A 144,179-nucleotide genomic window follows, 5' to 3' on the forward strand; every position below is an offset into this window, starting at 1 on the left:
AACCTCTAAATGTCTTTTCTTGTGCTTCCTTGAGCGCATGTATTCCGCAGTTTATAGAAAAACTCAATGTCAAAGAATTCTCGGTATATATAAACTTAGCCAGAAAATCTACATCTCACGATTTTCATCCTGGTCTATTACTTACAAACATCAACTATTTCAGTGATGACTTGTCTGCTTAAGGGAGGGCTTTTTAAACTAAGTGCAAGGCCATTTGTTACTTGGATGTCCCGGAAAATATTCAGCACGCCATCGGTACCTGTCCTGTCTGTACAAATTCTTTTCTAGTTGCCTCAAATAAAGGCAGCGTATTCTTAATTAATTCTGGTAATCTGCTTGTTATTTGTTGTGTACGGATTAATTTATATATTTCATTTTAGGATTAGCTTTTGAACAAGTAATGTTGAAGAACAAAAATGTTGAAGAACAAAAAACCAAAAAAGTAACTAAGCGCCAAAATAATCTTTTTATTTATTATTCCCTCGACTGATAGCTTATGTTATAGTGGTACGCTCAGCTATTTATTATTATGACATCGTAATTATTGAAATTTAATATAAAATAAAGAATATGAAGCAACAACAATATATTATGGAAGGCATTCTTGAAGGAGAAAATTTGAGTATGTTGTTCATCATACGCCCTGTCATACGCAAATGAAAAATGTTCTACAATTGCGAATTTTCAGCACATACACAATTTATTCTAATAAAAACATATCGTTTTGTGGCCTTATACACACACACACACTCCCTTATAGAGCCAGTGCCCTTTTTCCGTCAGTTTTTCGATGTGCTTCAAAAATCCTGCTGTTATGTTCGAAAATTTAAAAATGCAGTTGTACTATAATTACATTTAAATATGAGAAATATACCGAATTGGGCACATTATCAACGTTTTAGCTAAAACTTCAACTAAAAGTAGGCACGGGCTCTCGTTATGTTACTCCCATCCTGCTGACGGTGTTGGGTGTTTTGCTCCATATGGCGAATGTGCTCAATTTTTTTTTTTTATATGGAGGAAACACCAACATCGACTGCAGGAAAAATTGTCAAAAATTAATCTTTAAGTCACTTGAAACTTGCACTTTGCTGTAACAAAATTCAATTAACTACAAATTTTCATACTCTAAAATTTTCCAGAAATTCTGATTAAGAAGTTTGAAGTTTTGATTAAAAGTCGGCGAATTTTAAACTTTGCGTTATATGGTTTTTGTTGTAGTATACACTACAGTTTTATAAAAAAACTAATTGAAATTATAAAATAAAAGTCAAAACTTATCAAAATGTGGTGTACGCTTTATTTTGTATGTGTTATTTTGTCCTAAAAAGCAGGCTAAAGAAGTTAGAGGGTTTGCCTATCAAATTTTTTTAAACGAATTTTTTCCATATTTGGTATGTATGTATGTATGTATTCTTGGAACACCACACATTAGCAGAAATTCTAAGCATTCACCTTGCAACTAATGCAATAAACTTATTTTATTATATTAGAGTTATGTGCCGCAAAGGAAAAACTCTTTGATTACACTGGTTCACAAATTTTTTTTTTTTTTTTTGTGGAAAATTTTGCGAAAGGATTTAGGTGTGAAGCCTTTCAATATACAGCTGGTGCAAGAATTGAAGATCCACTTTTTTATCGAAAAATTGTGTTCAGCGACGAAGCTCATTTTTGGATCAATGGGTACGTAAATAAGCAGAGTTGTCGATTTTGGAGTGAAGATCAGCCAGAAGAATTGCAAGACCTACCAATGTATCCAGAAAAAGTCACAGTTTGGTGCGGTTTATGGGCTGGAGGTATCATTGGACCGTACCTCTTCAAAGAAGCTGCGCATCGTAACGTAACTGTGAATGGTGAAAATAATATCCAACTTTTTTTTGCCCAAAATGCAAGAGCTCGACCTGCATGACATGTGGTTTCAGCAAGATGGTGCCACATACCACACAGCACGCGTAACAATGAACTTGTTGAGAGGCGAGTTCGGTGAACATTTTATTTCATGTTCGGGACCTGTCAATTGGCCACCCAGATCGTGCGATATAACGCCTTTAGATTATTTTTTGTGCGGCTATGTTAAAGCTCATGTGAATTCAGACAAGCCTGCTTCAATTAAAGCATTGGAAGACAACATTAAAGCATTTATATGTGAGATACCGGCCGAAACATTGGAAAGAGTATGCCAAAATTGCACTAAGCGGATGGACCATTTGAAGCGCAGTCGCGGTCAACATTTGCTTTAAATAATCTTGAAACATTAAATTATATGGACTGTACTATGGATTTACATAAAAATTTCATGCATTTTTCTGAATTTTACGTGTGTTTTTTGAAAAACTTTCCTGTAGCTCTTAAAAAATCGCCCTTTATATGGAATCGCTTGCTGATTTGGAAAACCGAATTAATTTTTTTTATAAATGAGTTTTCAAGATTTCTATATAGAAACGCTTGCTGGTTACGAAATCGAGCTCATTTTTTTAATAAATGAGCTTTTGAGATATTTGCAATTTATCGGGATTTAGCCAAAAAAATGGTCCACTCTATCACGTATAGCTTACAAATCAGTTAAACAATTTTTATATTAATTATACCAAATGAAAGGCAGTGAAAATTTCCATAAATAGTTCATACACTACCTTTCTATAAGCCGAATAGTTGCTGAGAAATTGGTTACACATTCCAAATACTTTTTTTTATTAAAAAAAAAAACTTAATTTTTGACAATTTTTCTCTTCCATATTTAAGCCTGTTTTTTTAGAAAATATTCAAAATTTGCATAGTGGAATTCGTCGCCCACTTTGTAGCTGTAAACCAGTGTTATCCCTATACTACCAATTTTTGCTTCGCTATGAATTTTCCTGTATGTCAGTGCAATGAAAATTTAACACAAAACGCAAAGTCACACATTAAAAGCATAGAACGACATATAAGAACCGCAAGCTTTCATTTACAAATTCATACTTATGTGACTAACTGCATTTATGTAGGAGTGTATGTGTGTGTGTGTGTGTGTTTGCGCAAAATTACATTACGTCTACATGTTAACAAGGATATGTGTAACAGATAAACAAAAAAAATGTATATGTAACGCCGAAAGCCAAACGAAGACTGTCAACAAAAAGAAAATGTGTCAAAGCAGACAAGCACGCACAAGCGCTCACACACACACACACACACGCACAGGAAACTGCAGCTATAAACGAAAAGTAAGCGCACTTTTACCACTTTCTCTTCACCTTTTCCTACCTAATTTTGTCATTCGCTCGACCAGCTAACACATGACACCAATTGTAGCAAAAAACCATGGGTAGGGCTAAAGAAAAAATGAAAAAAACAAACATATAAAATAGTTTTTAGAAATTTATACTTTTGAAAGTCCCACTTATATGTACCTACATACATACATCTGCTATATGTATATATGAATTTGCGAGCGTGTATGTGTGTGCGTATTTTTATCACTCGCACACATTACCGACAACCTTGGGCCTTGTACCTTGCACTTTGCGAATAAAAAAGCCACATGCTTGCATCTAAATTGAATGAAATTACATACTTACATATTTTCCTTCTTTTTTACCACTTACTTGTACTTGTGTGTACCTACAACAAGGATATGAATACGATTTGCAAGCGACTGTTCAAGCAGCGACAAGTGAGAGAGTGTACAGTTCGGGTGGGAGTAGCGCTTGGCATAGAAATGGCTGACAATGTCGTCAGCATCAGTGAAATTGTGCGGTCCAAATAAAATTTTGCATAAATTTACAAGTTCCACATACGCCATGGCGAGCTGCCGACCATCACCGAGCAAACAAGATCATAGACGACAATTTGTCGGAAGCAAAAACAAGCAAACTGATTTAGTTTTAACGTAGCGACCAAGGGAAAGGCAGACTATGCGGCGAGTTGATTTCGCATAAATGTGAGCTTATATATGCAACATATATGTATATATAATATGAGTATGTATATGAGTACTTGCGGTATGAGCGATGCAGGAGTGTATATGTATATATATGCCAGCACTTGCACGCCTTAGAGTGCACGCACATATTCTGCCGATTATAGATAGTATTATAGCTCTAAATGTGTGTGTGTGTGTGTGTATTCATCCTTGTGGTTATTTGCATAGATTGAGCAACAAAAAAATAAAATTATTTAGTGAAATGAATGTTAAAAAAAAGAATCTTCAGTGGCTGCCAAAGTGACAACCAACTGCATAGACAGCTAAACCAACTAAGCAAGTGGACAGGCAGACCAAATCGCTGCCAGCTTAGTGAAAAATGGTATAGATAGCAATGAATTACTGGTATTGCATTTGCACACATAAACCTGCCTACATATGTATGTGTGTATGTATTCTATTTGATTTTGATTATTTTCTTATTTTATTTCCCACTTTTTTATGCCATTTCAATTTGTGGTTTTTCTGCTTACAGATATTTCAGCAGAAACTTTCTAAAAACTGAATAAAGTTATTGCAAATATGTAGGTAAAAAGTTGTTGCGCAAATATTTGCTACGAAAACTCAAGGATAATAAAATTTTTATCATAATATTTATCATTTGTTTTTTTACAAATAAGGAGAAGTATTTTAATACATTCAAAACATTTTGCTTCTATTTCTTACTTAGTTTTTCTGATATTGATATTGTTCTGAGGCTTGTTGTTGTTGTTGGAATGGTTTAATATTATATTTCCACTGAAATAATCCTAATTAGTGACTAGCATCGTTTCGCTACCACTATCTCGTGTGATGATGTCTTTTTTTTTTTTTTGTTTCCAAGTCAGATCCATTTAGTGAGGTCGAAGTATAACAGCAAATCCTTTAACTCAATGTCTGAGATCTCCTTAATTTTGCTCCTTAATTTGCTGTAAGAAAGGCTTGCCGTAGGAGCGTAGTCGTGCCCTGATAGCCCTGAACATTCACACAAGTATTTAGTTGAAAAGACCCTTCCGCTTAATAGCTTCTGCAGATGGGATTGAAGGGGATGTTGAGTCTGGCTGCATTCTCTCCTACTTTCCAATGATCTGTAAGGGTTGTAGTGATGCGTGGGATGTTTGGTCGAGAACATCCTAACAGGTGATTCGTCCTTTGGATTTTGTATGACGGCCATGTGTTTTTTGTTGTAATACATGTAGTTAGTTGCTTCCATCTTCTTTCAGCGAAAGCAGGATAGTGTGAAGCAGTGGATGCTTTTATTGCGCTCAGTGGGGTGGAGACTGGCACCGCCTCTGCTGTTTCTAGTGTCGAACCTTTTCTTGCTAGCTCATCCGCTATCTCATTACCCTGTATATTCCTATGACCGTGAACCCATATTAGAGTAATTCCAAGCCAACAACTAAGCAATTCCAGCTCCTCTCTACACTTTAAGGTTAGTTTGGATGAAGTGGAGTTGGAGTCTAAGGCCTTTATAGCTGCTTGACTGTCTGAGAAGATAGCTACTGTTGCGCCAACTTCTTTGTAGAGTTTTAGTGATTTGCATGCTTCTCTGATCGCTAAAAGTTCTGCCTCGAACACGCTGGCATAGTCAGGAAGACGAATTGACTGAAATAGGTTGAGTGGCTCCGAATGGAAGGCAGTTCCTACGCCACAGTTCATCTTAGAACCATCGGTATAAATTCCGATATCGTGTCTTCCAATCACCTCTCCTTTGCTCCAATCGGCTCTCGGTGGAAAACGTACCGTAAAGTTGTTCTTAAATTTAAGGTCGCGGACTGTGTAGCCCGATCTGTTTTTGAGCAGCGAGGGCTCCTGTATGAGGGTCTTACTGCGACCGTACGAGGCTTATCTGAAAAATATATTAAATTGTATCAAAGGGCACTACACTCCTGTGTTCAAAACAATTTATTTTTGACTATTTATTGTGTTCATTTTTTCTTTATTTTTGAAGTAAAAACTTCTTTAGAATCGTTGGGAGTGATTTGAGAAAAAGTGAAACGAAAAAGCGACACCAAAAAGAAGAAGAAAAAAAATATACGTATATATATGTATGTATAGAAAATGCTTCATTACCAGGCACACAGAAGGATGGCATATGCAAATTTAAATTTGTGAATTTATGTATGTATGTATGTATAAACAGAATTTCAGATAAATACTCTAAATAAATGAAGGGGGTGCAGTAGGTTGCAAGGCTAAGTTCTCTCATATTAGTACTAATCAGAATTTAAAAAAATGCACAGCGTACCGCCGCCGAAGAAGAAATCAGATTCCGGCGAGCCCGAAAAAACAGTTAGTATGACGAAGAATGTCATGCTGCCGCAGAAAGAAAAGATGCCGCCTATAGAGCCACGCTGCGATCGAGCGCAACACGAGCTAAAAAAGGAAGAGAGACGTATTATCAGTCAAAAACAACGAGAGTCCAAAATACATAAGCGCGTCTAGCTTGAGATGCTGGCCAATAGGAATGACGCCCGAAAATTCTACCAGAAAGTTCGGCGGCTTACAGAAGGTTTTAAGAACGGGGCGTTTTCCTGTAAGAACAAAGACGGCGATGTGGTGACTGACGTATCGAGCTATCTTAAGTTATGGAGGGAACACTTCTCGAACCTGTTAAATATTGAAAGCTGTACATGTCACAGACAACGTGAAGATGCCGATACCCCAATCGTTGACGACGGACCGTCGCTCCGCTACCCGACCATGATGAGGAGAGAATAGTGATAATGCGAATAAAACGCAGCCAAGCCGCGAGTGCCGACGGACTGCCGACTGAGCTATTCAAACATGGCGGTGAGGAGATGGTAAGGTGGATGCATCAGCTTCTATGCAAAATATGGTCGGATAAAAACATGCCTGCCGATTGGAATTTAAATGTGCTCTGTCCAATCCATATGAAGGGTGATCCTGAAATCTGTGCCAATTATCGCGGAATTAGTCTTCTAAATATCGCCTATAAGGTTCTAGCGAGCGTAATGCGTGAAAGGTTGAAGCTCACCATCAACCAACTGATTGAACCTAATCAGTGTGGTTTTAAATCTGGAAATCTACAATCGATCAAATATTCACAATACGCCAAATCTTGGAAAAGACCCACACCATCTTTTCATCGACTTCAAAGCTGATTTTGATAGCACGAAAAGGAGTTACTTGTATGCCGCGATGTCTGAATTTGGTAACCCCGCAAAACTAATACGGCTATGCAAGATGACGTTACTCAAAACGAGCAGTGCCCTCAGAATTGGGAAGGTGCTCTCCGAGCCGTTTAATACCAAACCAGGTTTCAGACAGGGTGACTGGCTGTCGTGTGACTTCGTTAACCTGATATTGGAGAGGATCGTACGAGCCGCAGAACTTAATCGCTCAGGCACAATTTTTTATAAGAGCGTACGATTGTTGGCGTATGCGTATCGACGACATCGAGTTCTGCCTTCTCCAAACTAGATAAAGAGGCAAAGCGAATGGGTCTGGTGGTGAACGAGGACAAAACAAAGTACCTCCTGTCATCAAACAAACAGCCGGCGCACACGCGTATCAACACCCACGTCACTGTTGACAAAACTTACACTTTGTAACACTGCCATCATGCCCGTCCTAACATATGGCGCAGAAGCGTGGATGATGAAAACATCCGATGAAGCGATGCTTGACCTGTTTGACAGAAAGATTCTGCACAAGATTTTTGGACCTTTGCACGTTGGCAATGCCGAATATCGCAGGCGATGGAACGATGAGCTGTATGAGCTCTACGACGACATAGACATAGCGCAGAGAATAAAAATCCAGCGACTTCGTTGGCCGGATCATGTCGTCCGAATGGATGCAAACGCTCCGGCTCTGAAAGTACTCGATGCGGTACCAGCTGGTGGTAGCAGAGGAAGAGGAAGGCCTCCTTTGCGTTGGAAAGCTCAGGTGAAGAAAGAAGCGACTGGCGTGCTTTCTTACACTCGGCCATAAACGGGTAAGCGGTTATCGTGCCAATTAAGAAGAAGAAGAACCTCAAACAATGCGTGCATATCTCGTTTATTAAGGGGGGAGCCTGGTTTATAAGGTCAAAAAAATCAATTTTTTTTTTCGTTTTAAGCGATTCATAATATACTTCAGAATATTCACACAAAGTTACAGGGCCTAATTCTCAATATTTCCGTAGATACAAAGCCAAAGGTAGGCGAGCGTTAGGTAGTTACGCTGTGACCGGACAGCTATAGTACAAACTTTATCTTCTTTTCTCGACTTTTCATTTTTATGATTTCTTTGAATTGGCGTACATGAATGAAAAAAAAACTAATGAACCTTTTGAAATGACTCAGCTTGTTCCCTTCAGTATTAAATTCTCTTCTATTTGAACTAACAAAATAAATTTAAAAAAATTTTTCAAGATTTTTATACCAAGTTGAAATGAATTTTTTTTTATAGAAAGGCATTTTTTTCTTTAAAACCTCCAAAAAGTTGAAATTATGGAATTTCTCTCAGTTTTCTTAATTCGTCTAGAATAAAAAATCATGATAATAAGAAATCCATTTGAATTTTTTGCTTTAGATAATAATTACGAGCTGTATCTTGTACGCCAGTTGGAAACTCCAGCGTTGCAGCCCTCTACTAATTTCTATGTTAAACATTTTTTTCAACTTATTATATTTTTTTTATAATTTTTAAATGTTCATAAAAAGATAGAAAGAACTTTGCAGTGCTAAATTAAAAAAAAAATCGCAAAGAGATGCAATTTTTAGACCTCATAAACTAGGCTCCCCCCTTAAGCTGACAAACTTAAAGTCCAAAATTGACTTTTAACCGCTTTTCATTGCCTTCTGCTCAACTGAGCAATACTAAAAAACTCAATATTTTTCACCAAAATGCGGTTGATTATAAGGAAATGCTTTTATAAATAAGCATGTCTGTGAAGCCACACCAACTTTTGAAACCCTCTATTCTATTAACCTGCAAACATATGTACGTACCCACGTGTACTCCCTTAAAGCAGTAAATTATATTTTAAGTGTGACCAAAAAATGCTTCCGTCCAGACGTCTGTGCAACAACACATACACATTCGTACACTTGCGGACGTACATAAACATATGATGAATACATTTTAATTAAAGCCACTTTTGTTGCCACAAAGTTGCCGTTACTCTGGCTGCTGCTGTTGTTGACAACGATTAATGAAGTAAACAACCGAAACCACTCATCATAGGAAACCGCAACCGCAACCGCAAGCGTTATCTTCCAGCTGCTATGCAATTGCAGAGGTATGTGTGAAAGTGGGCATATATAAGTATGTATGCGTGTGTGCGGAAAACAAATGTAAGCCCTACATATTCATCTATATTCATATTCATTTGTCAGTATGTATGGCAGCTATAATATTCCATTATTTTCATGTGTAAGATTATATTTGAATTATGATGAAATAAGCGAAGGACTGTGGAACATTTATCACAAAGGGAATTTTTAAAGGAAAATGCTTTCGCACAATTTTAGTGGTAGTCATTTGAATACCATATTTATGTGTGTTCCCTATTTATAGATAAGTCGGAATTGGTTAGTATATTATATTTATAAATCTGTTTGTTTGGGTGTGTGTGTGTATGTACGCGAAGTTGTCCCTTATGCGACTGTGGTGGCATTGTGGTAAGTTTTTGTAAGTCTGCGAAAGAAGGCTTCTAAGTTGTTTAAAGGTGGCGCTAAAACCGAAAAATTCTAAAAATTATAATTACAGAAAGATTTGACTACTCAGCTTTGACCCATCAGAGAGTGCGTGACGTCGCATTAGTGTGGGTGTGCAATGTTGCCAACTCTTTGCTCTTCGCAATAAATTTAGTGCTTTTTTATACCCAAAATGCGAACATTTTTGAGTTTGTTTGTTTGTTTATTTGTTTCTTTTTTTATTTTAAAACCACCAAAAAAAATTTGGTACACCGTTTTTGGGTGTTTGGGCGAGCTCCTCTTCCTACTGGTAGTGTGCGTCTTGATGTTGTTCCACAAATGAAGGGGCCTACAGTTTCAAGCCGACTCCGAACGGCAGATATTTTTTATGAGGAATTTTTTCATGGTAGAAATACACACGGAGGTTTTCCATTGCCTGCCGAGGGGCGACCGCTATTAGAAAAAAATTTTCTTTATTTTGAGATTCAAACCTACGTTCTCTCTGGATTCCGAATGGTAGTCGCGCACCAACCCATTCGGCTACGGCGGCCAAAAACAAAAATTATATAATTAAAATAGAAGGCTAAAAAAGGCCACTCTTGCATTTGAAGTCTATGCTGAGATGATTTCAGTGCTATTAAAAAATTGTTTGATTCTTATAAATTTTGTTGTTTTGCAAGGGCAAATCTAATTTTTTGGCTGTTATGCAAGAATATTGCATTATCTTCTCTCAATTCTTCTTAGAATTTAAAACCTTTTTATAAACTTAAAAAACCTTTGAATTTACTGAATATAAATTAAAGCCATAGAGGTTTATTTAAGGGGTAACACCACTGTAGAAATTTCAAAAAATTGATTTTTTTTTATAAGCTTAAAAAATTCTTTGAACCTTTTAAAATACAGAACAAAAAGTTTTATACGTTACCGAAGTCCATTTCATAAATATTTTAAGCTTTTAACCAAGCGTTAGTGACTGCTACCTAACGCCTTCTCCAAATTTCCAAACTTTAAACGCGTTTTTCTCAAAACACGTTTTCTGAAATTGGCACGCAGCATAACTCAAACAATTTTAAATATTTTAATCACTACGTCTGTATAAGAATCTTCTTAAGAGAAGAGCGTAGGGGATTTTCGATAGATTAATTTAAACGATTGTTATAATTATTTAAGTGCCGTTTTTTTAGTCCAAAATAGAGTTTTTTCCTTCAAATGCTTGCTAATTCCACAAAAATAAATATTTTTTAAATCCCCTACGTGTTTCTCTAGCTATTCTTATCTGGATTAAGAAAAAAAATGTTTCTTTGTTCCAGATTAAAATTTGCACTTTGTAGTTTTGTATTTTAGTATATAAGTAATAACTTCCCAAATCAGAGTGATTGTTTCCCCTTTCCTTCTATACAAAAAAATTCTTTAAAAATCGTGTTTATTTTACGCGTGTACAGTGGTGTTACCCCTTAAAGTAAAAATAAACAAAAAAACATATCAGATAATACTAAAGAAACCAAAAGGACCTTTTTGAAAAAGTTCCTGAACTTGTTCTCATTCTTCTTGATTAGTGCGATTTTGGCCGAGTTTAACGAAAGGCACCAGTCATTTCTTTGTCGTGGTAACAGGCACCATTTGGACACACCAAGTAAAGCCAAGTACTTCTCCACCTGATATTTTCTACGAAGAGGAGGCCTTCCTCTTCCTCTGCTCCCACCAGCTGGTACTGCATCGAATACTTTCAAAGCCGGAGCGTTTGTATCCATTCGGACGACATGACCCAGCCAACGTAGCCGCTGTATCTTTATTCGCTGCGCTATGTCTATGTCGTTGTAAAGCTCATACAGGTCAACGTTCCAGCGCCTACGATATTCGCCGTTGCCAACGTGCAAAGGTTCAAAAATCTTCCGCAAACTCGTTCTCTCAAATTCTCCAAGCGTCGCTTCATCGGATGTTGTCATCGTCCAAGCTTCTGCGCCATACGTTAGGACGGACATGATGAGAGCCTTGTCTGGTGTTAGTTTTGATCGTCGAGAGAGGAATTTACTACTCAATTGCCTACTTAGTCCAAAGTAGCACTTGTTGGAGATTCTACGTTGGATTTCCAGGCTGATATTGTTATCGGTGCTAATGCTGGTTCCTAGATAAACGAAGTCTCTTATAACCTCGTCAACAGTGATGTGGGTGCCAATACGCGAGTACGCCGACTGTTTCTTTGAAGACACGAGGACTTCGTTTTGCCTCGTTCACCACCAAACCCATTCGCTTTGCCTCTTTATCCAGTTTGGAAAAGGCAGAACTAACAGCGCGGCTCTTATAAAAAGTGGTGCCTGAGCGATTAAGTTATGCGGCTCGCACGATCTTTTCCGGCATCAGGTTAAAGAAGTCGCACGACAACGAGACACCCTATCTGAAATGTCGTTTGGTATCAAACGGCTCGGAAAGGTCCTTCCCAATTCTGAGGGCGCTGCTGGTATTGAGCAACGTCATTTTGCATAGCCGTATTATTTTTGGGGGATACCAAATTCAGGCATCGCGGCATATAGTTAACTTCTTTTCGTGCTGTCGAATGCAGCTTTGAAATCGACAAAAATATGATGGGTGTCGTTTCTCCTTTCATGTGTATTTTCCATGACTTGGCGTATTAGATATTCACAATATAATAATATTCGATAATAGATTTGCCAGGTCTAAGACCACACTGATTAGATCCAATCAGTTGGTTGATGGTGGGCTTCAGTCTTTCTTGTTACATAACCTCAAATATAGCAAACAAGCGTTTTCGGCATTTTTTTACAGAAAGCACTGATGTAGTCTATTGCGCTTAATCGCGAGCATAAAATTTGAGTCTTTTAATGAATTTGAGCACTTTCTCAAGCTTTGACTTCCACATCTCCAATGAACTTGGAATCACACCTCTCAGGTGTGGCTTACTTCATCTTGCGAGTGCGACACATTCAGGGGGGGTGCTCTAGTGTTTCGTCACCTGGTTGGCAAAAATGACAGACGCTTGTTTCTACTAGTCTAGGAGCCCTGAAAAAGTAACGAAGACTGCTTTGCACAGTATGGCATCCAGTAAGAGTTCGTAAGCCTCCTCTATCTAGGTTAATGAACCTATTTGATACTCTACTACAAGATAGAATAAATTATTTTGCCTGCCTCTGTCCTGGACTTCCCATCCAGGGTCGTACATTGTCGCACATAAGACTGCCCGAGTGTCTGACTAAAGGCAGATTTGCTTCAAAATGGTACCTCTTCGAAGACATTCTCTAGCATAAACTTCTATGCCAAGGATCTCCGCTGGAAAAGACTTTGAGATAACCGCCCATCGATATCGATATCTTAAAAGTCGACCCAAAGACACCCGCATAAATCTTACCAACCGCAAACTTCGACCCATCTGCACACCTAATTTCCGAGTCAGTTTGAATGCATGGATTAGCTGTCTTCCAGTGCGCCTGATCTAAGATAGATATCTCAAAAGTTAGCTCAGGATCAATTTACTTAAATTAATTCTTGGTATTCTTTACGTCTCTGGTGTTCTTTTACGCCTCCATGCATACCAAAGCTTTATCAAAAAGACGCGTACAGGCGAAAAGAGTCCTTGCAGCCTTGTTGGTAACAGTACCGAAATGAGCATTCCAAGTGCGGATTCTGTCAAGCTAGAAAACCTGAATCATTGCCATTCACCAGAGTTTCATTCACCAGAGTTCATTCTATGCATTATAAAAAGTTGCCTTCTCCATATGAATGGGACCAAAATTGTTTTACTTTTTTTTTAGTTGCATTACGTTCAATATTGTTTTCTCATATTTCTCCGAGATGCAAATCGTCCACATAGCTTTCTGTGTCAAACCCTTGCAACAAAGTGCACAAGCCGCTCTGGTGGCCTTTCTTGATTTATGTGTTCCTCCTAGTTCCATGCCGACTATTCTCATCGTGAGCATCGTTACTATCCAGCGACTAATAATTGAATATATGTATGTTCCTGCTCAGCCTATTCACTGCTTGATGCGTCGTATTATCGAAAGCCTCCAAGATATCTGTAAAACAGTACGAATATTGCAGATTACGGAATGATGGACCAATGAGTTGTGTATTTTCGTCATTTTTGATTTCGTCGATTTGTGTATTTTCGTCACAGAAACGGCGTAAGGATCATAAAGGTCCGAAAATCTTGTACAAAACCTGCGAATATTACAGACCATGGCAGAATGGAGTGATGAGCTCTATAAGTAGTTATTGTTGTAACAGCATGAAACATACCATATAAGTTTTCGGAGAATGCTGCTGAAGAGTTTCTCATTACCCGGCTTAATTCGGCCTTAGATCCCATAAGATCCACTCACTCGATCTGAAAGTATTCGATGTGATGCCTGCTGGTGGGGGCCGAAGTGGAAAGCCGCTCTGCGTTAGAAAGACAAATGAAGCGAAGTTGGATTCACTGGTGGTGCTAACTGGCGCAAAAAACACAACGGACGTGCTTTGATCAACTTGGTTAAAAACAGTTAGACGGTTAGTACGCCGGGCAGGATAATCCATTGTCTTAGAACTTTGAGTTCATTACCATCATAGTTGATCAATGCACACCTCCACCTCGGTTCGAGTGAGGCATTTCCCATTCATATTCCATCAAGGAAAGAGTGAACGAAGAGCAACATTTGGGACAGGTATGGGAAATCTGTTCACGCATGGCTCAAATTCGGGCGAAATGAGTAGTGCTCCGAAGAGCTCCCCATCAAGCTCCAAATCAGGCTCATCGGGACGCTGTAATGTCTTCCAAGCACATGATTTTTAAATGAATATCTGGTTTAAAAACCGAAGTTGCTTTTCTTTTTTGTGATTTCTCGACTCTTTTCGAGATTTTCGATGAAAAATAATTTTTATATATTTTTTTATATTTTGTCTTTTCGAATTTGCTTATTAATGGAATGCTATTATGCCATGATAAAAATGTAAGTAATAAGCTCTGTCATTCACAGTCTTTTGAAACCTAACAGCTTTTCCTTAAATGGCCACAGAAAACATCTAACACAATTCATTTTCAATCTTATTGCAACCTATTGCTTTTGAGCGTGGTGAATTTTGTTCTCTTGTAGACGTTCTCTGTGGCCATTCTTCACATTACAGGCAAAGGAAGATAGTTTTATGGATATATACATGGTCCGGCACTCGAAGTGTAACCAATTAAAAAGACCATAAATTTAGTTTGGAAAATTACTTTTATTTAATTCAAAGTAAAAAATGTGTGAAAATAATACGAAATTAAGAATCAATTTACTTCCGCTCGATATGACTACCTTTTGCCCTGACTATAGCCTTGAGATGGTGCAGAAACGAATCGCAAGCTGCCCGAATGTGACTTACAGGTATTTTGGCCCACTCGCGGACAATGGCTTTTTTCAGCGCCTCGAGACTAGTGAATCTTTTAGTTCGGACTTTGCTCTCCAAAGTGGCCCACAGAATGAATTTGAGAGCCATTGTATGGACCTCATGAACTTCGTCCATTTTTGGATCACTCGAGCTTTGTGAGACGGTACCGAGTCCTGTTGAAACGTCCTTGGTCTGTCACCGAAATTTTTGTCTGCCCATGGCTTCAAAGCCACCTCCAGAATTCTTTCCCGATAATATTTCGCATTTACCTTGACACCAGGCTCGATGAAAACGATTGGAGAGCGCCCATCTGCGGCTACAGCGACCCAAACCATTACCTGTGGCGGGTGTTGCCTCCTAGTGGCCAATCAATGACTCGAATTCTCGTATGAACGGTTGGTCAAGTAAACTCTATTGTTTTGGGAGTTTACGAATTTCTCAATTTGAAAATTTTTCTCGTCAGAGAACACAATGTTCGCAAATTGACCGCTTTCGTCCGAGCGAAACAACTCCTTCGCTCTCTCAAGCCTGACTTGTTGCTGCTTTAGTGTGAAATCACGCGTCTTTTGGATCTTATAAGGCTTGACTTTGAGATCATTTTTCAGTATGCGGCGGATGATACGGTCAGATATTTTCAGTTTTTTAGACATTCGATTGGCACTTCGTCGGGGATTTCGCTCAAATCGCTTCTCCACTTTTTGAACCATTTCACGAGACGTTGCAGTCTTTTGATGGCCACCTCCATGCCGTTTCGCGATGCTACCAGTGTCAGTGTAACGAGTAATGGTGCGACAAACAAAAACTTTATTTAGTTTAGGGTGCTCGAGCTTACGAACAATCGGTGGTTGTGACTTTCAAGCCAAATATAATGCAATCGCACTATTACGTTTGAAATCCATTACTGATTTTCTTTTTTCACGTTTACTCTCGGCAAAATGCTTCCGCGTGCTTGTAAACAATACTCAGGACTATCATTTAGCCAACTAACAGACAGCTGCGCGAGTGTTCTGAAGTTGGTTACACTACGAGTGCCGAACCATGTATAGGTATTTTTTTATTTTTCTTTTAAGCAAAATGGCGAGTATTCTTTAGTTCTTTCCAAATAAGTAAGTAACTACTTACCAAATCAGCGCTGGCTTTACCTAAAGCCTTTTTGTATTTGAATTTTTGATATATAATATTTTCTCAATCAAACTTTGTTGATGTTTAAAATTCTCACAATTTCTTTAAAAAAAAAGTTAATAAAATTTATTGTACTTTTGGTGTACATTTTTTTTTTTAAATTACATATTTACCCATTTGAGATGTCGACAAAATTGCAAGGTCCAAAACCAACAGCTAGCTTACGTCAGACAACAGTCACCAAAAAAGTAGTACCAAAAAGCCAAAATACGCACATAATCCGAGCAACAGCAAGCTTTGGTGCGTCCACCAGCCGATCCATCAACTCAACATCGAGCAGCATCAGTTCGTGCAGCAGCCGATCCAGCAAGAATAACAATAGTAAATTAAGTAAAAGTTGTACCAACACTAACAGTGCAATCATCAAGAATGCCTGCGCTAATAAACGCTTCAACACGCATGTCGCCAACAGTCGCGCTTCGCCGTTTCGTTCCTTAATAACAACGGGTCCACGCGTACGTCAATCACCGGCACAAGCCAATGATTTTGCCTACGATCTATCCAAGGAGGAGTCGCAATTTATGGGTGCCTTTAAGGGGCCCATGAAGACGGTGCCTGACAGCGAGCGTGAATTGTTGAAGAACGGGCAACGTGGTGCCTACTTGGCCGTACGTTATGAGCACTCACCCGATCGCAAATACAACTATCCGCAGGCGACTAGTTGGCGTATCGGGTGGTTGCACAACCAAATGAAGAGGCAGGATCTAACTATCTGAGCAAGAGCGGTGTGCAAGGCGGACGATTTTAAATATGAGTGGCGATCAGTCCCAGTAGTTTTGGTTGTCACTAGTATTTACAAGCGTTTGACGAGATGCTTATTGAAACTCCGTTATGTATGTATGTATTGTTGCGTGTGTGTGTGATGTTTTTGTGATAAGCCAGCATTAGCTTGAGTGTATGCGTGTAAACTGTTGATATTTGTTGAAATAAAGAAATATTAAATTGAATTTTGTCAAATTTTCGTTTCTATTTATTTTTATTTATTTTTTTATTTTTTTAACAGAATCCTTAATAATTATGTTACATTGCGAAAGGGCACTAGTGACTGAGAGAAACGGCCAAATTCTATCTATTATCATGAATGCTAGGTAAAATTTTGGAGTTTTCGAAATTATGGAGTCGAAATTAAATTTAAAGAATCACATCAGTAGAGACTTAATTGGCTCATGCAGCTAACCGTTAAAAAAATGTACAACAGCTAAAGAGTTAGTTTCTACATTCTGGCAAAAAAGTACCAGGATTGATGAATAAATCACAACATATTTCCTTCAGAATAGATCAAGGCGCATTCATTAAAGTTGGTGGTAATAGACCAACAACAATGTTCTGTATGTTTGATTGTCAAAACAAAGTATTGGGAAACTAGAAATCAAATAATGAATTTGCCTTGTTTCATTCTGAGCTCACAGCCACATGGAAACGGCGAAAGAAAAAACAAATCAGCTGATTTACCAACACCTCCTTGAGTAAAGCGGTGGAGCGCTTGGGATGGAATTCTCACTTTAGCACAACAAAGTCATCCGCAGAGCAGGTTTTCTAGGTAGATCCTTTACGAATGTATTAGGCGTGGGGATTGTACCAATCCTGCACTTCATAAGAGCCACAAAATGGTTTCATGAAGATAAATAAACGCAGTTAGCGTGTCCTCCGTCACGTCAGGTCTAAGTGTATTGGTCGTACAGACGGACTAGCACCACAACCTAACCTAACCTAAAGCCATGTTCCATCATAAAAAACCTCATCCTAGCGGTACACTAGACAGGGTTAGTTTACTGGGGCGGCAGCCCTTGGTCGGGAAAAATCCGAGTCATTCCGGTAACGTAGACTCGGCTGCCATAAGAATGCCACGGTTAACAACCCCAAAATCTTGGGAGTTACCTTCGACAGTTTGCCCTCCTTCTCAGCGCATACAACCGCTATTGCCACTAAAGTCCAAAATCGCAGCAAGCACTTGCCGGCAGCACTTGGGGCAAAGACAAAGAAATGTTGCTATCGACATTTAAAGCAATAGGCCGGCCGATTTTAAACTATGGTGCGCCTGTCTGGTCGCCTGGAACCAGTGATTTTTAATGGTCGAAGCTACCAACTTATCAAAACTCTGCCAATATGACTGCAACAGGATGTCTCTTGATGTCCCCACCTCAACATCTACACGACGAGGCTCCGATGCTTCCTGTGAAGGAGCACAACAAACTGCTCAGCAAGCAATTTCTGTTAGGGTGTTACCGCAGCTCACACCCATGCAAACACTTGCTTGAGCCTGAGCCACCTCCCAGGCACGTTAGAAGGCACCTCCTCAACTACGCGGATGAGACGCAGAACAAACAAACAAAACAGACCGACAACTTCTGGATCGGACAGTGTACAAACAGGTAATCAATGATATTCATCGGGAGACTCTTACCACCTTCTTAAGCTCCCGCCCCCGAATATCGTCATCGGAGTCCAACCACCACCCATTACAGACGAAGAGCTCCAACTTCCACCAGAATCCCGCGTAACCTTGGCACAATTACGTTCTGGATATTGTAGCAGGTTAAACTTCTACTTATTCAGAACTGACCCCGACATACCAAACATATGTCCGGTATGTGAAGGCACCCTTCAAGACACTAACCACATTTTCACATGCCCCATCAAATCCACTCATCTAACACCCCTCTCCCTCTGGACCCAACCCGTCGAAACAGCCAGTTTCCTAGGCCTACCGTTAGATGAGCTAGACGAAGACGACCGGTGATTTACACTACACTGACAGGGCAAAAATTACGGCTACAACAACAACAACTTCATCCACCATCTCTTATTTCGCTGCGGTAAAGATTTCAATTACCATTTAAATATAAAGTAACTAAACAAAATTTATTATTTCCAAAATAGGTGTACAAATATGTTTCGCAAATAGAATGTCGATTTACAAAGCATGTGCGTTGATGAATCCAGCTGGTTTTTCTACTCTTCATTTCTTGATTCTTCAGTTCGACTGGGATGATCTCGGCAAAACTTATTCTCATCGCATCCGATGTGCAAAAATATTTATAACCATCGCTCAGCTGCCTCTTTTTGTTTAATTTTTCTTTACCTTTAGCCCTCCAACTCTGCTTGGATCTCAGTAAAAGTTTTTCCCTTCGTCTCCGGTATGCAGAAATATATGTAGACTCCACCAAGGGCCGATATGATAGCGAAAATTGCAAAACAAGCGCCGCCACCAATAGAATTATTTAATATTGGAAAGACTTGTGTCACAATGAAAGCACACGACCAATTGGTTGTGCCTGAGATGGAGCCAGCAATACCTTTGATGTCATCCGAAAAAATTTCAGCCATGAACACCCATGGTACCGGACCAAAGCCGACCGAGAACATTAAAATATATATGCAAATGCTGAGTAAAGGCAACCAGCCCAAATTTGCCACAGAACCTTCATCTTTCTCCTTCATAAAGAAATAGAGCGATAAGCAAGCAATAGAGATCACCTGAAAAACGGACGACAGCAATAAAAGTGGTACGCGACCCAATCTATCGATGACAAACAAAGAAACAATTGTTGCCATCACCAACATTACACCAACAATAACTGTACTAAATCTGGGTTCGAGATTGCTTGCGGTAGATGCGAAAATACTTGACGAATAAAAGATGACTGCGTTAATGCCGGAAAATTGTTGTAGCAACATTAGTGATATGGAGAGACCTAATGCTTTGAGTGTGATTTTGCGGCACAAAGCTTGGCCCACATTTACGGGATCCTCCTTAAGTTTAGCGTTTATTGCTTTCATTTCATTTAGTTCGCCACTAAAATCATAGTCTTTGCCTCGTAACCATTCCATTGATTTTTGCGCTGCTTCTAGTTTGTCTTTTCTTACGTAAAAAAACGGCGAATCTGGACAAAAAACGAATATTATACCGAATAAAATCGGTAGCGTGGCACATATTATGCTGAACATGAAAGCCTTGGTGAAGGCACCAACTGTGAATCCGACCAACACACCGGTGGTGATGAGCAACTGAAAGAAGCTACCAATAATGCCACGCACTTCCTTTTGTGAAATCTCAGTGCAATACATTGGCGCACAAACACAGAAGGCACCACCGGCCATGCCCGTCAGGAAACGGGCAGCAAACATCATCATTTTATTTTGTGCAAAAATCATTAGCGCCCAACCGATCTCGAACGGTATGACCATCAACATCATTGTCCATTTCGGGCCCAATAGTGTTATGAGTACGCCGACAGGTATACAAACAGTTGCAGCGCCCAATGTCATTAATGAGCCAATCCAAGCGTATTCATTTGTCGAGAATGTTATGCCAAAATCATTTTCACCAGTCAATTCGGATTGCACCGGCGACGACCAACCAATTGTTGAGCCACACGCAAGCGCACCGCCGGCCGCCGCCATACCTGCAAAGTATTGTCGCAAAAGTGACATTCTTGGTTCTCCTAAGTACTTCCAAAATATATAATATATTTAATATTCAAATTATAATTCACAGAAAGTATTAAAAATAATGATTTTTCTAAAAGTGATTGCTAAGGTCGTAATGGGTTGTCATGATCATAGTGTAATAATATAAAGTGTGCCAACCAATTTGGGTAAGCAAATTTGAAGTTTTCCTATTTTCATATTTTATTTTAACCCGTTATACATGTTAAGATAACAGAGGCGTTAACATGGTATGTTAAAGCTGCTGTCCAATATTACAGAAAAGCTGTGCTTTTTAACTGAACTAAGAGGCAGCCGCCGTAGCCGAAAGGATTGGTGCGTGACTACATTCGGAATTCACAGAGAGAACGTAGGTTCGAATCTCGGTGAAACACCAAACATTTTTCTAATAGCGGTCGCCCCTCGGCAGGCAATGGCAAACCTCCGAGTGTATTTCTGCCATGAAAAAGCTCCTCATGAAAATATCTGCCGTTCGGAGTCGGCTTGAAGTTGTAGGTCCCTTCATTTGTGGAACAACATCAACACCACAAATAGGAGGAGGAGCTCAGCCAAACACCCGAAAAGGGTGTAATATTACGTTTCCACCGCAGCCGGAGTTTGGGTTCTCTGCCGCTATCGTGTTCTTAGCGCAAACACCAAACAAAACACCTGTCAAATCCCATACAAAATTAAAACACAACTCCATACCTAAACCCATTTTTCAAAGTGTGTTTTGTTGGGTTTGCATCTAATTTAATTATTATGTGGTGGCAATGTTGTTCATTTTCCTCATTTATTATTGCATTCTTATCGAAACATGGCAACAATGATTGCAATTTGTCAATATGACATTTGATTGACGTTTAATATTTTTCGTGTGGTAAGCGTTTGTGCGCGCAAAAAATAAAATTAAAGTTATTGATTTTAATGGAAAACCGTAAAAAATTAAAAACTATTTGGCTTCCTTCTGCGGACGAAGCATTTCTGGATATATGGGATGAGAAGGCAGCTGAATTGCGAGGTCCACGAAAGAACTCACATATATAAATATGCGGAGATGGCTCAGTCGCTGGGAGTTCTTGGACATGAGGTCCGTCCAATTGACATAAAATACAAAATACACAATTTCACAATGAAATATAGGTAAGGCATATAATATATTATTTCATTAAAGTAATTTTGTTAAAGCCTCAAAATTTCCTTTGCAGAAAATGCAAAACAGAGCAAGGGACAGGATGTTCTCCTGTTTCTTGGAAGCACTACCAGAGGGTTCACCAGATAATAGGAAGCAATAGAATAAATAATGTTGATGCGGTCGTTGTGGATAGTATAACAGGTATTTTTTTTATTTATATAATATATGTAATTTTATTTGTAATTACATCTAATTTTGTGTTAATTTCTGTTTATATGTAGGCATGCCTGATTCGGTTGCTTCGCCAGCTCCATCACTTTCGCCAATATCGTCGGATTCACCTTCATGCTCCTCACTTTCAGCTGCTCCGTCTGCTTCATTTTCATTTTCGCCACCATTGTCTCCAGCACTGAACGAAGCTTCCGCACCTGCAGCAAAAACAAAAAATGCGAAAGTAAGTGAATTAAACGAAACTATTAAATCTGCTATGACGGAAAACAATAAATTAACTGCTGAGTTAATTGATATCGAGAAAAAAAAGGTTGTTTCTTGGAGAGAAATTAATTAACTAAAACTTATAAATCCTTTGAAATATTGCTTGTGAAAGTGCTTAAAAATTAATATGTGAAATGATATAATATTTAAGTTTTAATGAATTGTGCCTTTTAAAGTTGCACTAAGTGCCTACTACTAACTTCTTTCAAAAATGAATAAAATGTTATTTTATAAAATTATGTATTAGAAATTTTATTGTTCTGGTGAAAAGTTGTTTTTCAGATTCAAACCAGTTGGACTCTTTGTGGCTTTTGTAGGTCGAAATATTTAAATAAATATTTGGTTTGAAAATAAAATTGTTTAAACCAAATAACCTTTTTAACCAATAAATTATGGTTAATTTAATAAAACATACGGGAGAATCTAGATGAAAAAAGTTATATTACTCACTGAAATATTCCTTTAACGCATTTCTTATCGATTCTCCTTCAGATCGGTCAACTGCATTGGTGCCGTATGGAATATTGCGCCTGGAATCGCGATGCATTTCCACTAGCCAATTTTCCAAAATTAAATCCTTCTCAGCAATCAAAAAATTATGTAAAACACATGCACATAACTGTATTTACATTTTTGATGTGGTTATCCACGCCTTTTCCAATTCTCCTAAATCTAAAATAGAACCTGTATTACCAATTTTTAAAAATATTAGAATCTCTAAGTTGTATTTACCGGGCTTTTAAATGGCCAAAAGCATTTTCCACACCACGCCGGAACTTAGACAATCTATAGTTGAATTTTTTTTTGTTCGGGTGTGTTGGTCACACTATGCGGATATGGCTTCATTAAATGCTGAGAGAGACGAAAAGCAGAGTCCCCTATAATATGGACTGGTATTTTTGTGGATCCATACTGCAAGCTCAATTCATCAAGAAGTGCACAACTTTGCAACTCGCGCTTTAGCGATGATTTTTCAAAAATTGCGGAGTCGTTGCATCTTCCAGGACTGCCGCAATGTATATAAACAAATCTATATTTTGCGTCTACCAAAGCCAATAGTACTACGGAATACCACCCTTTGTAGTTGTAGTAATCAATGGCTTCTTCCTTTCTTGGATGAATTTCAATATGACATCCATCTGTATAATAAAGATGCTTTTGATTAAACGTTATTTTTATCGCATTACTTATAAACCTACCTATTGCTCCAATACATTGTGGATAGCCCATTGCATTAAAATCTGCGACTCCATTCTCAATTTGCGCCCTTGTCAGTGGAAAATCTTTCAAATATATTGGAGCCAAAGATGTCCCAACTTCATTGCAAAACTCGATGAGTATTTTGCAAACAGTTGCTTTGCCTACTCCAAACAAATGTCCAATTGATCTGTATTCACTAGAAGATCCTAGTGCATACAGAGCAATTGCCACGCGCTTTTTTAGTGAAATCGGGTTTCGATAGTTCGTTTTTCTTTTGGCTATTTTTTCAAGTTTGCTGCACAATTTTTCAAAGCAGGATCTTTCCATTCGGAAATTATCTTTGAAAAACTTGTCCCCATTACTCTGGCAGTCTACTTCCCAAAAGGTACTGGAATGTTCCTAAAATATAAATGTACATTATACACAAATAATTTATCATAAATCTGTTTACCATACCAAAGACCATACACTTTACGAACGCATTAAATTGGCGGCAACACTTATAATTATTTTATTTTCCCTTAACCTTTTTTTTAAATAATATGTGACCAACTCACTATCAATAATTTTAAAATAAAATGATAAAATCAACATAACAAATTGAATTTTATGCACCATTTTATAATTCTATCAATTTTTATAATTTTTATTTCACAATGTCAACAAAAGACAATTCAAACACAATTTCTCCCAAACTTCCGGTGGAAACAGTTGACAGTTCTCCCAAACACAACTCCTGCAAACACGGTGCAGAGAACGTTAATGAATAGAGAAGTCTTAATGACTGGAAAGTGTTCATTTTCGAGGGGTACTCGTCTCGCGAAGACAATTCACCACTGACACATTTTTCAACAAAAATTAACAGGAAGGGGCTGAATTATGTAAATTTAGCAGCAGTCGATAAGAATTTCTTGGTGATTAGAAGCAAAGAATGTTAGGTAGCTTTTTAATATGACCTATATATTTGAATTTCTCCAAATCATCCAAATTATGTACATACATATGTTATGTCTGTCTGTCTGGTGTCTGTAAAACTTTGTTGAATCCCTTCCAACTGAATCAAAATCCTCTATAGCAAACGCTTCATTACCAGGCGCACAGGAAGATGGCATATGCAAATGTAAATTTGTGAATTTATATACATTTGTGAATTTATATACATTTGCGCATATGTATATGCTGTGTGTATGTGTGCTCACCAGCCACAGCTCAAGATAAAACGGTAAAACTTCGCAAGAAATCCAGCGCGCACTCGCGCAGCGCACATTCATTGGCACAGCATTGTATGTACAGTAAGCTTGAAATGTTACAGGCATCTTCAAATGCTCTGATTTCAGAGTAAGTTTCTAACTGCAGATATATGCATATGTTTTGTGCACTTTTTATCAATTGAAAAACTACATACGTAAAGTAATCTACTAATTAACTATTTGCCTACTATCAGTTAACATAAAATAATTGTTTCCAAATTTTATCTTAGTATTAAAATGTCCGAATCAGACCTTTTTTTTAAGCTACTTGTTTTCTTCTGCAACTTACTGTATGCTCATGCGCGCACTTGACGCACAGCAGCTGCGGCTGTCGAGCATTTAGAAAGACACATTTACATACATATATTTTTGCATACATATGTACGATGCCGCGGGCACTCGACTTGACAAAAATTGAAGATTTATCAAATATTGGCAAATAATTCTACGCGAAATATTCCAATATTGACTATTTTCGAATTGTCGAGAAAATTGGCATATGGGCGGCTCGTTTTATGAATGAAAATTCTTGCTCTTAGAACTATGAGCTCGAATTTATCAATGAATTTTTTGAAGATGAGTTTTTGTTGCACACTACAATAGTTGAAACTGTTCGGCGCCGCCGCGACTGTTCAGCGCTATGGCAACTAGAATGATGGCCGCTACGCCTGCGTCTATGACTGCATTTTGTTCTTGTAGTCGCTAGGCATAGAATTTTAGCTTTGAACAACATACGCATTTTGAGGAATAAAGCGAATGCCCTGTGTGTGCGCTTGTATGTACATGCATATGTGTATATTAATAAGCATTGTTTTGCTTGGATTCAATATTTATATTTGCATATGCCATCTTTCTGTGTGCCTGGTAATGAAGCGTTTTGTATACAGAATTTTTTGATTTGTTTGAAGGGATCAGCACCAAGTGTACATACGCACATACAAATATGTACATGAGTATTCAAAAGAAATTTGTTTTAGCTTTTGTGAGGCAGGAATTTGATCATTAGGTTATTTACATGAAATATAAGGCGATGCTCGTGAGGTAGGTCATGTTGCTTCAGTGCACACATATGCGTGCAACATATATATATTTAATAAAGATGCAATTGAATTTAGTTGTCCCATATATGCAAATACGTTTCTTTGTTTCCTTTATTTATTTTAAAGTTTTATACTATCTAGAAAATGCATACATACAAATGTATGTATATTATTATTCCCTGTAATAAAATGTAAATTGAAAAAGATTTGGTTTGTCAAAGGAACAAAAAATGCATATTCAAATGTAAATATGTACATATGTCGATATACCAAAACACTTGTATGCTATGAATTAATTTCGACTCAAAATATTAGTAAAAATTTTCATCAAATTTGTTTAGTTTTAAATTTACTAAAACGCACATACCAAAATGTGAGAGGTAAATTAAATCAAAATATAAAGTTACTTTGATTTGAAATGGTGGCGCATATAATAAATTCAATCATTTTTCTTCATCACCTTTGTTTGAAAATACAAATTGAATAAATTTTCGTTTACCAAGGGAACATAAAAATGCACAAGCAAATGCCTTGCAAAATGCCGTCGGCATTCGTCAATTTGATTTCATACAGAAACCAAAAACTGAGCAGAGCCAATGTACTTGTACATAATTCACTGTAATCAGCTCTGTTAAAAACTTCCCCGCCTTCGAGTTGAGCGAGGTGAACAGTGTTCGCCGTTTCACTTCATTTTTGACAATTCACACTATTCGTAGCTCGTGAGAATTCTCTATATTTAACGTTCTCTGCACGGTGTTTGCTTTTGGTGGAAACGTAATATAAGCGCCAATTATATATATATATATATATATATAATATATATAAGAGTTCGTCTTTGCACTGAGAGTTTGCTTTTGCATTCAACATTTCACCCAAACTCAATCATTTACAATGAGCCTGCAAATACTTTTCTCGAAGCAACAACAACTCTATTCGGCAATAGCAGCATTTTGACGCCTAGAATTGCATTCAAGGTGGATTTATTAATAAATAAGTAATAATAATAAGTAAATCTATGAAAAAAAAGAGGTTGTCTGTAAAGTCGGTGTACTGACGATAGTTTAACGTGATAACGTCATAAGAAAATACTGATTAAATGGTTGCATTTTTCAAAAGAAAATTTTAATTTTATTTGTTTGATAGATATTTTGTATGGATATAGAGAATGAGTTAACATTAACATAACATAACATAACATAACATAACATAACATAACATAGCATAACATAACATAACATAACATAACATAACATAACATAACATAACATAACATAACATAACATAACATAACATAACATAACATAACATAACATAACATAACATAACATAACATAACATAACATAACATAACATAACATAACATAACATAACATAACATAACATAACATAACATAACATAACATAACATAACATAACATAACATAACATAACATAACATAACATAACATAACATAACATAACATAACATAACATAACATAACATAACATATCATAACATAACATAACATAACATAACATAACATAACATAACACAACATAACATAACATAACATAACATGCTGCTCATATTTTGGTGCGTGCAGCCGGCTACATAGAATTATAAGACGTTATCACGTCAAAAAATAATAATAACATTAAAACAACAGGTATTATTAACAAACTTGGTTTTATTTTAAATTCTTCAAGTAAATCAAATTAATAATAATCAATAAGAAGGCATATGCAAATACAAATACGTCAATTTATATATGTACATATGCGCATATACATACACATATACGCTCACTTAAGTAGGAGAGAGCAAGATGTCGAACGTTGCCGTTCGTTTCCTTTGTTTGCTCTGTCGTTCGCTCCGCGCTTTCGCTTGCAGTTCATTCAAGATAACGGCAATGAGCAAGGTAACGACAAATGAGCAAGGTAACGGCAATGAGCAAGGTAACACTAATGAGCAAGGTAACGACATATTTTTTCGTGCGTGCAGCCTGTTAAATCGAATTATAAGACGTTATCACGTCAAAAACTCGCATATCACAGTGCATTAAATTTCCGCCACATTGAACTAGCGCAAAAACCGGCAGCTACCAAAACCAACAACAATCCTGGTTCGCGAAAGAGCTGACTGCGCTCTCTTCAAGGTGCATTCATTAAAGGCGGTGGCACTAGACCAACAACAATATTTTGTACGTTTGGTTGTCAAAGCAAAGTAGAAAACAAGGTATAAATTCGCCTTGTTTCATTCTGGACTGAAAGCCACAGGGACGCGGCGAAAGGAAAAAAACAAATCAGCTGATTTACCGATACCACCTTTAATAGATTCGCCTTGAGTCTCTTGAATGGAATTCGAGTGATAGGAAGGCGAATTTATTACTTTATTTATTATTAAATCCACCTTGAGTGATGGTATGGCATTCAGAATATGTGAACAAAGCGTTAGTCGCTGTAGTTGCGGTACGCCAAAAAAAAATATAAAGCATTTTTATTAATTTACATACATACATACATATGTATGTAGCTCTAGAACCTAGTGTCTAAATAATAAATTCAAGGCAAGAAAAATCGATTTAAGGTAATAACAGTAGAACCACTAATTTCATTTTTTTATTTGTCTTGACCAAGGCGAATCTATGAATTAAAGGTGGTGTTGGTAAATCAGCTGATTTGGTTTTTTTTTCTTTCGCCGTGTCCATGTGGCCGTGAGCTCAAAATGAAACAAGGCGAATTCATTATTTAATTTTTTGTAGTTTCCCAATACATAGCTTTGACAATCAAACGTACAGAACATTGTTGTTGGTATAGTGCCACCACCTTTAATGAATGCGCCTTGGCCTTGGCTTAGAGTTTGTCATTTATTTGTTATTTACATTTTAATTTTTAAATTATGCACGAATTTGGTTTTATTTTTCAATCCCATCATCAACAATGCTTTGAGAATAAATTATTTCTGTCAAAGTGAATTCATCCGCCTTACGAGCCCTTCACAACGGGACCGTTGTGTTCGAATTTGACTTCGAGCAAAATAGATTATAGGTTTCTTCCAAGGAGAATCGAATACCTTAGGTAGCGCCTTGACAAAACAGTTACTTTATTTTTCGCGATTTTGGAAAGTTCGACGTCATCTCCCTTCCCAATACAAAACAAACAAAATGAAGAGAAAATATACATTTTTGTGGAAATTCAGGGAAGGGCATGGTAATATTGAGATGTGTTAGATGTAAACTAAACAAACTAATATAAAGCTTCCAAACACTTTTTTTGCGTTTTTATACGGATGACGCCATGGCAAGAATTTTTGTTTGTGTATAATTTCTTGTGTTTAGTAGTTTCTTTTTCTTTCGTCTACTCTTCTTCCTCAAACACAAGTAATTCCCCTTCCTTTTGTTTGTTTATTCATGGACTCTTACAGCACAGCGATTTCGGAAGGCGCAATCTCTTACTCGATCATTCGTGGGCTTCTCCTATTCACCACTTCTCTGCATTACTAAAAATTTGCATGTGAAATCTAAAGAAAGAAAAGCAAAAGAAGAGGCCTTATGTGTAATGGAGTCGGAAGCGCCGTATGTATGCCATACCAGAATGCACAAAAACTGGAAACTTTCTTCTTTTGCCATACGACACGTGCGGCGAAAACGACAACTGTTTAAAGAGGAACAATTTTGTTTCGCACAAATTTTCATCCATGAAAATTTGGTTATATCAAATTAAATGCAGAAAATATATATGGAAGTTAAATGAATTGAGTAAATTCAAATGCTCCCTTATCTTTGCGCTAAAAGCTTGAAAGAGTAGCGATAACGTTAGACTTAATCAAGTTGTCCTGTAAAATTTCATTGTGGCACCACGGTACGTTGTACAGGTCACGTTAGTCAAATGCGCAGGCACATTGTGACAGACCTATTAAACATAATTTCCATCAGACACGCCGTGGAAACAGTTGATAATTCTCTCAAACCCAAAACATGCAAACCCAGTTGGCTTTAGTGCAAACGTATCATAAAGCTAAATTCACACCAGGCAACCGTTGCAGCAACTCGGCAATGTTGAAGCAACCGTTGCCTCGTGTGTAGCTGTGTTGCCAATTGATTTTCGTGTTGCTGCAACCGTTGCCTAAAATATCAAATAAATTTGATTTTTGGGATAGGTTGCTGCAACCGTTGCTTCGTGTGTATCATTGTTTACTGCTTTTACTCGTTCAGTTCGTTGAAAACAAGCGAAGAAGAAGGTTCATGCGGAGTAAAATAAAGTGAAAAAGGAAAAAATGGCAATTGAAAATAATGAAAATTATGTTAATTTTATTAACGAATATAAAAATTTGAGAGAGCTGTGTGATATAAGTAGTGAAAAATATAAAAATAAAAATTTTAGAAAAAAAGCATACGAACAATTAAAAAATGAATACAATTTTTATCAATTTTATAAAAATTTCAAGTCCGCAAAAGCGTTTCCTGTTGCAAGATACCGCAAAGTTATTGCCAGTCTAATTTCTGCTGATATTGCCTCTCTCATTATGGTATCTTGTTTCGTTATTTTGGCCTTTACGAAGTCCAACAATTTTCTAAACAGGGCTTCGTCCATCCTCATGTAATTTTCATAGTCCGCTGGCTCATTTTCCTTCAGTTGTTTCAGCAGCCTCTCGTTCGAGAATTCGATTTTTTTAAACGCCAATTTTTGGACCAGATTTTTTTCTCTTCTTTTGTTGCATCTCTTCTTCCTCATTTTCGTACAAAAGTTCGTCAATTACAATAAGAGAAGTAATTTTACGTATCTTCCGCTTGTACCTTTCCTGCACCACAGTTATACACAATACTGAGATTGAAGCAACGGTCGCAACGTGTTTCTTAAACAAAGGCAACACGTTGCTGCAACCGTTGCTTCAACGGTTGCCTGGTGTGTATTTAGCTTAAGACACATTTATTAGAAAATTTCCCAGATGCAAACACAAGACACAGAGTTGCCCTATTGGAGTATTGCACGAAAATTTAAATAGTTTTTAGTTTTTAATGGAATTGTAGGCATATTTTTATGAAAAAAAAAATTAATTACAAAGTGTTATTGTTAATTCTGCAATCGAGATAATTTTGCTAGTCTGATATTGCTAATATTTTTCTTCAATTTTCACTCTCTGACTTTGTCATCTGATGATTTCTCTTAAGGGAGCGCCAAGCTCAAACCATAATTTAAAACTGATTTTTGCATTTTCATTTAAGAATATTCCCGCTTTGATCTACCATTACGTATTGGTTTTAACATATCACTTGCCTCTTGAACATTCGTCGACGGTTGGAAAGTTATCTATTATTAGCCCTCGGTTGGCCTCTACTGACTTGCTATTTCAAATAGTAAATTAGCTTGGTGGGGAGCTCATTCAGTTTTTCTCCAATGAATTAAATGCTATTCCTTAAATATGCGATATATTGTCAGCCCTGATGGCACCTCTTCTACATATTTTATTGCTTCTTCTGGCAGTTCTCAGGAAAGTATTTTAGGCCCATTACTTGACAATCTGCATCTTTGCCGTACAAAAAATTATCTTTCGTTGATTTGAAAAAATGACTTTTAATATTATGCAGGAAAAACCTTCGTGTTTTTGAAGTGAAAACTTCTTTAGAATCGTTGGGAGTGATTTGAGACTCGATGAAACGAAAAAGCGACACTACGAAGCGTTATATGTTGATATACGTATATGTGTGTGGCTGCGTACTGCTGAGCCACGCTAGTATAGTAAGTATTGTAGTATGTATACTACTTTGCCTATTACTTGCTTTGGTGTTTAGTTCAAACATCATACGTATGTATGTTTGTATGTATGCTAGTACGTATGTGAGACGAGAAGGCATTATGTATACCTATACTACACTACCTAATACTTGCTGAGACCAAGCGTCCTACGAATGTTTGTGTGTATGTTAGTACGTCTGTGTAATATACGCACTACGACGCTCATAATAGCAACCGTGTGTGCTGTATTGCGTCCGTATTTTTATATTCGTAAATATTTTCATTTTTAAATATTTACCGCAATTATGGCGAAAAATAATGCAGAAAAGTGTCGTGAATATCGACAGAAAAAACAACAATTGACACGGTACTTCAAAGATATGTTGACAACATCGAAACCAAAGCATTTGTATCATAATTTAGCTATCATAAGCCACTCGTATCATTTGTTGAAATTGAAAACATTGAGGATGAATAATGATGAACTTTATAGCAATATTATAATGAACCTATAATTATCCCGCTCCTAATGCTGCTTTCGTCTCATTCTCTCTCAGTTTGTTTTACGGAAGGCTTCACTTCTATCGCGTCTAACCGTTAGACTGGTATTTTTTTTTTCCTTTTCATGAGGGTAATTGCATAACACCATAGAAAATCCTATAAAAAATATGGCAAATATTGCCTATGGCAGAATTAAATACAAAAGATTTATGGAACACATTTCAATAGGCATGAAAGCGTATCTCTCTCTATCAGAGTCCCTATCGATTTAATGCCACGCAGATGTTCAACAGTAATAAAAATGGCGGCTATGCAACTTCAGAGAACTTACGTAAATAAATTGTAGTTTTATTTAATTTCTTTTTTTTTTCTTTCAAATGTTTTGTGTTATGGTACCCGTACTCACCGACGTTATCGTGGTCCCTGTGTGTTGCCCGTGAGATACACAAGATTGAGCAAAACTTGTGTTCGTAGAAAATAGATGCTTTCATTTGGTTACAGATTTATACAATGCATCGCTTTGTGTGAGTCTGTGTTTGGTTGTATCCACACAATGTTGCTGTTCATATTTTTGCATAAATACTTTTATACACATCCGCATTAAAAGTTACAATTTTCCATTGTATAATAAACCAAAGCCAAAAACCAACAAACGCAAGTAATTCATTTATCTTTAATTAAATTATAAAAATTATTCAACATTGTTTTTAAGTTATTTTAATAAAAATTATTATATTTTTAAGTTTATTTTCTAAATGATTGCGAAATGCACTGTTTCGCAACACTGCACAGTGGTCCGACCAGAAGGCGTTGGCGGACAAAATTCAAAAACTCATTTAATTAAGCTGAAAATATATATTTAGGGGTTTTAAGGATCAATGATGATGAATCTGACCTTAGTTTTAGCAAATTTTAAATTCATTGAATACTATAAATACATTTTTACTTCCGTAATTAGCTGGTGAGTTCATTTTTACATTTTTCACGATCGCAGAGAGTACCACGTGGAGGTTTACGGTAAGGTTATTCTCTCCTCATTTTTTTTGTTATTAAATTTTTTTATTTTTTTTTTTAATTTTTAAATTTTTTTTTAGTTTTAATTTTTAATTTTTTTTTTTTTTAATTTTTTAATTTTTTTTTGTTTTAGTTTTTAAATTTTTTTCGGATATTTAGTTGTTTTTTTGTTTTTTTGTTTTTCATTTTTAATTTTTTTTATGATTCAGAATCCTTGGTTTCTGATGAGCTGTTTTCTGAGGCTGGATCATTTTTCAAATTTAAAAGCGCAAGAACCTTTTTTGAAAATGGTTTTGGCTTGTTTTTCGGAACCTTAGTTTTTGATATTATAACTACATCTGATGAACAAAGCAAAGCATTTAATAAATCTGTCATAATAATTTTATTGTATATAATGTTATATGTATATACATACATATGTATATCATATTAATATTGTAATAATATTAAACAAAAATTTTGTTTTTATAATAAATTTTTTTTTTTTAGTTGTCTCTTAATGCTGATGGGGTCTGTGATGTCTTTTTCTGTCTTTTACACAAAATTGCATAAGCCATATGTAACGTTTTGCCTGTGGGTAAATGCACAAAAGCTACATTATTTTTAATTTGCGCAACTTTGCGCAACAGCTTTCAGTTTGAGATCATAGCTGAAATATGTGGCTACATCACTCATGTTGATTTCAAGTGGACCGGTGTGGACCACTCGAAAAAATGATCTTTAAAAAAAAAATTTTCGAAAAATTTTGAAATTCCAAAAAAAAAAAAATTGGATTTTGTACCACAACTTAAGAGAATTATTACTGTTTCCGTTAATATATTCAATTATCTTCTTTTTTTCAATATTTGGTTAACAATCAAATGGTAATATTTATTTGCAGACAGGAAAATGAAACTCTTGTATGAAATACGATTTGCATACAATTTCATGTTTAAAGTCAAAAAACTACAATGAAAAATGTTTAAAATTAAGTAATATTTTCAGGAAATCTGCCTTGAATATTTAAGAAAACATCTGCATTATCAAATTTTTATTTCAAAAATGTTGAAAAATTGAATTTTGTCCGGCCGCCGGACCACTGTGCACTGTGTGGGGAGAGAGCAATCAGCTGACATGATTCTACGGAAATTTCCAAATTCCTACAATAAAATCTGCGATACTACGGAAGGGAACGGTGATGATTTTTCATTTACATAGGGGCTCTCATTAATTTATTCGTCTCAGCTGACGTCCGTTTACATTGGTGAGTGTGAGCACCATTATGACCGTTTTGTGTCACACAGAATTTTTTTTTGTTTCACTTCATATTAACAATAAAAAGGGGGAAATGCATAAAAACTCAATTAAAACCTCCATTGCTGCCGTCAAGTAAAGCATCGTTTAATCGGATCAAAATTGTTTTTTATATTTCAACAGTTTTGCTCAAACATTTATTAAACTATCTGGGAAAACAAATATCCCGAATAATTTAGTACAGGTGGCAGTACCGCGATTTAAAATATTTCCCAAAATATTTGTGAATTAACAAAACAGCTGATGAATTGATTTTCTTGGGTGAACGTAAATTTCATATAATTTCGATTAATTTAACCGGCATATAGATTTCTTTGCATAAGTGAAATACAATTGAAAATGGGCGGCTGGCGACTGGAAGTATTCAAGATGACACTTTATATGGCCTTCCCCGTTGCAATGTTCCACATTTTCAACCAGCCGACTTACTTTGAAGAATGGGTAACGAAGACGAAGCGTGAACTATACCCGCCTGAGAGTTTGGGTCATCGCGAAGAAATACAAAAGGCGATAAGGGAGGTGCAACAAAAACGGGATAAGGAAATGTTAAAGGCATTGGAAGATATAGAGAAGCGTGAAAAATCATAGATAATTGGAAAGCGTAACGTCACAGGCTTTGTGTTAATGCTACATTATAATATTATATAAGGTTATTTCTTGTTGACTGCATTGTTTACTCTTAAAAACATATAACTTGTATCTATGTGTTTTATTTCTTATTTACGCTTTTTTTTTAGCTGTTGTCAATTTCACTACGGCGACATTCTATACCATCCAGCAGCAATATTCTACGGCCACAAAACCAAACGGAAGTACTGTAAAAAATTATTCGAACTTTCATCTGTTGGAAACGTTGCACTAAAATATGTTCCATGCTTATTAAGTTTCTAGTGACATTTAATACGAACAAATTCGTGTTTATAATTGAAATGATGTGCTACGTCCATTATTAAGCTATGGGTTTTAATACTACATATCGATCAGTTCCGAAGCAAGGATCAAAAACAAACAAATAGTTGGAATCTGAAGAAATTCACATTTTTCAAAATTACCTACCGTCATTAGTTTTATGTCGTCACCGACTGAAATACACCATAAAGCTTGTCATTACCTGCCGAGGCGCATCGGTATTGGAAAGGGGCTTTCTAACATACCCATAGTCCGCTTTGTACTCGGGTCCAGCGGAATGGTAGCCACGCACAAAGCCATTCGTCTACGGTGCCCACTATAAGATGGCATTAACAATTATTGTTTCTCAAAGCTAAAAAATATGCGTGCACTTAAGCAAATTGTGCATATAATAACAGATTAAGCTCTTACCCATCAAAGATACACCCAAGCGTAACAAGCATACGACCAACATCTAAAGAAGTCTTGCACTATATTAAACACTTATTTTTATTCCCTCTTAAACCACATCTTCGAACATCCTAATGTTTACATATATTTCATGCATATTAAAGTTCTTTCACTTATTTTTTATTTTCATTTTTAATAAAGTATTAGAACGTAACAGAGTAGACCCCCAGAGCTCTATGATAAAATTTTTGAAAATCATTTAAAAAAAAAGTTCCAATAAAGTTTGGTAACAATGCGTGGAATGGTAAGTATTAGTCCGGCAATACTTTCGCTCGACACAATAACAACTAATAGACATTGGAACAGATAGAGGCAAGTTCTACGCACATAATATTTTATTTACCTTAAACTATGCTTACGTTTTTACTTAATTCTAACTTAATTACATTAAATACAACAAAAAGGTGTGTAGAATGTAATAACTTGCCTTAAAACAACGTTTAGGTACCGCGAGTGCACGGTATTTTAAAAACTTGATTTCAAACGTATTTACATCTATATATTTCAAATTTCCTCAATCAACAAAAAAAGGCAAGTTATTTAATTGGTATTTCAATTAATTTTGTTCGATGTTGCCACATTAGCACTTTCTTCCAATTCTATATACTTTTCAAGTATTTGAAACATTTCTACTTGTGCCTTAATCTTGTGGCGACGAGACAATTGCTTCAGGTATACAGCTATCGATTTGCCAAAAAGATCATCTTCAGTTTCTACAACTCGTACATTCCCAGATGCATTGGGATGGAGCTGGCTCTGAATCTGAGATTGTTGTGCATTAGTATGCAAATGCTGGTTTTGTTTGTGTTGCGGCACAGTGACAATATCTGCCGAAGATGACTGGTGTTGGTGCGCTTGTCTTGTTGATATCGTATATAACGCGCCGTTAGGATTATGCTGCGGCAGAACTGTAGGTGTAATAGTGCAATTTAATTGATTTGCACTTACGTCGATGCTGGCGGGGCTGAGTGGTTGACTTTTAATATTTCTCTCAGAAACGGGTGTTTCTACACATTCTTCATATACCTCGCCTGCATCCACTAGGAGTTATCATTTTAGAAAGTTTTCAAATTTTCAATATGAACAAATAGCCTTACCGTCTACGAATTCTGGAAAATCCTCTGATTCCAAAGTGTTTTCATCTATTTTACTCGGATATGAGTTCGTTTCCCCATCGTTATAGTTTTCTAAACAATAATCCTCCTCCTCTTCCTCTTCGGTTACTTCTGCTTTATTCTGCAACTGTATAATATGTTCGATTTTGGATTTCTGCTCATCTCCGCCTTTATTTTCATATTCCATAAAGCCATTGCGTCGCCGACTTCTAATTTTGAAAGGAGGAATAATAAAATATTTAATAAAGGCGTTAGAGTTTAAAAAGTTGTAATAGCAAAAAGGGCTATTGAGCAAGAATTGTACGTACTAACCTTCGCCTTCGAATATATCTGCGTAGAAAATCCATTTGCCGAAAAAAACTATTTTTCACATACTCTTCTTTCTCCGGATGCAATCGCAATTGCTTCAACTCACGCGAATAGCGGTCACGCAAACAGGTCCAACGTCGCCTTGCCTCTACGGCCGACATGCCAACCATGGCGCCAACTGTTTCCCATTCCTGCTCCTTCCGATAAGCAAGACGAAAATCGGGATTTCGTTGATCGTACAATGAAGGTGTCATCTTAACTCGAGCAATTAATGCCAAATCGGACTCTTCTAAAGATCTACGTAACGCCATTTTAACATACGTTGAGAATTACTTTTCACCAAATAAGCAACTATTTTAATTTTTTATGTGGCAGTTATTGTTGTTTATCATTTTCATAAAATTTGTTGACAATTTTTACGTTGTTCAATGCGTTATTGCGTAGCGTGAGGATTTTTCATGTATCCACGAAATGAACATTGTCGCCACAAAAGTAATTTCGTTAATCAAATTTGCGCTAGGTGGCGCTTATATCTTCTTGACGTAAAGTTATATTGAAATTATAACATTTTTACAAAATGTATTTTAGTAAAATAAAATATAATTTTCATCAATATTAACTAAAAATTCATAAAAAAACACATTTTTACACTTTGCATTTAACACTAGTTATTAATCTTCAAACTCAAACTATTTAACGAGCACATAACCCGAGAACTTTTCTGAAATAGCGTATGCAAAATGCATACCTACAACTTTTTATTGATGGCGCCACCTGCAGCCAAATTTCATTACCAAATGTCAAAACGGTCATCGAAAGAAAATTGAAGAATCGCCATTTTGCTTTTCAGTTTCCCTGAATTTGTGCGTGTGTGAATTTTTGCCATAAGTGCAACCACGCGAGAGAATTATCGCAATTTTTGTGAAAATATTCATAAAATTAGTGAACATTTTACGGAAACTAAGTGAAAAGCTTATAAAGAACATTCTGTTGCTTAGTTTATATGTGCAAAGGGTGTTATGAAGTGAATATAAAACGTTGAGTGAACGGCAAAAAAGAAAAATTGGCAACAGCTCTTTGGTGTATAGTGCTCGTGCAAAATGGAAAACGTCGCCGCCTTCAATAATGAGGTAAGTGGCTCAGAAAAATTTGGAAAACGTTTTCAAGAAATAATTGTCTGCATACAAAAAGTGAAAAAACAAAAAAAATCCATAAAAATTAGAAAACATAAGAAAAAGTGAATAAGACTACGCCTTTGCAAGCCTTGACCGATGGTTTTTGCAATGTAATTTAGTTCAGCTAACGTGTATCTAGGCAGCGCTATCACATTTCTTTATACATCTCTGTGAATTCGCGGCTAACTCGCTTTTCTTTCGATTCTAAATAAAATTTAGTTGTACATGAGTAGCGCGGCAGACCTAGCGCCGTCTTTTTGGCATATCTTTTATTCCAATTAACTACTATAGACCAACGGATTTTATGTGCTTATATGGAGGAATTATTTTCTCTGAAAATTTTCGCCATAGTATACACATATTGGGGCTGTCTAAAAAGCTTGGTGACACACTTAAGAATTTAAAAGCATTTCCGTTAGATACACTTCACTAAACCAAGTTATGGTAAATTATATTCTATCAGTGTAGATATTTTTGTTATTCTTAGCGAATAACTATCACAATAACTCTTTTCAGACCTCTAGAGAGTTTTTCAGCAGAGAACGTTAATGTATCAATTATTAACGTCATTAACGTTCTCTATTTTCAAAGTTCGAAGCAAGTGATAGGTGAATGCGGCAGATTAGTAATATGGTGGATGTAACAAAATCTCAGACGAGCCAATTATTTATAACACTGATAGTATTTATATGGTATTGATAATATGACCTTATAGCTAAGATAGAAGTAACGTTCATGTGTAATCGCAAACAGTCAGCTTGGACGCCGACCAAGTGGAAGATAGTGTATGAGCCTTTCTGTTGATCATTTGTACGACTGTCTTCCTAAGCGACGCAATTTTTTTATATGTACAACTGCAATATTTTGCATAATAAAATTCGGCGATAAACGATTTGCGTTGTAATGCGTATCGGTAATTTGATGTATGCATTTAGGAGTTTTGCGCGATTAGGCATCATATGCTTTTTGTACTTATGCAGCGCAACTGAAGTTAACTGATAAACGGTTCACCAGATAGGGCTAGTTTACTGGCGTGGCAGCCCTTGGTCAGGAAAAATCCGACTTATTCCGGTAACGTAGAACCGGCTGCCGTCCCTTTGTTGTTGTTGTAGCGACATTCTTCATACATGTACGGACTCTCTTCCAATTGAATTGTAACCACCCAAATATTTGGTCTCAGCAGATATCGGTAGAAGGGTGTTGCATGTTTCACCACCAGTTGGAGGTCCTTTCCAATATCAATGTCGGTTTGCTGTGGTATTCATTTGCAAAGCGCATTAAGAATTTTTATCTGCAACTTCTCCAAAATATTTATAACATCACATTGCACCAGAGCAGACTTCATGTCTATGATCCCATTTCAAAGTATGAAATACATCAATTGAATTTCGTTGCGTTGTTTGAGCCCTGGTCATTTATAAAAACAAATTTTGTATAGATATTGCCAACTTCCTTCCGTTTTTAGTGTACGAAATCAAGCGTCCCGTCCTCATTTTAAAACGTATTTAATCTATTGTGTTCAATATTAACTAATGGTACAACATCGTAGTAATAATTCGTTATTTTTTTATGCTATATTGATTGATTGTAACACGCTCTCTATATTTATGGTATTGAAAGCATTAGCATCAACATTTTCATATGGCGCTGCAGCTCTTTGTGAGTCTCGGCCCGAAAATTTAATTGAAAATACTATATTAAAATATAAATTTGTTATTTCACAGCTTTCGAGCCTCTATGATCAGAAACCGCCTATTTCAAAGGCCAAAATGGCCGCCATCACCAAATCTGCGATGCGTGCCATCAAGTTCTACAAGCACGTCGTTCAGAGTGTCGAAAAGTTCATACTCAAATGTAAACCGGAATATAAGGTTCCGGGTCTGTATGTGATCGATTCGATCGTACGACAGTCACGGCATCAATTCGGTCCCGACAAAGATGTATTCGCTCCACGTTTTGCCCGCAACATCAAGGAAACATTTGCGAATCTATTTCGTTGTGCGCCCGACGATAAAAGCCGCATTATACGCGTCCTTAATTTATGGCAAAAGAACAACGTTTTTGCACCTGAAGTCATACAGCCAATTTTCGATTTAGCCGATCCAAGTCATCCAATTTATCAATTACCACCCCCTGGTGCAGGTGGTCCAGGCGTTTCCGGAAATAATTTAGGCGATAATTTAGCTGGCGCAGCAAACGGTCTGAATGTTTCAAATACTTCGATGGAGTTAAACATGAGCAATATGAGTGCAGCTGCTATGGCAACAGGATCCAACAATTCCGAGGATAAACACGGTGGAATGCCAGATTTATCGGTAAGTTATCGCATTTTCGTTTCTTACGCATTATGTCTCACAAAAGTTAATAATAACAACACTAACAACGTTGTTAAATCTGTGGCTCTATCTTTTTCGCAATAAACATGCATACTAACGAATTGTCTAACTTATTACCAATCAAATCATACGAAACAAACAAACAAATAACTATATAGTCCATGAGTCATGAGAAAGCTCAGAATGTTCTTGATAATAGTACATTGCGCCAACTGGAGCATATGCAGCAATATTTAAAACGTCATAGTGCATCATCAACGACTGTAAGCTCAGCCAAACCGTCACGAGAATTGCGGGAATCACGTGAACTGCGTGAAACGACACGAGATGTGCGTGAGCTGCGTGAACCGCGTGAAGCGCGTGATTCACGAGAGCTACGTGAAATGCGTGAGTCACGTGAGATGCGGGATACACGCGCCGATCGAGACGCACACGAATATGCACGTCTAATCGATAGCGGCGCCGCTGCTGGGAGCAGTCGCAATGTCAGTAGTAGTGGAAATGGCGGTGCCGGCAGCAGTGCGCTCTCTGGAGGTGGCAATAAGTCGCAACACACTGAATCGTATGCGAAATATACAAAAAGCACACATGAGGTCATAATCGATGACGATGAGGGTATAGACAACAACTCGCCGCAGCATACATCAAAGCTGATCGATGTAAATTTTGTAATTCCAACTACTACATTTCATATGATAGCCGATTATGATTTTCTCACCAAATTAGCTACTCTTACATGCATAAATTGTTCGGTGCAACTTTAAATTAGAAACTTATTTTGGAATTTTTATGAAATCAGTTTTACTTTTCTTTACAAAATTTTTGTTTATTTTAACTTTTTTTCTTTTTTTACCGATTTTTTATGCTCTCGTAATCTGAACATCGATTGGAACAAATATATTTTGCTCAAAATTTTTGTTGATTTCTAATAAGTTTTACTTAGTCCTTATTGTACATCTATCAAATTTGTATTTCTGTATGCTGGTAGCGAAATATTCCTTAGTCGTTTTTCCATAAGTTATTATTTGTAGCACATTACCATTACCTACCTCGCTCTCTTTTTTACCCTGAACATTTTGTTGAAAAATGCTTTCCAAATCTGCCTTTTTGCGTTCGCTGCCTGTTAGTGTTTTTATGACTTTTACTTTTTTTGTACGCTTTTCTTGATATTAATTTTGAATATTTTTTAGAACAACAACCTTCAACAGCTGCTCAATGATCCCAATGTCTTGCGCCAACTACAAACGTTACAAAACTTCCAAAAAATGAAACAGCAGGAGGAACAGCAATACAAAATGAACGAAATGCGTTTGCAGGAAGTCGAATTTGAGAAACATTTACAAAATGTTCTAAAGGTGATTATTAACATAGTTGCCTATATGAATTATTCTATTTTTTATATACTTTGCTTATTTTTTTCGCTTTTTTGCATTTATTTTTACCATGCATGTAATTTAGACGCAGCAAGGTGGGCATGTCGTTGTCGCTGAAACAAGTGAGTTCAACAAAGAAGTGGAATTCGTATCGGTGGAACAAAAAATTGAGGTATATAATATTTACGTACACATATATAATTTTATGTTATTGTAATGTTTTAGATGTTTTATTTAATTAACTACGTTACGTAACTTTCATTTGACACAATAAAATGGAAATATTTTATGCAAGCGGAAATAATTAAGTTTTCGAGAAAAATTGTAGCGTGGTTCTACTTATAAAAAAGTTACTAACATTTAGTATATAATTTCAAATTGAATTGCCTCTTAGTTGCATTGCATGAAATATTCCATTTTACTTGTGCTGACGTGCGGCTGATTAAACTAAAATTAAACGAATCAAACATTTGACGCGATCACGAGCGATTGATTGATCAGCACCAATACCTGATGTTGTTATACTAAAGCATAAAAAATGTGAGAAAATAAATGTTCAAAACAATTCCCTCAACAACTTGAAAACATACAATTATTAAAAATTTCAAAAGTAAATCCAATTAAGGCTACTGAAAAATATCTCTAAAAAGTTTCGTGAAAAGTGGGGGGGCAGCACTCGCAAATCGAATGCTATTAACCGAACTTAAGCACCATTTCCATTTACTACTTTTACGTAGGAACAAAAAAAAAAGCGTGAAGCAATTAAAACCACAGTTAATTACTAATCGAGTCGAATAAATATCTTGCGGGGCTAACGAATTCACACGACCCATACGATGTAAAGAAAAGTATCCGTTTTAGAAGAACGAAGAAAGTCCGATAATATTTAAAGAATTGGCAGACAAATTGCTATTATACATACGTGGTTATTTTGATTATAAATTCAAAAAAAAAAAAAAAATAATAATAATAATTGTACACCTACATACGTACCTACTTTTATATATAAACAAAAAATTCGAATTGAATTGACTTTGACTCCGTTTGGCGTCGGAATTTCCATCCAACGGTTTATGCGCATGCGTAAGCGTTGAAAAGGTAAGATTATCACTGATGAAATTCCGCCGGACTTGGTGTGAGACGTATAACAACGTTTGCGTAGCGAGCTGCTGGTAAGTTAACTACACAATTTTTTGTTTAACTTTAAATTAAAAAAATTATAAAAGCAAAGATTTAAGAGATCAATCGAAATGTAAAACAACTATTTTAAATGCTTTAAAAAGAGGAATAAAACGTGAAATTTGCTCAAAAAACGTAAATGAATACAGCAATGTGTATATATATGCGTGTGTGTAAAAAACACATACACGAATGAATCAAATAGACACACGTCAACACCACTCTATGCCACGACGCCTTACAGCCGGGCTCTTAGGGCTAGCGTATTGAAGTAACGGTTTTTTTTAAATAAACTATTTATTTCAACTACGTCAAAATGCGACATTTCATCAAACCCAACAGCAAAATCATCCAGTCACAGTATTTTACCATCTCATACAATACAAAATCTAGTTTTACCCACTAACATTGCCAATCATCCTTCAACTAAGTAAATCCTTTCCTTTCAACTCCGTTTTTTGCCACCTATCTCCCTCATCTCAACTTGTTTTTCTTTTGCTCATTACTTCCTTTCATTTTAGTTTTCTCAAATTTTATTTTTTTTTTTACAAAAATATATATCTTGACTTTGCGCTCCTACTTCCAAATCATAGGTTATCAATTTGGATGGCAACGATTCACGCAGCCCATCGCCATCACACGATCGTGATCGCTACAAGCCTTCTCGTCGTCGCAGCAGCCGTAGCCGTAGTCGTTCGCGCTCTCGTGAACGTGGTCGTCGTCGGCGATCGCGTTCTCGTTCGCGCAGCCGTTCACCACGCGGATCGTATAGACGTCGTACATCACGTGATCGCGATCGCAACGAGCGTAGCAGCATCAGAGATAAGGAGAAGGAACGGGAACATGAGCGTGAGCGCCGTAGGAAGGGACTGCCGGATATACGAAAGGAGCATTTAAGTGGTAAACTATTAATTATATCACAAAATGTATAAAATGTACATTGAAATTTATTTTGCATATAGCCACGTTTTGCACTACTAATTATGTTTTTTTAGGTTTTGGCGACGTCGATGCGGTTTTCGTTATTTTATGGCTCTTCGCCATATAGAATCTTATCCCAAATCGCAAGCTATAGTTTTTAATGTCGACTTAACTTTGAATATGACTCCATCCACAAGCTCGCGACTGGCGACACAACTTCAAGCATGTAATGGATATAACTACGAGCAGTTTTTTTAATTAGCGAAGCTTAAAACTCAATGCCGCCGGAATAAAACCTGTTGGACACATAAATCGTTAAAATAAGAATTTGTCGATCTTTTGATCAAAACGTTTAGGGAAAACATTACAGTTTTCACAAACCACATTTGAAAACACCAAACAACGCGGCTAATTCCATGTAATTCAAATTTCAAATGCGTAGCATATATCCACAAAGTTTCTTCAATTCATAAGTTTAATCTAAACAATGCTGGATTTAAAAATGAATAATGTGACGAAACTATTCATACTACAATGCATTGTGAAAATCAACTTTGCTTGGTTTCGCTATTTTTGAGGTTATAAAGCCTCTGCTTCTGTGGTCGAACCATTACGTCAAAGTATTAACTTTGTTAGATATGACCGAAACATTTTCCATCTTACGAATCTTGTCGACACCATTCACTTCGATATTTAGAAACAAGCAACAAGTGCTCCGCAATATTTACTAATGACTTCCTTTTGTTTCTTTCAGCTCTTTTTGGCATCTTTGTTGTTGGCTGACGTGTGTGTATGTGAAAAATTGAAAATAGTGCCCGAACTAAACATTTAAATACAAGTTTTAAGAAAAAAAACTTATACGAAATCAAGTGTTGAACACAAGAGCTTCATAACATAAGTGTTTTATCTACGTTTTTGAGCAAATTTCACAAACTAACGCGTTAGAAAAAAAAAACGAAACTAAGCCAAAAATATATAAAAATCTAAATAGGCGTATGATTTTACAATAACAGAAAAACGCATATTTAAAAACCAAAAATACCCAACTACAAAAATTTGTTATCGAAAAATGAGTTATATATAGGCTGTGAGAAATCGATTATTGTACTATCGATAATAAATGTAAAATAATATTAATAACAATGTGACGCATAACACGTTTTTGACATAATAGGTCTGTTCATGTAAAAATTATCCAGCACCTTAATTTTCGAGAATCCACTCTCAAAGAGAAAAATATCAAAAAAAATGCATGAACGCAAACCCAGTAATAATTTGCCAGTTTTACGAAGAGGTGATTAAATTGTTGGCATGGAAAATCACAAAAATAAAAAAGTTTTTTCGGCTGAGCTACATCCGTATTAAATTAAAAAAATATATATATTTTATTCGCATTATACATAAAATGCAAAATAACGAGCTTAGCTTCACATGATTTTATTTTGACTACAATAATTTGTTCATTTCATCATCGTTGCCAGATGAAAAACACTCCACTAACAATTGCATTGTTTTGGCAATCAGAGTTTTCTTTATATTTTCCTGGCTTCCGTCTATATTACTAACAACCGCCAAATTAGTTAATAACAACAAGCCAAAAACCCAAAAGATACCTTTAATGCTTTCGATTAGGGTTTTTTCTGAAATATGTATCTACGTTCCCCATTTTAATCATCAGTATTTAAATTTGGAGCTTTGACTCAATTCGCAAATTGTAATTCGTGTTTATTTTTGCTTTGCGATCAGCTGTTTTTCTCACTTATGAATTCTTCCAAGTAAAAACTTGCAACTTCCCCTCAAAATGAAATGCCATTTTGCTCTCTCACTTTCCCATACTTTGCAAGTTTTTTTTTTTTGAATACATGAACACCAAGACTTGATAGTTTGTATAAATTTTCACAAATTATTTGCTTCATGAACAGATGTAATGTGACGCATAAAACATTTTTGACCTAATATGAGCTGAGTCTACCGTCCAATAAATAATTTTTATTAAGTCATTTTCAACAGTGTGATTGAAGAATAAAAAGCTGTTAATAACAACATTCAATATTTTGATTGAATGATTTCATGCACAAAATTTAAGAAACTAAAAATTTGGATTTTTAGGTCAGCTTAGGTAGGCGATCCTAGTCTTAAAACTTAGGTCGTCAAAAGGGCCTGTCGAAAATGTGCACATTAAAAAAAGTTATAAAATTCACAGAAGAATTTTGAGGTTGTGATGCGACGTTAGAAAACCAAAGTGACTCGTGTATAAGAAGTAATCGGAGGAATAATTTATTAGAAGCGAAAAGAGTATTTCAAATAGTGAATAGAAAATAGATGACATAAAATCAGTAAACAAAAATTACCCTATACCCCTTACGGTAAATGATAGTTTTAACAGCTAACAATTTGATTAAGAAAAAAGAAAAAATAAATATGAAAGGGGTAAAGTTACGCATAAAACCTGCATCTAATTTTCGCGTTTTTAGCCGAGTTTAACAAAACGCGCCGCCAGTCGTTAATTTTTTGCAGCACTCTGCCTTGAGATTCCATAAATAAATATAGTACATTTATTTATTTCATCTGCCGCCGTAGCCGAATGGGTTGGAGTGTGACTACCATTCGGACGTGCATAGGTTTGAATCTTCGTGCATTAAGCATTAAATTATAGAAACTTTTTTCTAATAGCGCCATCCGCAGGCAATGGCATTGTATTTATGCCATGAAAAAGCTCCTCATAAAAAAAAGTGTATTTCTACCATGAAAAAGCTCCTCATAAAACAAAACCATTTGCCGTTCGGAGTCAGCTTAAAACTGTAGGTCCCCTCTTTTGTAGAACAACTTCAAGACGCACACCACAAATAGGAGGAGGAGCTCGGCCAAACACCTAACAAAAGTGTATGCGCCAATTATTTATTTATTTTTTAAGTTCTCTTTCTTTGTTGGTGTTCTGGTAGTTACTGCTCTACCATTCTAAGTGTGCGTTTCCTTTAACTTACTGCTATTTATTGCAAGACTGGGATCTACTACTAGATTACCCTGTATCCGATTATATTCCTGGGACTGAAAGGACCTGAATTTATATCCGGTCAAGGACTGTCACTTCAGCAGTATTCCCCAAACATGTATGTGGAATGTTTTATACCGTTACAATAGCAAAAATAATTTTCCATTGTCCTTAACGTTATAGCAGCTATACTAAACCCAGCCTGTTAAGTATTGCCGTCGCAGCCATTTCACCACAGACTCCAAAAACAAAATGTTAAGACAGAAATATCTCGGATGCAAAGTAGTGTTAGATTAGTTGTGGTTTGAGGATACACGAGAGGACTTTAGATAAACAAGGTGGCGCAAAATTAATAACCCTATCGAAAGATTTATAGTTTTTACAAATGTTGTACATCACTCATACACTTGTGAACTATAGACAGCTGCAATAAATTTTTTTTTTTTATTTAGTACAAAAATTGTATGATTGATTTTGCGCCACCTTGTATATACAGACCATGTCGAGATCCATTCTGTATAGGAAGCAATTTAGGCTACTATACAGAAGGCACTTATGCCAGTCGGTAACATCCTAATCTGCCGAAGAAACTTGACTTTTTCGTCTACGATTGGGTCATCATACCCACGACAATCGATTCTGCGTACGAGAATGCCACGTGCTTTACTCAATTAGAGGTTTTTGTGTCAGTAAGATTGCAACTGAACGGTACTGCTTAGCTGCCGTATGAAGCTATGGTTGCCTTTAGCTGTACTTTAAAGGTTTTATTTGCTAGATGATGTGTTTTTATACAAAAGCTTAGTTAGGGTTTTGTTATAAGTAGCCTTATTGACAATATATTTGTTATATTGAAAACAGTATTTATTTAGAAATGTAGTATTAATTGTTACATGTTTGGCCGAGCTCCTCCTTTAATTTGGAGTGCCACGCCTAAATGGCAAATAATTTTTTACAAAAAAAAAAATATTAAAACAATGTTTATGCCTGGCGAAAGGGATTTTTATGCCTGCAGTGGATTATAAATCCGGGCTCTATTGATTGGCAGTAACGCAGAAACCCATTCAGCTACAGTGACCACCATCATTATATGAACCCTAAAAAATTCACATGTCAATCAGCTCCATATACTCGAAAATTAAAGTGATATATTTACTAGAAGGACAGGATGTAAAATTTTGTACCGAATGAGGTTAGTGAAAATTAGGAATGAATTGCCAGCGTCGAGAGGAAATTGAGTGGTAAATGAAAATGGTTGAAAAATTTAACCGTAGTTGGGATATCAACCAAAAATACTCTTCGTGTGAGAAATTATGGATCTGTTCCATGCGCCGATACTTTAAAAAATCCAAATATAACAATTAAAACCATTAATTTTTATTGTTGGTTGTTTCGAACAACACATCAAAAAAACAGCGTCGCACTTCAGCAACAACAAGATTGCCCATATTCTAATTTATGGCTCTACAATATAGTTTCTATACTCGCTTCGATGTTTTCACTTCAATACTAATTCCCTTCTCTTCTCTCTCGCTCATTGCAGTCTGCAGTACCACACTGTGGGTGGGCCATCTGTCGAAACTGGTCTATCAAGAGGAATTATCTGATACTTTTGGCGCCTATGGCGATATCGTGAGCATCGATTTGATTGTACCGCGCGGCTGTGCATTTATCGTTATGCACAGGCGTCAAGATGCGCACAAAGCCATGCAAGGTCTGAAAAACCACAAGTTACAGGGACGCGCAATTACTATCTCATGGGCTGCCGGCAAAGGAGTTAAAAGCAAGGAGTGGAAGGACTTCTGGGATCTGGAGTTAGGCGTCACCTATATCCCGTGGACAAAGCTGGATAATGAGACGGATTTCGATACCTTGGAAGAAGGTGGCATGTTCGATGAAGATTCGATGCCCGGGTGGGTAAAAGACAAAATCAATCATATGAAGAGTTTAAAGGAGAAAGCTTCAGAGAGTGCCGCCAATATGCCTCCTGGCGCCCCGCCTGGACCGGCGCCCGGAAATGCTGGATTGTTGTTTGGCATTGATACCACACAACCACCGCCGGGCCCACCCCCTACTAGTGGTCCACCACCAAAAATGCCAATGATGGCCGTTCAATTTCCGATGGCGCCCCCTATGGGCGGTCCACCGCGCATGCTCGGTCCCATGGGTCCAATGCCCATATCCGGTATACCAATGCCACCGAACATGGTTCCCGGCATGCCACCACCACATCCGATGATGATGCCAACTGGCATTATGCCACCAGCTTTTCCACCCATACCTGGACAAGTTGCTGGCACCACTGGACCTCCGCCGGGCATGGGACCGCCGATGGGTATGCCACCGCCAGGTGCACCTGGTCAATATCCACCTCCAGCCGCTATGGCAGGTGGTATGCCCCCACCAGCGGTTGGTAGTGTATCCTCCAATGACGACCAAATGGATATTGAAATGGATGAGGATGATGGGCCCAGTTCAGCTACTATACCAACACCAGTTAGTGCACCCTCCATGAACTTCAACCAACCACCACCAATGTTTGGTGGCCCCAGTGTACCAGGTCCCGAAAATAGCGCTGGGGATATGTTTAGTCGTGAACGTGGTCGTGAGCGTAGCGGGCCGGCCAGTGGCAGCCGCTGGGGCGGGCGTGGTAGTGGCGAAGAAGTAGACTTGGCTGAAGCTGCGAAAAGGTGGCGCGAAAATGGCGGACAGTCTAATTTCAATGAGGTCGGCATTGGTGGACCACCCAACTTTAATGAAGGCGGTATGGGTGGCCCGCCGAAATTCAATGACGGTGGTATGGGTGGTGGGCCACCCAATTTCAGTGATGGCAACATGGGTGGTGGAGCACCTAATTTCAATGAAGGAGGTCGTGGGGTACGCGGGGGTGGCCCAATGAATATACCCCCGCTAGATATCAACAATACACCACATCGCCCAGATTTTATGAATGGTAAGTTTGTGAAAAAAAACTAAGTGGGTGTCCTATTCATAAAAAACTGCCTTACACAATACTTTTTTTCGTTCCAGATTTCGATGGCCGTGCTGGACCGCGTGGAGGGGGACCTCGTGGCGGTGGTGGCAATCATAACGGCGATTTCTACCCTAATATGCAGAATCGATTTAATCAACCAACCAGTCTTATGCAAATGCGTATACCTCCACCGAACGCGTTCAATCAGCGCATGGGTGGACCAGGCGGTGGCCCGATGTTCATGCCACGTGGCGGCCATGGAGGTCCTGTTGGCGGTCCGGGCCAAGGACAAGCTCCTGGAAGACAAGGTGGGTGTGAATTTAAAGTAAAATATTTTAAAACGGCGCGAAATACACCGAAAATATCAATTACTGTACCACCTGCTGCTAAATTGTATCAATTTTTTAATTCGCAATTTAAAAATTCTTCCGCATCCAGGCTTCTTCAATCCACGTAATCCATTTGATCGCGATGGACCTGGGCCAGGTGGCCGCGGCGGTCGAGGTGGCCGTGGAGGTCGTGGTGGTGGTCGCGGTGGCGGACCGCCGGCTCATGGCGCACCGAGCAACTGGAGCGACGAAGAGGGCGATGATGGCAACATGTTCAAGCGACGTGGTGGTGGCCCAGGTGGAAATCGGTTCCGTGACCGAGATGGCCCCGAAGAGTGGCATGGGCGAGGTGGCCCCGGTGGTAACCGAAGAGGTGGTCCAGGTGGCGGTCGCGACCGTCCTGAACGCGGTGATCACCGCGATAATGAACGAGGCGACCGCGGACGAGGCGGAAACCGTCGAAACTCGCGTGACGATTTGCGTGAAGAAACGAGCACGCAAAACACAAAGCCGGTTGGCGCTAAGTTTGAAGACACCGAAGCTGATTGGGATCTGGAGTTGGAGGATTACAAACCAGAGGGTGCTTCAGCAGCTGCAGCAAAAACCACACCAGTTGCGAATGATGCTAATAGAAGTAAGACAACGAAAAATAAAGAAGAAAGTCTAGATGCCGACATAGCGCAAAAGAAGGAACCTGCAACCGCAACAAAAGTGACGGAAGATCACGCTGTGCCGCAGCCGAAAGAAAACAAACCAGAAATCCAGCCAGAGAAACAAAAGGAGCAAACAGAACCAAGTGAGAAACCGCAAATACAGCCAACGGAGGCGGCGGCGCCTGCACCTGCACCAGCACCAACAAAGCCAGCGTTGGAAACCGCACCGTCACAATCGCCACCAGCTATAACTCCAACACCCGCAAAGCCCACACCTGATGAGAGCAATAATAAGCCAGCAGCAGCACCAGTTGCTGAAGCAGCAGCAACAGTAAGCGCAGACGCAAACGCACCGCCATCAACGGCCAATGAAGCGGAAAAGCCAAGTGAATGAGTAAAGCGTTGATGAGATGATGAGGGAGGATGAATAGTAGAGAACAAACTCAACATACATACATATTAAATGTTAGCAATTTTTTATTTTTATTTTTATTAAATATTAATTCTATAGAAAGTTACATAAAAAAATAGACAAGAACTATTTTTTTTTTTCTTAATTTGTAAAATATGAATCTAACTTGAGAATTATTTTACTCACAATTGCTTTAGAGCATATATCTTTAATGTATAAACAAAAATGCGGGATAATGTAAAGAAATCTGCATTAAAATATGAAGTTTGAGGCGGGCGGGCACGCGTTGTAGAATGTCTTTGATAAATGGCGTATTAAAAGTGCATTCAAAATAAAAAAATCAAATAAGCTATGATTAACCAGACAACAGAGTAACGGATATAACATGTTAAGTGCTTTACTGTTTAATTTCACTGAGAGTATTCTTAAACAAAAAGCATGACAACAACTAATCACAAATCCAACTATGAAGACAAACCTAAAATTCCATATGTACTATATAGAAAAATTAAAAAAATAATGTTTTAATTTAAAGTGGAGGGAGTCTCCCAAAGACAGGCTTTTTCACACAAATATCCAGGGAAACAGATACTGTTTAATGTGTTAAGTATACAGAAAGTTTGCAATGCTTCAAAGCTTAGCTTAGAAACGCCTTCCAACGTAATTACAAAGGAGACAAAATCATTAATTTCTACTTATTTAGAGTTGGGGGAGAAAACATTGAATAAACTCATCGTGCTAACATTCAAAATCAAAGCATGCAAAAATGCACGTAGCCGGGTGAGGCGACCTATTTTTGAAATTCACAAAAATAAATATTTTGAACGACATTTAAATCATAAAAATGCATACATAAATGAAATATCGAAGTTCAGAGTTAGTATGTATCTAATTAGACTATTGCAAATTATCGCATATGTATATGTAATACGGATATCATTTGAAGAAATAAATACGCAAATGAAAATGTTCTTTTTGTTGTACAACCGAAACAGAAAATATAATTCGGTATAATGAAAAAATAAGCTAAGGAAAATCGCAGTGCAGTGATTGCATTGCATTACAGAAGTGTGATAAAAGTGCAAGTGGGGTTTACAAATTGCGGAAAAACTTAATATTTCGAGAATGTTTGTTTACCGCACGATTAATTGTCTTTCCCAAACGTCTGAAGTGGCACACAGAAAAATAAGTGCGTGTCCTCGCGCGGTCTGGTTCGCACCATAAAAGTTGTTCGAGAAAGAATTCGCAGAAATTCCCTTAGAAAGCAGAAAATCATATCCAGGGAAATCAATGTATCTACCAGATCCATGTTCAGACTAATTAGAGATGATCTCATGAAAGCCTTTCGTCGCTCAACTGGTCATCTTTTAACAACGAGCTTGAAAATAATTTAGACTACAGATGCAAGCAGCTTCTTCGGTGGCACGCGGTCAACGGCCACAGATGTGAAAATTTTCACTGTTGGCCCAGTTTTTAATAAGCAAAATAACAAAATGTGTGCTAAAACTTGTAACAAAAAATGTTGTTCCAAGGGTTCAGCGTTGCTGATGGAGTTTCTTGTAAAGGCATTACATCTCTTCATTTCTGCGAAAAAGAGATTAATACCGGGACAAAAGTGTATCAGGAGGATGTCTTAGAAGGCATGGTGAAGCAGTACTCTCTGCAATAGAGAGCGTGGGTCCTCCAGCAAGATTCCGGCCGAGCCCATAAAGCAAAAACCACTCAGCAGTGGCGAAAAAACAATATTCCTGGGTACATAGCCGATAGCCCCGAACGATTGGCCATTTGGAAGTCCAGATTTTAATCCGTTGGAGGACATGACCCGACGAAGACCTCACAGAAATGCGGAGAGTATCAAACAGTCTTTGGTTCGAGCAGCGACGTCAATATCGTCAAGATGAAGGAGGCCAAGGAAACGCTGGATTGATAAGGTCACAGGACCCACGAAAAACAAATCCGCATTCCCTAAGTGTAATCCACGAAAGTTACTACTAAAACTCTAGAAATAAACTCAGCATGGAAAAATCTAAAGGGAAAACACTACCCCGGGGTTACGAAGAAAACACGTTTTTTTATTGTTCAAAATTAGCTTTATTCTTCAACGTAGTTTCCATCGAGAACAACGTAATCGTTCCAGCGGCGCTCTAACATTTCAATACCACCATCGGAGAACGATTTCCGATTACCATTTCCCCCCGATAGTCGGTTCACAGTTACTGAAACGACCCGGATTTACTATATATCCGGCCAAGGAATGTCATTCCAGCAGCACTCACCGTACATGTTTTTTCTGCTACAACAACAACAACGATTTATCCTTTACCTCAAAGTAGACCTCAGTCTCAGCGATAACCTCTTCATTCGAGAAAAATTTCTTAACAGCGACCATTTTTTCTAGGTCTGCGAACAGCCAGTAGTTCAATCACGGTTTGTCACTTCAACTGTATGAATAGCCACACTCGGATGTATTGCCTTATCCATCGGTATTATCTCGAATTCCATGTGAGCAAATATTCCCATAAATTCTAATATAATACAAGAACAATTTTTTGTTTTGCTTTTTTGTGCGGGAATTTATGGTAAAGATTTGTTCACATGGAATTCACGACACGAAAAATGTGTGGTATATATGAGCGATACCCCATACCTTTCTACTATTTAAACATCATATTTTAAATGAAATTTGTTAAAAAAAACTTGTATTCTTTCCTGACCTGCTTTAGTGACCTGCTAGTTTGTTGTTTACAATATATGATTATTTATCTTCTTAAAATGTGCAATTATTAACAGTTACTTAACAAAAGTCTTCATTGATTATATCTGTATTCACCGCTAAGCCACGTTCCTTCAAAGCTTTTGATATAAGCCGATGTTTTTCTTGCCTCTGTTCTTGTTCCCTACGCTGTGCATCCAATATTTCATCAACCGAAATCTCTTTCAGTGGCAGTTTCGATTCTTTTTCACGATCCTATAAAGATAAGGCATCTTAGTTGTGAGCGGCATTATTGATTTATTTTACTTACAATTTCTCCCAGCAACACGACATTCTCACCCCGTATGATGAATACGCCTCGCGGTATATCACCGTATTCATTGCCTACATGTATACGTTCGATGGTCCGATGTAGCACCAAATTGGCGAATTGATCTACCGAGCGCAAGTAACCAATTAGCGTCCGTCCATCGCGCAATAGTACCATCAGCTTTTCTATACAATGAAAATAAGTGTAAAAAATATCGCTTGAAGCCAGCGCAAGTGGCACCTGCAATTGGTTAGCACTTCGAAAACTTACTGTCCACTTCTTCCAATAGATGCGCTGTACCGGCAAGCGGATTTAGATCATCCATTTCAATGTTTTCTTTATTACTTCAAGAATTTAAGATATTCACTTTTTTCTGTACTTTTTTTTAGTTTATTTCATATTTTACAGACAAACAGTACAAATTTATTAAGCTGCTATGAAAATGTTTACAAAATAATTAAGCAAAAATGACAATTGGATTTCGGTAACGTACAGTGTTGAGGAACAAATAAAATTAACAAACAATCGAGTGAAACTTAAAAAATTAAAACAGTTAAAAGTACGTTCACATATGCAGCAATTAGCAGTAAGTCCGCGAAATTAATCTACTTGTTCATATATGGCAGATTACCTGCAAAATTGACAATCAGCTGTCAATACTGTTTTGAAGGGAGGTATAAATTGGTTTGGTGGAATATTTAAGCGTTTTTGGTTTGTTTACTTATTATTAACGATATGAAGAAAATGCATAGAGAAGCAATAGTTAATATACCAGGTGTACAAGCTTAAATCCGCTGTTTTTTTAGTAAAAAAAAACCCATTTTTTTATAGAAAGCAAAAAAAAAATTTATTCAAAGTATTTGCCCTCGCTAGCTATACATTTTTCCCATCTCTCGGGCAATTTGTGTATACCACGCCAAAAGAATTCTTCATCTTTCGAGGCGAACCACTCGTCAAGCCATTTCCGGACGTCTTCGTACGAATCGAAGTGCTGCTCGGCGAGCGCGTGACCCATCGATGAAAACAGATGATAGTCCGAAGGGGCCAGGTCTGGTGAATAAGCGGGATGAGGTAACACCTCCCAATTGATTGTCTCCAAGTAGTTTTGGACCATTCTTGACGTGTGCGATGGGGCGTTGTCGTGGAGGAAAATCAGCTTCTCATGTCTTTGTTCATAACGAGGCCTTTTTTCACGCAAAGCACGGCGCAATTTGATGAGTTGTTGGTGGTAGCGATGAGAATTAACAGTTTCACCAGGTTTCAACAGCTCATAGTAAACGACACCCTGCTGATCCCACCAAACGCACAGCATCGTCTTGCGTCCAAAGCGATTAGGTCTTGATGAAGAAGTTGATGGTTGGCCGGGATCGACCCATGATTTTTTTCGTTTAGGATTCTCAAAGTATTTCCACTTTTCATCGCTAGTCACCACAAGATGCAGGAACGACTTTCTTTTATGCCTAGCCAGCAAGATTTCGCATGTGTTTTGGCGTCGCTCCATCTGTCTATCGTTCAATTCATGGGGTACCCATTTTCCGACTTTTTAGACCTTTCCCATGGCACGTAAACGCATGGAAATGGCTGGTTGAGTGACACCTAACTGCTCGGCAAGCATTTTTTGCGATTGGGTATCGTCCTCATCCAAAAGAGCCAGCAATTCATGGTCCTCAAATTTTCTGGGCCGATTTTCACGCTTCTTGTCACTCAAGTCAAAATGGCCGTCTTTGAACCGACGAAACCAGTCTCTGCAAGTTGTTTCCGATAATGCACTGTCACCATAGGCCTCCACAAGCATTCGATGCGATTCGGCAGCCGATTTCTTCAAATTAAAGCAAAAAAGTAGAGCTTCCCGCATATGCTCTTTTTTTGGCACAAAATTAGACATGATTACGCAAGGAAAAAAGTGTGTTGCTGTATGAAATCACTGATGATGTGCAGTGATTGATGTAAACAGGTGTCGAACCCATGCAAAAAAAATATGGCATTTCTATGGTAACTTGATATGCTCACTAACGCCATCTACGAGCAATCAGCGGATTTAAGCTTATACACCTGGTAATTGCGCAATTTGCTGGTGGTGGTAAACTTTTGTAGTTAATCCGTAAACGACTTCTACTGAAGTTGCGAAAAATTATGGCAGCAATACGCACATAAAATTAGATATTACATTTTGTAATAACTAAATGATTTTCAATAATTTTTTTTTGCTAGTCAATTTCTTTATTTTCCAAAAATAAAAATATGGCATTAATACATCATGTTTGGACTTGACTTGAGCAAAATTTAAAAAGGAATAATAATAATAATTGTTAAAGTTTTCGCTATTTGTGTGGAGCCCATTTCTCCAGAAGTCCCTTGCGGTGATCATCACAAGTCCTTGGAGATTCATCTAAAATCAATCGGACAAGAGAAATTAGATTTATTAAGGGGTTAGGTGGGTTTCAGAGGTTGAAAAAAAGGAGATTTTGACTGTTTTTTTTAGTATATAAAATCATATATTTTATTTAAGCAATTCACTATATCTAAGATACATATATAAACAGTATTTTGTGAAATTTTTATTTAAATATTTCGAAAACTCAGCCGTTGGTACCTCATCTTCCTTGACGTCTCAAAAAAAAAATGCTCTTGCCGTGGACAGCATAGCTCATTATTGGTTCATCTAAAATCAGAAAACCAAACGGATTTCGTTAGTACATGGATAAATCTCGTTGTTGTACGAAGGAAAAAACAAATCAAAATTTGAAATTTTGACAGGCTTTGAAACAAAAAATACATTTTTTAGTGAAATTTTAGACATACCTACATTGGCTCAAAAAAAATAGTTGTAATTAAAAAAAAAAATCCTTCGTTCAGTAACTAGATAATGTTATTTCAAAGATTTGTATAAAATTTGAACTAACTTTTCAAGATATCGTGTCCACCGACTTAAAAAATGGAGTTTTGAGATAAACACGTATACCTGCGAAGCGCTCAACTGACGTGGCCTAATGGGCGGAACTTCTGAAGGGTCTATCTCTTAGAATTTTACTCGGATTGACTTAAAATTTTAGGAGAGTATTTTAAACCTACTGTACTATTTAATGAGACAAAAAAACAAAATTCAATTTTTTGAAATTCTCAAACCCACCTAACCCCTTAATAGGTAATCTTGTGCCTGATCGAAGATTTTTTTAAAACGAACAATATGGTGGTATCAGGAAATATTTTCGAGATTTTCGAGAAAAAACCGGCAATTAATTGCTAACAAAAATTTTTTGAAAAAAACTTCAAGTTTTTTATGTTTTTCAAAAGCAGTATACATTTTATTGAAATCTACCTACCACTTTTTAAGTTACAGTGATCACCAGTTGAAGAAACATAGTTTTGAGAAAAACGCATTTAAAGTTTTGCTATCGATTCCGGTGCTCCCGAGCGCCCTTTGTTATTTGTTGAATAAAGTATTTGTCGGACTCACTTCAAATTTTCACACAATATTTTTAAGATATTATATTTAAGAAAATGCAAAAAAATCAAATTTTTTGAAAATTCTGACTTGCCCTAACCCCTTAATAATACCTAATAATAAAAATATATCGTATGGTTAATTTCGCTCTTTAATTACGGATTAGGAGTTAAGCACGAAAAAGTAGATAATGTACTTATATATATGTAGGTGTTATAAGGACCCGGTTTTCAGTGCTATTTTCACTACGCTTACTAGGCCTTAACCCGTAATTTTGCAGGCTTAAACTCGGTTGAAAACTTCAAAACAGTTAAGCTAACATGGGAAATAAAAAGAAGATGAAACTGAAGTTTGAACAGAATCTTACTTTCATTCAAAAGAAGAATTAATAATTTACCAGCAAGATATTAATTTCAATGATTTCACAACGACCTTACGGTGAGCTCCAAGTTTCACTTTTTACGTCCAGTTGCTCGGTCCTAGTTTAACTCTTTAACTGTTAAGCTTAATTCAGCTGTAAAACAGTTCAAAACATTCAATATAACTTTTGAGATAACTTGCTCTAAAATTTCTAGCTAGTCGTTGTGGTATTCAAATTGAGATCATTATATTCAGTTCAGCAGTCTTTTGCTTAACAAAAAACCAAAAATAAATTGAATACATAACTTTTTTTTGAATACCGCTTTTATTTAATAGGCATAAAAATATTTCTTTAGTTTAATCACCATTAAATGTTGAAATAACTAAACTATACGGCGATAGTACCTACTCCAGACTTAAATAAAAATTACACTTGTTGTACAGATTTATATAAATGTATACTTGAATTATATATGACAGATTTCAACATTTTACTACTTCTTAGAAAAAGTTTACGCATGCAATATTCCTAATTATTATTATTAATCATATAAAATTTTGTTACTTTATATAAAAAAATTGGCAACTCCGTTAACAAACAACGAATTGGATGAGAAATGAATGCAAATAGTAAAAGGCAAATTTAGAAACGAGTAAGTTGTCCGCACATATTTCTTCGATTTTGCTATCAGTTTAAAATCGAATCAGTTCAATGAAAATCGAATAAAAATTCAGACAAAAATCAAAAAACGTTCCAATGTTCAGATTGTAAAATAAATATAATAGTTATTAGATAGAAAACGCGGCCGAGATACTGTGGATTGAAACGGGAAGACGCAATAAAAAGTGCGGTCGTGAAATCAAATAACGCAATTGTGCAAAAAAGCAAACAAAAATCTTGAAGTTATATGAAGAATAATAAAAGAAAAATATGTTTGGATGGATTTTTTCTATTTGCTGAAGCTGCTTTTATAGGATTCATTAAAATCCATTCGTCAAGGTTCTATTCTCCTTTATACCTTTGTTGTTTGTTAAAGGAGCAGCTGTGCGAACTGGACTACCTAATCAAATGAAAATTTCACTGTAGTTGTGTAATGCGGCCGCTGCCAATCGACCACGTTACCCCGCATCAGCGTTGATTAGGTAGCAGAGTTAGCGGCAGCGAAAATCTGGTGCTAAAGAAGCATACCACTGAAAGCACACAAATCGCTAATAATAAAGAGAATAAGAATAACAACAATAAAAGAATTAAGTTGTCAGTCGAGAGATAGCGAGAACAAAACATCAAACTTTTGCTTTCAATTTTTGAAAATAGTGTGGTTAAAAATTCTTAAAAAAGTAGCAATAGAAGAAAGTATAAATCAATAGAAAAAAGCGCGATCAGCAAATAGAGGAAATTTTCACGAATTAAAATTGGAATGACAAGAATGCAAAGAGAAAATTTATAATAGTCTCTTGCTGACGTATTTAAAAATTTATATGTGCTAGTTTTTATTTCTTTGCTTTTTAACATTTAGCAATAAAAAATTCGAGTTTGAATAAAAATTCAAAAATAAATACGGAACATAAAATACAAACCTAATACTTCTCTATATAACAATATTGCAACAATAATAAAACTAGAAATTAAACGGTATACGCTAACCCTACCACCAACAATAACAAAACAAAATCGACTGTATTTTAGTAATAATATATCAACGATAACAACCACGGGCAACAACAACAACAATGAACACATTCATACGTCATCAGTCGAAAATCCTGCGCTGCGAGAAAACCTGGACGGCTTTCACAAAAGATGGAAGCAGAAAGTGTGAGTAATGCAATACAACAAAAACAAATTAAAGACCAATCAGAAATAAATGCAGTAGGCATGCATGTAAATAGATACATGGGTACATTTGTAAACACCTTTGAAAAATTGCACAGAAAAAAAAGTATTTTACAATCGCATTTGTCGTGAGAATCGCCTTTGGTTTTTTTTGTGTTTTTGAAAACTGTTTGACGACTTCATTACTTTTTGCTTCCACTTCATTCCACGCTGCTTCGCTTAGAATGCGTTGACGGTGGCGTATTTTGTACCACACCGGTGCTTTTGTTGTTTGCTAAAGGCTGCGCAACGTCTGTGGGCATCAGCTGATTTTCATGCTGTGTACAAAGTGCGAAGCATTGAGCTAAAAACTGGTAACACTGATGTGCAAGACGAAAGCAACAAATGTTAAATAATCAAACTATATTTAACACAGTACATTGATTACTAGTATCGGTAATATTTAAGTCAAAACAAAGGGGAAAATACCCATTTGTTCTCCCGACTTTTTTAAAAAAAGGGGTATAAGGGGGGGTAGAGGGGGTATTCTACTATCCAAAAGTGAAAACCTCACTTGCCGGAGGCTTATAGTTTTTAAGTTATTTGAGTTTAAAAATTGTAAAATTGACCAAGAATCCTCCTATTTTGGTTACTACAACCAGCCGAAGTGATGCCAGACATCGTATAAATAAACAATTTTAGAAGATAATAAATGACTAGAAATACAAAATTTTACATATTATTTCTATATTATATACGTCTATTCATATATATATATATATATTTATTATTATTTATATACATATATATATTAATGCTTGATTTTCAGTAAAGTATGTTTGATTGTATGAATTTTGAATATATGATATATATATATGATACATATATTTTTAATTCCAAATTTTCACTATATTATGAATATATGATATATATATATACATATATATGTATATTTAAAAAAAAGAAAAAAAAAAGCGCCGCAGCCGAAAATTTCGAATAAAAAATCGCGCGATTTTTAATTCCAAATTTTCCCTATATTATGAATATATGATATATAATTATACATATATATATTTAAAAAAAAAAGAAAAAAAAGCGCCGCAGGCGAAAATTTGGAATAAAAAATCGCGCGATTTTTAATTCCAAATTTTCACTATATTATACATATATATATTTAAAAAAAAAGAAAAAAAAGCGCCGCAGACGAAAATTTGGAATAAAAAATCGCGCGATTTTTAATTCCAAATTTTCCCTATATTATGAATATATGATATATATATGCATATATATATTTAAAAATAGAGAAAAAAAAGCGCCGCAGGCGAAAATTTGGAATAAAAAATCGCGCGATTTTTAATTCCAAATTTTCCCTATATTATGAATATATGATATATATATATACATATATATATTTAAAAAAAAGAAAAAAAAGCGCCGCAGGCGAAAATTTGGAATAAAAAATCGCGCGATTTTTTATTCCAAATTTTCACTATATTATGAATATATTATATATGTTCTTTTTTATATATTAAATATCTATATATAAAAATGAATAGTTAAAAAATTTTAAAAAGAATATATACACCTTAGAGGTTGTAAACCCCCATTCCCTCATATTCTAACAGGAAAGAGTGTGCGGAAATTATGTTCCTATGTTGCTTCGTTTTCAATCGCATTCTATTATTTTTTTTTATTTTTTGCTTCTGGCAGCACTCCATTCAGCCATGCTTTTCAGTTATTGTAAATTTAGCTGGCATATTTGGAGTTAGCAACTTAAAAATGCAATATAAATGGTTAATTTGTGGTATAAATAAATAAAAAGAGTTAAAAACGTGTGTGTATGTTAATATAGTTTCAATATTTATTAAAATAAATGTAATAAATGCACTTATTCTATCAAAATTTGGTGAAGGTAAAAGACAAACTTTATCAACAAATAACTTAAAAACTATTATTAACAGAATAGTGTTGGTGCTAGTTTTAGCAAAATAAGCACGAAATGAACATCTCCTGTGAATTTCATTGAAAAATTCGTAATATTTCTCTCAAAACAAGTGAGGGGAGAACACATGGAGTCGGAGCCAAACAAAGAATAATCGGCTGCAATAATCTCATGGGTTTGTGTGTGATTACCATTTATCCTTGTGTAGTTAGTATTGCGGTCGATAACTACTGTGGGTTTGCAATATAAATCGATAGAAGTTTTTTAAAGCGATTGCCTGCAGCAACACTCCTAAAAGTTTATGTAGGAAGTTTTACGCCGCCGTTACGACAAGAACAACAGTAAAATGCGATCTAATAATAAGAAATGAGTTTAGCTTATCATGATGACTTGATTTATGGTGCAGCAATAATTTTGTTATTGGCAGTCTTGATATAGTAGAGGATTTAAATAGAGCTTTTATAGGTAACTGCAGTATGCAAAACCAGTAAAGTGCCGGCATTAATTTCTCTCTTAATAGTCTTAGCTTTTTATAAGCATATACATACATGCATATCTACATAAATGGTATGTTGCCTTATCATTAGTTTAGTAAATTTTGTATTAATTTCTTTTCTCTCTTTTCTTTTTCCTTCATTAACAACTTCATCCGTCTATGGAAACTTTGTGTATGATAATCCCATCGCCATTCCTTTATTTTAGACATTACGTGACTTGTTGATGAGATATTTAAATATACATACATACATAGCTATTTAATAATTCTGTTTAGGATTTGTTTATTATTTTTGTGCTTGGTTAATGCTATTTTCTTCAGTAATGGGGCGAGCCCTACAAACAGGTACACGCAATGCTTTGTCAAAGTGCCTTTACATACATATATACATTTAAGCACATATGGGCAGGTATATTTGTACATACATATATACGTAAATACACTTACACATATGGTCATTAAAATAGGCACGCTGCCTTTATCTACAGATAAAATGTAAAGCTATTATTGAAATTTCGCTTTTTTGCAAATGGCATCACTGCTTCGCTTTGAATGTAAAGGACCCGTTATATTAAGTTGAGTTGGGACAACATGAACCTAACAGGCAGAATAGCTTGTAAACTTCTTCTGTAGAAACAAGCAAATTTATGGAACAGGAAAAGTTTTGCTCAAGGGCACAAGTGATGGTATGGAGCAGGGGTATGAAAAAATTGTATAACAGACACGATGAAAAAAAAGAGGTTGTCTGTAAAGTCGGTTTACTGACGATAGTTTAACGTGACAACGTCATAAGGAAATACTGATGTAAGGGTTGCAATTTTCAAAACAAAATTTTAATTTTATTTGTTTGATAGATATTTTGTATAGATATAGAGGAGGGGGTAAATGGAATTGCAATGGAATAGGTCTAGTTACATTTAAACAAACGTGAAAAATGACGAAACATCAAATTCATGAGGATATGTTCAATTTCGATTGTGCATCAGACGTTAATAAGTCAACAACACTAAGAGGTACCATCATCGATTTGCCTTTTTCAAGACACTTTACACTCGAAACACTACCTTTCATTCCTACTTTTTCTATCATCGTCCTATTCTCAACAGGAAATGGTTCATTACCATGCACACAGGAAGAATGCATATGCAAATACAAGTATGTGAATTTATATACCTACATATGCGCATATACATACATATATATGCTCACTCAAGTAGGACAGAGCCAGATGTCGAACGTTGCCGAACGCGGGGGCCGATTGTGCTCTTTGTCGTTCGTTCCGCGCTCTCGCTCGCAGTTCAAGCACTTAGCTTACATTTGCTTGCGTACGAAATAGATTCGTATATTTGATATGTCCATATGATTTGTATGCATCTTTACATATAGATTTGTTCTTTTTGAAAATTGCGCAAAATTGTATATCACCGTATTCATTGCCTACATGTATACGTTCGATGGTCCGATGTAGCACCAAATTAGCGAATTGATCTACCGAGCGCAAGTAACCAATTAGCGTCCGTCCATCGCGCAATAGTACCATCAGCTTTTCTATACAATGAAAATAAGTGTAGAAAATATCGCCTGAAGCCAGCGCAAGTGGCACCTGCAATTGGTTAGCACTTCGAAAACTTACTGTCCACTTCTTCCAATAGATGCGCTGTACCGGCAAGCGGATTTAGATCATCCATTTCAATGTTTTCTTTATTACTTCAAGAACTTAAGATATTTATTTTTTCTGTACTTTTGTTAGTTTAATTCATATTTTACAGACAAACAGCATAAATTTATTAAGCTGCTATGAAAATGTTTACAAAATAATTAAGCAAAAATGACAATTGGATTTCGGTAACGTACAGTGTTGAGGAACAAATAAAATTAACAAACAATCGAGTGAAACTTACAAAATTAAAACAGTTAAAAGTACGTTCACATATGCAGCAATTAGCAGTAAGTCCGCGAAATTAATCTACTTGTTCATATATGGCAGATTACCTGCAAAATTGACAATCAGCTGCCAATACTGTTTTGAAGGGAGGTATAAATTGGTTTGGTGGAATATTTAAGCGTTTTTGGTTTGTCTGTTGTCGGTTGTCTGTAAAGTCGGTTTACTGACGATAGTTTAACGTGACAACGTCATAAGGAAATACTGATGTAAGGGTTGCAATTTTCAAAACAAAATTTTAATTTTATTTGTTTGATAGATATTTTGTATAGATATAGAGGAGGGGGTAAATGGAATTGCAATGGAATAGGTCTAGTTACATTTAAACAAACGTGAAAAATGACGAAACATCAAATTCATGAGGATATGTTCAATTTCGATTGTGCATCAGACGTTAATAAGTCAACAACACTAAGAGGTACCATCATCGATTTGCCTTTTTCAAGACACTTTACACTCGAAACACTACCTTTCATTCCTACTTTTTCTATTATCGTCCTATTCTCAACAGGAAATGGTTCATTACCATGCACACAGGAAGAATGCATATGCAAATACAAGTATGTGAATTTATATACCTACATATGCGCATATACATACATATATATGCTCACTCAAGTAGGACAGAGCCAGATGTCGAACGTTGCCGAACGCGGGGGCCGATTGTGCTCTTTGTCGTTCGTTCCGCGCTCTCGCTCGCAGTTCAAGCACTTAGCTTACATTTGCTTGCGTACGAAATAGATTCGTATATTTGATATGTCCATATGATTTGTATGCATCTTTACATATAGATTTGTTCTTTTTGAAAATTGCGCAAAATTGTATATGTATATGCATGTTTATATACATATATTAGTATACAACATATCTTATAAGGTATGTGGTAAATATTAGCATATATTTTTTCCTTCATATATAATAAAAAAATTAATAATAATAACATTAAAACAACAGGTATTATTAACAAACTTGGTTTTATTTTAAATTCTTCAAGTAAATCAAATTAATAATAATCAACAAGGAGGCATATGCAAATACAAATACTTGAATTTATATATGTACATATGCGCATATACATACATATATACGCTCACTTAAGTAGGAGAGAGCAAGATGTCGAACGTTGCCGTTCGTTTGCTTTGTTTGCTTTGTCGTTCGTTCCGCGCTTTCGCTTGCAGTTCATTCAAGGTAACGACAATGAGCAAGGTAACGACAATGAGCAAGGTAACGACAAATGAGCAAGGTAACGACACATTTTTTCGTGCGTGCAGCCGGCTAAATCGAATTATACATAAGATGTTATCACGTCAAAAATTCTGTGCAAATGATGCTGGGCGAAATGCCAGACATCCTAAAGAACAAGAGTTCTCCCCGCTGTTCACAAAAAAAAAAGAAAGAAATTATAACGGTGGAGGCAACATAATGACTTGCGGATCCTACTCTTGATATGAAGTTGAGCATATTAAACTCATAACCAAAAAATGAACTATTTTATTTACAAGAACATACTTCAAGAAGTGATGCTACCGTTTGCTGAGGAAAGGAGGCTTTTTATGCAATATAATGACCCAAAACACTCCTCATTGTTAGTACGTGAATGGTTTTTACAAAGTAATGTTAAAGTTATGGATTGGTCAAGCCAGTCACCCGACCCGACCCGACCGAAGAACTATGGTATTCTACTCACACAGATACCTGGCATAGGATTCTATGACAAATCGAGTACAAAAAGTCATTGACAATCATGGCGGACACAGTGGTTGTTGATTAAACTACGATAATTTAAACAGCATTTTTAATAAAATTACTAAGTTATTTTGGCATCGTAACTATTTCTAACTATTTCTTTCGTACCTATTTTAAGGGGTTAGAGGTAGTCAGAGGCCTGAAAAAATAATGATTTACAAAAAAATTCACAAGTTCTTAGTTGGCGGCCTCATGAAATATTTTCAGATTTTCGAGAAAAAAACAATTAATTGTTAAAAAAAATCGAAATTTAAAAAAAAAACTTCAATCAGGCATGAGTTTTTTATGTTTTTCAACAGCAGTATAAATGTTATTGAAATCTACTAAGCGGTCTTTAAGTTACAGTGACCACCAGTTCAAAAGACATAGTTTTGAGATACACGCCTTTAAAGTTTGGCTATCGAGTTCCGGAGCGCCCGAGCGCCCTTTGTTAATTGTTGAATAACTCGAAAAGTATTTGTCGCATTCACTTCAAATTTTCACACAATATTTTTAAGATATTATACTTTAAGAAAATGCAAAAAATGACCCTTAATGACCACATTATTATATCCTTTTTGTTCCTATTTCCACCAGTTTAAGTTTTAAAAGGTACTTGAATTATTGTTTATATTTGCTATGAAAATATATGAAATAAAAACCAAATACCATTGAATATCTGTTATTATTAATTTAAAAAACTTGCGTTTTCCGTATGAATGTGGGGGTACCTATTTTAATGACCATATGTGTACATGAATTTACTGACGTCACCTTGGTTAGGCGAGCTAAAAAAAATACAGCTAATCATCGCCTCTTCATCTCGTAAGTGCTAAGTTTTTAAGGAATTTCGCTTTACATGCGCACACTTTATTTGTGCATACTCGTACATATGTAGATATGTGCATATATGTATGTATATAAATACACTAAGTTCATTTCACTTTCTTGATTAATTGTCGTTTAATACTTGCAGGGGTTGTTGCTTTTTAATAGGTCCCTGGCCTGTTCTTTGCCGCCTGCTTTTTGAGAGCATTTCAGCGACCTTTCCTTTTGTATATTCAGTTGCTCTTAAATTTACTCGGATTTTATACTAAGTGTAGTAAAGATGTTCACCTTCAATCGGTCCAAGAACGCTTTTTTTTATATATGTACACGTATATACTCGTACATGTATGCATTTTGACGCTTTGCCAAGAAAATGTCAAGAATCGGGTGAAAAAGAAAAATTGTAAGTGTTCAATTCATCAGATGTGCGTAAGTGGCACACGTCTCTTTACACAGCCTCGGGGAAAAAGGTGTTAAGATTGAATAAAATTAAATAAAAAAATAAATAATTGGCGCGTACACTTCTGTTAGGTGTTTGGCCGAGCTCCTCCTCCTATTTGTGGTGTGCGTCTTGATGTTGTTCCACAAATGGAGGGACCTACAGTTTCAAGCCGACTCCGAACGGCAGATATTTTTATGAGGAGCTTTTTCATGGCAGAAATACACTCGGAGGTTTGCCATTGCCTGCCGAGGGGCGACCGCTATTAGAAAAATGTTTTTATTAATTTTGCTTTCACCGAGATTCGAACCAACGACCTCTCTGTGAATTCCGAATGGTAACCACGCACCAACCCATTCGGCGGCCGTTAAGATTGAATGCTTATCCACAAAGAGATTGAACAATTTTGGTTTTTAGAATTTTTCGAATATTTTGAACTATGTATTAGTTTTTGCTGTAATAGTATAAAACACTCGACAATTATTTTGGGTTATAACATACAGATAAGGATGTTGATACTATCATAGGCTTAGTTGATGCTTCGTTGGCGCAAAGATTTTGAGGAAAATAGAACTCCAGCATATTTACCACACTTCTGGTAGCGGAATTTGTCTTCCTTATGGACTCCAGACAGCCTTATTTTACAAGTAGCCCTTTTCTGGGGCTCACACCTGGCTATTTCCATTTGACCAAAGACCCTGTAATAGCCTTTAGTACTACTGTGTCCAAAAAATAAGGTGACATTGTATTTATTTTGAAAATTCTTTATTTATTCTTCCAAATCAATTTCATCCCCTTCAAAGTAATCCCCTCCCGACACAATGCACTTATGCCAACGTTTTTTCCAATTTTCGAAACACTGGTTGTAGTCACTTTCCGGGATGGCCTTCAGTTCCGTCTTCGTTGCGGCTTGAATCTCCTCTATCGTGTCAAAACGGTGTCCCCGGAGCGGTCTTTTGAGCCTGCTGAACAGCCAGAAGTCGCACGGTGCCAGATCAGGTGAATACGGTGGTTGCGGAACGATATGGGTTGAGTTTTTGATGAAATGATCACGAATTACGAGTCCAAAAAATTCAATGTTTTCGGTACCAGTCGAGATTTGACGCGCTTGAGGCCCAAAACATCCTTCAAAATGGTATTGACTGAGCCTTTCGATATGCCAACATCATCAGCAAGGTCTCTAATCGTTAATCGACGGTTTTTCAACACCAAATCTTTGATTTGTTGGACGTGAGCTTCGTCAGTTGAGGTTGATGGTCGCCCAGGACGTCTTCGTCTTCGACACGTTCACGACCGGCTTGGAACTCACTATACCACTTGTAAACATTTTTTTTAGACATAGCCTCATCACCAAAGGCTTTCTGCACCATCCTCAACGTATCCGAAAATTGATTCCGCAAACAAAATTTAATGCAAATTCTTTGCTCAACAAATTTCGACATTGCAAAAAACGAGAAACTCACTTTTAGCAGCTCACAAAACGACGCGTATCTCAAACAGTAAATGAATATTTCACATGAAATTTGACATAGATGTCACTCACAGTACTACCAACCTAAAAAAAAAAAGAATTCTCCTAATCCTTCAAAGCGCGCAGTTTAAAATCAAATGTCACCTTATTTTTTGGACACAGTAGTACCTATCCTAAACACTACTGTAAATATGTTATTAGAAGCGCGTCTATGTACCGTTTTTGCGCGCAGAGCTATCGCTCGCCTCGCCTTTGTGTTCAGCAGCAGAGCCACAGAGATCATGCAGCTCTCTCTTCAGCTACAACTTAGACTACTACATAATGTTGCCCGCAGAATATAATGTCGTTCATCGCCCCCCGCATTTCTCAGGGTGTGCCTGCACTACGTCCGTAAGCGCTTCTAGGAGGCAGAGAGTAGAATTTGCACCCCTATGCCCTATCTCCCACAGGAGATTGAGGGCCGCAAGATGATGTACATAATATAAATAAGTCTGGGTTGTTGTTCCCCATACATTTTTCTGAAATGACGGTTCTTGGCCGGCTATAAATCTGCGTTCTTTCAGTAACGTAGCAATGACTGTCGCGGCTACGGTAGCTACATAGTTCTGCTTGTCATAAGAACTGCAATTGTTGTTGTTTTTGTCGTAACAGCATATAATATTCCCCATACATTTTTGTGAAATGCTGCTGAAGTGACACTTCTTGGTTGGATTTGAATCCGGGTTGTTACAGTAACGTAGAACCGAGTTTCGGGCGAGCTGAACTGCGAATTGCACCATATACCGCATTCGCTACAACAATGAAATCTAAGGAAGTCTTTAAAGACAAACTGTAATACGTTTTATAGAAGCCTAACGGATTAGATGGATTGGGCTTTTATTTTAATACCCATTGGAGGAAGAAAAAGAGGACGCAAACGAAAGAGATGGTGAGATGACGTCGAATTAGATCTTAAGCAAATGAACGTACACAACTGGAGAGATGAAGCCATGTATAGAATAATGGGGAGAAAAATAGTTGACTAAGCTATGGTCCACCATGGACTGTGAAGCTAAGAAGAAGAAGTATGATCCTTTCAAGTGACCACGCACTATTACAGAAGAGTTAAATGAAGAACATGGCGTTCAGTTCGAGCATTACTCTATCGGCTAGGGCTGAGTTATTGTTGTTGTAGCAGCATAAACATTCCCCATACTTACATACGGGGAATGCTGCTGGAGTGGCAGTCCTTGGCCGGATATAAATCCGGGTCGTTTCGGTGACGTAGAACCGACTGTCGTGGAAGCGTGCTAGTCTGAGTTATTCTGGCGCTGTTATTGTAAAACCATAAACATTGCCGATAAATGCTACTGGAGTGACAGGTCCTGATCGGGTATAAGTCTGCATATTAATATTTACCTACGTTTGTTAGTGTATGCTTACACACGCGCGAGCGAAATATTTGCCCAATTGGACGCAGGCACATAGGTAGGTAGACCTTTGTAATGAGGAAGATGGAACGCCTGTCTGAAAGAATGCGAAAGCTGTTCCGGAGTAGGCAACGGTTCCAAAAGAGGGGGGATGTCTCCGGACATATCATTGCTGCGATGGCAGCTTTGGTGATGCATTAGGCGTTTTCAGCTCCCTTATCCGCAAAAAAAAAAAATTGCCCACCCGTTAAACTCAGTAAAACAATCATAGCTCAAAGAAGAGTGATACAAAATATGCATCTTGACTGCAAGCTCACATGGAAAATCCATATTTTACCTAGACGACAAGCTAACTTCGAAGTTTTTGTTGTTGTAGCAGCAATATTAAAATTTATAAGTTGTTGCTGTAGCAGCAATACTCAATCGTCGAAGTCTTCATTGGCTGTTCAATTGCAATTCTCGTACACGATTCTGTGCTGTTGTTTTTGCACCGTCCCATGAGATGTCGGCATCTGCTAGTTCGCGCAACATCGACCTTCTCCGCGACCTCTGTTCCCTTGCGGATTCCAGCCCTGTGCCATTCTCGTGATGCTATCTGGTGGTTTTCTAAGCGTGTGACCTATCCATCGCCACTTTCTGCGTATGATTTGTCTAAGGATGGGTTCCTCGTTCGTTAATCTCCACAGTGCGTCGTTACTGATGGGATTTGTTCAGAATATTCTGCAGATGATGCGGAGGCATTTGTTGATGAAATGAAATTCCCATGTATTCCTCGAAAATAAGCTCTCACTGTTCTCAGCTGTCCTAAAACCTGTATGGACAATATTTGAAAACAATAATATTTTTTATATTTTTACATTGGTTTCGTATCTACTTTTTAGTTATCTGACATTACTTTCTCTTTTAGTATACAGGCATTTTTTTAATGCTAAGTCAAAAAATAATGATTTATTTATTTATTTGTTGTTTAAATACCCCTCTTGTCCCAGTATTAGTACAAGGTTGTTGCTTTATTTAATATTCTACATTATTTGATTTAAAAATAAAACAGCAATAATTTGAATCGTCAGCGAAAATGCTGAAAACTGCTGAACGATGTAAATAATGAAAGTTGTTTTTATTTTGGTTAAAATAACATTTATTTTGGGTAATCACTCTGAGTCTCTTCTTTGTTGCATTAATTTTGTAAATTACTCGTATTTTAAAAATTAAAATGATTTACTTAAACTTTTCAAATAAAAAATATTCAGGCATTTAAAATTTACGTATAAAATAAATCACCACATTTTTGCTGATTTGCGCACTTGCATTGCAATTTAAGTTTAAAATATACCACATACGAGTACATATATATATATTTGGAAATGATTATCCATTAAAAAAAAACAGTGATTTCATTGGGCACACAACTGCTGGTTAGTCTGTCTTGTTCATCAGCATTAGCGAGAAACGCAATTGTGTTGTGGCTTTTACGAGTATGGTGTGGAGAGGGCGAGTAAGACAACACCACTACAACTATTCGTTGGGTAGGTGGCTTGGTTAAGCAGTCGGCAAATGTAGACAGATTGACGCCAATAATAATAATGTAGTATTCGAAGAAAAATATATGTATGTATTGAGGCGTATTTTTATGCACAAAGGTTGTATAAAAAAACCGCACAAGTATGCAGCCGTAGCAGAAATTTCATTGCACGGGCCGTTATGTAGTTAATTTGCTTTTGTCTCTTTCCAGTAAGTTTTTATATATTTGTTGTTTTGTACTGAAGCAGCGAAAGAGTTCAATTGCCTATAGAGAACTGTGCAATTTTTAAACCCTTATGAATTTATTTTCATTCGGGCGACATTAAGACCCATTTGGGATTACCTATTAAGAAAAAAAAAAAATCTTATCTGATTATAGCCAGCCATAAAAGTATAGTGAGCTGGATGTATACATTATATCGGTTCATAATAAGGAGTCTATGCTTTTTACAAATATTTTGCGCCTTTGCAACACACGTTTGTAGAGCTGCAACTCGATATTTTTTATCGAAAAGTTTGGTATTTTTTATCATAAACTTGCTAACTTACTAACTTAAATTCGCCCAAAAAATGGAATTAACTCGTGAAAATTTTCGTGCAATTTTATTTTTATTATAATTATGATTTTCGACGTGGATAATTGAGACAGGAGTGCATTGATCAGGTTAGGTTAGGATAAAATTGAAATTTGAAAGGTCGAGCCAAGAAGCATCGAGAGATTTGGTAACTCCTAAAACACTCAGGGTAAAAAGCCCATTGTATTTAAAGCTCTGGAAAGTTAAAGGGTAGATAGTCAAGGAGGAAAGGGGAGCAGTAACCGAAGGAAAAATATAGGATAGAATAGAGGAATAGAGATATTTAGACCTGTGAGAAATTTCGTGATTCTTTGGTAAATCTGAAAATATGCTCCAGTTTAAGAGAACAAATTTTACTCGAGTTCATTCTCATGACATCGGAACCTAAAATTCGCCGCATTGCTCTAGCAAATGCGCGACACTCATAGAGCCTTGGACTAGAAGATGACAACCAACAGTGATGATTTACGTTTTTATTAACCACTTGAGATGTGTGATATTTAAACCCGCAATATCCGCAGGGCTTTGCCCGACGAGAGCAAAGCAGCTGAAAAGAAGGTGATGATTCCACCTCGTTGTTGTTGTTGTAGCAGCATAAACATTCCCCATACTTACATACGGGGAATGCTGCTGGAGTGACAGTCCTTGGCCGGATATAAATCCGGGTCGTTTCGGTAACGTAGAACCGACTGTCGTGGAAACGGCAACGTCGTCCTCCCGACAGCTTCTGCAGAAAGTTCTTAAAGCAATCTTACCGCATAGACACCTAACGAACAATGCCCTCTATCAAATTACTTCAACTTTGGCGCCGAATCACCACGCTTAGACACTGGGAAACTCTGATACAACGAGTTCCAACGTCGATACTTCCAGTATACATTTTGTTAAGACCGTGCAAAAACGGTTGTTGTGCCAGAAATAATCGATGCTGTGCGTCAGTTGATAATGCAAGGCCGTCAAGTGACATATTACGAGATAGAGGCATCCTTGGATGTTAAAGGCACCAGCATACATTCAATATTGCATGAAAGAAAGGCAACACAAGTTTTTGCGAAAGAAGTACGACAAAGCCAGAAATTTCCCGAGAAATAAGGAAACCGGGCGCCGAAAATACGCGTAATCCTTCAACAAGATAATCCGAGCTCTTACGTATCGGCTTCCGTAAGAGAATTTTTAAGCACGAATTAACGGGCCCTCCGCTTTACCTAATGATTTCATTTTTTTCCCGAGCATTAAAAATAAATTGCAAGGTCAACTTTTTTTAAGGTCTGAAGAAGCTGTTGAAGCCTTTAAACAGCTTGTATTGGAGGTATCCACTTCTGAGTGGCAAAAATGCTTCGAAAATTGATTCAAGGAGAGTAAATTAAGCCGACTCCGAAGGGCAGATATTTCTTATGAGGAGCTTTTTCATGGCGGAAATACACTCAGAGGTTTGCCATTGCCTGCCGAGGGCCGACCGCTATTAGAAAAAAACTTTTTTTTCATTTTGGTCTTTCGCCGAGATTTGAACCTATTCTCTCTGAATTCTGAATGGTAGTCACGCTCCAATCTATTCGGCTACGACGGCCGCGATATTAACATTACTTTTCAAAACAAGTTCATTAACAGTTTTTTGTTTGTTAAAAATAAAGGTGAACACAAAGCGATTTCATTCAAGGTGATGGCACGACAGCAACTGGTTTCGCGATTTTGTGTCTTGATTGTCAAAGTGACCTGCTTGTTTGTTGCTGCTTTTGCTGTTTGTTTATTTACATTGTCATGAAAATTTTGACGTTGAGAATAACTTAAACGAACAGAAAGTACAGGGAAATGTGCTTGCTCAAGTGCTTTCACCTAATAAATTCGCATTGATAATTTCAATCAATTCTTTAGTACTTAGTCCTACTAAAACCAAGGCGCAGCCGGCTAAACAAAATTTGTGCTGTTTATAGACCCAATGCCGTCGCGAATGTGGTGTCATCGTGTGTGAAATCATGGAAATCGTGGAGTATTCTCCATTTTGTGGTGTATATCTTGATGTTGTTCAGTAATTAGAGAGACCTATGTTAGATATTTTCGCTAACTCCGAGTGGCTAATGATTCTTATGACAAGCTTTTTCATGGGAAAGTGTATTCGAAGCTTTAGTGTTTCCTGCCGAAGGGCGAAAACGTTTTCCTATGATTTGATGTTTCAATTTCAGTTTTCACGGCAATTATGGAAACCTGGAAAAATCGGTTTCAAAAATGTCCTGGAACTTCGTTCTGTATGGAGGCTTTTATCAACACTTTTCTTCGCGTTTTTCCCCCATAACTTTGTTGTTTTATTTTAAACAATGTATTTTTTCAGTTAATTGTTATTAGATAAAGGTTTGAAGTAAAACTGTATCAATACATTTTCCAATAAACTTTTAGAACTTTGAAGCCAACGGAAGTAGGGGGTGTATGTAGACTTTTGTCCATCACTGTATGTATATATGAGTATACAGGGTTCAATGAAACGTGATAAATACACCTGTGTGCTACACTCGCGTTCTTACTATCATGATTTTAAATATTTATCTATGTGTTGGCATCAATACAAGTGGCAAATACTGTAATTTAGAAATGTATGTCGAAATCGTTTCATTATCATCTGCAGACAAGCATGCATACACATGCACTTGAATATTACTCATTCTAAGTATTTAATTTTTATAAATGCTTGCACTTGGTTGGCAAATGCTAAATTTGGCACACTCTTAATTTCTTTTCACTTATGCAATTTCACTTTTGACGTTCGCAGACTAGCGAAAACGTCATTTTCCCAAAAGTCTACGAAATGATATAAGGGAAAAATGTTTAGTTCAGAATTGCATAATACTCTCTTATAATTTCATGGGATTTGTTTATTGATTTCTTTTGAGATTTGTTTATTAAAAAAAAAAAATCTGCTGGATGGCCACCATACATTGATGTGCCTGCCTGCGATTTTAAAATAAACCGTTTTTAAGCTCATTAAGCCCTTATACACATGCAAAGAAAATTTAAAAAGCACTTTTACTACTCTTTTCTGTCTGGTTGTACGTAAAAATATCCAAAGCACTGAACTTATTTTAACGGAACTTTTACTGATAGGTAAAGATCTCTTCAAGGCTTATTAGAGGCATTTTTTACTTGCTGAACGAGGCTTGCGTAGATTTTACTTATTGCTCGAACTTTTTTCTAAACTACATGAAATTTCACTACTTATATAAAGAGTTGCCCTTATAGCGCCAGGATTTACTTATTGCTCGAATTTTTTTCCTAAACTACATATTATATATGAAATTTCACTTCATAAAGAGTGGCCCTTCAGCTGTTTGGATTTTGAACTATCGATGTTTTGGACTTTGGCAGCTAAAATAAATTAGTTTATGGTTAGGTATTTAAAAAATGTGTTTCTTTTCGTTTGAAAAAAGCCTATTTTCGCCTCGGTGGCTATGCGATAAAATAGAAATGACGCTTTTGATGTCCGGAATATCCACACACCATTATCGAGGAGCCAGCAGATGTATTTTTGTTACAGATTTTGATCAGGTGGCATCATTGTACCATTCTGTTTTACTTTTTTTTGTTTTATTGAATTTTTTAAATTTTTTTTTTTTTAATTTTTATCATTACTTTTTTAAATTTTTATTATTATTATTTTTTGTTTTTAATTTTTATAATTTTTTTTAATTTTTTATTTTTAGAATTATTTTTTTTTTTTAATTCTTATTATTGTTTTTTTACTATTTTTTTTTTTTTTAATTTTTAGTTTTTGTTTTTTAAGTTTTTTTTTTTTTTAATTTTTATAATTTCTTTTATTTTTATAATTATTTTTTTTTTAATTTTTATTTTTGTTTTTTTTTTTTTTTTTGCAATAAAAGGTAAAAACAGTCATTACAGTCAATGGCGAGCATATCAGCGCCATGTTACCGGATTTTTTGTATCCTCAAATTGAAAAGAATGTCATAGGCGTCAGGGCGACCACACAGCCAACCTTACTTCCGATTTTTTTGCTCAAAGATTCTTTTTCCCGATCTTAGCGAAACTTTGTACACTCGACTATAAAAAAAGGGGTTAGAATACCTAAAAATTAAAATTTTTCCTAATCCCTTTGAAATTTTTGATATTTGGAATCCCATATTAATGATTCACTCACATTAGGGTGGTATAGGAAGACCAGATAAAAACGATAGGAAAAGAAATTTAAATATTTCGGCGTTATTCATTAGCCTTGAGCTGTTTTTGTTCTTGTTGTACCAGTTGCTTAAGGCCTCATTATTGGTCTCGAGCTTGTTGTTGTTGTTGCAGCAGCAGCAGCATAAACATTCCTCATGCATATACGACGAATGCTGCTGAAGTGACAGAATATAAATCTGTGTCGTTCCGTTTACGTAAGAACCGACTGTCGTGAGAACGCTCGTCGTGGGCTCAAGCTCATTCAAGGGGTTTGGCTCGTTAGTCTATGACTTAACATAACCGCAGGGAAAATAGTCGCGCATCATTAGCGAGTATGATGACAGCGGCCAATTGATAAGCGCTTGTCGTGAGATGATAGTGTCGTTACATTTTTCTTTCACTACTTAGAGCTTTGCATCGTTTGTATGGCATCTAGCGTCAGCTCACCCGAGCTCAACAGCAAGGGGCCACATAAAGTCGGTTAACACCGCTCTACAACGAGGACTATGGATGATTACGGTAACTGCTTCCTCAAGGCAGCATCATCGGAATAAGGAAGGGTGATGATGCTGCCATGCCAGTGTAAATCACCGGTCGTCTTCGTCTAGCTCATCTAACGGTAGGTCCAGGAAACTTGCTGATTCGACAGGTTGAACTTGAACCAGAGGAAGAGGGGTGTTAGATGAGTGAGTTTGATTGGGCATGTGAAAAGGTGGTTAGTGTTGTACGGGGTGCCTTCACAGTCGAGTTTTGGGGATGCATTGATGCTTGGTCGAATACTTGGGGGGGTTTGGATCGATCCGATAACGGCAATTTTACTCATTTCGATGTTTTTAGTTTTTTTTTAAGCCAGCATTGTGGCAAGTATTGGAACTAGAAAAAATTATATTTGTCAGAGAGTTAACACCACCCTTTAACACGTTCACGGCGCTGTTATTCATGGTCTTCGCCCACAGACGGCAATGTTTAAGTCTTTTCGCTCTATCGGAAGCGATTGCAGGTCATAAAACGAAATTTTTTCATAAGGGTAGTCGTTTATGGCATCTCATCTCATAGGTACCGTTTAATAAAGTAACATTGGTGGTACGCGCTGCCTAAAGACGCAATCTTGTGCGAGCCACCGGTGGTACGCGCCGGCGTGAACGTGTTAAAGTTAGTTTATTAGCGCGGTCAGTAAAGTTCATTTTATTGGTGAGATAATAAATCGATATTAGTATTTCAGTTCTAAATTTCACATGTCCCTACACACTTCTCAGTATTCTGTAACTTGTAAGCGATCTGAAATGATAATCGCACACTCGGATGCTTTTTTAAAAAAACCTGTTTATCGGTCTTGTTGTTATACTAAATAAATGTAATTCAATCAACCGTTTTATAAGCCCTCATATTCACTATACATATGTAGATACGAGTATATGTACACACACACATATACTCGTACAAAAGACTATTTAATTCTATGTATTTGAAATGCATGCAAAAGCGCTGAAGCGCTACCTGTAATGAACTATTAAGTGCTTATATAGTCGTACATGCAATATATGTATGTGCATAACTACATACATGCATATGTACATACATACATATATTTTTGATATGTGAATACTTCGCAATGCCATGTGCCTGTGCTGTGTGCATGCCATTATTATTGTTTATCACATACAGTAAGTCGCTAAAGCATTGATTCCTTTTTCGATTTCTAATCAAATAGTGATATATGCAAACTTTTTTTAAAAATTTTTTTTTTAATTGCTGAAACAATTCAAAGCATATAAATGTTTGCTGTTATAGTCGCTTGTTTTTATTGAAAGGTAAAAAAAAAACGTTAATTCATGGAAAAAAAAGGCACATTTTTATGATTTTTTTTTTGATGACACAGTTAAAATTTATTCGTCAAATCTTTTACTACATAAAACTATAGCATTTGAAGTATATTTTGTGAAATTTTCATCCAAAAATATTTAAAAATACGGCAATGGCAGAAATTATTCGGACGCATCTCAAAAAAAAGTAGTTTTGCGGTGCCCCTCATAACTCGGTGTTAAATCATCTGAAATCAAAAAACCAAAGTTATTTCGTTAGATAATCGTTTTCTCCGGGTAACGCCAAGAGAGTTTTTTGAAATTAAAAATTTTTCGATTTTTGGGAACACGTTAAAGTTACCGTAAAAACAAAAGTATCAACAAATTCGAAAAAAACTCTTCGGCGTTACCTTGTAAAACATCTACAGAAAAAGTGTTCAAAATTTCAAACGGATCGGTGCAGTAGTTTCAAAGTTATGAGGGGCACCGACTTTGAAAACGTAAGTTGTGGGAAAAACGCTTTAAAGTACAAATGGCGCGCGGTTGAGCCAGGTAGGTAGCAACATTTACATGGCCGTATATTTGTAAGTTTTGCTCCGATTCATCTAAAATTTTCACAGAATATTCTTGAAAGGTTCTTCATTTAAAAAACCAAATAAAAAAAAAATGCAAAAAAAAAAAAAAACTTGGCGTTGATTATTGCCTGGAGCCAGAAAATTCGCAAAATCTGAATGCAGTCGCTTCGTGATATTCGCAGTTTCTTTCCAGGTGGAGCAACCATATAATAGAACGAATTTGACGTTCGACTTGTAGCTGCGTAGCTTGGTGTAAAGGCGGATACTCTTGTTTTGCCACAATGGAGTGAGGACGCCGAACGATGATTTAGCTTTGTTAATTCTATATTCGACATCCACCTCAGAACAGCCATCCGCGGTGACCATGCAGCCAAGGTAGCGGAATTTGTCAACAGTTTCGAACTGTTGTGCACCCACTATCAGTGGTTTCGATATGGTGTCATTGAGATGCAGCGCTTTCGTTTTTCTGGCGTTGACTTTGAGGACGGTTGGTTTTAACTTCACCTGCATGGCTTGTGTCAGCTCGGAAAAATTCTGGTTAAGAAGTTGAATGTTTTGGATGAAATTAGTGGTTAGGGCAAGTATAGTATTATCGTTCGCGAGCAATCAAACCACCAATTTTCTATGCTATTGGCAATGACACTCATCAAATTCCCAGATGCTCAAGTATTGAAATTATGATTCAGTAAGTTCGAATCTTTTCGCACCGTTTCTCAAACAGTGGGACGCGTACTACGGTGGCTGAATTTGATGAAAAATCTATAGTATATTCGCACAATTTTTACATTTTATATAGTGAGCAATCACCCTGTGCTGTGTTTTGTCACACAGTCGCAGTTCGACGTAAAATAAAATCATATTTCGCAAGCTTCTACTTCAGCGCTAGAATTTAGTACAGATGGGTGTGAAGAAAAATTTAATAATAAGAAAAATATGACACAGAATTTATTGAATCGAGCGTCATTTTAATAACAGAGCTCAGTGTTTGATTTCTTTTGAAACTCACTCAAATCAATGTATGAAATTATTATTATTGAAGAGTCACTTTAAGGGAAAACATTTTACATTTCCAAGGGATATTTTTTTTAAGTTGAATGAGTTGAAAAACAAGGAGAACCGTCCAAACAGTATGAAAGCATTTTGAGAAAAAAATTCTACCAAAAATTGTTGAATGGATGCCTGTACTAGACGGGGTCGATCGCCATAGGAAAAAAGTAGCAAAAGTCCACCCCTGTATTTAAAGTTTATTTTGAGAGGATTTCATTTCACTTTATTTTTTTCATTTGTTATATTAAGTCTATGATTACAAAACCCTACAGACTAGAGTCACAAAATGATTTAAGGGGTCCCGGTGGTCTAGTGCTCGAAAATTTTGGGTATTTTCTGGATTTTTTTACAATAAAAATATGAAAAACGGTATTTACATTTTTACATACAAAAGTGAAAAACATTTTTTTTTTATTTGAAACATTTTAAAAATGGCGCTGACGTTGTTAACCAACCAAAAAAAGTCGTTTCGAGACAAATGTGTTTAAAATTTGAGGTACAGGAGCGCCCGGACCGCTCTCTATCTAGTTAATGGGCTGTAGAAGCTATAATGGGAATTTCCGCATGAAAATTTCGCAATATATTCTAAAGATACTATACTTTCGAAATATTGCAAAAATAAAATCATTTTTTTGAGATTTCTAGACCACCGGGTCCCCTTATATATAGTATTTGAAGGCATTATATAGGGGTTTTCAATTGGCGCGGGTCGATTTTGGCGCCCTGTGGCAGCCATTTTGTTTTGGTGACATCTGTCAAATCTTTTGTTTATTATTCAGTTGTTTATGCCAAATCATCATGGCAAGTTACACGATTGAAAAGCACGTTTAAATGATAAAACTTTATTATCAAAATGAGTGTTCATTAACGCAAATGTTCCATTTTTCGGTAGACGTGGTGGCCCTTCCAATTTCTTATGGCCCATATTGAACCATATGGACCTACACGACATGTGGTTCCAGCAGGACGGCGCTACGTGCCACACAGCAAATACCATTTTATTCCATTTCAACATCTACCCGCCCTTATTTTGATTCTTCTAAAACCTCGGTGGGTTAGTTTATTATAACTTGGTAGTTTTGTTTTTATTATAACTTGGTTATTCGACATCCTATTTTCAAAAACAATATGTCATTATTCCAGTTTGGAAGAATTCTACGTTTCGTTCTTATTTCCTTTTGAGCTCCGAAGGCGTTTTCACATAGTTTGGTAAGTTAGATTTTCTGTTCGAATCTAAAGGTGCCACCTTCCGTAAACTACAAATTTATTTTTCGCGATTTTGACAGCCGGCTGACGTCATCAGTCAACAAAAAAAGGAAGAAAAATTACTTGTTTGTAATTTGGCAATTTTAGGGTTTGTGATTTTTAAAGAACCAAACTAATGAAAACGAAGTGTCGCATGTTTAATTGTGAAAGCACGAATTATGAAAATACCTCCAAATGTATTTTTTTTTTTGCTACAGAAAGTGAGTATAATTTCTTGTGTTTGGCAGTTTCTATAGCTTTCGCTTACTTTTCCTCTTTACAAACAACTAATTTCCCTTAATTTTTTTTTAATATACATATGCGATGACATCGCAGCGAGCTCAGAAGGCTTAATCTTGCATTTTATCTTTTTTGTTTCCGGATGACTTGCGGATTAGGATTGCCACTATTTTTTTAAGCGTTTGGTAGCAATCCACATGTATCAAAATCAAATTTTCGTTTGTTAGCAAAAGCTTCAATGCCTTAAGAAAAATATAAAATGTAGAATTGAAATAATAAAAATAAACATTAAAGAGTATTTACACAAGTTTATAAACTCCGTTTTAGAACCAGAGCACTGAAAAGTTGTTTCTAAGGTAATCTCGCTTTGTTACGTGAGAAAAAAGTTTGAGAACTACTGGTTTAGAATTACTGAATTGTGAGTTGCTCCTCATAAGAAAAAAAAAATCCTCAAATAAAAAGAGTTATTGTCAGGCTAATTTTGTGACTCACTGTATGTATCTATAAGCTATACCTTCTTATTCTTATTCACAATACATTTCCAATAGTAAATTAGGTATTCATTTGAACTTGTGTTCACTTCACGTTCTGATAACAACAAAACAGAAGCAAGGGGTGCTAATTGCTGATAATTGAGTGAAATGGTAAATATGGGAAAAATATTATAATCATATGAATTAGAAGTCGCATATGCATATGGCTATAAGGCTAATTGAACAAAACATTTCCTCACCACTTTCAAATTGTTATCACCTGTTGTTTTAGTTTTTTTTTTAATATATTTTTTTGTATATTGCCTTTCAATTGAAATTGAATGATGTGATCTTAATTTCCGTTGCTCCTCGTTTTTTAGCTTCAAATAGACTGCGCCTGCCATAGATTTGCTGATTGCGGCGTTATTGAAGCCGGTCTACAGTTCGGCAACCCTGAGGCTAGTTAACGAGCTTAGAAACGAGCTTTTGGAGAGATCTTAGAGCTGGACACGTAAAAATCCTACTCCCATTTCGAGAAACCTACATTTTTTATACTTCGTTTCTTTATTACAATTTTCCGCAAGAATCCCAGAGAGGAAGGAATGGAAAGGCGCCCTGTAATTAGATTTAAGGTCCACGACTATTTATACAAAGAGCTCTGGTCTAAACAACAGGGTACCTACCTTGGTATTCACTCCAACTATCTTTCACTAAATTGTCTAAGTCTTCCTTTACCTGATCCTTACATCGTGTTTCAGGCTAAATTGACTGCAATATAGAAGACCAATCTTTGGAGGTACGGTGCACTAGTAGGGGTACTTTACTGGGGCGGCAGCCCTTGGTCGGGAAAAACTCGAGTAATTTCGGTAACTTAGAAGTGGCTGCCATGGGATCAGTTAAGGAACACAGGAGCCCAATGCTCAGTAAGCAACTTCTGTTAGGGTGCTACCGAAGGTATCACTCCTGCAGACATTTGCTAGAGCATGAGACGCTTCTCATTGACGAGATCCAGGACAAAATATAACTATAACTACTGGATCGGACAGTATACAGATAGACAATAAACAATATTCATCGGGAGACCATTACCACCTTCCTAATCTCAAGACCCTATAATGCCGTTATTAGAGTCTAACCACCACCTATTGCAAACGAAGAACTTCTGCTGCTCCGCGACACCCGAGTAACTTTGGCCCAATTACGTTCAGGATATTGTAGTACGTTAAACATCTACTTATCCAGAACCGGCCCTGGCATACTCAATATACATATGTTCAGCATGCGAAGGTACATCGTACGACACGAACCAGCTATTTACATGTCCTGTCAAACTTACTCACCGAACACGCCTCTACCACTGAACCCGATCTATCGAAACAGCCCAACTGTTAGATGAGTTAGACGAAGACGATCGGTGACAGCGCCACACTGATAAAGTTTAGTAAACTGCTACAACAACTACATACATTCTTTGGCTCATAACCTCTGACAATGTTAAACGTCGTGTTATCATTTACTCAGACAATCAATCTACCATGAAATCTCTACAATCAAATGGTACCAACTCAAAGGTTTGTATTGAATGTGAGAGAGTTCTAAACGAGCTGGCTTCCTTGTCCAACAAGTATTGCCAGACTTTCTGGAAACATTTAAATCTCGAATGCGCCCTGAGTGAAATAACAAACAAAGAAACAGAACTATTTATGGTAAACTTTCACCTATCTTGTAAATATCGCTTTAAAGATCTTCAATTGGTGCCTGTCTCAGTTCTCACGCTATAGAAATAATGGACCATATAGCACCCGGAAATAAAAGATTACCAGGTTTGACCATCTGAAGCAAAGTTGTGCGACTAACTTCGACTGCCCATCATTGTGGATTCGGCAGCAGAATTATACTCGCTTATTTCACACGTATTCTTACGCTCTGTCAATCAGTCGTTGTTCAGATTGCAACGACGCGATATAAGCAGAAACTGTGCTAATGTTCGTATATCACTAACACAATCTCAGTTTTTTCGTAAATAAACCGCCGTCACAACCCCCATGACGAGGCGGTTTACGGTCTGATGTTGGCCACATCTCTGTATTCTGTACATCGTGATATAACACCCTTAGTGCCGTTTCGTAGCGGGACATTGAAGGTAGCGTTTTTATCCAGGTGCCCTGAAAAATAATGGTTTCCCTTCTCTTGCGTTTTCTGATCAAGTTGAGTTTGGTAGATCGTATAATTTTTTGAACCTCAACTCGATTTTAAAGCATCTCCTTCATATTAAATACTGCTGCTTGTCCAACCTGATTCGAAAACGACATAATTCTGTAACTTGTCTGACCCCTTTTGTACATCCATCTTTGTTTCGGCCAATCAGCTGTTGACAATTGACGATCAACTGTTTTCATTTGCATTGTACCAAGTAATAATCGGTATCAGTTGAGACGAAAGGTGTACTTGATTCGTCTTGCAGAATAAGGCTCTTAATAGTAATTCAAACAATATTAAATCTTTTTTTTTTTTACATACAAATTAGAGAACGAATAATTTGTTCGGTTCAATCTCACCTATTGCTGAAAACGTATAATACGTACGTATGAACTATCATATATTCCTATTCTTTCAGAGCGTTGGACATATGTTAGCGCCGGCATTGGTAGAATATAGTCCCACAATTTATTTTGTTAAATTGAAATTTCAAAAATGTTTAATACTTTACTACATTTCACTTACAGACTCCACGCCGCAATATCTGACCCGCTTTGCCTTGCGAAGACACATCGGTGGCTCAACTAATCCAAGTTTTTGGATGGCTGGCAATTGTGCCGGTACACAGATTGGAACGCAGTCAGTGTTACTCTCCCGCTGGTATGAAATCAGTAATTCGCATCATCACAATCAGGGCATCGGCAGCACCTCACGAAAGTTCCATTTAACACGGCGCCTAGATGAAAATGCCTCTTCGAAAGTTGAGGTGACAGTCAAAACAATGAAAGAGAAGCAGAAAGAAAAAGTGGAGGAGATTATAAAGGAGGCAAGTGCACCGGCCTCCACAAAAACTGTCCGCGAGCCGGTGGAGCCTGCCAAGGCAGTGGCCACAGAGCCACAGAAAGCCGTCGAAGTCAAAAAGTCATTGGGTACACGCATCTGGGAGGAATTAGTGCACTACTATCATGGATTTCGGCTACTATTTATTGATATAAATATTTCACGTAGGCTTATATGGCGTGTACTTAATGGTAAGACACTTACCCGTCGTGAGAATAAACTACTTTTACGCACCACCTCCGATCTATTCCGACTCATACCGTTTTCGGTTTTCATAATCGTTCCATTCATGGAACTACTATTGCCGTTCTTTATTCGTTTCTTCCCTGGTATGTTGCCTTCTACGTTCCAAACGGCCAAGGAGCACGAGGATAAGCTGAAGCAATCGCTGCAAGTGCGTCTTGAAATGGCGAAATTTTTGCAACAAACACTCGACGAAATGGCTGTACAGCATAAGAAGGAACACAAGAGTGAAGAGGCTAAGCAGTTCGCTGAGTTCTTCGAGAAGATAAAAGATACCAAAGAGCATGTACCAATTGAGGAGATCATTAAGTTCGCTAAACGTTTCGAAGACGAAATCACATTAGATTCGTTGTCACGTGAGCAATTGGCGGCGCTGTGTCGTGTGCTAGAGCTAAACACCATGGGCACCACCAACTTGCTGCGTTTCCAATTGCGTCTCAAATTGCGTTCACTCGCCGCCGACGATCGTGCAATCGCTCGCGAAGGTGTCGAAGCGCTGGATCTCTTTGAATTGCAGCAGGCGTGTAAAGCGCGTGGTATGCGCGCCTATGGACTGACATCAGACAAGCTGCGTTCACAGCTGCAAGAATGGATTGACTTGTCGCTCAACGAAAAGGTGCCACCGACCCTACTGCTATTGTCGCGTGCATTACTCATCTCCGACGAAACCGCGACAACGCACAAACTCGTGGAAACGATGCGTGTATTGCCCGAAGCAGTTGCGACAAAGACGAAAGAAAAGATTGGCGAAAGCGAAGGTAAAATTGATAATAAGACGAAGATTGAAGTGCTTAAAGAAGAGGAACGAAAGATTAAAGAAGAGCGCGAGGAAGAACGCGAAGCAGCAAAGGCCAAGTTGGAAGAGGAGAAGGCGCAAGAAACCGAAGAGTTGCTTAGCCAAACACCTTTTGTACGCGCCAATATGATGTCTAACGAGCAACGAAAACAGGCTGAAGCTAGCAATAACATAACGTCAAAGGACGTCGAATTGCTGTCCGACGCTTTGAAATCACTATCCACAGATAAGAAAATGATGGTTGAGAAGGAGACACTCAAAGACCTCAAAGAGGAGCTTGAGGATTACAAAGAAGATGTTGAGGAACTGCGTGAGGTGCGCAATGTCGTCAAGGAGCCATTGCACGAGAGTCGCGCGGCGAAACTGCTATTCAAGAAGGTGAATAGCATGATTGGACACTTGGACAAGGTGCTATTGGATTTAGAGAAGAAACGCGAAGGCCAGCAAAAGCATGCAAAAGAAGTTGAGCAGACGCCGCTGCAAAATCAAGACCCTACACAGGATGAGGATATTGTGCGCGTCGCCGAGTTGATGGACACGATAAAGAAGGTATGTGAATAAAAACACTGCTCGCGGATCTATTCGTACTATTTTTGATTTACATTTTCCCATTCACAGTTGCAAAAGACTTCGGATGAGACGCGCTTGAAGCAAATCGAAAAAGTGTTGAGCAAAATCGACGCCGACAAAGATGGCATGATAACTGTGGATGAAGTGTTGAAGGTGGGCACGCCACGCGGCTGCAGGGAAATATATGTGCATACACAATTTAAATTATATAATTTTCTTACAGGTCGTGGAAGCGATTAGCCGCGAAAATGTCAACTTGTCAGACAAACAAATTGAAGAATTGGTCACGCTGCTCGATAAAGAGAATATCATAGAAGCTGAGGAACGTATGGAGAAAGCCATAGCGAAGAGCATAAAATTGGCAGAAAAACAAATTAAAGATCAACAAAAGCAGGTGGAAGCATCAAAGGCGTCAGATGAATTGAAGGATATGGCGCCCGAACTGAAGGATAATGCAACGGACTTAAGTCGAGACAGCCAAAAGAACGTCTTAAAAATGGAGGTAAAAGTTTAGTTTACAAAGAAACAAGAATTAATGAATATAGAATATTTTGTACACATATATTTTTTTTTAAGAATATGTAGGGTTACTGTATTACGAATTCCTAAAATGTATAGGAGAAACAAATTTCGTTTCCAAATACTTTACGTTGCTATTGTAAATTGTTCTTTACAGTGAAAAGATTTATTTTCCTGAACAGAGTCAAATAATTCAAACAACTACTAGACTGGACAGAGTTGACTGATTTAAGATACGTCTCTGTGTCCAGGGATCCAGGCAACGACCGTAGTGAATCACGTAGCCATTTATAATAGCTCTACATTCAATTATTACTTTGGAAAAAGTGTTATTGGACTCTAGAAATTTTTTTTAGAACTTAACCGTCAGAGTAGATAGTTGTTGTTGTTGTTGTAGCAACATAAACATTCCTCGTACATATGCGGGAATGTTGCTGAAGTGACAGTCCTTGGCCGGATATAAATCTAAGTCGTTCCGGTTACGTAGAATCGACTGTCGTGGAAATGATAGTGCTTGGTTGTGCTGCAACGGACGAGTCCTTAACCCATCTCTTTTATAGCTAACTGCCGAAGCTATTGCTTAGTTTTGAGGCATTTATACCACCACTGGCTCTGCGTAAATGTCCTTAACGCCATTCTTATTTTTTTCGGATTCTTTTGGAAAAATTATTTTAAAAACAGAATTGTGGAGCAGTGTAATCTCATTTCGTATGTATTATCTGAGAATTTTCCAGAGTAGGCATGCATACGGTCTAATTGCATGCATGCATACAGTTGCAATTATACCGGGATTTGTTGTTGTTGTTGTTGTAGCAGCATAAACATTTCCCATGCATATGCGGGGAATGTTGCTGAAGTGACAGTCCATGGCCCGAGATAAATCCGGGTCATTCCGGTTACGTAAAAACGACTGCCGTGGATTTGTCGTAGATATCTATGGGGAAAATAGAATCTTAAAGGCAATGGAGTTTCAAAAGCCTTGGTATAGGTAGAAAGCAGCGCTAACCGTTTCAAGATCCTATAATCCTAAACTATTCAATAGGGAAAAAGCGTTGATACCCATGCCCATAGCCACTTCTAGATTACTAACAGACAGAGAAACCATTAAAATGGCAAATACAAAATGGCAATACGTAACAATATGCAAATTAAGCAAATTGGCATGGCCCAAAACTCAACAGTGGCCGCTCAAAATACCTGCTAAAACTCAACAGAGAAAATACAAGAACTTTTATAGGTGTTTAACCGGTCATTGTCTAATAGGTAACCATGCTAAAAGGCTGGGAGCTTCATTCTACGATTATTGTAGAAGCTGCTGTAATACAGAAGCGGAGGAAACTATTGGACAACTCATTTATGAGTGTGAAGGATTAGCTAGAAGAGGACTTCACACGCTTGGTAGTGCATTTTTAACAGGGAACTAACGAAGTTCAGCTCATTTATAAAAGCCACAGGATGGTTTAAAAGGACTCACATAGTGTAAGGAAAAAGTTCCAGTGGTATCACAGTGGACCTGCGACAGGTCTAAGTGTGTCATATTGGCAGACACCAGACCTACCTAAGGTCTGTGCAATGCAGAATGAATTAGTGTTGCTAAATATTAGTTTTATTTATTTGTTTCTTTGGCACTCATTGACACTGCATTTACTTTCAGGCATGCAACGAGAAGAATCCACTCTTGGAAGCCGCTGAAAAGCAAAAGGAGAAGATACTCCCAAAAAACGATATCACTGCACAAATACCTGCACCACCACCACCAACAGCAGCGACCCAGGGGAACCCAAAAGATAAAATGATATGATGCGAAGACGGAGGTGATAAACCAAAACAAAAATTCACAGATCAAGACCGTCGGTGCAAGTAAAGATGTGCTACTACAGGCGGCTAATTCAAGAGTAACATCTTAAGCCGATTTGTCTTGCTTTTTTTGTTTTAGTAAAATTGAATGGGTCGAGTGCAAGCGTGCGTGTGTATGTAGTAATGAAAATGGTGATGAGGCTGACTGTTTTGTGAAAGAATTTAAAGGATATAAAGTTATGTATAGAGAAACATAAAATAAAAATAATTGATAGTTGGAAACACGGTTGGTGTTGCGGTGTAAAGGAGCGTAAGAGAGATGGAGAGAAAGTGTGCTTGCTTAAAATTTTAACAACGGCAGCAAAGGTGGCAAATAACAATTAAAAAGTGTTTGAGGAAAAACCAAAATATGACACTGTACTTGCTTAGGTTGAAGAGGTTAATTAAATACGATTGTTGAAGCAGCGATCGCAAGCTTAGCAGAAGTGGGGTAATAGCATACAGAGGGGTAATTCACTATTACTTAAGTACAAATGTTGTGATTTCCAGCCATTTGCACTTAAGCGTGAACTATTCAAGTGTATATATGCGCCATTATTATTACTTTAGTAATGCAACAACAACACTGCTTTGGCAATAGTGATTCAAAAATGCAAGGTGTGCGCCTATTACGCATTTTTTTGTTGTTGCTTTCCTTCTCGGTTGCTACGCAAATGAATTTCCACTTTACAACCAACTGGCCTAGATATATTTTTATTTTCCTTTAAAATCATTGCTAGCCAACAAATTGATATTTTGGACTATTTTTTCCAAAAGCTATTTAACCTGTTAAGCGATTAGTTTTTCTTAGAAAGCTCGTTTTTCTTACTGTGCTGAATTAATTTCAAGCAAAGACGTGTATTTACGACATACCGACAAACCGACAAACCGGTTATCAGCCAAATATTGGATTCACTGTGCGCATTGGCTGAACGATTATGATAACGATTATCAGGAAATTCAGTGTTCATGCTTACTTTATAATGTCAAAATAACAGGGAAATTTTCGTTTTTTGCTTAACTTTAAATTTTATAGCAAATGCAATTTTTTTTTCAGCATGACGCACATATACGACATTAACTAAAAATGAACTTTTGAAATTGACGCATATATACGACATAATCACTTAACAGGTTAAGTTTTCTCTTTCCAAAGTAAAAGTTACAATAAAAACTTTTTTTAGCAGAAAAATATTTCCTTTTCATTTCAAAGAAGAAAAACAACAAAACACAAAAAATGCCACCTCAGCTGCATCGCAAAAATATTAGCAAAACTTTTTGTTGCTTTTATGAAAGAAAAAGGAGAAAGTTTTGCGTATATTTTACGCGCAATTTTGCAAGCACAATTGCGAACGTCTCCAAATCGTAACACCAACAATAAACTACCATATACCAAAATAATCGCAACCGTAAGACGTGAAACAAATAATTAAAAAAAAATGCGTTGACGCTGCCGCCGTTGACTTTATACGATGCTATTGTCAGTCTGCGAGTAAAACTTCACCACAAATTGTGAGGCTGTAAAATTATATAAAATAAAAAAAATCGCTATTTAAAATTTGTTTAACTTTTATGTGCATTATAATTTCTTGTTTTTGTTTTTTTTTTTTTTTGTATAAACTGAATTTCATAAAAGTATTGTAGAATTTTTGATACTACATGTAAAGAACAAATGAAAGATGTAATACATATAGACTTGGAAAATACTTATGTAGAAACCCGAAAATAAATTGTCACAGTTGTGAGCAATGCACATGCAGCATAAGAAAAAAAAAACGAACAAGCAAATATATATGAATTGGTTAAAAAAACACACACACACACACTCATACACTTAACCGCTAAATATAGCAATTCGAGTGGTAACTATTACATTTAAGTGAAAAATGGCGTGATTTAGAAATAGTTAAATTGCTGAAAAACTACAAAGTGCGGATAAAAAGTCGACCTAAGCGGTTTTTTTTTTCCTTTTCAAATGCTTTATATGTTTTTCCGAATTACGCTTCCAGGCGCTATTTCAAGGCAATTTAATCCTTTGTAAATATTTTGTGTGTTCTAAAATCACTTTAAAAATTGATTCAATTTTGTTCCTTCTACGCACCCTGTACATAAAGTGCTTATTAAGCTGCTAGACATTCTGTATCAACATAAAATTTAATTTAATGCTAAAAAAACAAAAATATTTTAAAGAATTAGAACATTTTTAAAAACTACTTTTTTTTTGCAAAAACAAAAAATCTGAAAGCCCCTAATCAATTTAACTGCGTAAATTCCAATCTAATTTGAGTAAATTAAGCATCCAAATAATTTGTTTCCACACTTGTCTAAAGTACAATTGGAGCCGGCTTGTTTTTTATCAGTCCGATGTGATATGCCAAGATTTGGCAGCCGCATCGCACATAGAGCTAGCAATGTCACTTAGTCCGTTGTGGTATGCCAAACTAAAAAAACAGCTTATAAATTTTTTAAATTTAATTTGTTTATTATTATTGATAATTTCTCTGTTGTAGCACTATGAAAAAAAAAACAGCAACAACAATTGGGCTTTCAATCTATTCAATCGGTTTTCCAAAATGTCAATGTTTGTTTTCAAAGAAAAAACAAAAAAAAAACCTAAAATTCGCTTAAATCTCAAAATCTGTTTCTAAGCCTCACTTTGTTCTACCCCCCCCAAAAAAAAACCAAAATTTAGTTTTTACAACGATTTAATTTGTGCTACCGCTGCTAAACGTACCAGTTTGTATGTTTGTATGTTTATCCGAGAAAATTCGATGCACATGAATTTATGCTTTAATCTTAATTTTTTGTAAATTACAAATTTGTATATTATGAACTTATAATAATGATATAATTGAGTACAATAAAGTCGATAATGAAATAAACAAAAACTCAAAAATGGCATTTTCTTTAAAAGCTAGTTTTATATCAAAAATAATAACCACTGTTAAGTTAATATTTTTTGTTTCTATTGTAGTAGTATTTTGCTTTCAAATTAGTTTTTCAGTCCACATCTCAACTGACTCCTATAACCCAAGCCAAAGATCCTGTTTTCTCCTCTAATCCATTGGATTGGATTTTTTTTTTGAATTTTCTTAAAGTATAATATCTCAAAAATATTGTGTGAAAATTTGAAGTGAATCCGACAAATACTTTTCCGAGTTATTCAACAATTAACAGAAGGCGCTCCGGAGCGTTCGAGAACAGGTAGCAAAACTTGAAATGCGTTTTTCTCGAAACCTTGTTTTTTTAAACTGGTGATCACTGTAGCTTAAAAACTGCTTGATGTTTGATATAAATATGGAATAAAATTTATACTGCTTTTGAAAAACATGAAAAACTCGTGTCTAATCGAAGGTTGTTTTTCAAAAATTTTGATTTATTTTAACTATTATTTGTCGGGTTTTTTCTCGAAAATCTGAAAAATATTTCCCGAAGCCGCCATATTGTTAATTTTGAAAAAAAAGCTTCGATCAGACACAAGATTACCTATTAATAAAACTAATTTCTCTTGCCCGATTGGTTTTAGATGAATCTCCAAGGACTTGCGATGAATCACCGCAAGGGAATATAAATATTATACGAGTAGTTAGCATTATTGTTGTGACAACATAAAACAAATCTCAATCTCGACATAAGTTTATTTTGGAGAATCATTTAGGAAGGCTAATTCATTCCCAACGAATTTCTCCCCATTTTTCGCCCCATTGAATCAAGGCTGTCATGGCCATACCGGTAGCTAAGTGATATACTGACAATAGTACGCGACATCTGAACCCTATTCTGACCACAAAATATAAGAAACAGTTATTTTTCTCCCTTTCAAGGTCTTCTTACGGCAGGCAATGTCAAATTTCCCTATGTATTTCGGAACTATTAAAAGGTTAGCTTAGGTTATGGTGGTAGTCGATCTGCACGACCAATTTACTTAGACCTTACAGATCTCCTGTGGTACCACTGTGCGAAACGGGAACCTCATTTTTTTGTCCTTCGTGGAACCATTTTGGGGCTCTTATGAGCCACACAGTTCCGAAAGAGTATTGAAAAAGTGTTTACCTAAACAACCTGCTCTGATTTTACCATAGCTAAGGCTAGACAATTGCAAAGGAAGTGCTCAACTGTTTCGACCTCTTCCTCATCTCGTATAACTTCTACAATATTCATGGGAGAAAACTCGAGATCTTAAGGAATGCCTGCCAAACAGCCAATGCCCAGTTAGACAAGTCACGACTTTTGAGATATCCTCTCTAAGCAATTCCTTTGTTTTTTTTTTTTATTTGCGGCCATAGTAGGCTAGCTGGTATGCATGTGTCTTCATCTCTCCATGACCTATTGGCCTCTTGTAATTAGCGGCAATTGGTACAAAGGATCAAGTTTTGGTGTTCGCGTATCCAAACAACTTGCAACGTAGGGGAAAGTGAAGGAGCAAAATGACATTTCAATTTGAGGGCAAGTTGCAAGTTTTTACTGTATAAATTTTTACTTGTTTTTACTGATCACAAAGAGAAAATAAATGCGCATCAAAATTAGCGAATGGAGTCGAAGTTCTAAATTTTAATAAAAATGGTTATTAAAATGGAGAATGTCAGTAAGAATATTTCAGATTAAATATGAAGAAAGCTGTGTGATGCTACAATAATACCATTGCTAATGGAATGTTCTTCATTTGACCGCGATGATGAAATGGAACAAATTATTGTGAACAAAATAAAATCATGTGATGCTAAGCGCGTTATTTTGTATTTTAGTTGCTTTAGTTTTTTAAGGGGTTATATACAGGTAGAAATTTCAAAATATCGATTTTTTATACTTTTTCTTAATGTACATATATTTAAGAATACACACAGAAAATTTTATATCGTTTCGGTGAATATTTCCAAAGTTACACGCAAATTTGAAAAGGCGTTTCAGAGTGCTTGACCTTGAACTTTAAACGCGTTATTCTCAAAATGGTCTTTTCAAAGTCGGTGACCAACATTACTCGAAAACGGCTAAACTAAATATTTTTTAGTAATTAATCGAAGATTTTTTCTCACCGATAAATATTTTTTTTATAAACAATTTAAGACAGAAATTTTGGCCAAATTTTGCTTATTCCTTCGATTAATTACCAGATTTAACATTACTTTAACGAAATCTGTTTGGTTTTTTAATTTCAGAGGATCCAGTTCAGAGATATAGTAGCCACCGCAAAACGTCTCTTTTGAGAGGAGCTCCCGGAGATCAGCTATAGCTCTCTTTTTACTAATACTAAGTCTAAAAAGCGGCCGCCGTAGCCGAATGGGTTGGTGCGTGATTACCATTCGGAATTCACAGAGAGGTCGTTGGTTCGAATCTCGGTGAAAGCAAAATTAAAAAAAACATTTTTCTAATAGCGGCCGCCCCTCGGCAGGCAATGGCAAACTTCCGAGTGTATTTATGCCATGAAAAAGCTCCTCATAAAAATATCTGCCGTTCGGAGTCGGCTTGAAACTGTAGGTCCCTCCATTTGTGGAACAACATCAAGACGCATACCACAAATAGGAGGAGGAGCTCGGCCAAACACCTAACAGAAGTGTACGCGCCAATTATTATTATTTTTTTTTTTAAGTCTTAAAATGCATTTAAAAGATAACATAATATGTGTACAAATTTTTAGATCAATAAACTGAAAAGTTTTCTCAGAAAAAATTCTGGAAAATTCCCTTTTTTCAGCCTTCTAACTGTATACATAGGTATAACCTCTTAATACGAGATAGCTCAACTAAAAAAATTTATACATTTTGTGATTTTTCCCCGCTGTTCGTAATACTTGCAAATTGTTACTGGTTTTGCGTTCATGCACTTTTTTGATATTTTTCTCTTTGAGAGTGGATTCTCGAAAATTCTATATATTACTGGATTATTTTTACATGAACAGACCTATTATTCATAGGCAGCAGTCCACGCTCTCATTGAAAACTAAAGTGACATTTTATTGAATAAATATGTTATATTTCTCCAAACGTTACAAATGAGTAAATGTAAAGGAATAAGTAGTTGACAGCGTACGTAAGTAAGTATGTATTTGTAAATCTAAGTGCTAATATTTAAAACATCTTATGGCATATAAATATTTATGTACGTACGTAAAATTTTCAACGCCAAGCTACATTTGCAAATAAAATGCATGAGTATGCAATTGAAGATGTGATAACTTACGCCCTAGCAATTATGTACTTTAATTTTATGTTGCCAATGGCTGTTACGCGTTAAGATATACGTAAATATGCACTAATATTATGTAAATTAAATTAAATTAATTTGTTTTTGATATTTTTGTGCTGTAAAAGTGGGAAGCATTTTGAAATTCGTGTTTGATTTGAAGGGAATATGAAATTTGCACTCGGTTAACCGTTAATGGTTAGTATGCACACAGAGTTTATACGAGTATAAGTTAAATGTCTCTATATGTATATGTGAGTATAGTTATTCAAATAACATTTCTAAAATATTTATCGTTATAGCAAATCATATTAATTGTAACATCTAAACTAAAACGATGTTTCGCCGGGATACTCGCTAATTAGCAGTTTTCTTGAACGCAAATAGTTTTCCACATGTTCGATATTCTCTTTATTTGCTGTAGTTGTTCTACTGTTGTGACCTTCAATTGTTGTATTGCTGTTTGAAGCTACAGCACCGGTAGCCGCCGTTAATTCAGTTTGTGTGACAGTTTCGAAATCACTGTTAGCAGCACGCTTGCGTGCATTGTTCAAGGCATACAGCCGATTGCGATAATATGAACTGTGTGGCGTGCAACATTTGTTGGCACTTGCTGCAACGTTTGTTCCTGCACTATTGCTTGCTGCCGTTGTGGGTTGTAGCGCATGCTCGTCGTGTTTTAAATTGTTTGATTTTTCGTCAACTAATGCATTCTCATCAGGCTCATGACCATCGAGACAGTACAGTAAACTTGGACTCAATTGCGAATCATTTAAGCCATGGATATTTTGCGGCGAACCGAAATCATCAGGTTGACTAGAGAACGACGAGTCAACCGGACTAGCAGTGAATACACTGCGGCTGCGTAAATATTCTCTGTTGATAGAAGTTTTAATTTTTGTACTTTTAATAATATACGAAAATATGATGTGCAGTTTTACTTACTTAAAATTACTACTAAGTGGATCGACTTTCTCCACGTTACGCTCGTTGTGCTTCAGCATCGCTAAGCCTGGCTGTTGCATGGCCATCAAATCGGCATAGCTATCCAATGAGGTTGCATCGTCGCATTGCAAATGTGGTGCTGTGTCAACTTCGTCTACGTCTTGCTGCGAAAAGTCGACGCTGCCGCGGCTATGCCCGGTCTCATCTTCGTCTTGCTCGCGAAAGTTAGAGAAATCTGTTTGGCAAATTGTTTGATTTTGATCGCTGGAGCTGTGCGTGGTGGTGAGCACCATGACGGGCTTTCGTGAACGTGGCGTCATTATTGATTCCTAAAAGAAAAAAAAGAAAAAAAAAAAGAAAAAAAAGAAAAAAAAGAAAAAAAAAGAAAAAAAAAGAAAAAAAAAGAAAAAAAAAGAAAAAAAAGAAAAAAAAAAGAAAAAAAAAAGAAAAAAGAAAAAAAAAATAAAGAAGAAAAAGAAAAAAATAAAAAAATAGAAAAAAGAAAAAAAGTAAGAAAAAATTAAGAAAAGAAAAAAAAAAAATTTAGAAAATAAAGAACAAATTAAGAAAATAAATAAGAAAATAAAAGAAAAAAGGAAACAAATTAAGGAAAAAATAAAAAATTAAGAAAGAAAGAAAAAATTAAGGAAAAAAGGAAGAAAGAAGAAAAGGGAAAAAACGGAAAAAAGAGAAAGATAAAAAGAGAAATAAGGAAAAAAGAAGAGAAAAATGATAAAAAAAGGAAAAAAGAAAGAATTAAGCGAGAAAAGGAAAAAATAAGACAAAAAAAAAATTAAGCAAAAAGGATAAAATTGAGAAAAAAAATTAAGAAAAAAATCAAAAATAAAGAATGAAAGAAAAAATTAAAAAAAAAAAAATTAAAATATTAAGAGAAAAGAAGAATGAAGAAAAAATTAAGAAAAAAATAAAAGGAGCAAAGGAAAAAAAGCAAAACAAGAGAAAAAGAAAAAAGCAAAAAAAGAAAAATAAGGAAAAAAAGAAGAGAAAAAAGCGAAGAAGGAGAAAAGAAGAAAAAATTAAGAACAGAAGAAAAAATTGAGAGAAAAAAAGGAAAAAATAAGAAGAAAAAAATAAAAAATTTAGTAAAAATAATATAAAAAATAATTTAGGAAAATAAAAAAAAGTAAAAAAAAAAGAATTAAAAAAAAGAAAAAAATTAAAATATTAAGAGGATAAAAGAATTAAAAAAAAACGAGAAAACAAAGAAAACAAAGAAAAAAGAGAAAAAAGAAGAAAAAAAGAAAAGCAGAAAAAAGAAAAATAAATACATCAGATTGTATTTAGAATTAAAAAGTAAAGTTGATGTATCAAAACTTTTAAATTCATCAAATTCGACTTCCATCTCCTTTTACCTGCATCGATTTGGGCATGCGCTGTGTGGATTTCGTAATCGGCGACATTGAGCGCCGTCCAAGCAGCAACGATGGCGTGCTCGTTATTAAATCCATATTTCTATAAACGCCACTCTGCTGCAACAAAAGCTGCTGATGATAACGGGTGGTGATGTTGTCGCTCGAGTTGCTATTGCTACTCCGCCCATCCACTGTTGTCAAGCCAATGTCGTGCGCTGCAGAATATTCCATCTCGTATTCGTCTTCCTCCTCTTCTGCTGAATCGCTATCGCTGTCCAACTGATCATCGGGATTATCTTCAAAGGTTTCATCATCCAAATCCTCGAGACTAACTACCGCATCGGTATTTATTTGTTGCACAATTTTGTATGTTTGCTCTTCTGTCGTATTTAGGCAAACTTTTGGTAACTCATCGTCTCCCGCAGATCGCCTTCGCAGTGAAGATGAGACGCTACGCACCAGCCGCTTCGTTGACTCGGGTGTGGCAAAGTAAGACCTTAAACTGTTCATACTCACACCTTTTATCAGTTTTCGTGTTAACGAACGACTACCGCTCGCATACTTTGAAGCGCTCTCCTTTGCACCAGTGCCCGATGCGACAGTTCCAATGGCGCAACTTAAATTTGGTTCCGATTTGTAGCGCGACTTATACTCCGCGGGTGTTTGCTGTATGGGAGTGCAAGGGTTGGATATTTCTTCAACATCCAACAGATGCGCTTCATCCCAAGCGACTGTTTTGCGTGCGTCGACGAGTGCTGCCGAGTGTTTGGCAAAATTCGAAATGAATTTAAGTGGCGTACAACAACTGGCGTCCCAGCGAGCGGCAAAACGGTTTGCGGCGCTGGCAGTTAGATTAGATTCGTCCGAATTCTGACGACTGACGGGCGCGGAAACGGAGCAGTCGTACTTTGGCGCTATTCCCGGTAGCAAACCATCGCTGCTGCTTGAGGATAGGGAAGAAGATTCAGACACTTCAATGTTAACATGTTGGCGGTGAAGTGTCAACTTGTGTTGTTGCGTTGCAGACGAGCGAGAAAGCACCGAATTCGATGAAACAGACTTATGTAGCGGGTGTTGATTCATTGACTTAATGGGTTGTGGTGTGGTGGATAATGGCGTGGTTGATGATGCGCAAGAAGAGGAGGATGTGTTAATGAGCGTGCGATTAGTGACATGCAAAGTGTTATAAGATGGCGTTGATGTTGTTGTTGATGATGGTCTGATTGGTGTAGTGGCAGATGAGTAACTGTTGTTGATTTGTGAAAGTGCGGGACTACGGAATAGTACGCGCAATTTGGGGTGCTTCTGATTATTGGAAAAGTTGGGTGTCTATAATATTAGATATGTGAACAGGCAGTCAGACAATGGACGTTGAAGTAGACAGAGTACGGCACAAAGGAGTAAATAAAAAAAAAAACAAAGAAAAGTACATGCGTTTTAATACCACAGAAGCAAACATTTATAAAAGCAATAAAAGATACTCACTTCACCGCCAGCTGTGGGCGTTGCAGTAGCTACAGCTGTACGTTTTGGTGTTCTTGACATGATGCCTTTATGGAAAATGTGTTTCTTGATAGAGTCGCCTATAGATTTGGCGCTGCGCGACGCATCTGTGCCCTTCAATCGATTCATAACCACCAATTGGAGCGGTGTACCTGCCCCAAAGGGAGACAAATTAAACGGGAATGCTTAAAACGAAACAACAGCCATGAAGCTTACCCTGTCCATTCTGTTTGTTGAATTGTTTGATAAGACGGCGCTTCTTGGACGATTCTGGCAAGCTTTGTATGTGCGCATAGAGCTGTGCCAGCTCCGTATCTGTGTTGTTAGCAGTGTGCGCCGCAGCCGTTTTTTCGCGATCCACGAAAGTGTAAACCGTGTTCACCGTCGACATATCTGATATGGACTCATCCAGTGTTTGCTCTGGCGACATGGTCTTCTTACGTTTGCGTTCCATGAAATATGCCCGTATGTCTGTTGATAATTTTGCAGGCATTTCGAAAATCTCTTGTCCTTTGCATACCATATAAGCGATGATGCTAGACATTGTTTTGGAAATGTAGTGTAATGCTTCTGGTGGCAGATTACGCGGACAAATAAGATGCGGCGCGAAAATTGTAGCCAAATTTTCGGGTGTCATTTTATTATGGCATTCATATGCCGTCACGGCATGCAAAATTTCAATGATGTGTTGCAGCAATTGCCGATTTTCATCGGGTAAAAGCAACAAGAGCAGCTGGATTGAGCTGAGCAAGTGTTGTTCACGTTTTATTCTTTCCGGATTTAAGGGTCGTGTAAGAGTGCCCGTGCTACTGCTGCTCGTTGAGCCAGCGCCCAGGCATAGCGGCGCTATTTGCTGATGTGCTGGATAGTGGGCGTCTGTGAGTAGCGGTTCGGGCAGTTCGGCAAGATAACCTTTGAATACCGTCGCACAATCGTGTGCCGAATACCCACCCTCTTCCATGTCGATAGGTTTGTCATTTTGCACTTGCAGACGCAGCTCATTTTGCCGAGAAGTGGAGCCAGTTTTACGGAAAATGCCTTCCTGCTTCAAATCTGAAAAAGATGGTCGTTAATACGTTTAAAATATATTTCATTACAGCTCGCCAAATTAACCTACTTTTCTCTAGCAATAAGAATGTCTTCAGCTCCTCAAGGTGCAGCAAGAAGCCAGCGTTGATTTGTTGATGCAAAACTTCTACAGGACTACTCTCTGCACTAGTCGAACCCTTTGACCCGGTGTTCGCGCATCCCGTGGTTGTCGTGTGCTTTTGCTTCTTCGACAATCGATTCCATTTCTTCAGCTTACCTTTATCCTCGTATACTATTTCATGGCAAGGTAAATCAAATCTGTGATGAATGGCCATACATTTGTGATTTTCAATATTATTTTAAAAACAAATTATGTTATTTTACTCACTCGTCGGTATTCAAATCCAGCTCGAATGAGAGATGCATGCGCACCAACGATTTGAATTTCTCATAATTTAATTTACGCATATGCGCCGCTATGTCGGCATCTGAAAACCTATTCAAATTCACACAATCCAAATCCATTGTCGTTTGCGACTATACACCCCAGCAGCTGCGCCTGTGCGGTATGACAAATGTACACAGAGACGAGGAGGCACGCCTATATTGCTTGTTGTTGTTTCGTGTCGCACAAGTAGTCACACAAAAATATCAACTAATTGGCGTAGGCAATGTTCCACTTATTTTACAGGATAATTATTACAAATGAAGAAATATTAAAGACGACGCGCTAACTAAACAAAAATCTAAGCTCCGCATTTTTTCAAGGCTTTTGTGAGAATATTGTTTGTTAAATCAGCGAAAATATAACTTGAAAAAGCGCGTATAAAATCTAATTGAACGCAGCGAGTTCCAACTGAACCGCTGTCATTTAAAAATATGCTAATTAATACAGTGACACTAAAACTTTTGAATACTTTGAGTGGTAGCCCAAATGTTATTTTAAGTGTCCCACAGAGTGATATAAGAGAATTGAATTTTTTTTTGTTTTGACGTGATAACGTCTTATAATTCGATTTAACAGGCTGCACGCACGAAAAAATGTGTCGTTACCTTGCTCATTACTGTTCATTGCCGTTACCTTGCTCATACTAGTGTTACCTTGCTCATTACTGTTCATATGTAGTTACCTTGCTCATATGTAGTTACCTTGCTCATATGTAGTTACCTTGCTCATATTAGTGTTACCTTGCTCATATGTAGTTACCTTGCTCATATGTAGTTACCTTGCTCATATTAGTGTTACCTTGCTCATATGTAGTTACCTTGCTCATATTAGTGTTACCTTGCTCATATGTAGTTACCTTGCTCATATGTAGTTACCTTGCTCATATGTAGTTACCTTGCTCATTGCATTGAATGAACTGCAAGCGAAAGAGCGGAAGGAACGACAAAGCAAACAAAGCAAACGAACGGCAACGTTCGACATCTTGCTCTCCCCTACTTAAGTGAGCGTATATATGTATGTATGTATATGCGCATATGTACATATATAAATTCACGTATTTGTATTGGCATATGCCTTCTTATTGATTATTATTATTTTGATTTACTTGAGAATTTCAAATAAAACCAAGTTTGTTAATAATACCTGTTGTTTTAATGTTATTATTATTATTTTTGACGTGATAACGTCTTATAATTCGATTTAACAAGCTGCACGCACGAAAAAATGTGTCGTTACCTTGCTCATTACTGTTCATTGCCGTTACCTTGCTCATACTAGTGTTACCTTGCTCATTACTGTTCATATGTAGTTACCTTGCTCATATGTAGTTACCTTGCTCATATGTAGTTACCTTGCTCATATTAGTGTTACCTTGCTCATATGTAGTTACCTTGCTCATATGTAGTTACCTTGCTCATATGTAGTTACCTTGCTCATATGTAGTTACCTTGCTCATATGTAGTTAGCTTGCTCATATTAGTGTTACCTTGCTCATATGTAGTTACCTTGCTCATATGTAGTTACCTTGCTCATATGTAGTTACCTTGCTCATATGTAGTTACCTTGCTCATTGCATTGAATGAACTGCAAGCGAAAGAGCGGAAGGAACGACAAAGCAAACAAAGCAAACGAACGGCAACGTTCGACATCTTGCTCTCCCCTACTTAAGTGAGCGTATATATGTATGTATGTATATGCGCATATGTACATATATAAATTCACGTATTTGTATTGGCATATGCCTTCTTATTGATTATTATTATTTTGATTTACTTGAGAATTTCAAATAAAACCAAGTTTGTTAATAATACCTGTTGTTTTAATGTTATTATTATTATTTTTTTATTATATCTGAAGGAAAAAATGTATGGTAATATTTACCATATCTATACTAATATTATAAAGAGGAAAACTTTGTTTGTTTGGTTGTAATGAAGAGGCTCAAAAACTACTGGACCGATTTTAAAAATTCTTTCACCATTCGAAAGCTACATCACGAGTAACATGGATTATATTTTATTTTGGAAATAGGGCTCGAGATATAGGTCAAAACGTGGACCCGGGTAACCTTCGGATGTGTATGTACAATATGGGTATCAAATGAAAGCTGTTGATAAGTGCTTTAATACGGGGTAATTTTCATACCTATTGATGACTAGGGTCTGGAAATATATGCCAAAACGTGGACCCGCCGTGTCTTTGCACCGAATTAAACCAAACTTACACACATTGTTAAGTAGGTATTGAAGATGATTTCCGTATAGTTTGAATACCTATTGGTAGATAGGGTCTCGAGATATAGGTCAAAACGTTGACCCGGGTAACCTTCGGATGTGTATGTACAATATGGGTATCAAATGGAAGCTGTTGGTGAATGCTTTAGTTCAGAGTATTTCCATCCGCTCCGTGACTAGGGTCTCGAGATAGAGACCAAAACGTGGACCCTAGAATGTGTTTGTACAATATGGATATCAAATGAAAGCTGTTGATAAGTGCTTTAATAGGGGGTAATTTTCATACCTATTGATGACTAGGGTCTGGAAATATATGCCAAAACGTGGACCCGCCGGGTCTTTGCACCGAATTAAACCAAACTTACACACATTGTTAAGGAGGTATTGAAGATGGTTTCCGTATTGTTTGGGTACATATTGGTAGATATGGTCTCGAGATATAGGTCAAAACGTGGACCCGGGTAACCTTTGGTTGTGTATGTACAATATGGGTATCAAATGAAAGCTGTTGATAAGTGCTTTAATACGGGGTAATTTGTTATGTTATGTTATGTTATGTTATGTTATGTTATGTTATGTTATGTTATGTTATGTTATGTTATGTTATGTTATGTTATGTTATGTTATGTTATGTTATGTTATGTTATGTTATGTTATGTTATGTTATGTTATGTTATGTTATGTTATGTTATGTTATGTTATGTTATGTTATGTTATGTTATGTTATGTTATGTTATGTTATGTTATGTTATGTTATGTTATGTTATGTTATGTTATGTTATGTTATGTTGTGTTGTGTTGTGTTGTGTTGTGTTGTGTTGTGTTGTGTTGTGTTATGTCATGTTATGTTATGTTATGTTATGTTATGTTATGTTATGTTATGTTATGTTATGTTATGTTATGTTATGTTATGTTATGTTATGTTATGTTAAAGTATATGTTATGTTAATGTTAACTCATTCTCTATATCCATACAAAATATGTATCAAACAAATAAAATTAAAATTTTCTTTTGAAAAATGCAACCATTCAATCAGTATTTTCTTATGACGTTATCACGTTAAACTATCGTCAGTAAACCGACTTTGCAGACAACCTCTTTTTCATTTTATTGAATATTAACAAGGTATAAAATACAAACAAAGTATAAAATTCAAAGCTTAATGTCTATAATAGAGTACAAGCAGCTTAAGCCATTTAACAAGCAATTGCTGAGGTGTTTCCCGCAGGCTAGTTCTGTTCCTCCCAACAACTAGGAACGGGCCAGGACTGGTGGTGCTCACACTCACCAACGCAATCGTCCGCCCGCATCAGCTAACACGATGAAACTAATGATGTAAATGAATTCTCACCACCGCTCCGTTCCGTAGTATCCAAGGTGGATTTAATAAGGTGACAGCATTCACCCAGCTGAATTTTTCGCCGTAGGTATGGCTGACGTCAAAATGATATGCTTTGTTTGAATGTATTGGTATGCTTACATTCGTATGTTTACATTTGCTTGCTGATTTTGACGTGATGCTTGCACCAAACGCAACAACAAATACATGTAGGGTTTTACTTATATGTGTTTGCTGTCACCTGTAATAAATTCGCCTTGGTAGTATCGTAGATCGTTGTTTCATCGTGTCAGCTGATATGGGCGTATGGGCGTACGTTTACGTTGGTGAGTGTCAGCACCATTAACCTTTTCTAAGAAATCAACGTTCTCTATTTATTTTTTTTAACTATTAAAGCCGACGCGTTAACAACAAAAATCTAAGCTCCGTGGATTTGTTTATTAAATCAGCGAAAATATAACTCGAAAAAACGCGAAACTCGAATTTAATTGAACATAGCGAGTTTGAATTGAATCGCTGTCATTTAAAAAGTGATAGTTGATACAGTGCCACTAAAACTTTAAATACTTTGAGTGGTAGCGCAAATGTCATTAGATGTCCCACAGAGTGATACCAGCGAATTGATTTTTTGTTATTATTTTATTGATTAAATAATATATAATGACCTAATCTTAGGGGAGAAGTAGACGACAAAATTTAATATTATTAAATTAGTAGATATTAAAAAAAAATAATATTAGTTCTTATGTAATATAAGAAATCGAATTGATAATCAAAAATGTAAACAAAGAGGGGCATATTTTCATTTTCATTTGCAGGCATCCGGCAACACTATACTGCTGTTAATTCCTATGAATTGTTATTCTCGTTTAAATCAGAAAAGTGAAGATATCGGAAAATACATTTGTTTGTAATTTTTATTGAAATATTTCGAAGACAGGTATAAAAATAGGTAAAAAGATGCGTGTGAGTCCATCTTTTGTGAATTTATGTGAAGTTTAGCAATATATGTACCTGTATATTATAATGTGCCAAACTACAGTGAAGTTTTCGAGCGCACTTTTAAGGCAAATGAAAAACTATTATTTACAAAAAAATTGGGAGTTATAAAGGTTGTTCCTGAACCACTCCTAACATCTCCACCAAGTTTCATTAAGTAAGTCATTATACTTTGCCTATACTAAATTGCTCATGCCACATTATACCAAACCTGTCATTGCAACATCAAAAGGGGGCATCAATATTTTCCATCTCTTGCTGTTAAATTGTGCTGAAGTTTAACAAACAATTCTATAGTGTATGTATCTCGCAGGCTGGTTCTGTTAGGTGCGGGCCAGGGCTTATCCTTCTCTAAGAAATCAACGTTCTCTAATTAACTTTGGGGTGGCTTTTCATTGCTACCACGATAAATTTGCTTATAATGTCTAAGTGCGTGGATCGAATTTAAAAATTATAGCACACAAATGTAGTCACTATATTAGCCTTTTGATTTATAGTACTTTTTATAAATTGCCATTAATAATTAATTGCAATATTTAACGTTAAAAATGCTTAATTTTGGCATAAGCTTGAAAAAATACCCTATTACAGACGCTTATTTTACTTAAATGCAAATACAGAAAAATAACAATATTCACTTTTAAACACTCTTTATTAATTTAAAATTTGATTTAAAGCTATTTTTACTCAATAATACTACGAATTTTATTAAAATTCTTTTATTACAAATGCCCTTCTAAACGTTTGTAATACCATGCAAAATAAATGTGCGGAACGAACTGCCAAAGGAACGATAGTGAGAAAAGAAGCGACACCGAAAAAACTCAGTCAACCAACAATGAGGTTTGATAAAACTTTTGTAGTTTATAAAACAGTTAAATTGACCTTGGGCCTTCGATAAATCATTATTTTCAAAAATAGTACAAATTTGGACTAAAAAATCGCGATAAAATATTTTCATAAAAAGCGCGGAGCTTGTTTCTTTGAAAATGTACATATGTTACAAAAACAAAAATATTTTTACAAATAGTGAAAATTTGGAATAAAAAATCGCGCAAATTTTCGTCTGCTCCGCTTTTTTGTTTCGAATTCTACATGTATACATGTTACAAAAAAACATTTTTATAAAAAGGCGCTTTTTGAAATTTTAAATATATATTTTTGCAAATACTGAAAATTTGGAATAAAAATCGCACGATGATGCAAAAAACAAAAAAGAGGTTGTCTGTAAAGTCGGTTTACTGACGATAGTTTAACGTGATAAGAAAATACTGATTGAATGGTTGCATTTTTCAAAAGAAAATTTTAATTTTATTTGTTTGATAGATATTTTGTATGGATATAGAGAATGAGTTAACATTAACATAACATAACATAACATAACATAACATAACATAACATAACATAACATAACATAACACAACATAACATAACATAACATAACATAACATAACATAACATAACATAACATAACATAACATAACATAACATAACATAACATAACATAACATAACATAACATAACATAACATAACATAACATAACATAACATAACATAGCATAGCATAACATAACATAACATAACATAACATAACATAACATAACATAACATAACATAACATAACAGGGTGGAACTCAGCCGATAAGGAGGGTTGTTATAGTGTTAGTGGGAGCATGCCCCACATACCACTGGTGCGACGGCACCTGTGATGATGTTTCTGACATTTTGATTTTAACCTCCCTAAAAAAAAAAAAAAAAAAACATAACATAACATAACATAACACAACATAGCATAACATAACATAACATAACATAACAGAACATAACATAACATAACATAGCATAACATAACATAACATAACATAACAGAACATAACATAGCATAACATAACATAACATAACATAACATCCTGTTCAAGGTAACGACGCATGAGCAAGATAACGACGCATTTTTTGGTGCGTGCAGCCGGCTACATAGAATTATAAGACGTTATCACGTCAAAAAAATTTGTATAAAAATAATAAATTTTTCGCCAGGATCACTTACACGGTGTGTATTATCCAAGTAATGTGGCCTGTCATGAATTCAGTATACAACAGTGTAATTGTTACCTTACGCCAAATTTATTTAAAAATGCCGAATGTGCCGAATAAGTTACGGCAATAAATGAAGCCATTAATACTACAAATTTAAAAGTTAATATATATTAAAATTCAAACAGAACAATGAAAATCAGTACCATAAAGATATATTTTCAAGGCGAATAAATACGTCGTGCATACTTCGTATTGTCTGTTAACTGTGCTTATTACTCGCTACTTTGAACCGGAGCTAAAGCACCTGTTTCAGTTACAGTTATTTTCCATGGGACTGCATTGAAATGCGACTGCTTTCATCAAATAATGTACGTTAATAGGTATATACATGAGTGTTCTCGTTAACAGTTCTTGCTTTGTCTTCTTTGTAAACCGTCAAATTTTTTGTGTCACATTTTAATAATTGGCTTTTAAAAGGAATGAGCGCATTTAGTCGTGCTTATCGAGATCCAAAATCTCCCCTCATGCCCCTCAAGCCGTTCGCTACGAATACTGCATTTAGTTTTAATTTAGGTGGTGACGATTCGCTTAAACCATTCATTGAAGCCATTGAAGCACAACGCACTAAAGGAACTTCTAGATCCTCGCCAGCTGGGCTGGCTGGTGGTATAAATGTGAATCCATGTAAATACACCAATCAACAACCAACATATTTGAACACGAAAAATGTCAAATCTGAAAATGCTATTAGAACGCGAAAACTTTCCGCGCGATCTACTTCTTAAAAAAATTCGGGTATGATTTCTAACAGTGGACCAGATAATTATACAAATTGGGGTATGAGCAATAGCAAACCACCGAAATATGAGTCAACTTTCGATTCCTCTTGTGGTGGCGGGAAGCGTCTTGATGATAATGATTCAAACGCAACAAATTCGGATTTGTCCTCTTCGAGTTCTTCATGTTCCTCTTCTACAAGCCATCATGGAGATATTTGTCGTCATAGACCACCCAAACTGGTTTTCGATGATGCACCGGGCGATGAAGTAGACTCGCGTATGTCATCTGTTTTCAATTGGGTATGGAATCGTTTGTCACCAATGGCAAATCCTTCAATCTATGAGTTATTGGCGCGCGTTGGAATGCAAGAGTATTGGACAATCTTCGAACGGGAAGAAATTCTCTATTTGGATGTATTTTCTACTTTAACTGTGGATGATTTAAAAGTTATTGGTATTCAAAATCCAAACGACTGCGTCAAAATATTGAAATCTGTTGGAATGGCTCTTAACTTTTTATCTGGTCTGTTTGCACTAAAAAAGCCATAGCTATTTAGTTCACATGATGTTATGTATGTTTTTGTTAAAGAATTAATGTTCAAATTTTTGTGTTTTGTTGTTTTATTAGATATTGATTTGTATTGACTTTTTTCTTAAACAAACTTGACTATTACGAAAAAAAATTTTATATTATAAGCACAAAAAGATTTTTATAAAATGGAAAACAAAAAAATGTTTAAAAAAATGTTTATAAAAATAAAAAAATTTCGCCAGGGTTATTTATAAATTTTACAATAATACAACATTTTCATAAATAGTACGAGTTATAAAACCTAAGTTAAATGCATGCTGGGTTAACAATTGCTTTATACAGGTTGGCTGATGAAAGCCGCTACCAAAAAAAAATTGAATACAGAGAGAGTACAGGCGGATGTTTGGCGGCGATCCCCCGAACAGATGGACCATAATGAGACTGGTGAATAATTTTGCTGAGCAAGGAACAGTCGCAAGAAGGCCTTATCATCGACACCCACCAGTTCGGACGGAGGAAACGATCGCTGCTGTAGCTGCAGCTATACAAAGCAATCCAAGGGTTTCAACAAGAAGCTTATCTGCTCAACTTGGTGTCAGCAGACAGTCTTTGCAAACAATAATGCACAAAGATTTAGACTTATTTCCCTACAAAATTCAAATGGTTAACAAACTGAATGCAGCAGACTTGCCGATTCGCTTGGAATTTTGCCAGAAGATCCTGCAAATGGTGGAAGAAGACCAAAACATGTTAAACTGCCTTTTCATGTCTGATGAGGCCCATTTCGATTTAAACGGCAATGTGAACAAACAAAATTGTCGAATATGGAGTACTTCTAACCCACCGATACTCCACGAGACGGAATTGCATCCTCTTCGCGTGACAGTGTGGTGTGCGGTTTCTTCACGCTGTATTGTCGGGCCTTATTTTTTTGAAGAAAATGGTCACACCGTTACGGTTACTGGAGACCGTTATTTGAAAATGCTGAAAGAATTTTTCTATCCAGAACCTGTGTCCAATGCAAAATTTACGTTAAAATCGCCACTTAAAATCATTGGAACTTTATTGTAATCTTTTCTAAGTATCCGCGATACTTCTGGTGTATACTTTATTAAATTTTCGTGAATGAATTCCGTGATGCTATTTATTGATTTTTTTTTCTGTCGATATTCACGACACTTTTCTGCATTATTTTTCGGCATAATTGCGGTAAATATTTAAAAATGAAAATATTTACGAATATAAAAATACACACGCGGTTGCTATTATGAGCGTCCCCAGCAAAACCTGCGTGACCGAAACTCTAACACAATTACACATATGCACTCGTATTTGTTTGAAAATCGACTTTTTTTTTGGTTCTCCGTCACCTTTGGAAAATGTGTAAACAGTAAGCAAACTTTATTCATATATTTTTCCTAATTTTTGCATCAGTAAAATTAAACAAACGCCGTAGCCGAATGGGTTGGTGCGTGACTACTATTCAGAATTCACAGAGAGAACGTCAGTTCGAATCTCGGTGAAAACACCAAAATTAAGGAAAACTATTTTTCTAATAGCGCTCACCCCTCAGCAGGCAATGGCAAAACACCGAGTGTATTTCTGCCATGAAAAAAAGCTCCTCATAAACATATCATAAAATAAAATAAAATAACTGTATAAACAATTTTTTTTTCTTGTGATTCGAACTAAGAATTTTGGATCGGAAGCTCACATTGCTAGCCGCTCGGCTATCGCGCCATGCTGTCGGCGCTGGCCTAAAAGTTATTTAGTTCGTCGCTACGTTTATATGTAATATTCGTAGCCAAGAGTGTCGCTTTTTTCGTTTCACTTTTTCTCAAATCACTCCCAACGATTCTAAAGAAGTTTTCACTTCAAAAACAAAAAGGTCTTCCCCTAGCGTAGCCCCATAGTTTGGTGCCAGCTAACCTCCCTGAGTCTTAGCTTATCACTCCTAAGCTTCTCCCTGATAACGTGTTGTCCCATAGCAAGGAAGAGCGTCCGCTACTTCGTTCCCAGTTATACCCTTGTGTCCTGGGTCCCAAATTTGCCGGATGTGATTGTGCGAACAGATTGAGTTTTTCGATACTCTCAAGGATCAGTGAGGAATTCATCTCACAGCATGACGAAGCCTTGAGTGTCGCCTGACTGTCGCTCAGAATGGCAATTCGCTCATTTCGGAAGTTCCTGGCCAGATTAATCTCTACATCTTACTACGTTGATTAAGAAATTAATTAAATCAAGCCGAAGACCCATTATCACATCGATGTTTTATAAATTCAAAGGGCAAGTAGAAAATAAATAACATTCAGAAAAATATAACATAACAAACATTACAATTTTCATAGAGTAGTAAACTTTCAAACTGGATTTTCCAACACTTTCTTTTTTCCAAATTCATATTTTTGAATCGACCCTTATTAAAAGAGCCGAATAAATTTTTAGTCAATATTTGCTTTTACTCATAAGTGTATTTAACGAATACAGGTGCTAAATATATTTTGAAGCATTTATGCGTTCTAAAAACCATTAAGAAACCCTGCTTATAAACACTTTATCCGACTACACAATTAGAGTCAACAAAAACAATCATTGACTGGCGTAACAAAATCGCTCTCTAACTCCTTAAAACGTCTGATAAGATGCAGTCCCCAACAAACTGCAATCAACACATACATACATACGCACGCTGCTAGAGCAATAAATCTTGCTTTCTTGCCCTCTTTGCCGGAGCAACCACTAAAGGTATGCACACAGTCCACCACTAGTTAGTTGCGCTGGATTCAAGAAGATGAATGTGCTTACATACACAAACACATCAAAAGTAGTAACAAAAATATGAAAAATTGCCACTAAGAAAATGAATGTAGGTAATCATAAATTTTACAAGCGACCATTTCATTGATATACTTACGAACTTATGTAAATGCATGTAGTACTTATGTGCAGCATAAAAATGTCTGTCGAGTTGAAGGTTGTAAAAACCATTACTTATAGAGTAATCAATGCATACGCCCGCTGATGACATGGCTGACATAACAGTAAGAAATTTATGCTCACATTAGTAACTTTTGGCTGAACATTTAAATGGTTTAAGCTCATTTAAAATAGTTAAATCTTTGTAAGTCAGTTGTTTAAATTTTGGTCAGTTATTAAATTTTTTACTGGCTGGAAATGTTGCTGAGTAAGCGTTGCCTAGAAGCAGGCGCAATTTATATACCCCTATATAATCTAATTACAGATCAGAAATGCATTCTGTTCTAGGCTTCGAGGCTAGACCAAATTGTTCGACTTATGTCCAGTGAAATTCTTCACAACCTGCCATTTTCCCTTGGGTTGTTTTGGTCCAATTAAGGGAGTGGGGACACAAAAATTCATTAAATATTTAGAGGGCCGCTCCAAATCAGCCAACATTTCGGTCTCCTATAAACTGCCGGAGACAAGCAGCGTATTTCAAGCAGAGGTCTTCGCGATCCTGCAGGCATGCAAAATGCTTCGGGATCGCTGTTGGGAGGGAGACATAAATATTTTTTCCGATAGCCAAGCTGCAATCAAGGTACTGTCGTCGCCGCATTTCAGCTCTCTTCTCGTGAACTCCTGTAAGGAGGAACTTAAACGCCTCGAACGGGCAGGAAACATCTCCCTCATCTGGGTTCCTGGGCACAGGAATATAGAGGGAAATGAAATTGCCGATGAGCTTGCCAGGAAGGGGGCGGCAGAACCGAGTCCAGCTGCCCTCTTCTCAGACATCGGTATCCCCTTGGCCGTCATTAAAGGGAAACTACACAACTTCTTTCTAAGAAAAGCGCAAGACAGATGGAGGTCTGTCTCATCGTGTGCCATTTCAAAAGCACTATGGCCTCAATACGATATAAACAGAACGCTTAAGGTGATGTGAACCCCCCGCTATTCAATTTCCAAACTCATCGCGGTGATCACTGGCCACTGGGTGATCGGCACTCACGCGGAGAAGCTTGGAATTCCGTACAACCCCCATTGCAGAAGCTGTGGGGATCCTACAGAGAAAGAGACTGTGGAACACTTTCTCTGCAGATGTCCGGCTTTGGCGGCTAGGCGCTTGAGATTCCTCAGCGTCCCCTTTGGGGATGACTTGATGAAAGTCTCCAGCCTAGATCCCTTTTCTCTCCTCCGCTACATCAACAGCACTGGATGGCTGTAGACGGTCTTATCTCCTCCCTTAATCCTTTCACAGGTAGTGGTCCACTTTATGGTATCAAAACGGCACGTAAGTGCTACTTGTAGCGTACCTGTGGTACTCTTGCTATCTTACCTACCTACCTAGAGGGCCGCCGTAGTCGAATTTCTTGGTGCGAGACTATCATTCGTAAGTGCATAGGTGCGAATCTCCGTGCATGAAACAACAAAATGATCGAAAACGTTTTTTGCCTAATAGCAGTCGGCCCTCGGCAGGCAATGGCAAACCTCCGTTCAAAGTCGGCTTAAAACTGTACAAGATACATTCTGTCAAAAAATAATCGATGATCGATGATCGCCCATCAACGTCTTCAATGGATAAAAATGTCGAAAAACTCAAGGAAATGGTGCTGGGAGGTAGCTTGTGACCTTAGCGTGCTACACGAATCAATTCGCAACATTTCACACCTTCAATTGGGATGCGTAGCTGCTCGACTCGTTCCAAGAGAGTTGAATTTTTTAAAAGATTTAGCGCCCTGTGATTTTTTCCTTTTCCCAAAACTTAAATTTCCACTCCACGGACGCCTCTTTGAGTCGATATAGAGCATTAAGGAGAATTCGCTGAAGGAGCTGAAGAAGATCTCTTCAAACGAGTTTAAAAGGTGCTTTGATGCACTGTATAATGTTATGGGCTCACTAATTTCTTCATTAGATTCTTCTTCTTAATCACTTATGTCCATAATTAACTCTGCTCTTCAAATTAAAGTTTGAATAAACTAGACAGCTGCAGTATACAAACATACAAGCTCGAATTAGCAGAGATATGATAAGTAGCTTACTTGTCTGTGAGGTCATGTCATTGTCTGTATACTCATCAATCAACTTGGTGTCAAGTTTCGCTAGTTAATCGACCCCGCAGTTACCCTCAATGTCACAATGTCCAGGGACCCATTTACCATTTGATTAAATGACTCAGCCATCTTGTTAAGAGATGTGCGGCATTTCATGGCTACCTTGAAGGTTTTCGACTGCTTTGAGAGGGATTTTATCACCACTTGGCTATCAGTGAAAATATAGGTATCATCATCCACTATCACGGCTTTTATTATTGTCATCAGTTCAGGCTGAAAGACACTATAGTAGTCGGGAAGCCGCAAACTAAAGGAGATACCCAGATGTTGGAAATATACAACTCGGTCCAGCTTGCTCTCGAGCTTTGAGTCATCTGTGTATACAAGGACGGACTCGCCCTGTCTTACATCCCTGCCCCATTCCCGTGCTCTTTCCCTGAGCGTAGCGGGTTCGTGAACGTTGGAATGGCAATTGTAGGCGGTTATGAGAAGAGATGACAGTCTTTGAACCTCGTGTTTTTTTATTTAAGGGGGAAGTCTACTGTGACAAGGGAAAAAACAGGCTTATTTTCCGGATTTTATTCCTAACAAAATATTGCTCGTGCATAAAATCTATTTAAACTCTTATCTTTATTATATATTTAAGTTTTTGAAAAAAAAATTTTAATAGTCAAAATATTCAAAATGGCCGCTGTGGCACTTCTGCAAGCGCAGGTCCGCTTTTCTATACGGTGTACATGATATCTCGAGTTCTGATAAATGAATCAGCTTAAAAATTTAATTATATATTCTCTGTAATAGTGTCTCTCGTCTGACATAGGATTTTTTTGATATCGTTATTTGTTAAATTGTTATAAACAATAGTAACATCAATTTTAGGCAAAAAAAAAGAAAAAAATTTCAAGAATTTTTTTTTCAACGCCAAAATTTTTTATCGACATAATCCTACGTCAGACGAGAGTCAATACTATGTATATGATAACAATATTTTGTTTTTTTGTTTTAGATCACCGAAACGTAAGATTTCATGTACACCGTTTAGGCACCTAAGAAAAGCGGACCTGCGAAGTGCCACAGCGGCCATTTTGAATATTTTGACTTAAATTTTTTTTTTCAAAAACTTAAATATATAATAAAGATAAGAGTTTAAATAGATTTTATGTACGAGCAATATTTTGTTAGAAATAAAATCCGGAAAATAAGCTTGTTTTTCCCTTGTCACAGTAGACTTCCCCCTTAAATACATATATTGGGTATGGGAAAAAGTGTCCGCCCTAGTAAAAGAGGTGTCGCTGCTGATACTACTTTCGTGTTCGCTCTAGTAATATACTGGTGATTTGAAGGTGTATATCTGAGGTCTCGATTGCAGTAGTTGACCTTCGTTTGAAGCGTAAAGATCCTTTTTTATCGACGTCAAAAATGTCTACGTTCGTCCCGAAAAAACAGCATTTGCGGGAAGTCATCCTTCATTAGTACCTTTTAAAGAAAAGTGCGGCTTAAACGTGTCATAAATTGATCAACATTTAATAACGCTCCATCAAATACAACTTGTAAAGAGTGGTTTCGACGCTTCCAAAGTGGCAATTTCGACGTGAGTGATAACCGCGAGGTGGAACCAAAAAAAATCGAAGATACTCAACTACAACAATTATTGGATGAAGAGTTGGATGTTGACAGATCAACCGCCGGTAAGCGTTTGCACGTGATGGGAATGGTTCAGAAAGCTGGTAACTGGGTGCCACATCAATTAAGGAAAAGGATATCAAGAGACGTTTGGTGACGCGTGAGATGCTTCTTGAACAGAGGGGAAAAAAGGTTTTCTGCATCACATCGTCACTGGTGATGATAAATGAATCTATTATGATAACCCTAAGCGTCGAAAATGTTGGAGCCTGCCAGATGCCACATCAATTAAGGAAAAGGATATCAAGAGACGTTTGGTGACGTGTGAGATGCTTCTTGAACAGAGGAAAAAAAAAGGTTTTCTGCATCGCATCGTCACTGGTGATGATAAATGAATCTATTATGACAACCCTAAGCGTCGAAAATCTTGGAGCCTGCCAGATGAACCAGGTCCATCAACAGCGAAAAAAAATATTCATGCTTCAAAGGTTATGTTGTGCATCTGGTGGGATCAGAACGGTGTCATTTATTATGAACTCCTTAAACGATCTGAAACCATCACTGGCGATTGTTACCGACTGCAGCTAACGCGTTTGAGTCGGGCTCTCAAAGAAAAGCAGCCGGAATGGGACGGTAAACATGACAAACTGATTTTGTTGTATGACAACGCCAGGCCACACGTTGCTAAATCGGTCCAGAAATATTTATAAGGACTGAATTGGGAAATCTTGTATCACCCGCCGTATTCCCCAGACATTGCACCTTCGGATTACCGTCTGTTCCGATTAGTGCGGTCAGCCCTTATTGGTTCACCCGGTTCACTTCTTACGAGAGCATCGCAAACTGACTCAATGAATGGATCAAATCGAAAGAACTCGAATTTTTTGTATACTGCCTAAGATCGAGTGAAAAAAAAATTAAAAATATTTCAAATTTAATTACAATACTTAACTTAAAATTAACTTGAGTATCTAGAAATGGGGGGAAAAAACTAGAAAACAACATACACATGTCCCATAAGTTTTTCAAATCTTGTCTACTTTACTAGCAAAAATCAACCCGTATATCCCAAGACCACTGGTATTTGTCATCGTTGATTTCTTCCGTTTGATTGGAAACCAACACAGAACTCAGAACTTTCCCCCACAAAAGAAGAAAACGAATTAAGCAACTGTCAAATATTGTTTTGTAGCAAACTTTAAGTTTGACAAAACGAATAAGAAGCACAAAGCAAGGCGAATCTATTAAAGGTGGTGTTGGTAAATCAGCTGAGTTGTTTTTTTTCCTTTCGCCGTGTCCCTGTGGCTGTCACCTCAGAATGAAACAAGGCGAATTCGTTATTTGTTTTCGAGTTTCTCAATACTTTGCTTTGACAATCAAAAGTACCGAACAGTGTTGTTGGTCTAAATGCGCCTTGGCACAAAACGAATCGCCAGTACGGGAGACAAAGTCCCCTCTCTCTTTCCTTCCGGCCTTCTCCTGCGAAGATCATGATTCCCTTCCAAATGTTTCCCTGTGTAAATGGGCACTAAATGATATGCAGCCGAACTGTGGCATTGACAATTTTTATATGCGCATTCTGTATTGCCAGAGCAGTCGTGGAAGACATGTTTCATACATAGCTGTCGTAGACTAAAAAATATGATGATGTAAAAACAAAAAAAAATATTGACAAATTTTGTTGTGCTTTATTTCTATAGTAAAAGAAAATCTGGAGGAGGATGGTTCCATGTGTAGAGGAGGATGGTTCCATGTGTAGATGGAGGATGGTTCCATGTGTAGAAGTCCACGCAAGTGGGGAAAGTTACTGATCGCCATTCACTTGGGAATGGCCAGGACGATTCTTCTGCATATGGTTCAAGCAGCTCACAACGGCCGGGATTAGCCCACGTATCCTCTGGGTAGCTTCCGAACACCCGTTCGGGAGTGAGCTAAAGTGAGAAGGCGAAACATTCCAGGATAGCTGGTTGTGCGTTGGGTTTGGGACCCGCCACTTAAAAATCCCCCCCAATGAAAACTGGAGGATGGTTCCATGTGTAGAAGTCCACGCAAGTGGGGAAAGTTACTGATCGCCATTCACTTGGGAATGGCCAGGACGATTCTTCTGCATATGATTCAAGCAGCTCACAACGGCCGGGATTAGCCCACGTATCCTCTGGGTAGCTTTCGAACACCCGTTCGGGAGTGAGCTAAAGTGAGAAGGCGAAACATTCCAGGATAGCTGGTTGTGCGTTGGGTTTGGGACCCGCCACTTAAAAATCCCCCCCAATGAAAACTTTAAAAAAGCCTCGGATGAGACCTCCCTATACTGATGACGACCCCTGCAAACGAACTAAGGACTATGATTTGAGGGCATGCACCTGGATTGTCCGGTCCCTTAATGGGGAAGGTGCCTCTGCCCGGCTGGTTGATGTCCTCGTGAGAGTAAAGGCTGACATCACTGCCATCCAAGAGATGCGATGGACGGGGCAAGGAAAGAAAACCATAGGGCCTTGCGACGTCTACTACAGCTGCCATGTAAAGGAGCGCAAATTCGGTGTCGGATTTGTTGTGGGAGAGAGACTTCGTCGCCAAGTACTGTCGTTCACTCCGGTGGACGAGCGTCTCGCAACAATCCGCATCAAAGCACGTTTTTTAACATATCGCTAATTTGCGCCCACGCCCCGACGGAAGAGAAGGACGATGCGACCAAAGATTCTTTCTACGAGCGCCTGGAACGTTCCTATGAGCGCTGCCCCCGCCACGACATAAAAATCGTGCTTGGCGACTTCAACGCCAGGGTGGGCAAGGAGGGAATTTTTGGTCCCACAGTCGGAAAATTCAGCCTGCACAACGAAACATCCGGTAACGGACAGAGGCTGATCGACTTCGCCGGGGCCCGAAACATGGTAGTCTGCAGCACCAGATTCCAGCATAAGAAGATTCACCAAGCCACCTGGCTGTCTCCTGATCGAAAAACACGAAACCAGATCGATCATGTTGTGATAGATGGAAGACACGCTTCTAGTGTATTAGATGTACGTACGATCCGAGGACCCAACATTGACTCGGATCACTACCTTGTTGCAGCCAAACTGCGCACCCGCCTCTGTGCAGCAAAAAACGTGCATCTACCTACGCAAAGAATGTTCGACATCGAAAAGCTGCAATCACAACAGACAGCCAGAAGATTCGCCACTCGACTCTCACTCCTGCTCTCGGAGAGCACTGCCCAACAAACCGGCATCCACGAACAATGGAGATACATTTCTCGTTCTCTACGTACCGCCGCCGAAGAAGAAATCGGATTCCGGCGAGCCCGAAAAAACAATTGGTACGACGAGGAATGTCATGCTGCCGCAGAAAGAAAGGATGCCGCCTATAGAGCCACGCTGCGATCGGGCGCAACGCGAGCCATGTGGGATCGCTACAGAGAGCTGAAAAAGGAAGAGAGACGTATTATCCGAAAGAAGAAACGAGAGGCCGAAATACGTGAGTGCGAAGAGCTTGAGATGCTGGCCAACAGGAACAACGCCCGAAAATTCTACCAGAAAGTTCGGCGGCTTACAGAAGGTTTCAAGACCGGGGCGTTTTCCTGTAAGAACAAAGACGGCGAACTGGTGACTGACGTACAGAGCAATCTTAAATTATGGAGGGAACACTTCTCGAACCTATTGAACAGTGACAGCTGCGCATGTCACCGAGAAAGTGAAGATCCCGATACCCCAATCGTTGACGACGGAATTGTCGTTCCACTACCCGATCATGACGAGGTGAGAATAGCGATAATGCGGCTAAAAAACAACAAAGCCGCGGGCGCCGACGGACTACCGGGTGAGCTATTCAAACATGGCGGCGAGGAGCTGGTAAGGTGCATGCATCAGCTTCTATGCAAAATATGGTCGGATGAAAGCATGCCTGCCGATTGGAATTTAAGTGTGCTCTGCCCAATCCATAAGAAGGGCGATCCTGCAATTTGTGCCAATTACCGCGGGATTAGTCTTCTAAATATCGGCTATAAGGTTCTAGCGAGCGTATTGTGTGAAAGGCTGAAGCCCACCGTCAACCAACTGATTGGACCTTATCAGTGTGGCTTCAGACCTGGAAAGTCTACCATCGACCAAATATTCTCAATACGCCAAATCTTGGAAAAGACCCATGAAAAGAGAATCGACACACACCACCTTTTCGTCGATTTCAAAGCTGCATTCGACAGTACGGAAAGGAGTTACCTGTATGCCGCTATGTCTGAATTTGGTATCCCCGCAAAACTAATACGGCTATGTAAGATGACGTTGCTCAACACCAGTAGCGCCGTCAGAATTGGGAAGGACCTCTCCGAGCCGTTTGATACCAAACGAGGTTTCAGACAGGGTGACTCGCTGTCGTGTGACTTCTTTAACCTGATGTTGGAGAGCATCGTACGAGCCGCAGAACTTAATCGCTCAGGCACAATTTTTTATAAGAGCGTACAATTGTTGGCGTATGCCGATGATATTGACATCATCGGCCTTAACAACCGCGCTGTTAGTTCTGCCTTCTCCAAACTGGATAAAGAGGCAAAGCGAATGGGTTTGGTGGTGAACGAGGACAAAACGAAGTACCTCCTGTCTTCAAACAAACAGTCGGCGCACTCGCGTATCGGCACCCACGTCACTGTAGACAGTTATAATTTCGAGGTTGTAAAAGACTTCGTCTATTTAGGAACCAGCATTAACACCGATAACAATGTCAGCCTTGAAATCCAACGTAGAATCTCTCTTGCCAACAAGTGCTACTTTGGACTAAGTAGGCAACTGAGTAGTAAAGTCCTCTCTCGACGAACAAAACTAACACTCTACAAGACTCTCATCATGCCCGTCCTAACGTATGGCGCAGAAGCTTGGACGATGACAACATCCGATGAAGCGACGCTTGGAGTGTTCGAGAGAAAGATTCTGCGTAAGATTTTTGGACCTTTGCACGTTGGCAACGGCGAATATCGCAGACGATGGAACGATGAGCTGTATGAGCTTTACAACGACATAGACATAGCGCAGCGAATAAAGATCCAGCGGCTACGTTGGCTGGGTCATGTCGTCCGAATGGATACAAACGCTCCGGCTTTGAAAGTATTCGATGCGGTACCAGCTGGTGGTAGCAGAGGAAGAGGGCGGCCTCCACTGCGTTGGAAAGATCAGGTGGAGAAGGACTTGGCTTCACTTGGTGTGTCCAACTGGCGCCGGTTAGCACGAGAGGGAAACGACTGGCGCGCTTTGTTAAACTCGGCCAAAATCGCGTAAGCGGTTATAGCGCCAATTAAGAAGAGAAAAGAAAATCTGACTCCTATTGAATCATCCTGCATAAGTGTCCTACATTTTTGCTACCTTTCAATAGAGCAGACTTAGCGGCTTTCATACTGCACACAGAAGAGGCAAATAAACTAAATTGGAAGAATGTTTCATTAGTTGTATCTGGCAACATATTGCAATGATTGCTAAGCATTTGTTGCCGTTACGAGATTTCGAATTGCAAAACATCGTTTGAACGTAATTAAGTGTGTTTCCACCAAAATGTTGCGCAACAACTGCCTTCGCATAAAAGTGGAATTTCGAAGGATAACATAACGTAAATTGGATATTATAGCTATAAATTTACAGTGAAAACAGCATGTCATAAAATAATAATCGATAGCGCCTAGCAATTGTTGCCCATAAACTCCAGTTAACATAGCATCCAATTGCAGATATCGTAAAAATGTTAAAAATCCTTAAATTCGAGAGGAGAAAACATAGAAATATGGATAGTATTTCATTCTCTGCTCTCATTCCACATAAGGTTGAGAGGAAAATCATATACTTTTTCGAGTGAGTAAAAAGTACGGTCCGCTCTTTCGAAACTGACGAACTCGCGCAGCGCAAATTCAGTATAAAAATTATAAATCCGAATATTCCACAAATTGCACTAAGGCATGCAACCCGAGTGCGAATTTTGTTTCGAAACGCCCACATTCATATGCGTGTGTGTGTATTTAGAAAGTTACAACATTTAAACATTTCAACTGCCCACTGCCAAAGTCATGGATACTCAGACATGTTGGCAGTAAGGTACTCGCAGGTTTATTGCTACCCTTTTTGGTTGTTGTTGTTTCTCATGTGTATTTTCGATGCGACTAAAGTGTGTGTGCGTTTTTGTGTTTTTTTTTGATTTTTCAGCTAAAACAGCTGCACTTGTAAATGGCAACACAGAAATGCTGATAAATAGGGCGCACACTTCGATACACTCATATTCACATGTGAGAGGATATAGTACAAGTTTATTCGAGTAGGTATGTGCGTGTATATGTAAGTACACGTACTCGTCAATAGAGGCTGCGTTGTATGAACACATTTATGAGTCGTTGTGTCTATGCCTCGTTTACATTTTTACGCTACTTTCAACCAGTCATGTTCGATGCAGACATTTTACAAAGGTGAGCGTACTTTGGCTCTGCTGACGGCTGCTGGTCGTGTGAAATCAATTGAAACTTACTGGAAAAGCGACTTACAAATGGTCTATCAAAGGAGTTGGGTTTCGAGGGGCAAAATAGAATGCTGCTTTGTTTTAGATATTTTGTTAGGGAAAGGTTATGAGAATGTAGGTCATAACGAAGGGGGATACGAAATTGTGATTTTAAGTTAGGGCTGGAATGTACTTTATTTACGTACTGTTGGGCATAGTTAGCGTATGAATAATGGTGAATAGAATAAAGGCGACTTTTGATCAGCGCGTGGAATATATGCCTCGAATTAGGGAGCGCTCCATGCATATGAAAAGGTCAAAAAGGTTTTATGAATAGAATAAATAAATAAAAGTAATGCAAAACACAAGGCTATGCAGTTTAAGGGTAGAAAACAAACGTAAGAATAATGAAAATATTAGAAAAATTATAATAATAAATAATAAAATAGTAATAAATAATAATAAATAATAATAATAATAATAATAATAATAATAATAGTAAAAATGAATAATAATAAGAACAATAACAAAAATAAATATAATAAAATATAATAATACCAATAGGGATCGATCGACATAAAAAAGCCCAACTTTGGCTGAACATTTCATATTTTTTATTAAAAAAATTCTTAACAGCCTTTGGGTTTTGAGTGATAGAAACATTAATTGAAAAAATATAAAAACAAGAATGATAATAATAATAAAAGAAAAAATAATAAAAAACCGTGAGGGGTTTCTCGTCCCACATCGGGCGCGTCCGCAGGTGGCGGATAGGGGAAGGCTCGGTAGATATACAGGGTAATAAAATAGCACCCGCGGACCAAAATGGAAATTTAAAATCCGAAAGCGTTTGCCTCAGAGTGAGCGGCTTCTCGGCCAGCGGCGGATTCCATGTTAGAAACGGCTGAAAAAATACTGGGAAACCGGACCTGCCAGTAGGTAAAAAATTGAACTTTTTTTGCAAAAAGAGAAGAACTAATAAAGCCTCGGATAATAAAAATATTAACTCAACTCATAATCTTCTGGAGCATGGAACAACTAGACCACAGACTGACCATGTTTTAGATATAGCACACACTTCTGGGGATAATAGTCAACTATTACTGCTTCACAGGCATCTAATGCAGCGACCAATAGGGCTGTATCACCAAGTCAATGCAACAAATGGACACTAGAAATGAGAATACTTATTGCGTACGTATTTACAAATCACAAAGTTAGAAACACATCGAACATTATTCAGAAAGCGGGTACTAGAAAAGTTTACTGAAAAATTTCCACAGATTGTGGCAACAGAACAAAACATCTCTGATCAAATTAGAGCCATAGAAGCGTAGAAACGATTACGTTAATGGAGCAGGAAGAGATCAAATAAGGCAGGAAGTGGCTCTTGTGCTACAAGAATCAATTGAACCATTGGAAGATGATGATCCCCATGTAGAGACTGCGCAACATGGGACTCTAGAACCAACGCTGGCTGTGGGCGCAGAAAATGAAATTCCAAATGACGATGGGATGATGCAGCTAGGAGGGGAAATCATGCAGAATCAAGGGACATGCAATAGAACATCAACTGAATCCATCGATAAAGAATGTCTACGTGAATATTTTAATCAAAACTATGCTACATATAACGGCATGAATGTTACGAGTCTACCACCACTACCAAGGTTAAACTCACCAACAAGACTTGCCGAGCTAACAGAAATGCTAAATCAGCACATAACACCTGACTTGTTAAAATCCGATACTGATCTAGAGGAAATTGTACGAATAGTTTACTGTGCAGCAAAAACTATCACTGAGACCCTATTAAATAAAAAATATGGCCCACCTGAACGAAATCGCAGGCAGGGAACTACCGGTCCAAATCCAATCGTTCAATACAACCAGTATGGTTAAGACGCCTCAAAAAAACAATTGAGGAGCACCGAACAAAAATCGGCAAACTTACGGCCTATATAAATGGCATAAGATCTGCCAAATTAATAAAAGAAGCAAAAAGAATTTGCAAATCATACAATAGGCACTCTCGTTTCGAAACGAACGAAGAAATCCCACATAGAACGTTAGAAACGTTGAAACAGAAGCTAAGAACCTTATGCACCCGAAGAGAGAAATACTGCGTATCTCTTGAACGCAAAAAGCATAACTGCAACTTCGAGTAATCAAAAATTATTTTATCGAAAACTAAAGGCAGGTCCTGTGGAGTTGAGAAACTAACAAGGCATACAACCTAAGGTGTTATCAACGTATTGGTCATCAATATGGTCTCAAAGAAAAACCCACAATGCGACGGCCCAGTGGATACTGGAGCATGAGGCAAGGCATGCAACTCTTCCCCAGAACTCTATAACAGTAATTACCCAACACAGCTTAAGTGAGGCGACAAACACCTTCATAATTGAAAAGCTCCAGGCTGTGACCAAGTACATGCATGTCGGTACAAAAAACTAACATCCACGCATGGAAAAATTGCCAAACTATTCTCAAAAATAATCACCGGCGCAGAAGAAGCACCAAATTTTCTCACACTAGTCATCACGTTTTTGATTCATAAGGGTGAAGAAACTAGCGCTGCGGCAGCATATAGACCTATCACTTGTCTACCCGTAATCTATAAGATCCTTACATCATGCATATCGAACATGATATACGACCATATTCAACTGCACGGCGTTCTTGCGGAAGAGCAAAAAGGATGCGTCCGTGCATCACAAGGGTGTAAGGAATAGCTAATTATAAACCAAGTAGTTCTGGGACAGGCGAAAAAACAAAATCGAAACCTGTATGGGGGCGTCCATAAATTACGTTAGGTGTTTTTTTTAATTTTCTATACCTGCCTCCCCCCCTGGTGAGATGTCGTGAGATTTTATTCAACCCCCTCCCCCATCCCCCAATCTCACGTGAGATTTTTCAAAATGTGGGTTTCTTCTGTAAACGCGTTGGATTGTTATTGTAAAAAGAGAAAAAAAAAAATGCTTCGTGCTTTTATTTACAATTAGTTAAGACTAGTAATCAATATTGCTGAGAGTTATAAGTGTAATAAAAATTTAACAATAGAAGACTTAAATCGTAACTACTGCGTTTCAAAAAAGAATATCTACTCTAATTCAGTCCATGGAGAATCACTCTAAGCCGTTGACGCTTGCGCACAGTAACTCATTAGCTCGTCTTGTGACAATCCGCGAGGGTCGCACTTTGCGGAACATATGCGCTTGCTTAGCTGGTGCAATGTGAGCTGCTCGCCTGTGCTCTGCAGCTCTTGTGATAGATGCGAAGTAAATACCGCATGTACTGCAGCATCTTTTCCCTAAATTATCACGTATACTTGGGCAATAGAGATCATAAAGCGTTCTGATGAAGGCATTCAGCGGTTGAATCGGTAGGCGTATTTGAAATGGAGCGAATGACATTCCGTCATGTTCTTTAAAGTCCGAAATTGTCAAACGTCCATCAACCTGAGTGATAGGGTATGGAGGTGGCAGAAAACGGTCGTGAAGAATCATATGCAGATCACTCCGGCGTGCGCTGCAGCACTTAGGTCAACCTCCATATGCAGCTTAGCAATCTGTTTCTTCATAGTATCTTGTGCTGGAGTGGGACGTACGTTAGATGGTGTAGTGTTCGACATAGCTTCATCCTCATCATCGCTGATCACAAGAAGCTGATTTTGAATTATGTGAAAACAGTGAAGGAAATGACCGCGCTAGTATTTTGTAGTTATGATTTTAGCATATTTTATCTAGAATTTCACTGTTTCAGTTTTTTTTATGCTATTAATTGTAACAATAAACTTTATATAAAAAAAAATTTTTTTCTTAAAAAAATATATATTTAACCTACCTTTTGAAGGAATGCTAAAGTAGACCGAACTTTTCTCTCAGTGGATTCCCTGAGAAGCCGTTCAATCTCATGTTTAATGTGATGTATTAACTCTTCTTCATAATTTTATCACATCGTCGTGGCAGGACTTCTTCGCCTTATAGACGTATCTTTTGACGTATGCGTTATAAAAATCTTGATAACTCATTTTAAATTAGTAAGAGCATGAACTGAGTCGAGTAAAACATTTATAAGAATAAACAAAGAAGGTTGGAACCTGTCCGTGTGTCGCTGCCACTCAGCTCGTACGCTCTTGTTCATCGAGTCGCGCGTTCGGCTGATAGTGGCGCGAAAACAAACGACGGGCTACACTGTACCGTAAATTCAGATTAAATTGAGCTATTTGGTATAAAACAAATATGGTGGTTTGACAGTAGTAATGTACATATAACGTCGAAGTATGAATGAAATTATTTTCTTTCGAACGAATTAGTGAATGATCTTAATCATTCTTAAGCATGTACAATCCAAAATAATGGACTATGAATAAGTTCGTGCGGTTTTTTTTCGAAATTTGAAACTTTATTGACGTGAAATGGTTACAAATTTAATATTCAAAGTATTGTCCATCGCTTACTACTACTTTTTCCCATCTTTCTGGCAATTCACGGATTCCCTTTGTGAAAAATTCGGTCGGTTTTGCCGCAATCCACGAATAGATCCATTTTTTGACTTCATCGTAATTACGGAAGTGCTGGTCAGCCAGGCCATGTTGCATCGATCGGAAGAGATAGTAATCGGATGGCGCAAGGTCTGCACTATACGGCGGGTGGGGTAGGACATCCCATTTGAGCGTTTCTAAGTATGTTTTGACCACTTGTGCAACATGTGGCCGAGCATTGTCATGTTGCAAAATAACTTTGTCGTGTCTATCGGCGTATTGCGGCCGTTTTTCTCGCAGTGCTCGGCTCAAACGCATCAATTGTCGTCGGTAGACATCCCCCGTAATCGTTTCATTCGGTTTCAGTAGCTCATAATACACAACACCCAGCTGGTCCCACCAGATACACAGCATAACCTTCAGGCCATGAATATTCTGCGCCGACGTCGATGTTGAAGCATGGCCAGGGTATCCATACGTTGCCCGACGTTTTGGATTGTCGTAATGGACCCACTTTTCATCGCCAGTCACAATTCGATGCAAAAAACCCTTTCTTTTGTGCCGTTGAAGCAGTTGTTCGCATGCCATAAAACGGCGTTCAACGTCTCTTGGCTTCAATTCATACGGCACCCAATGGCCTACCTTTCGGATCATTCCCATGGCTTTTAAACGTTTGGAAATGGTTGATTGATCAACTCCCAAAGTTTTTGCAACCTCTTCTTGCGTTTGAGCCGGATCTTGATCGAGCAATTCCTCCAATTCGGTATCCATGAACTTTGGCGGCGCACCCTCGCGTTCTTCGTCTTCCAAGCCAAAATCACCACTTTTAAAGCGTGCAAACCACTTCTGGCACGTTCGCTCAGCTAGAGCATGCTCACCATAAACTTCCACCAAGATACGATGACTTTCGGCTGCTTTTTTCTTCATATTAAAATAATGAAGAAGAATTCCCCGCAAAAACACATTATTTGGCACGAAATTCGACATTTTCAAGTGTGGTAAAAATATTGTTGTTTACGCTTCAAATAAAAAACTTATACTGACGTTTGTGCCTTACGACAGTAGCTCTCCAATGAATGTTTGGAAATGTGGATCGATGGAATAATAATCAAGTTATGCCATCTGTTGTAAAACCGCACGAACTTATTCATAGTCCTAAATTTTTAGTATAAATTTTTGTTTCAATCACAAAAAAAAATTGCGTGATATTTGCCGAGACCTCCCTCCCTCCAACGTAAGATTAGATGAGATTTGGCTCGACCCCCTCCCCCCCTTAAACATCTCACGTAATTTATGGACGCCCCCTATACAGCATACATTGACTGGCGATTTTGTCCCAGACTTAAGAATTAAGCTTCCAGACTCTTTCATGAAATGGAAATCGCTATCCGCAGCGGCATTTTTCAAGGCGATGCGCTTAGCCCTCTGTGGTTCATAATAAGTATGAACCCCCTCAGCGACATACTGAAGAAAACGGGCTATGGATATATGTAGATTAAAATATGGTGATGCAGGAAAGTTATCAATCAACAATGTTTTTTATGTAGATGATTGCTGGCAAAAAAAAAAAACACGGCGAAATTGATGCGCAATTAGCTTCTTCTAAGATATCCGAGCCCATAGGATTTGATAAATGCCGAAAAATAAGGGCATAGCCATAAATGTTGAACCGGTTGCAGATGACAACACCAGAGCGAACATTAAGGAAGTGGAAAAAGGTGAAGCTTATAAGGGGTGTATTACAAAACAACAATGTTTAAACAATGCAAATGAAGAAAAAAGCTTATAGCCGAGTACAAAAGACGCCTCCACATTTGCAATACCAGTAATTTCGTTAGTTTTGGTATAGAAAAATGGTGAACAACTGAACTGAACAACTTGGAACGCATGATCCGGACAATAATGACGAAACATAAATGTCATCATCCTAAAATATCTCTGTTGAGATTTGCACTGTCTAGGAAAGAAGGAGGTAGAGGTGCAATTGACGTTGGAGCACTGCACCACAAGCTGATCCTGAAACTTAGAAGTTACATCTATGGAAAGGCCGGAATCTCTGAACTTCACCATGCAGTCAGTGCAGCTGATGACAAATCTATACCTCTCAGAATGATGCACGAGTTTAACAGCAGGAACACTACAACAAAAATGGACAAAGTGGAACAATGATCACGAATGCCCATACAAGGCGTATATTACAACGAATTTAAAAGCTCGCAGGTCGACGCGAAACTGTTGCACTCATGGCTAACCAATAAAGGAATTTTCGCGGAAACAGAAAGTGCTATATTTGCTATGCAAGTTGGAGTAGTACCCACGCGGAATTATGTAAAGTACGTCATCAGAGAACCCAATGCTCCGGAAGGCATGTGTCGTAGATGTGGCCACCACGGCGCAACTCTAAACCTTGTTCTAGCTGGGTGTACTATATTAACTCTAATCTCTTTCTACCTTAAACCGCACAACGATGTTGCAAAGATTATACACCTACGACGTGGTCAAATGTACGATTTTCGCCGTGAGAAGACGCTCTATTATACATAGATATGTTCCAAAACCAGTGCATGAAGATAAGAACATGCTTCTCTATTATGACAGAAAAATGAACAAAGAGTTACGAATACCACAAGAACTCATAATAGACCTGACATATTTGTGGTAAATAAAAATGACAACAATGGAGTCCCATTGAACAAAAATATTCATAAAACTGCACAGAGAAAATCAGCAAATACCCCGATTTGGGGATTGACATAAAAACGGCAGTGAAAACTCAGAAAGGTGCCACTGATAATATCGGCCCACGTACTCCTTCACCTAAATCTGTCGGAAAACCTCAGAAAACTCAAACTTTAGAAGCACCATATCTATGACCCTCAAAAGGCGGCTCTGCTGAATTCTTGCCATATCATAAGAAATTTCCTTCAGTAAATTAGTAACACATATTTATTGTTATAATATTTAATAAAACTAATAATGATAATAATTTTTTTTTTGTTTTTGCGGATGAGGGGGTTGAAAGTGCCCAATGCATCATCAAAGCTGCCGTCGCAGCAATGGCATGTCCGGAGACTAAAAAACTCCCCTCGTTTGGAACCGTTTCGCATTCCTTCAGAGTGGCGTTCCATCTTCCTCATTACAAAGGTCTGTCTCCTGTGTGCCTGCATCCGGGTCCCGCTTTTTTATCCGGAGAAAGCTTTCACTGATGATCTCCCATGCTTCCTCGCTTCCTCGCTACTTAGCATCTTGTCGATTTTCAGGGGTTATGTGACCGACTGCTTTCTCCAGCGTTCGACGTTCTTGTTAATAGTAAAAATAATATTAATGATGATAATAGAGAAGAACCGAAATTCGGCTTCGGCTTCGGCCAGTTACGGTCAAGGGGAATCTATTAAAGGTGATGTCGTTAACCCAGCTGATTTGATTTTTTTCATTCACCGAAAAGTCGCTTCATTCGCACTATCGTCGTGTGCTTCTTCTTCTCCAACTTCATGCTGGCTGCGCAATATAACACAGGGACTGAAAAGCCCTGGTCTAACAAAGAAAACTCGTTTTTTATGTTCAAAATTAGCTTTATTCATCAACGTAATTTCCATTAAGAACAACGCCAGAACTTCATTTCAGCGGCGCTCATAACATTTCAATACCACTTTTGTAGAACTTTTTATCTTTTGCCTCAAAATAGGACTCAATTTCAGCGATGATCTCTTCATTCGAGCGCAATTTCTTACCGGCGAGCACTTTTTTTACCAAGTACTCGCTGGGAGCCAAATCTGGTAAATACGGTGGGTGTGGGAGCAACTCGAAGTTCAATTCATATAGTTTTGCCATTGTTTTGTTTGATTTGTGACACGGCGCGTTGCTGGGACCAAAGGGTTTTCGAAATAGCACTTGAAGAAAGAGCTCCATCTCTTCTTCTCTTTCCTGAGAAATAAGTTGTACAATCTTCCTTTAACAACAGTCAGTGGAATGCCGATGATCGGTTAGGAAATCTCTGAGACCAATTTAGTCCCCTTCCTGGCAAGCTCATCAGCAATTTAATTTCCCCCTATGTTCCTATATCCTGGAACCTAGATCAGCGCAAAATGTTACCCGCACACCCAAGAGATTTGATCTCCTCTCTAGAGAAGTTGATAAGTTTTGATCTGCACCACGGCGTCGTCAAAGCCTTGATCGCGGCTTGACTATGGGAAAAAAATGTTAACATCTCCCTCGCTCCTAAGTTTCCTAAGTATTTTGCATGCCTGCAGGATCGCAAAGACTTCTGCCTGAAAAACACTAGCCGTATTCCACAATTTTAAGGAAATAGATAAGTCGGCCGCCGTTGGAATGGGTTGGTGCGTGATTACCATTCGGAGTTCAGAGAGAGAACGTAGGTTCGAATCTCGGTGAAAGACCAAAATGAAAAATAAATATATTTTTTTTCTAATAGCGGTCGTCTCTCCGAGTGTATTTCTGCCATGAAACTGTAGGTCCCTCCATTTTTGGAACAATATCAAAACGCACGCCACAAATGGGAGGAGGAGCTCGACCAAACACCCAAGAAGGATGTACGCGCTAATTATATATACATATATATATATATACATATAGATAAGTTGGCTGATTTAGAGAAAATCTCTGCTTCGAATCGGAAGTCGAGCCGTCAGTGAAGACAGACGACCAGCATCCGTTATATTTTCTTTCCCCTCGTTCCAGTCCTGCATATTTGGAAATATTGTCCCGGCACGACCTTCAAATTTCAGTTTGCGGCTAGAGAGATCTGTCCGAAGTTCGGAGAAATACGGTGTTAACTGCCCAAAAATGCTACCCTGCCACTTGAGAGGTTGCCTCCAGAGCTCAACCTCCTTAAATCTGATTGCCCTTTGAGCAGCGATGGAAATAACGAAAAAGTCGATGGGAAGTAAGTGCAGAAAGACATTCAGGGCAGCACTGGGGCAAGTTCTACATGCTGTCGCGTATTTGTGTCCCTTTTTTCTTTTGCAAACTGGACTCCCTTTCTGTCAACTGCCGCACAGTTTTCACGAATGCCCTTTTTTGGCTAGAATGCCAAGTAGCTCGTGTTGAGAATTCCAAAAGTACACACAATAAATTTTTAAATTACTTCAGATGCCCATTGTGTTTTTTTGCTTTTTTTCAAATTTAATTTATCGCGCATTCCAAACTTCTCTTCATTCTTAATAAAAACTAAGCCGTACCACAATGGCCATTGTTTAATTTGTGGCACTTCATCTTGTTATTAAATGATTAATAATGTATGCAACTAACCGAATACAACCTGACTACAAATTGCAGACACACACACGCATACACACAAAAGATTGTAATATAATTTATGTATGAAAAAAGGAAGTCAAACACCGGAACCTAACAAAATTCAATGTTTGTGAACAGCTTGACCGCAACCACGAATTAAGTTATTGCGCTTATGCATCTTGCACACACACGCACACACATACTCGCGCAAAACACATACAAACACTGAATTTAAGATTTACTCTCGCCTTCTATTGCTCTCGCCGCAAACAACTAGAGCCTATAAAATATTCATCTCTAATATTATACATATGTATGTGGGTATGTGTCTGTGTGTGAGCGGCTGCTAGTGCTTTAGTTTCAATTTCATGCGAATTGCGTTGATTTAGGGCAGCTGACAGAGCGCATCACTTCACAAAAGTGTTATACAACCCAAAAAAGAAAAGTAGAAGTGAGTAAGTAAAGAAGTCTGAGTGAAGGTGAAATTTTTCAACCCATTACAACTGCAGTTGCTAGTTACTTACTGTTGTCTATCAGTTGGGTTTCATTCTTCACTACTCTCGTGATTATGAGTCTGAAATTATTGTTGCTTATGTTGGGTTGAGGTTTCAGTTCCAAGTGGAATTAAAGCAAGCTTATGAGCCAGCTCCTGTGTTGTCTAGATAGTGAGTACAGATACCCATCGATAACTCAGTATGGCTCTGACGAGAGGGCCTCTCTCGACGTAGAAAACTCACAAGCATAAGCCTCTCATCATGCCCATCTCGTTGATTGGTGCATCAGAAGCTTGGGCAATGACAACATCGGATGACGCGGTCCTTGAAGTGTCCGGTAGGAACTTTGTGAAAAAATACCTAGATGCACAGCTTAAATAGGACGAGAAGCTGAGTTAAACACTCAGTAAAGGATGTAAACGCGAATTAAGTGATGAAACGCTGAAAAAAAAACGAAAACCCTTGAACAAAACTCATATGCAGCCGACGTGAAGAGATTTGGAATAAGTAAAGATGGATAAAGATATATTAATGAGGTTTGCACTTCGACCTCATGATCTTTTGTGTCCTCTACTCATCACAGTACCGCATCCAAGCCCAGTTCCCTTATTAAACTTGGGATAGAGCTGGGTTGGATTGAGCGTATGTGCCTTTCCTCTGGCTGCAATTGGCCAAGATGTCTCAACCTTCTCCGCGCTATAGCGGCGCATTCCAGGAGTAGGTGCTTTGGAGTCTTCTGGGATTGGTCACAGAAACGGCAAGAGTCCGTAGACCAAATGACTTCGCAGTCTGCAGTGATCTGTGAGGATGTCCGTGAGCATTCTCAGATTATCCTTGGGGTGGGTTATAAGTTTTTTAAACCTCTTTTGGTTGTACTCTCCCAGTAAGGATTTCGCCTGGCGTAGCCACATTGCTTGTGCCAGCAAACCTCCCTTAGCCCTAGCTTTTCGCTCCTAAGCTTTTCCTTGATGGTGTGTTGTTCCATGGCAATGAAGGGCTGTGGTCCTATTACTGTTACTACTACTACGTTCCCAGTTATACTGTATCCTGCGATGCAATTCCTACTATATTAAGTTTCTCGATACACACAAGTACTAGGGAGTATTTGAGCTCATAGGACGGTAGGGGCATGAGTGCCGCCTGATTATCATTCCTGTCTAAGTTTATCTCTGCACATAGACAAATGGCATACATCTCCGCTTGTAAGATGCTTGGAAAATTGCCCATCCGCACAGACTGTTTGGTCCTAGGGCCAGGAACAAGTATAGAATCAAACTCAAGAAATACGATAGTTTACAAACAACAAATGAAGCCTCCATGTTCCAGTTACGCCCTTCGATTGCGGTTCAGTATGAGAAAATTCTATTAGGCTATACGATTTACATACTGACTCCGACCAGGATTCTCTAGAGATTCTGATGGAAATACACTTTCGAGGCTACATGACCTAAATGCTCTACACTACACTCAAATAGCAAATTGAGCTCGTTCACACAAAAGCGCGTATCGGATATTGTGGATAGAAGGGAAGTTAATTGAGCCAACAAATCAGTTGAAACTTTAAAGCCATGTGAGAACCCGTGTCACACCTAACGAGCATAGCAACGAGAGATAGTACTGATCTACACAATGAGGCAAAGCGTACAGTGATCTACATAGTGACTCTGAGCATTAAGGGAAAAAATTCTATGCCTCATTTCTATTCCATCCATCTGCAAGCAACGACGATACAAATAAATGACACTCTAGGCCAGCTTACCATATCAGTTGCTTACTGCCCTCCGAAACACAACAACAAAACAACACAATACGCTAACTACCTTGAAACACTTGGAAGTAGATTTATTGCCGGAGGAGATTATAACGCAAAAAATATGATGTGGGGTTCAAGATTAACAAACACGAAAGGAAAAGCATTACTTAACGCCATCAGAGCGCGTAATTGTAATTATATAAGTACCGGAGAACCCACTTATTGGCCCTCTGACATTAAGAAAGTACCTGACTTACTTGACTTTTTTATCATAAAATCAATTAATTCAAACGTACTGACAATTGAATCTTGTCTTGAGCTCTCTTCTGATCACTCGCCAATTATACTAAGAACCCAACAACCACCGCAACAAAACTTAAATCCACCACTTTACAATTATCGTACAGACTGGAATGCGTTTACTGAGCTTTTGGAATCATATTTAGACACAAAAGTATCTTTGAAAACAGGCGATGAAATTGAGACAGCTATAGCTTTTTTTAACGACAAAACTATTAAGGCAGTTAGTAAATCTGCACCCTCTCCACCAACTAAAGTAAAAAATGACTACATACCTGATACGATAAAAAAGAAACTAAAACAAAAGAGAAAGCTAAGGAAGAAATGGCAAACAACAAGATTTCCAGACGACAAGAAAAAGCTAAACAAATTGGGAAAAGATATAAGAGACCTACTTCAAAAGGAAAAAGACAAACAACTTAGCAATTATCTCAAAAATATTGACGCAACAAAATCCTCAAACTACACACTTTGGAAGGCGACGAAAAAAGTGGTGGGCGCCACAATACATTTACCACCAATAAAAACAACTAAAGAGAAATGGGCCCGAACCTCTTCAGAAAAAGCAACGGTCTTAGCTCAACATTTTAAAGATACTTTTGAAAATAATAATAACGACATAAATCTTACTTATGCAGCAAACGAGAATAAGCAGCAAATTAAAAAAATCACACTTACGGAAACCTGGAAAGTAGCTGAAATTATAGCGATCCCGAAACCTAACAAAAACGCTACACTAGCAACATCATATCGACCAATCAGCCTACTACCGACAATATCAAAAATTTTCGAGAAAATAATATATTATTTGACCAGATAAATCCTATTATAACAAGCATGAATCTGATACCCCAACACCAATTTGGATTTAGGAAAAACCATTCAACAATCCAACAGATTCATAGAGTAGTTCACAAAATTAATGACGACCTGAATAAAAAAAGAGTGTGTGTCCATATACCTCGACGTAGCTAAAGCTTTTGACAAAGTGTGGCACCCTGGGTTACTCCATAAATTAAAAACACAACTACCTAATGACTTTTACCTTATGCTTAAGAGTTACATCCAAGGCAGGAAATTCTATGTTAAATATAACGACGCATGTTCAGACATTCAACCTATGAACGCAGGCATTCCTCAAGGCAGTGTCTTAGGACCAACATTGTATTTATTGTACACGGCTGACCTACCGGAACCGAAGTCAGAAAACAGCATGATTGCAACATTTGCAGATGACACAGTCCTCATGGTATCTCATAAAGATACAAAAGTCGCAAAACAAAATTTACAAAACGAATTAAATGTGACATTAAACTGGTTCAAAAAATGGAACATCGAAATTAACGCTGACAAAACAATACAAGTAAACTACACAAACCGAAGGACAACCATTGAACCAGTTAGCGTTGGTAATTCTGACGTGAATATTGACACCAAAGCGAAATACCTGGGTATTACGATCGACTCGAAATTAAACTGGCAGGAGCATATAAAGAAAAAGCGAAATGAAGTTAAAAATCATTTTAAGAAATTGTACTGGCTACTTGGACCTCAGTCCAATCTATCATTGCAAAATAAAGTACTTATTTATCGAACGATAATTGCTCCAATCTGGAAATATGGAATTGAGATTTGGGGCACTGCTGCAAAAAGTAATCTAAGTATACTTCAACGAGTCCAGTCTAAAATACTTAGGACCGTAACTAATGCACCTTGGTACATACCTAACGCAGATATTCATCGCGACCTTGACATCGATACTATTGATGAAACAATACAAAGCGCTAGCAGAAGACACATAAATAGACTATTAACGCATACAAATCCTATGATTAGAAGACTACCAAATAAAGAAAAATCTACCCAAAGTCGGCTTAACCGTCAAACACCAACAGATCTTGCAAAATCCATGTAATCAATTGTCAACTATTCGTATATGTTTGTTTGTTAACCACTTGTTTTTAAATAATATGTATATATTTCTTCTAAATGAGCTTGGGGGCATTGGCCCTTCAATATCACTCTCATTCCATCTTTTTGTAAATCAAATTACTTATTGTCTAACGACAGGTGTAATATTTTATGGAAGAAATAAAAAAAAATTTTTCCATTCATCTTAGACGATGTAGGGATCTTGAAAATAGTTCATTGCCTCACTACATTCATCAGTTGGTCGCAAAGAGTGTTGTCTTTTTCCGGGACTTACGCTGATGTCTTCTTCCGTGTCTTACTTAGCATCTATTTGGATATTTCATTTCCATTGGCATTTCCATATTGGAGAAACCAGCATGAAATGAAACAGTAAGAGAGTCTCTGCAGGAGCTTATAAGCAACATAGTTATGACAGATATTTCTCTTTAACAGTTGAGCTCACAATTATGGCTCCCATTGTCTTGAGTGCCGTCTGAACTGTTGACTAATATTTTGCGCATAAACTCTGTATATAGCAAGAATTTTCAAAGGCATTAGAGGTATCCGGCTAGTGGTATGACTCTCTAATAACACTGGATCACAAATTTCAGCTTTTTTTCTGCACCAGAGACGCCGTTATGAAATTCCTATGTAAAATCACCGTCTGATTCCGAAAATCAAGGTTATTTTTTATTCTATGGTAACGTTTTTGAGATATTTACGAATTACCGTTATTTCAAAAAAAAAAAAAATTCGGCTCACTTAATCATATATATCTCGAAAACAAATTGAGCGATTCCAAAACCGTTGAAAGCTTTTAAAAGGTAATAAAATTTGCTATAAACTGTGTGTAAAACACTTTTTGCTAGGCCCTGCAGATTTAAAGATAACGAGCTATCATAACGGATTTTTTTAATTTTTTTTGTAAAAATATAAAAAAATTTGTACTTTGAGAGAAAGGATCTCGAAAACTTTTTACTTTTTCGTATATTTTTTGTTTTCACTCTAAGCTCCGTTTTATTACAAAAAAAATAAACTTTGATTAAACAAAATCGATGAACTAATACAAAAGTTACAAGCATTCAAGTAAATATATCCATTTAATACTTAACACGTTCCCTGTCCCAATACAAAAATGCAAAATTGACCGTCAAGTCCAACAAGGTTTTTTCTGTAGTCATGGGATAGCTTTAGTAATAATAATAACTAAAAAAAAAACGGATGTAGGGTATTTCTACCTGAAACACATATGGTCCATTTTTGCTTCTGCATGTTCATGAAACACATGTGGTTCAGGGAATTTTTTCTATGCTGACACACATATGGCTCAGGAACGTATCAGTGCTTATCAGGCGCACGTTTCCTGAACCATATGTGGCTCAGCGGACAGGGAACGTGTTAAGTACCCTACTGGTAATATGTGTTAGTATTCGCAGATCAGTTAGTTTCAGGTAGATTTTGGAAGGGTTATTAGATACAAAAAATTGTTAGTGTCGTTATCTCAAGCACAGACACATTTCAAGCAAGATCATATGTTTAAGGCAGGTAGTGTTTTCTATGTATAACTAGGGAACCTTTTTGTATAGGTAGGTGATCTATGTAAGTATAAATAATAGTACATGTGCCTCGTTCCTTCATAATTTCTGCAAGGATCGCCGGATACTGTTCATTTTTTAATTGCAGTTTATAATCCGTCATTTGCTTAAAAATATAATATGAATAAAAGGGCGCGAGAATTTGAGTGTAAAAATGATCCAGATATGTTCTGTTTCATCTGCGGGGAGTTTATCGTTAAAAGGATGCGACGTGTGTTTTCAAATCCTTTGAAATTTGCATACCATAAGTGTTATGGAATTGAGCCTAGAAACAATGAAAAACCATGGACACCGAATACTGTGTGCACCACATGTCGAGTCGAATTGATATTTTCGGAAACCGGAACCAAAAGGTACATCATAAAAATTAGGAGTTTGCTCTCTTTTAATGCATATCTGACAAGTTTCTTAAACTATCTATTTAGACGACATATGAAATTTATTACACCAATGAAGTGGAGGGAACCAACTTGCCATTCAACGGACTGCTATATTTGTACTACAAAAGTATTTGGGGTTGGAAAGTCAAGAAAAGTAACCTATGCGAGCGTATCTACAGTGTCATTACCAGAACTAAATTCAACGGAAGCTAGATTGCCAGCATCAAATTTAACTTTAGTTCCGGCTCCAGTTTCATTGTCAACAGCAGTATCTGATTACGCGGCATCATGTTGTACTGAATTGCAAACGGAAAACGAAAGAAACCCTTTGTCACAAGCACAACTCAATGATTGGATAAGGGATTTGGAATTGTCAAAAGAAAAGGCCGAACTACACGCCTCTCGTATGCAACAATTTAAATTTGTTTCATCCGATGTTAAGGTAACATATTATAGGACTCGTCACGAACAATTCTCCCAGTACTATACGAAGAAGGACAGTATTTGTTATTGCAAAAACATTGCTGGTCTATTTAAACAGTTTGGTGAACCATATGATTCAAAAGAGTGGCGATTGTTCATAGACGCCAATAAATTAAGTTTAAAGGCCGTATTATTGCATATTGGCAACCAAAAGCCATCTATCCCGATCGCGCATGCAGTAAATACGAAGGAAACATATGAGACAATGCAAAAATTGCTTAAATTAATTAAATACGAAGAACATGATTGGAAAATATGTGCCGATCTAAAAGTCGTTGGAATGCTATGTGGTCTACAATCTGGATACACAAAATACTGTTGCTTTCTATGCAAATGGGATAGCCGGGCACGTCAAGACCACTACATCATAAAGGATTGGCCAGAACGAATCGAGTTTCAAGTTGGGGTGGATAACATAAAATACTCACCACTTATAAAGAAGGAAAAAATAATTCTACCTCCGCTCCACATCAAGCTCGGCCTTATCAAAAACTTTGTCAAGGCTTTGGACAAAGAAGGCGAAGCTTTTCATTATTTGAAAACAATCTTTCCACAGATTTCAGAAGCAAAAATAAAGGAAGGGATTTTTGTGGGGCCGCAAATAAGGAAAATAATGGCCAATACCCATTTCAAAGAATTATTGTCACCAGTGGAGGCAGCGGCGTGGGACTCTTTTGAAAAGGTCGTTACTTCTTTTTTAGGCAAACACAAAAGTCCTAACTTCGAGCTGATAGTAAACGATTTAATCAAAAACTATGCGGAAATGGGTAAATAAAAAACACATATAAGACCATTTTCTCAGTTAACTTTAAAACTAAACAAAAAGTTTGAAAGCAAATTTTTAAATTTACATGAGAACATATAGCCCTTAATCTGAATTTATTGCCCTGCTCCGAACAAACAAGAACCACCAAAATTTGTTCTGAATTGGAAGATTAATCCAGCCTAAGAAAATTATATGCTAATGTGTCACTTATGTATTTATCTAATTCCCTTTTTAATTTTCTTTCAGGAGTAAATATGTCTTTAAAAATTCATTTTCTGCACTCCCATTTAAATTTTTTCCCGCAAAATCTTGGCGACGAAAGTGATGAGCATGGCGAAAGGTTTCACCAGCAAATGCAAATGATTGAAAGTAGGTATCAAGGATTCTGGGATGTCGCTATGATGGGTGATTACTGTTGGTTTCTCATAAGAGAAACCGATCCTTCTATAAATAAGCGTCAAAACAAGACACATAACTTTTTCAATTATAAAATAAGATCATAGAGTTAAGACAGAATCATATGTACATATGGTATTATTTGTAGGGTACTTAAGTATTAAATGGATATATTTACTTGAATGCTTGTAACTTTTGTATTAGTTCATCGATTTTGTTTAATCAAAGTTTATTTTTTTTGTAATAAAACGGAGCTTAGAGTGAAAACAAAAAATATACGAAAAAGTAAAAAGTTTTCGAGATCCTTTCTCTCAAAGTACAAATTTTTTTATATTTTTACAAAAAAAATTAAAAAAATCCGTTATGATAGCTCGTTATCTTTAAATCTGCAGGGCCTAGCAAAAAGTGTTTTACACACAGTTTATAGCAAATTTTATTACCTTTTAAAAGCTTTCAACGGTTTTGGAATCGCTCAATTCGTTTTCGAGATATATATGATTAAGTGAGCCGAATTTTTTTTTTTTTTTGAAATAACGGTAATTCGTAAATATCTCAAAAACGTTACCATAGAATAAAAAATAACCTTGATTTTCGGAATCAGACGGTGATTTTACATAGGAATTTCATAACGGCGTCTCTGGTGCATTTTGGCTGTAAACCAGTGTAATCAGTAGATATATACCTCGATTAGAGTTCCGGTCTTATTACTTTCTCTACATTCCAGTGTATAGCGAAATTCCTTGCTCTCCTTAGTCAGATAATGTATATTGCCGATTCCATGTTAATTCATCCAGGTATTTTGGATAATGTATTAAATTTTTCTTAAAAAAAAATTTTAATTGGTTTATTTGTAGGTTTGAGTAAATTGAAAAAATGAAAAAAAAACAACTAAAAATTTTGTGATTTATTTAATGTTGAAATTTTACTCTACTCTATTTTAAGGTGAAATATCTTCTGTTCTTTTTAACATTTAAAAAAAATTTATGTTTTTTAGGATAGAATACAGTTTTTAAAAAATTTAATTTTTTGTTAAAAAATTTTGGGAGGAAACATTTTTTTCTTTGTTTTTCAATTTTGCGATGAAATCTTTTTTTAAATTATTTTTGATTGTTTTTCAAAATGGAAAACAAAATTTTTTACCAAGAACTTTTGATAAAAAAATGAAATTAAAAAAAAATCTTTTTAAAAGTACATATATTTTATTCTAAGAAATAGAAAGAAAATAGTAATAATAAAAATGTTAAAGAAAACCGAAGATATTTCTTATTAAAAGACTCTATACCAAAAATTTCAGGAAAGCTATGGCTGATGTCCGTCTACATGGCACATGGCGACGTTATCATAGGCACTGACGCGAATTCCCATCACACCTCCTAGGAAGTTCAAACATCAACGCAAGAGATTAGTCACTTTTTGATTTTATTTTAAACGAGGACTTGTTTATCTGTAACAGGGTTAAGGACCCCACTTTTATTACCGCAGCCAGAGAAGAGGTGCTTGACCTCACTCTGGCTTCTTCTACACTAATAAACCGAATCTCCAATTGGAGGGTGCTAAATGCTCACCCCTTCTCGGATCATCGGTATATTCAGTTCTCTCTCACTGAAACTCGTCCAATAAGATCCTTCTACAAGAACCTGAGGAGGACTGCTGAACCTACTCCCCAAATCACTAGGAGAAAATCTAGATCTATCGGAAGAAGCGATCGACGAACTGGTGGAGACTTTCACCTCAGCCTGCAACGATGCCCTGGAAACCTCTTGTTCAATAAAAACTAAGAGGGACTCTTGGAGAAGCTTCTGCGAAAGCGTAGAGGGCTGCCATGAGCCCTCCAGGCTTAGACGAGTATTCACGAGGAGTTCCCCTCCCTTTGGGTATTTAAGAGACGAATTGGAACGTTGGGCGATGAGCGCCGAGGAATCACTGAAGTTACTTCTGGACGCCCATTTTCCGACGAGCCTAGCAACTAACAACACCGGCCCAGAAAGCATTTACACCTGCATTCGGGGCCGGGGCTGGTTGCTGGATAAGCGTCGCCTGGCTGGGGCCATTGACTCCTTTAGACCCTTCAAGTTGCCTGATCCTGACGGTATCATTCCTGCCCAACTGCAAAAATCTGCGGAGGTATCATGCCGTTGGTTGAGCCCTATCTATGCGAGCTACATAGCCAGGTGCTCCCAATAGATATATTTGTGCAGGAAATGGGGCAACTTTATGACAGACAAGGAGTAAAGCCGGCAACTGAAGCGAAAGCTGCAGAACGTCTGCATTCGTTAGAAAAATGGCAAAACAGATGCGACTCGTCTATTAACGGACGTTGGACCTATAGACTTATCCCCAAAATTAGCCAATGGATGACCAGAAGGCACTGTAACCCAAATATGGAGCGGTCATGGATATTTCTTGGAGTACCTCCATCGTTTTCACATTGAGAACACTTCGTGCTGTCCAAGCTGCAACAATGCAATAGAAAGCGCGGAGCATGTGTTCTTCTACTGCAACCGCTTCAACGAAGAACACCGAACGCTTGAGTTAGTCTTGGGCGAACAGCTGAGCCCAGACAGCTTAATCAATAACATGTGTGCATCACATGACTATTGGAACGCAGTTAAAACTTTGCAAAGAGGATAATGCTGCACCTGCAACACGCGGAGTGGCAGCGCAAAACGCGGGGAAAAACTAATCAGCACTCGATAAGAGGTGGACTGTCTACGAGCTGACGACAAATAACAGACGGTCGAGTCACGCGCTCACGACGGCATAAGACGGTATAATATTACCACAACATCTTCTTTGCTGCAAATGCAAAAGAACCCTTAATAGCGTATAACATCCATACGCCCATGTGAGAGGAACCTGAGAGCATGCCACACGTACCACTGGTATGACGGCACTGATAAGTTAGAAGACGAGCTTATAGCATAAAGCTGGCTACAAGTATGGTGGACCCAGACATAGGTGAATAGTCTTGGTCAATTTAATGGATACCGTTCTGGGCCTTCCCGAAGTAATGCAAGGTAGTTCCGGATAGGGAGTCTCCCCAGAAGAGGAGCAGGGATTGTTTTAGTGGCTACACCATTCGACGCAGTTCTGCTCCCCAGAAGAGGAGCAGGGATTGTTTTAGTGGCTACACCATTCGACGCAGTTGACGACGGTCGCTGTAAGTGCGAAGGCATTTTAAACCCACCCTTGTGCTGGGTGAACAAAGCAAACAAAAAAAAAAAAAAATAGCCAGAGGCTATATACCAAGATCATGGAGGGCGGTGAGGGTTGTCTTTATACCCAAGGCAGGCAAGAGCTGGCATGTCTTCCCTAATTACTTGAGGCCAATCAGTCTCTCTCATTTCGTGCTGAAAACTCTTGAGAGACTGATTAACTTGCACATAAGAAGCGAAATTCCTCGGGGTCGGTTGTCGCATACCCAACATGCTTATTGTAAGGGAAGATCGGTGGAATCTGCTCTGCATACAATTGTGAAAGAGATTGAGAAGTCTCTTTTTCAGAATGAGTTTGCGATGGGCGCCTTCCTCGCCTCTTACCAGTAAGAGTTTTGGTAACCTTCGCGTTGTTGAGGAGTATCGTGTACAGTGGAACAGCGAGCTGTATGAGACATACAGACGAAGACGGTCCAGCAAGACGAATCTACGACACAGTACCCCAAAAAGGAAGATGAGGACGGGGAACGCCACATCTTCGTTGGAAGGACCAAATGCTGCAGGACCTGTTAGCGCTCGGATTTCTAACAGGCACCAGCGAGCGCAGAACAGAAACAGCTGGCGCGCTATTTTGGACTCGACCAAAACAGACAGACGGTTGTAGGGCCACATAAGTCAGTAAGCAGAAATAGCAAAATTTTGAACATTGAAGAGTCTTTTGAAAGTATGAACTTTTTTTCAAATTTTTTCAGCTTACTTCTTATTATACACAAATCTGCAAATAAACCAATTTTCAGAAAAATCGACGACGAATTTCTAAAACAGTTGGAAGCGTTGACATGGAATCGCTCATATACGAGTAAGTCAAGCCATATTTTATTGCCTTAGGATATTCCTCTTCAATTTTACTCAAGATCTTCGTATGTCCATGGTTCGCTGGCTATTCGTCGATTTTCCGTAACTTAAGAGTTCATTTACTATTTAGAGAGGACTTTCTAGCGGTACAAGGTGAATTATCATGTCCAGTCAATCTTAAGAGGTACTACTCCCATCATATAATATGTCAAAGCAGTATTTGTATCAAAATTAATTTTTTTTAAACCTTAAACGGTCACGTATACACGAATGGTCCATGTTTTTCTAGCTTCTCTTGACGAAGCTGTAAAATCTCCACATATTTTACCACTGGGTACAAATGTATGTATGCATGAAAAAAATTGAATACCCACTAGAGCAGAAACACTGACCGGCGGATTTACTGCACGACTGGCTAGTTTTCGCTTTCAAGGTTACTCTTGAGCAACACTCGTGCTGGCTTAAGACAGGCATACCCATGGAACTTGCGTTCAAATTCAATGAAAGTGACCAGCTATAGAAAAACACATACCATCACACACATCTGCAAGATATGCATTTTTTCCTCTGCTCTTCAATTCACTTAAATGAAGCAGTGGGCATTCATCGAAAGCGCTTTTTTTAAAGATTTTGGATTGTACCCATTTAGTCGACCATAAAGTGTGTGTCCAACTGAATTATTAGTCTACAATGCCGTTGGAATGAGTTTGGCATGCGACTGTGCTAGTTTTCTTTGGTGTAATGTCGTTCCGTTTTTTGCTACTAGCCCTTGGGGAACCTACGAGTTGTCGATGATGCTCGAGATATCATTTTTCAATTCTCAAAATTTTCTTTTTATCTAACGTTCATCTCAGTTGTTGATGAAATGAAAGCAAATATTTTTATGTGTATGTGTATATGCGTGCTTGTGTGCGCAAAAGTTTGTATGCCCGAGTACAGCTTTAAGTAGTTCATGGGCATATAGAGGCAAACCTACGTTCAGGCACACACTTGAGGACCAACAATTA

At 37.4% G+C, this 144,179-nt stretch overlaps 9 protein-coding genes and 1 pseudogene across 14 annotated transcripts; 5 read left to right on the forward strand and 5 right to left on the reverse strand.

Moving 5' to 3' along the window:
* The first annotated feature begins 16,143 nt into the window (after positions 1–16,143).
* On the forward strand, positions 16,144–17,083 carry LOC129245147 (uncharacterized). The gene has a single exon (XM_054883160.1). The coding sequence runs from the start codon at positions 16,146–16,148 to the stop codon at positions 16,839–16,841; it is 696 nt and encodes a 231-aa protein (XP_054739135.1). The 5' UTR covers positions 16,144–16,145; the 3' UTR covers positions 16,842–17,083.
* A 1,885-nt stretch (positions 17,084–18,968) lies between these two features.
* On the reverse strand, positions 18,969–20,648 carry LOC129246137 (facilitated trehalose transporter Tret1). Its single transcript, XM_054884699.1, has one exon. The coding sequence runs from the start codon at positions 20,557–20,559 to the stop codon at positions 19,210–19,212; it is 1,350 nt and encodes a 449-aa protein (XP_054740674.1). The 5' UTR covers positions 20,560–20,648; the 3' UTR covers positions 18,969–19,209.
* A 2,321-nt stretch (positions 20,649–22,969) lies between these two features.
* On the reverse strand, positions 22,970–23,451 carry LOC129244274 (putative nuclease HARBI1). Its single transcript, XM_054881891.1, has 2 exons — positions 23,383–23,451; positions 22,970–23,322 (listed from the first exon to the last, which is right to left on the reverse strand). Exons 1-2 carry the CDS (start codon positions 23,411–23,413, stop codon positions 22,970–22,972), a joined length of 384 nt encoding a protein of 127 aa, XP_054737866.1. The 5' UTR covers positions 23,414–23,451.
* A 10,958-nt stretch (positions 23,452–34,409) lies between these two features.
* Positions 34,410–34,883, forward strand: LOC129245615 (protein PET100 homolog, mitochondrial). Its single transcript, XM_054883888.1, has one exon. The coding sequence runs from the start codon at positions 34,536–34,538 to the stop codon at positions 34,782–34,784; it is 249 nt and encodes an 82-aa protein (XP_054739863.1). The 5' UTR covers positions 34,410–34,535; the 3' UTR covers positions 34,785–34,883.
* Positions 34,884–35,570: 687 nt separating this feature from the next.
* Positions 35,571–37,457, reverse strand: LOC129245616 (uncharacterized). Of its 2 annotated transcripts, none has more exons than XM_054883890.1 (3): positions 36,983–37,457; positions 36,653–36,879; positions 35,571–36,586 (listed from the first exon to the last, which is right to left on the reverse strand). In XM_054883890.1, exons 1-3 carry the CDS (start codon positions 37,288–37,290, stop codon positions 36,108–36,110), a joined length of 1,014 nt encoding a protein of 337 aa, XP_054739865.1. In that variant the 5' UTR covers positions 37,291–37,457; the 3' UTR covers positions 35,571–36,107. The 2 variants fall into 2 exon arrangements, with proteins under 2 accessions (XP_054739865.1, XP_054739864.1); XM_054883889.1 differs by having other exon boundaries at positions 35,571–36,595.
* Positions 37,458–37,839: 382 nt separating this feature from the next.
* On the forward strand, positions 37,840–52,287 carry LOC129243779 (SR-related and CTD-associated factor 4). Of its 2 annotated transcripts, XM_054881076.1 has the most exons (9): positions 37,840–38,109; positions 39,879–40,469; positions 40,649–41,149; positions 41,681–41,845; positions 41,949–42,035; positions 43,636–43,942; positions 48,496–49,905; positions 49,983–50,234; positions 50,365–52,287. In XM_054881076.1, exons 1-9 carry the CDS (start codon positions 38,080–38,082, stop codon positions 51,300–51,302), a joined length of 4,281 nt encoding a protein of 1,426 aa, XP_054737051.1. In that variant the 5' UTR covers positions 37,840–38,079; the 3' UTR covers positions 51,303–52,287. The 2 variants fall into 2 exon arrangements, with proteins under 2 accessions (XP_054737051.1, XP_054737052.1); XM_054881077.1 differs by lacking the exon at positions 40,649–41,149.
* A 1,703-nt stretch (positions 52,288–53,990) lies between these two features.
* On the reverse strand, positions 53,991–54,799 carry LOC129246376 (U6 snRNA-associated Sm-like protein LSm1). Its single transcript, XM_054885143.1, has 3 exons — positions 54,614–54,799; positions 54,344–54,528; positions 53,991–54,288 (listed from the first exon to the last, which is right to left on the reverse strand). Exons 1-3 carry the CDS (start codon positions 54,666–54,668, stop codon positions 54,115–54,117), a joined length of 414 nt encoding a protein of 137 aa, XP_054741118.1. The 5' UTR covers positions 54,669–54,799; the 3' UTR covers positions 53,991–54,114.
* Positions 54,800–58,807: 4,008 nt separating this feature from the next.
* LOC129246377 (mitochondrial proton/calcium exchanger protein) lies at positions 58,808–91,506 on the forward strand. Of its 4 annotated transcripts, none has more exons than XM_054885146.1 (6): positions 58,808–58,994; positions 59,666–59,964; positions 84,579–86,479; positions 86,549–86,653; positions 86,724–87,002; positions 88,674–91,506. In XM_054885146.1, the coding sequence occupies exons 2-6, from the start codon at positions 59,880–59,882 to the stop codon at positions 88,818–88,820; spliced, it is 2,517 nt and encodes an 838-aa protein (XP_054741121.1). In that variant the 5' UTR covers positions 58,808–58,994; positions 59,666–59,879; the 3' UTR covers positions 88,821–91,506. The 4 variants fall into 4 exon arrangements, with proteins under 4 accessions (XP_054741121.1, XP_054741122.1, XP_054741120.1 ...); XM_054885147.1 differs by having other exon boundaries at positions 58,808–58,916; XM_054885145.1 differs by having other exon boundaries at positions 58,809–59,051.
* A 3,288-nt stretch (positions 91,507–94,794) lies between these two features.
* Positions 94,795–100,784, reverse strand: LOC129245202 (uncharacterized). Its single transcript, XM_054883233.1, has 7 exons — positions 100,274–100,784; positions 99,974–100,203; positions 99,073–99,909; positions 98,839–99,008; positions 97,354–98,682; positions 95,981–96,309; positions 94,795–95,911 (listed from the first exon to the last, which is right to left on the reverse strand). The coding sequence occupies exons 1-7, from the start codon at positions 100,408–100,410 to the stop codon at positions 95,365–95,367; spliced, it is 3,579 nt and encodes a 1,192-aa protein (XP_054739208.1). The 5' UTR covers positions 100,411–100,784; the 3' UTR covers positions 94,795–95,364.
* Positions 100,785–107,343: 6,559 nt separating this feature from the next.
* On the forward strand, positions 107,344–108,288 carry LOC129245520 (uncharacterized; annotated as a pseudogene).
* Positions 108,289–144,179: the final 35,891 nt, after the last annotated feature.

This window comes from Anastrepha obliqua, chromosome 4 (assembly GCF_027943255.1).
Source record: "Anastrepha obliqua isolate idAnaObli1 chromosome 4, idAnaObli1_1.0, whole genome shotgun sequence".
NCBI classification, from domain to species: Eukaryota; Metazoa; Arthropoda; class Insecta; order Diptera; family Tephritidae; genus Anastrepha; species Anastrepha obliqua.

Bases quoted from the DNA above. Each gene is read 5' to 3' on its own strand.
- LOC129245202 (XM_054883233.1), bottom strand. From the start codon at position 100,410: ATGGATTTGGATTGTGTGAATTTGAATAGGTTTTCAGATGCCGACATA. The intron at 99,910-99,973 runs GTAGGTTAATTT...CATCTTTTTCAG, and splicing joins ATTCTTATTGCTAGAGAAAA to ATTTGAAGCAGGAAGGCATT. The intron at 98,683-98,838 runs GTGAGTATCTTT...CTAATATTATAG, and splicing joins CGCCCACAGCTGGCGGTGAA to ACACCCAACTTTTCCAATAA.
- LOC129245147 (XM_054883160.1), top strand. From the start codon at position 16,146: ATGTTTAAAATTCTCACAATTTCTTTAAAAAAAAAGTTAATAAAATTT.
- LOC129245616 (XM_054883889.1), bottom strand. From the start codon at position 37,290: ATGGCGTTACGTAGATCTTTAGAAGAGTCCGATTTGGCATTAATTGCT. The intron at 36,880-36,982 runs GTTAGTACGTAC...TTTCAAAATTAG, and splicing joins AGATATATTCGAAGGCGAAG to AAGTCGGCGACGCAATGGCT. The intron at 36,596-36,652 runs GTAAGGCTATTT...GATAACTCCTAG, and splicing joins TTTTCCAGAATTCGTAGACG to TGGATGCAGGCGAGGTATAT.
- LOC129245615 (XM_054883888.1), top strand. From the start codon at position 34,536: ATGGGCGGCTGGCGACTGGAAGTATTCAAGATGACACTTTATATGGCC.
- LOC129246376 (XM_054885143.1), bottom strand. From the start codon at position 54,668: ATGGATGATCTAAATCCGCTTGCCGGTACAGCGCATCTATTGGAAGAA. The intron at 54,529-54,613 runs GTAAGTTTTCGA...TTCATTGTATAG, and splicing joins TCTATTGGAAGAAGTGGACA to AAAAGCTGATGGTACTATTG. The intron at 54,289-54,343 runs GTAAGTAAAATA...TTATCTTTATAG, and splicing joins TCGTGTTGCTGGGAGAAATT to GATCGTGAAAAAGAATCGAA.
- LOC129246377 (XM_054885146.1), top strand. From the start codon at position 59,880: ATGAACACATTCATACGTCATCAGTCGAAAATCCTGCGCTGCGAGAAA. The intron at 86,480-86,548 runs GTATGTGAATAA...TCCCATTCACAG, and splicing joins TGATGGACACGATAAAGAAG to TTGCAAAAGACTTCGGATGA. The intron at 86,654-86,723 runs GTGGGCACGCCA...ATTTTCTTACAG, and splicing joins CTGTGGATGAAGTGTTGAAG to GTCGTGGAAGCGATTAGCCG.
- LOC129243779 (XM_054881076.1), top strand. From the start codon at position 38,080: ATGGAAAACGTCGCCGCCTTCAATAATGAG. The intron at 41,846-41,948 runs GTGATTATTAAC...CATGTAATTTAG, and splicing joins ATTTACAAAATGTTCTAAAG to ACGCAGCAAGGTGGGCATGT. The intron at 42,036-43,635 runs GTATATAATATT...TCCAAATCATAG, and splicing joins CGGTGGAACAAAAAATTGAG to GTTATCAATTTGGATGGCAA.
- LOC129246137 (XM_054884699.1), bottom strand. From the start codon at position 20,559: ATGTCACTTTTGCGACAATACTTTGCAGGTATGGCGGCGGCCGGCGGT.
- LOC129244274 (XM_054881891.1), bottom strand. From the start codon at position 23,413: ATGGGCTATCCACAATGTATTGGAGCAATAG. The intron at 23,323-23,382 runs GTAGGTTTATAA...TTTATTATACAG, and splicing joins ACAATGTATTGGAGCAATAG to ATGGATGTCATATTGAAATT.